A 137,726-nucleotide genomic window follows, 5' to 3' on the forward strand; every position below is an offset into this window, starting at 1 on the left:
GAGCAAGAAAGTCTGTGAGACTCTTATCTCCAATAAACTACCAGAAAACCAGGAGTAGCACTGTGGCTCAAAGTGGTAGAGTGCTAGCCTTGAGCTCAAGAGCTCAGGAACAGTGCCCAGACCCAGAGTTCAAGCCCCATAGCCAACTACCGGGGGGAAAAAAAAGGAAATATAAATGAATTTCATGTTTAGTCTTGGAATCTGTCCTTGACGTGTATTATTATGTATAAATGCGTAAATATTCCAAAATCACAAAAAAAATCTGAAATCCGAAGCACTTTTAGTCCCAAACATTTCAGATTAGCAGTAATCAATTTTTTTTTAAATTTTTATTTTTTTGGCCAGTCCTGGGCCTTGGACTCAGGGCCTGAGCACTGTCCCTGGCTTCTTCCCGCTCAAGGCTAGCACTCTGCCACTTGAGCCACAGCGCCGCTTCTGGCCGTTTTCTGTATATGTGGTGCTGGGGAATCGAACCTAGGGCCTCGTGTATCCGAGGCAGGCACTCTGGCCACTAGGCTATATCCCCAGCCCAGCAGTAATCAATTTTTAATAAGTTCTTACTAGATTCTAGACATTTGTCTAAGCCCATCTGGCATATTCCTAACTCCTACCAACACTCTCAGATGGATTGATTTTGGTCCGTGCTCTGTTTTTGTACTGCTCCTGGAGCTTGAACTCCGGGCCTGGCTGTCCCTGAGCTCTTTTGCTCAAGGCTAGTGCTCTACCAGTTGAACCCCAGCTCCCATTCGAGCTTTTTGGTGGTGAAGTGGAGATAAGAGTGTCACAGACTTTCCTGCCCGGGCTGACTTTGAGCCATGATTCTCAGATCTCAGCCTCCTGAGTAGCTAGGATTACAGGCATGAGCTAACATGCCTGGCTTTTGGTTTTTTGTTTTGTTTTGTTTTTTAGCAAATGAATGTTCAGAGAAGTAAGTAATCTGACCCAAATGTTCAGTAAATGGTTGGAAAATTCATAGCTAGGTCTAAAGCTGTGTCCAGCCTGTCAGTCAGCAGAGGGCAGGCAGCAGGAGCTGGGGCTGAGGGGTGGGGGTGCGGGATTTGCTGCTCTCTGGTGTAGCACAGCTTGAAGTGTTCACAGGCTCCTGAGTCTAGCTCTGAGCCCAGGGCTGTCCCTAGGACACCACTACTCAGCCCTCACCATGAACCTGTGAGGTTGGATGGTCCCCTCTGAGGCTCAGAGAGGTGAAAGGAGTTCCCCAAGTATTGAGTGTGAAACTTCCCAGGATTCAAACCCAGTGCTGTTGTGCAGACAGCCACCAGGAGGTGCTTAGCACATGTCTGTCCCTGTTCCTGAGCTCTGCAGCGCTACAGCGAGTGAGGTGCCACTGGCACTGCCGGAGTCTATGCTGGGATCGAGTCAGGGTGAGCAGGGAGGAAAGGGTCTTAGTGAGGGCAGGGGCAGGAAGACTTGTTGGGGGAAGAATGGGGGGGGGAGGAAGGGTTAGCTGAGAAGGGAGATTAGAAACCAACGGAGGGCCTTGAACTGCCAAAGGAGAAGTTTGTCTTAGGGCTGCCAGTGTAGTTGAACAGTACAGCACTTGCCTCAAAGCACGGAGTCCTGTTTGAAAGAGAGAAAATGTGCTTAAAGTTGTTCATTTCACACACACACACACACACGCACGCACACACACACACACACACACACACACACACACACACACACACACAGAGCCCAATGACAAAAGCAGGTTTCCAGCCTGTTTGCTGGCCTTGAAACCACCTTCCTTTTAGCATGCTTCCTGTTTTGAAGAGGAAATGCTCAGGGGCTTAGTTCCACGTCATAGTCAAGGTTATGGAGAAAGAACGGACGGGAAGTCTGTCTGGCGGTTAGCAGTGTGAGAATGAGTGGGCTGTGTTTGCTCCACTGATTTTCTGGCCCTGCTGCTAGGGGTTGGCACGCTCTTAGTAATCCCTGGAGGCCAGTGGCCAGGCTGGGGACATCACCCAGACTTCTGTGTAGGAAGGAGCCACTGCTCTGGGGCCTTGGGTCTTCTGTGGCCTAAGAAGCCTGAGGGTAGACTTTGGGGTGCTTGAGCTCAAGTGGAGCACAGGCCCGGCATACAGGAGGCCTCAGTACCTGGTTGTAGCTCTTCTTCATTTTTCTTTTTTGTTGCCAACACTGGAACCCGAACTTGGTATCTAATGCTTTTACTCACTGGCTGGTGTTGTGCCACCTGAATCACACCTCCAACCCCAAGTAATATATGTCACTACAGTGGGTCAGGGCTGTGTACGCCTCCACTTGGTCCTGAGCTGCCTTGGGCCCTCCTCACCTTTCCTTCTTTCCACGCGCAGACAACACAGGCAGTTCCACATACCGGCCACCGCCTCGGACACGAGAGGTGCTGATCAATGGGCAGCTGGTGAAGCTCAAATACTGCTTCACCTGCAAGATGTTCCGGCCGCCACGGACCTCCCACTGCAGCGTCTGTGACAACTGTGTAGGTGAGTGGGAGCCGCAAGGACCCACGAGAGACAGTCCTGGGGACAGAAGGCCACGTGGGGGACAAGATGGACAGGAGGTAAAGTAGCCAGGGCCGGGCAGAAGTCTGCTTCACCCACATCGCCCCTGACCGGGTGGGCAGATGGCATCTTGGCTGCATCCTGGATCGGGCCGTCGGTCCCGCCCTTCCCCTAGCTCGCGTGTACCGTGAACACAGAGAGGCCTCCAACTCTGGTGCTGAGCCTGGTCCTCAGGCCCGTGTTCCCGAGAACGGCTTGCCATCCCGTGACCCGGGGCAGGCTGGGCTGCGGACTTTGGTCTGGTTCCTAGGAATGGGGAGGGTTGAGAATCGAGCTGGTGGAGTGGGGAGGACAGAACCAGGACCCGAAGCTGGTGCTGTGTTTGTCCCCTCGCCCTGCTCCCCAGAGGCCACAGGGCTCCCACAGAGCGCCAGGGTGGTCCCCCGGGAGGGTGTCGTAAGAGATGCTGTGTGAGGCCCCAGGTGTGCTGAGCCATGGTGACAGCGCACGGTTCCCAGGCAGTGACCTCATCGTGCCAGCTCAGCACACCCTGCGCAAGACAGCAGCGGGGAACACCCATGACAGAGCACGGCCGCTCAGTGGGTGACTCAGGGGGCCACACTCACTCCCAAGAGTCTGCCCCACCCACCTCCTGCAAGGTCACTCACCCTGGCTGTGACCCACATTCCCACAGGAACTCTGCTCACCCGCCGGGGTGTGGTTGAGCCCAGCCGTGCCCTGGCTGTGATCTACATAGCAGCGGCACAGGCTTCCCCGGGCCTCAGTCCTCGCTCGAGGGACAGGGCCCTGGCTCCTGGCATGTGGCCAGACAACAAGTGCTTTTGTGGGTCTTTGGAGCAGGGAGTCAGCCGGCTGTGCAGCTATCCCCTGCCTCTCAGGGCCTATCACCAAGCAGGGGACGGGGCCAATCCAACCATTGTAAATATGCAAATAGACATGAAGGGAGCACTGCACACAGGGAGACCCAGGGCAGCTAACTGGACGCCCCCGCCCAGTCTGGGGCCTACGGCTTTTTAAGGCTGGGATGTGAAGAAGACAGTACTGTTGAGCAGAGAGAGAGGCGAGGGTGTCAGCGGGTGGGTGGGGCCCCGTGCACAATAGACAGAGAAGGGTGGGGCCCCTGGATGAGATCAGTGTGGAGGGGGGAGCCCCAGCCACCCCGGCCGCTAACCACCTGTGCTGGCCACAGACCAGACCAGCACTCACCTGCCCCTCCTTTCCCTTTCCAGAGCGGTTTGACCACCACTGCCCCTGGGTGGGCAACTGTGTGGGGAGACGCAACTACCGCTTCTTCTACGCGTTCATCCTCTCCCTCTCCTTCCTCACCGCCTTCATCTTCGCCTGCGTGGTCACCCACCTGACGCTGCGTGAGTTGAGGCAGGGCGGGGGTGGGGGAGGGGCTGGCCAGCAGGCCCCCCTAGGCCAAGGGGCGAGGCTCGCCGCCCCTCTGACCTGTGTCCTCTCCCGCTTCTTCCTCCCCAGGCTCTCAGAGAAGCAACTTCCTCTCTGCTTTGAAGGAGACGCCGGCGAGATATCCTTTGTCTGCTAGTGGGGTGCCACGCGAGATGCCGTGCTCCCTGCCCCACACTGTGTCCTCGCCCCCCTCTGCCTTCCGTCTCTCTGATCTGACCTTGTTCCGGGGGGCTGGTCCTGCTGATGAGTGGCCCAACAGGAAGCCCCTCCCATTTTGTCAGTGTCCTGAGAGATGTCCCTAGGGAAGGATGGGTGAGAAGGGCCGGCCTGGGTCCCTGCCCTCCGCTCGCTGTCCGTCCTTGACTGCGCCACCGTGCTGGAGCTGGTGATCTGCTTCTTCTCCATCTGGTCCATCCTGGGCCTCTCAGGGTTTCACACTTACCTCGTCGCCTCGAACCTGACCACTAACGAAGATGTAAGTGAGGCCAGGTGGGCTGAGGGGACTTGGGGAGACCAGGTGCGGTTGAGCCCGCCCGTGTGCTCGGCCAGGTTTCCGGGTCCCCGCGGGCTGCAGCCCCTCAGCACAGGCTCCCAAGCCCCCCACGTTGCTCTTCTCAAAATTCCACGCCAGCACCACTGCCACTTCTTTCTGTTCCCATCATCCCCGGCGCCTGTTGCCAAGCCGGAAGCACAAGAGCAGCAGTGCCGGGCTGGGGATATAGCCTAGTGGCAAGAGTGCCTGCCTCGGATACACGAGGCCCTAGGTTTGATTCCCCAGCACCACATATACAGAAAATGGCCAGAAGCGGCGCTGTGGCTCAAGTGGCAGAGTGCTAGCCTTGAGCGGGAAGAAGCCAGGGACAGTGCTCAGGCTCTGAGTCCAAGGCCCAGGACTGGCCAAAAAAAAAAAAAAAAAGAGCAGCAGTGCCCACCGATGGCTGAGCTTTGGGGCCCGCAGGCACAGAGCTGAGAAGGGGCAGAGCCAGGGCAGCTTGAAGTCACAACGCCCTTCCTGTAGGCAGCAAAGCTGTGACCAGGGCTCCCAGAGGCATCCTCACTGAGAGCTAAGACAGAAGGCTCTAGGGAGCACCCCACTGACTGAGCACCCACAGTTCCCATCCCCATCATCCATCAGAAAATACATTCCATAGCTCAGCTCGGGTGGCTCACGCCTGTAGTCCTAGCTGCTCAGCAGGCTGAGATCTGAGGTTTGCGGTTCGAAGCCAGCCTGGAGAGAAAAGTCCCCATGGGACTCTTATCTTCAATTAACCACCAGAAAATCGGAAGTCATGTTGTGGCTCAAAGTGTTTTGCGTTGTCCTTGAGCAATAGAGCTCAGGGACAGCACCCAGGCCCCGGGTTCAAGCCCCACAACAAACTCCCCTCCACCCCCCTCACCCCTCCAAACAAGAAATTCTATAACTTCAGCCTCTCACCCAGGGAAACAAAATTCAGCACACATGACATGGTATCGTGTGCCTGGGATTGGTACGAGCAGAAATGACATCAGCCATTGTGTCTGAGGGTTTGTTTCCTGGATGCTGACTGTGCAGGATATTCCCAGAGCTTAAGCAAAGATGGGTATAAGGCCTAGCAAGTGTACAAACTTCTGGGTTATAGTCAAGTGGGACTTGACTCCCACACTGCTCAGCACTTCAACTGCTGACTCACAGAACTAAGATGGAGCGGGAAATTCTTCATCTCCTGTTCCGTCTATGCTGAGAATTCTTTTTTTTTTTTCCCCAGTCCTGGGCCTTGGACTCAGGGCCTGAGCACTGTCCCTGGCTTCTTTTTGCTCAAGGCTAGCACTCTGCCACTTGAGCCACAACGCCACTTCTGGCCATTTTCTGTATGTGTGGTGCTGGGGAATTGAACCCAGGGCCTCATGTATACGAGGCAAGCACTCTTGCCACTAGGCCATATCCCCAGCCCACTATCTGAGAATTCTTATTCTCCCTGTTTGTCAAATGAGGAATGGATTTAGGGCTGGGAATATGGCCTAGTGGCAAGAGTGCTTGCCTCGTATACATGAGGCCCTGGGTTCAATTCCTCAGCACCACATATACAGAAAATGGCCAGAAGCGGCGCTGTGGCTCAAGTGGCAGAGTGCTAGCCTTGAGCAAAAAGAAGCCAGGGACAGTGCTCAGGCCCTGAGTTCATGGCCCAGGACTGGCCAAAAAAAAAAAAAGAAAGAAAAAAAAAAAAAGAGGAGTGGATTTAGACACATGATCTGTCCAGGATCACGTAACCAAGTGAATGGCAGGGCCAGGGTTCACAGCCAGCTCTGTCCAAGTCCTATGTCTTTTTTTTTTTTTTTTGCCAGTCCTGGGGCTTGAACTCAGTGCCTGGGCACTGTCCCTGAGCCTCTCTATGTTCAAGGCTAGCACTCTGCCACTTGAGCCACAGCGCCACCTCCAGCTTTTCCTGGTTATGTGGTACTGAGGAATCGAACCCAGGGCTTCATGCATTCTAGGCAAGCACTCTACCACTAAGCCACATTCCCAGCCCCAAGTCCTGTTTTTAATATTGCCTTCTCTCCTACCTGGCTAGCCAGCAGAGGGCAGTTGACCCACAAACTAATGTTTTTTTGTTTTTTTTTGGTCTGAGACTAAGACTTGAACTCAGCATCTGAGCTCTTTGTTCTTTGGTTAGTGCTCTACCATCTGAACCATGCCTCCAACCTTAACCCAAGCCTTCCTTTGGAGAGTCCTCTTTGGTTTTTTCTTCTGCCCTGTTTTGGAGCCTGCTGATCTCTGTTAGGGTCCCCCTACATCCAGCCATCCTCGACATCTTTGGAGAATGCATGTTGAAGACACGTTTCTTCCATCCGTCCACCCAGCAGGGCTTTGGAACCGGCCAGTCATCCCTAGCCTCTCAGCTCCCCTCCCAGAAGAGAGAAGCAACAGGAGGCGGCTAGGGGTGCAGCACAGCAACAGTGCACCCCGCAGTGCAGAAGGAGGGGTGGACTGTGAACTTGGTGCTTAGCATGCACAGGCCCTGGATTTGATCTGTACCACATTTTTAAAGAAAATGCCAGGCCCTGTTGTCTCACGCCAGTAATCTTAGCTACTCAGGAAGCTGAGATCTGAGGATTGCCGTTTGAAACCAGCTTGGGCAGGAAAACCCATGAGACTCTCATCTCCAAATAATCACCAAAGAAGCTAGAAATGGAACTGTGTGGTTCAAGTGATAGAGTGCTAGCCTTGAGCAAAAATATCCTCAGGGAGAGGCTGGGAGGGTGGCTTAGCGGTAGAGTGCTTGCCTAGCATGCATGAAGCCCTGGGTTCGATTCCTCAGCACAGAAAAAGGCGGCTGTGGCTCAAGTGCTAGCCTTGGGTCCAAGCCACAGGACTGGCAAAACAAAAATCCTCAGGGACAGCGCCTAGCCCCCAGGACTAGCACACGTGCACACGCACGCGCGTGCACTCACACACAGCCCAGTTGTAGAGTGGTTCGAGTGTAGAGTGCCAGTCCAAGTAAGCCAAGAAAACTTGAGGCCCTAAGTTCACACCTCAGCACTGGCAAAATAGTTAAAATAAATGAAGTAACTCAGCGTTTCTTCCTGCTTTGCAGATCAAAGGCTCATGGTCCAGCAAGAGGGGCGGTGAGGCCTCTGTCAACCCCTACAGCCATAAAAGTATTATCACCAACTGCTGTGCTGTGCTCTGTGGCCCCCTACCTCCCAGGTGAGCCGGGAGGTCACTGTGGATGACCCCCCACCCCCAAGGAGGCTCTGGACCACAGCAGGCCTCCACCCCCCCCACCAGCATCCTCTGCCCATACGGCCCTGATAATGACTCCTTCTGTGGAAGGTCGCCATTTTTAATCGCATGTGCTTGGTGTAGAAAACAAGCATAAAATACTCCCGTGAAGTATTGTGACTGACCACACCGACAGTTGTAGCCATCCTTGAGTGATGCCTTTCTGGAAGCACTAGGTGGGGTGTCCACCCTCTCCTGGCAGAAGTTTGGTAGTTCATACCTTCTAGAAGCTTCCTGCCATCCCGACACCAGGGGGCGCCAGTGCTCCAGAACAGAAGTGCAGTGGCTGTGGACACTGCTGAGACAGTGTGTCCCACACAGTCGTCTTTTGTCTGGGGCAGGGGGATGGACAGTAAATGTCTCCCCACTGCCTGTCCATCCTTGCTTACCCCCTTACCCGCCACCTGGCTCTTGGCAGCCAGAAAGCTGGGTCATTTAGAACTAACAATGAATAAATTAGGTTGGCAAAAGCCACGTGCCCAGAAGACAGGGAAGGGCTTTCCAGAAGCTAAGGTCTTGAGCCCTGGATAGAGAGCCGCTTCCCTTCCCTCAGCTTTTCTAGGACTAGGTTCTCTCCTGGCCAGGAGCCAGCGGGGCCCCCCACAGGGCCCCTGGCCTGGAGCTTTGCATTGGGCACAGCCCTCGTGTGTCTCGTGCTTGTGTCTCGGAAGCCTGATCGACCGGAGGGGCTTTGTGCAGTCAGACGCTGTGTTCCCTTCGCCTGTCAGAAGTGACGACCCGGCCTGTGGAGCCAAGCCCGATGCCAGCATGGTAGGAGGCCACCCCTGACCGCAGCTCAGTCCTTGCCACCTGCTGGCCTGTGTCCCCTCCACACGCACCTGCTGGGACCCTCCCCATCCACCCGAGGGAAGCAGAGCTGCCAACGACACCAATCTGTTCCTATTCATCTCCCACCCTGCGTGGCTTTCCCTGAACTGTTCCGTGGCTGTACCATCTGCTGCCCAAACCCAGGTTCCCACAGCCTTGGGCCCTAAGGGTCCCCCAGCTGATCAGTGACAGGAGAGCCAGAACCTCTGGAGGCCACCAAGGGGACGTGGGAAGTCCCTGCCTGTACCCGAGCCAGCCGGAGGCCTCCCAGCGGAGGAGAGCACCGGACCACAGGCCACAGGAGCTGGGGCCTAGGCAGCTGCTTTGGTTTAGGGGTCCCTGCGCTCTCTGTGATGATCATTGTTCTTTCTTTTGGGCTTTTTGATGGATTGGGGTGGGGGGGTTGTGTGAAGTTGGCCAATAGGAAAAGAGCTGGCGTTCCATTGTGGAGGCGGGGGAATCAACTGAGTCAGGAAGCTGGACCAGCCAGCCACCCAGAGTCTCAGCCCCTGTGGATCCCAGCCCACGTAGTAGGGAAAAAGGCCTAGACCCCCACCCCACCCCGCTACCCGTGGAGGCTCCCTAGGGGTCCCCGTTGCCCTGGACCCCACTGCCGCCCCATCTCTCCCCAGTCTGTGCTGGGGATGGGCAGGCTCTGTTCACGCCAGCAATACTTGAAACGGGTTTATCACTGCTGGGTATTTTGCACAATTTTATAGACCTCTTTTCTACATAGTCTTTTTTGTAATGGAAGAAGTCAGCCAGTTGCTGTCTGTGTAGGGCCAGGTGCAGGGCCAGCAGAAGGCTAGTTGGGTTTAGTAAGTCTCTTACAAGAGATCTTCTGGTTGTGTATGAGTGAGTGTGTGTGTGGTGTGCGTGTGTGTGCACACAGCATGTGCATGTGCCCATGTGTGCCCTTGCACAGACGTGACTGGCTTCCCCCCTCCCCTGGGCTGTCTTTTCCCCCCAGCCTCCTTGGGTTCTGGAGCAGCCGGAACCACAGGGACGATGGAGGCCTAGGAGCTCAGCCCCGCCCTCTTCCTTTCCCTCGTGGACTTTAGACAGTCCGTGGCTGGGGACCGGCCGGACACCCCACCCTGTTGCCAGAGGCTTCCAGCTGGGGCCTGCCGAGACAGGCTGGGCTCCCGGTGTGAAGGGTGGGTGATGGCTCTGGGGCGTGGCTGCCACCCTGCAAGCCACACCCCCTCAGAGCCCTCCCTGGGGACCTGCTGCCAGATCAGGAGTTTCTGCCTGTTGGAGACTTCCATCCCCGGGGAGGAAGGAAGGAACAGAAGTGACCGAGGAAGTGCCTCCTCCCTCCTCTGGGCCCTGTGGTCTTTCCGGGTAGCTAGAGAATGGTCCCCGGCCTGGGGAAGTGAAGCAGGAGGAGACACAGCTCCACGCCGTGGGCCCGGGCCCTGCATGCTGCGTGCCACCCCGGGAGGAGGAGAGGAAACGGGCTGGAGAAGGGGGATCCCATTTGCCTTTTATTTAAGCCAGTATTCCTTGTTCCCGCTTGTAATAAAACTTTTGTTTTTAAGAGTTGATTTGCTTTGGTTTGGTTTTTGTTTGCTTTTCCTTTGCTGAGGCCCCAGCTGGCAAACCTGGGTTCCTTCCTTTGAGCTCCCCCTTGCTGAGGAAAGAGAGGGCAGGCTGCCCAGCGATGTCTCCCCTAGCCGAGCTGGACTTCTGTCTGCTGGAGGCAGGGTAGATAGAAGGGGGCCTTGGCCGAGCCACCTCGTCCTCCTCATTCCCTTCACTCCCCCCCCCCCACACCCACTAACTGTCCACCCTGCTCCCAGTGACAGCCCTGTTAGGCGAGTGCTGGAGACATAGATCCACTCTGAGAGCCGGAGCCTCCGGGCCACAGCCCTGCCTGGGCAGCCCGGCCCGCAGCTCGTAACGCCGGCCACTCTCCGGTATCTCCCCCAGGAGGACACCTGTCAGGACTTTGCCGTCTCCTGCACGGCCTGAGGGGAGCTCGCAGGCCTCTTGGCAGAGGGTTAGCTGGTAAGAGCCCGTCTCGCCCGTCGGCCGGCGCTGCCGTGCTCGCCGCATGCCTCACCAGCCCCAGGGAGCCCCTCCATCTGTCTGGTGTGTGGTGTGGTGCGTGCTGGTGATCGTGGGGACCGGGGCTCTCCCCGGAGCAGAAGGCTTAGTCCTGTGTCAGGCGGCCCTGGGGCAGAGCAGCTGTCCTGCTGGAAGAGAAGGTGAAGGCCCGGGTGGGGAGGGGCGCACCCCTGTCCTCACGGGCCCTGGCCTGTCCTGGTGGTGTCTGGGGGGCCAGGCCTCCGTCACTAGCACTGCCTGTGTGTCCTGGCTTTCTGTCCCTGCTGCGCTCTCACCTGCCTGCCTCCTGCTGCTTCCTTGCCTGCTGCCTGGGCCCTGGCCCTTCTTTGGGGAGAGGCAGGTGTTCTGGCAGCCCCTGTCTCCAGCCCGTCCCCTCCTGTCCTGCTAACCCTCTCTCTTCTCCTCCTCTGCTCACCTGCCCCGGACCTCCAGCGCGTGCAGGGGCTTAAGGACGTCCTGAGGATCGCTGCGCGCTGCCTCTCCAGGGGCGGCATGGGGGGACCCGGGCCCCCCGTATCTCCACCTGCCTAACCCGTGGCCTGTCTGCCACCATCTGTGCCTACAGGGTCTGCCCCCTAGCCTGTCCCACATGTGTGCTCTCTAGGGCCCCCATGGAGGCAGGGGGCTGGCCTCCGCCCCCCGCCCCCCCCCCCCAATGCTGGCCAGAGCCTAGAAAGCCATAACGCAGCCCTCAGCACAATGCTGTAATACTATGCTGAAACTCTCCTCCCGCCCCCCCCACCCCTCCCTGGATTTGTGAGGTGTCAGGACTCTTCAGGGATCTTGCCTTGCTGTCCCCCCCAGCCCGACCTCCTCCACCCCCCAAAATCAGGCAGAGCCATAGTCAAGCTGAGCAGGTTTCTGCAGGAGCCAGCTGGGGTGTCCGGGACGCTGCTGAACAAGTTTGGTGACTGTTCTAAGCACAACCAGCAGGGCCGCGTTCCCACACCCTCCTGCCCAGTGGGTGGGGTACAAGGAGGGAGCCTGTATCCTTTGCCCCAGGCACCCAGGGCTGTACAGTACCAGGTTCCCCCAAGGACCTAGGGAACCCAGGCCACACCTGGGAAAATCAGCTGAGCCCAGGCCTGAGCGCTGCTTGTCTGCTCTCCTGACCTTTTATAATCAAAATAAAGAGTCCCCTCTAATTGCCGTCCCTTTTTGGTTGTCTGGTGCTACTCCTTCCTGTGGGGTTGGGGGAGGTGTCTGCGGAAGAACCACTTCCCAGCCTTGCTACAGCTTCAGCACCCCTCTGAAGAAGAGCCTGGAAGGGAAGGGGGCGGGGAGGGGGGGGGAATGCCTCCCTCCCCCCTTCGCTGACCTCTGCACCTGGAAAGACCCAGCCTCGCTGAGACAGGATTGAACTCCAGTTTGGGGCTCACACTTGCCTCACCCACCCCTGTACTAAGTGCTAAAACCTGATTACTGCAGCCACTTAGCAAGGACTTGCCAAGTACCCAGCTTTTTTCTCACCTTAAGCTGAGAAGATGATGGCAGGCTTTTATTTACTTTTTTTAAATTTTTATGCCAGTACTAGGGCTGTGTGAACTAACACCTTGCACTCTTACTTAGGCTTATTTTTCTTCTCAAGGTTGGTACTTTACCACTTGAGCCATGCCTCCACTCCTGGCTTTTTGCTGGCTAAGAATCTTTGGAGCTTTTTTGCTCAAGCTGGCCTCCAACTGGAATCCTCAGATCTCAGCCTCCTAAGTAGTTAGGATGACAAGTGTGAGCCCCAGCGCCTCGCTGGTGGCAGCCTTTGTGCAGATGAGGGAACTGAGGCTCCGGGAGGGCCCAGGAACGGCTCAAGGTCACCAAGCTGGTGGAGCAGTAAACCCAGTATTTGAACCAGATCTCTGCCCCAAATGCCAGCCCTTCTCTAGTACCCCTGAAGTTGCAGCTGGAGGAAGGCGCCATGTTGGAGGAGCCCTAAACTTAGAACATGTGCTACCTGTAGGGGCTCGGCGCCAGTGAGGGGCCGTCGTGCCAGGGGGAGCGGAGGCCTGGGTGCAGGAAGGGACCTGCCCAAGGCCTCAGAACAGAGCAGGAATGCGGTCCTGCACCCTGACCTCATTCCACTCTCCTTCCATAAATTCCACACTACCCTACACTGGACTGGCTCAGGAGAACTGGGGTTCTCTGAGTAACAGTGCCTTGGAGGAAAACGGGACTGGGAACAACTGAATCACTTGAACTAACTCGGTATCCCTCCCCAAAGGCAACTTCGTAAAGAGCCCTCTCAACTACATACCTGGGCTCCTATTCATAACTATCCAAAAGAAGGTGCTGGGCTGGGGATATGGCCTAGTGGTAAAGTGCTTGCCTTGTATACATGAAGCCCTGGGTTCGATTCCTCAGCACCACATATATAGAAAATGGCCAGAAGTGGCGCTGTGGCTCAGGTGGCAGAGTGCTAGCCTTGAGCAAAAAGAAGCCAGGGACAGTGCTCAGGCCCTGAGTCCAAGGCCCAGGACTGGCAAAAAAAAAAAGAAAAGAAAAAAAGAAGGTGCTATACTCTCCTCTGGCTGCCTGTTGAATTCAGTCATTCCAAAGACAGAACTTTCCTTGGCAGTTCTTTCTGGACTCTACCCAGAGTTTCTCTTGCTGCAATCAGAATCCTGTCCTTTGCTGGTTGCTGCTTTCTCTGTATCACAGCCCTTCTAAGCCTGTTGCTCCTAGGCTAAGGAGGAAAGTGAGCATAGGCCCAGGGACCACAGGGCAGACAAGTCAAAAGGGTGGGCAGGCAACAGGCAAGGGGAGGAGAGCCCCCATCCCGGGCGGGCAGCCCCAGCTCCTGCCTGCTGACTCAGGCCGCCCTGCCAGGGCCTGCCGCCTCCTGTGTGCCTGGCCTGGACTTGGGAAGGGGAGGCCCGGAGGCAAAGGGAGGCAACTGACACAGGAACTGAGTCAGGATGGCAGGCCAGAGCGAGCTGGAGCTACTGGGCTGGAGCTACTGGGCTGCTGGGCCTCGGCAGAAGGTGGGGGAGAGAAAACGAGGGGTGCACCCAGGACCTGTGAACCCCCACAGGCACCTGCCTTGGGTGGCAGGAGCAATGTGCTCCCTTCTTGAACGGAGCAGTTCTTAATCTGCCAGGCCCTGCCTTCCGGGCTTCCAAGATCCTGCACCCTTCACCCCAAGGACTTGGGGAAGCCCAGGTCGGAGACAAGTGCGGAGGAAATCCTGGAGGAACCAAGGAGAGAGGAGGCCACAGAAGGTTCTAGAGAGGGAAAGGGAAGGCCGCGTGCACACTGTCCGTTCTCCCCTGTGGAGACCCTACTGGCAGGGGCTGATCTTCTAAGGCTGATTGTGTAGAACCCAGCTCATTAATAACGTTGTGGATTTATAATAATAATAAAGTTGGTCGAGCCTATTTCATGTATTTACTTCCCTCTTGATTTCCTCTGTGCTTCCCATGGACTCACAGCTGCAGCTGAGGTTCATCGCAGCTAGGCAGGAGGCTGATAGCTGAGGATCACGGTTTGAAGTCAGCCCTAGTAGAAAAGTCTATGAGACTCTTAGCCCCAATCAGCTACTCAGAAAAAGGCGGAAGTGGCGCTGTGGCTCAAGTGGTAGAGCTCAGGGACAGCACCCAGGCCCTGAGTTCAAGTCCCAAGACTAGGAGGGAGGGTGGAATTGAACTAGCAGTCTGATTCCAAAGATACTAGCATATTTCTGTCTCTCATAGAAGAACAATAGATGTTAAGCTTCGATTCCTCAGCACCACATACACAGAAAAAGCCAGAAGTGACACTGTGGTTCAAATAGTAGAGTGCTAGCCTTGAGCACAAAGAGGCTCAGGAACAGTGCTCAGGTGCTGAGTTCAAGCCCCAGCACTGGCCAAAAAAAAAAAAAAAAGAGTTGGGGGGTCTCACTACCTAAAGATACCCTAAATAAATTGGTATTTGAAGCCAGGTGCTGACTGGCTGGGATCTCTCAGGAGTGTGAGACCTGAGAATCAGCAGGCTAAAGGCAGCCCCAGCAGAAATGTCTGCAAAACTCTTATTTCCAATGGTAGCTCAACAGCCTTGACCAAGAAAAGCTGAGTGAGAATGTAAGGCCCTTGAGTTGAAGCCCCAGTTCCAGTGCGTGTGTGAGCAAGCACACACACACTTAGTATTTTAGTATTATTTTCCATCTTTTTCTGTGTCAATGCTCTAATTTGAGCCAAGCCTTCAGTAATTTGGCCTAACATCCCAGTGGCTTCCTGGGAAACCGCAGAGCCTAACCAATGCCCCTGCTTTTTTGTTTTTTCTTGTGGTGCTAGGCATGGAACCCAGGGTCTTCCGCATGCTAGGCAAGCACTCAACCACTGAGCTACAACCCCAGCCCCCTATTTTTTCTTCTTCTTCTTTTTAAAAATCCATTTTTGAAGTATCCTTTTTAAAATACATTTTTATGTAATGACTTTTTTGTTGTGTATGTGGTGCTGAGGAATCGAACCCAGAGCCTCATGCATGCTGGGCAAGCACTCTACCACTAAGCCACATTCCCAGCTCCTACTTTTTCCTGTGGCAAAGAGACACATGTCACCTTCAGTCTTTGGGGTTCCCCCCAGAACAAGATGAGTGGCTGAGATTTCAGAGGACGCAGGCGAGGTGCAGGCCTGTGACATCTAATCCTGCCTGGAGGATTAGACCGGATCCCCAAGGAGGGGGGTGGGGCCTCAGCCCCAGCTGAGCTTTAGCTGGGGGCAGGACTGAGGCGCAGGAGCCCACCCCTCAGGCTCAGTGCCAACCCGCTGAGGTCATGAAGACAGGGGCCCCAGCAACCTAGCCCCACAGGTTGGCAACGGAGACCTGGCCACCTGTGAAGCCCGCCAGGGGCTGATGGGGGGTTGTGCTCAAAGAGAAGGGACAGGGAATCTTCTGGGGGACACTCAAGTCACTCAGCTGGAATTGCCACCCCATAAAACAAAATGGTATGTGTCACTGCTGCCTCCTTTTCCCAGTCCCGTCTCTCCCCAGGGTTGCTAGCGTCCCCCCTGGGGGAACCCAACTGAGAAGGCAGGTGGCCTGCTTCCAGCCTCTGACGGAGGGCCCGTCTGAGTCAGGCATGAAAGTGGGACGGGACAGGAGCCGGGGCCCCCACCCTCTGAGAACCCTGCTGATACATGATGGCAGACAGCTGGGAGGGGGCAGGTGACCTGGTGTGGAGAGCCGGAGGGTAAATCCTCAGACAAGTGGCAACAGGCCACCAACTTGAAAGGGAAAATGGTGCTGTATTGGGGAAGGTGTCCAACAAACCCACCGGGTGATTAATTCCCAAGCCTGGGCTGCGCGTCAGGGGCCGCTTCCCTCCTTGAAAGGCTTCATTAAGTGGCCCCCTGAGAGCTGCTGCTGCCTGTGGGTTCAGGAGCTCGGAGGGGCCCGGGGGGGGGGGGGGGAGAGGCCCAGGGCTTAGGGATGACCTTCAAGTAGCCTCAGGAAGAAAACTGGTTTTCACTCCCAGATTCTGGCTGGAGTTCACAGGTCAGAGGCTTCCCCGGGAGAAAAGCCGGGCGGAGCCGGAGAGGACTTAGGAAGGAGCGGCCAGCTGTGAAGACCTGGGGCTAAATCTTAGCCCTAGATGGAGACTATGATGTCAAACACTTGGAAAGCCGTGCAGATCCCCGGATACCTGTGCTATCACCGCAGCCAGATGTCTGCACGCGTCCCCACCCCTGGAAGGACTGGGGAACCTGCGGCGGCTTCCTAATAAGGGCATCTGGGCCCCGCGGCCCTGGCAGCAGGGGGCAGCGCCGAGCAGCAAGGTGCCGGTGCAGGTGGGGCCCGGCGGCTGACTCCCCGGTGACTCACCCCCCACATCCCGGCCCTGTTACCTTGAAGGAAGAGCCGGAAAGGGTGTGGGAGAGAAAAAGGGGGAGAGAGAGAGAGAGAGAAGAGAGAGAAAAGAGGCAGGTCCCGGGCTGCAGTCCCGCCCCGGCCCCGCCCGGCCCCGCTCCAGGCCCGGCCACCCAGCCAAAAGGCCGGGGAGAGCGGGCGAGGCCCAGAACCCGGCCCGGCCCCGCAGCAGCCCCGTCAGCCCGCCGCCCTCGCCGCCCTCGCCGCCCGTCGGTCCCCAGAGCCATGGAGAGAGCCAGTCTGATCCAGAAGGCCAAGCTGGCCGAGCAGGCGGAGCGCTACGAGGACATGGCCGCCTTCATGAAGGGCGCGGTGGAGAAGGGCGAGGAGCTGTCCTGCGAGGAGCGCAACCTGCTCTCGGTGGCCTACAAGAACGTGGTGGGCGGCCAGCGGGCGGCCTGGAGGGTCCTGTCGAGCATCGAGCAGAAGAGCCAGGAGGAGGCGTCGGAGGAGAAGGGCCCCGAGGTGCAGGAGTACCGGGAGAAGGTGGAGGGCGAGCTCCGGGGCGTGTGCGACACGGTGCTGGGCCTGCTGGACTCGCACCTCATCAAGGAGGCCGGGGAGGCCGAGAGCCGCGTCTTCTACCTGAAGATGAAGGGCGACTACTACCGCTACCTGGCCGAGGTGGCCACCGGGGACGACAAGAAGCGCATCATCGACTCGGCCCGCTCGGCCTACCAGGAGGCCATGGACATCAGCAAGAAGGAGATGCCGCCCACCAACCCCATCCGCCTGGGCCTGGCCCTGAACTTTTCCGTCTTCCACTACGAGATCGCCAACAGCCCCGAGGAGGCCATCTCCCTGGCCAAGACCACGTTCGACGAGGCCATGGCCGACCTGCACACCCTCAGCGAGGACTCCTACAAGGACAGCACCCTCATCATGCAGCTGCTGCGCGACAACCTCACTCTGTGGACAGCCGACAATGCCGGGGAGGAGGGCGGCGAGGCTCCCGAGGAGCCCCAGAGCTGAGCCCGCCCGCCCGCGCCCGCCCGCCCGCCCGGCCCTGCCCTCCAGTCCCCAGCCTGCGAGAGGACTAGCACGGGCGGGACCCGGCCCTGCCCCGGCCCTTCCCGAAGGCCCCCTGGAGGAGGCCACGGGGTCGGGAGCCCGGGATCCCACTCCTCCTACAGCCGCCCGGGGCTCCTGTCCTTCCTCCCGACCCGGCTCCTCCCCGGTCGTGACTGGAGATGGGCGGTGTGACTGTGAGTGGAGAGGGAAAGCAGGTCTGCCGGGTGTGACCACGTCTCCTCTCAATAAAAGTTCCCCGTGACACCCCTGTCTGCTCCGGTTATTGGCCTTGGGCTGGGGCTGGCTCCGGGCGGGACTTTGAGGTTGGGGTCCGGCTCTCAACGCCGCGGGGTCCCCACATGGCTCCGATGGGGACGGGACGGGAGGTGGAGGGCGGGGCGGCGCCGAGGCTCGCGGAGCGCTGGTGAGCGGCGAGCCCCGCGCATGGACCCCCGCCGCGCCGCAGGGGGGCGCTCGCGACCACCCCACGCTCGCAAGCCCAGGAGAGCCGAGGCGCCCTCCATCTCAGGCCAAGTATACGGCGCCGCCATTAAAAACCCAGCTCAACAGGTGCGGAAGGGAGCGGGCGGGCGAGGAGCCGGCGCGAGCGGGGTGGGGAGAAGCGCGGGAAGCCAGGGCGACCTAACCCGCGACCAGCAGGGACAAGCTGGGACCCGCGGCCCGGCGCCACGCCTCGAATTCACAGTAGAGGCGGGGCCTGGGACGCTACTGCCCAATCACAGAAGGGGATTACCTTGGGTCCTGCCCCCAGAGCCCGACTGCCCAATGAGGGAGCGAGCGGCGGGCAACTGAACAGCGGCTCGCGGACGGAGGGGCCCGCGGCCCCGCCACCCGCGGAGCGCCGGTGGGCGGCGCTTTCCCGGTTCCACTCGGACAAGTTGCCGCCCGCCCGGCTCGGGAGCTCAGCTCCCGAGCGGGGCGGGGCCGTAGGGCCGTGCGCAAGATGCCGGCCCGGCCCTTTGAGTCATCCTCTCATCTGGCCGCAGCCGGGTGGACCGGGAAAAGCCGTCCAAATGCCCCCGCTGCACCCCAGAGGCCGCGGGGCACCTGTGTTCCTTCCGTGTCTTCAGAGGCTCGAATGGAAGTGTCTGCAGTGAGCAAGTGAAAGTCTGGGGCTCTGGATTGGTGTGACCATCCAGTTTGGGATGCCCACGGCCCTTAACTTGGCTGGTCTTTGGGTGCCCGTTGGTGGGGGTGGGTGGGTGGGGAGGACTACAAAGTACCTTCCAGCTGTGCCTGTCCCGGAATCTGGGCCTGTAATGCCAGCTACTCAGGAGTCCAAACTGAGAGGTTCTAGGCGGATTCCAGGCCCGACCTGGGGAAAAAGTTTGCAGGATTCCATGGCAACCAGTCCATCTGGGTGTGGTGGCTTGTGCCTGTCATCCTAGCCACAAAGCAAAGCATAAATAGGACTGTGGTCCAGCCAGGCCTGGGCAAAAGTGTGAGTCCCTATGGGATTCATTACAGCAAAGGGGGCTAGGAATGTGGCTCAAGTAGTATATATAGTACTAGCTTAGCAATCAGGAGGCCATGAGTTCAAACCCCAGTAACCACTAATGTCCCGAGGAAATGGGCAAGGGCTTCAGCCTCCCAGATCCCCCACAAAACCAAAAGATCTTGAGATCATTCTTTTCAGTGTGTGAAAATCATTTCAGGGTTCTCGAGAAAGTTTCACAAGTTGAAAGTTTTAGCAGGAGTTTATTTTTGTATAACAGGTTAAAGGAAACATTTCCAGCTCCTCAAGCAGGATTTTTTTGGGGTGCCCATACTGGGGCTTGAACTCAGGGCCTAAGTGCTGCCCCTTAGCTTCTCAAGGCTGGGACACTACCATTTGAGCCAAAGCGCCACTTCCTGGCCCTTTTTATTTTTTTAATTTAAAAAAAATTTTTTTTTTTTTGGCCAGTCCTGGGCCTTGGACTCAGGGCCAGCACCTTCCCTGGCTTCTTCCCGCTCAAGGCTAGCACTCTGCCACTGAGCCACAGCGCCCCTTCTGGCCGTTTTCCATATATGTGGTGCTGGAGAATCGAACGGAGAGCTTCATGTGTAGGAGGCAGGCGCTCTTGCCACTAGGCCATATTCCCAGCCCTCCTGGCCCTTTTTATATTAAAAATTATATAGCTGGGTGCTGGTAGCTCATGCCTTTAATCCTAACTACTCAGGAGGCTGAGATCTGAGGATGACAGTTAAAGCCAGCCCTGGCAGAAAAAATCTTTGGGACTTTTATCTCCAATTAACCACCAGAAAACCGGAAGTGGCACTGTGGCTCAAGTGGTAGAGCTCTAGTCTAGCATTGAGCTGAAGAGATCAGGGATAGCACCCAGGCTGAGTTCAAGCTCCATGACTATCTATATAGTGTATGCATGTATATATGTATATGTACATATAAACATACAAAGCAGGGATGGGAATGTGGCTTAGTGGTAGAGTGCTTGCATACCACCTAAACAGAAAAAGCTGGAAGTGGTGCTATGGCCCAAGTGGTTGAGTACTAACCTTGTGCAGAAGAAGCTCGAAAGCACCTAGGCTCTGAGTTCAAGCCCCAGGACTAGGGTGCACATACACTAATAATTATTTTCATCTCTTCACCTATCTCTCCTGCTACAACAAGAAAGAAATGAAAGCATACTACTTTCCTCTTAGAAATGCTGTGGAATTGAAAAAGAAGTGCCCCCAAAGTAGTCCACACAGAATGTTAGCAGGACTGGGGGTGCAGCTCAGTGACTGAGCAATTAATTGCCTAGTGCTCATCAGGCCCTGGGCTGAGCCTGCAGCACCAAACAAAACAAGAAAAAAGATTGCTGATTAATATTTCCAACATCAGCCTAGAATTTGTAAAGTATTTCTTTGACCACAGCAAAGTTATCAGCCCTGAGGAAAAGTTGGATCTCCAGCCTCCTCAGTTTTCCATACAAGGGTCTCAAATCTGTCACGCCTCCTCCTTCTCCAGGGGAAGCTGCAGGCATGTTCTGATGCCTTTGCAGTCCTCGGTTTCCTTTTCCCTCTTTTTCTGATGGGTTGAGTTCCAAGATTCTAAACCCAGAGACTCTGGGCAGGGCAGGCTACTCCCTTCAGTTCTGCAGCTGACCTGGTTTCTCTCACCAGACAGGTCAGGCGACTTTCTCTTAATGGGGTAGGTCCTGGGAAAGGAACTTCTTCCTTGTCTCCAGACTCTTGACTTTGGCCTATTGGCTCCTGACCACTCATGATTGCCCTATATGGGGAGACATGAGCTGCGCTAAGATAATGTGTTGATGTAAAAAGACTTAAAATCAGATGCTGTGAATTGACAACCAGAAATTTTAGGGCTTCTGACCATAATGGCCTTAAATCTGTCCAGCCTAGGCAGGAAAGTCCTTGACACTCTTTATCTCCAATTAACCACCAAAAAAAAAAAAAAAGCTCAAACAACAAAAACAAAAACAACCCCTACAGTGGTGCTGTGGCTCAAGTGGTAGAGTGCTAACCTTAAGCTGAAGAGCTCAGGGACAGTGCCCAGACTCAAGAGTTCAAGCCCCACAACTGACAAAAAGAGACAAGCACTCTTGCCACTAGGCCATATTCTCAGCCCCCACAACTGACAAAAAGAAAAAAAAAAACTGCCTACGGGCTGGGAATGTGGCTTAGTGGTAGAGTGCTTGCCTAGAATGCATAAAACCCTGGGTTCAATTCCTCAGTATACATATACAGGAAAAGCTGGAAGTGGTGCTGTGGCTCAAGTGGTACAAAGTGCCAGCCATAAGCAAAAGAGCCAAGCAAGAAGAGCACAAAAGGTCTGGAGTTCAAGCCTTAGTTCCAGCACAAAAACCAATCACTGCACAAATAAAATAAAATTATGTTCTTTGAGGAAAAAAAAAAGGATGAAGAAGGCCTTTTTCTTTCTCTGTTCTCAATTTCATTCCACCCGGTAATCTTAGGTGATTAAGCGGATTGATTTCCTGACTCACTCCTTAACCTGGTCCTGTTCTTCTCTTTCCACTCTTCCCTGTCACAGGCCTACCCCGTCCCTCATGTCTGCTTTGTACGATGTGGGGAAGGCAGGTTTCTGCAAGGTAGAGCTCCTTTCCTAAGAGCACCCCCACTCCCACCTCGCCACTGAGTCAGGGGCCAGCAATGTCTGTGGGGGCGGCAGACAGGCATGTCACCCTGGGGTGCCAGAGGCTGACTCATCTCCCTTCTCAGCCGGGTCTTCTCCCCACAGGGCTGGGAACCAGAAGCCTTTGTCTAGAGATGAAAGGGAGCCCTGGACTCTGGGAAGCATGGAGTCTTTACATCGAGGATTTTATCAGCAGTGAATTTATCAGATTATGGTATTCAATATTTGTTTGAAGGGAAGGATGGAAGGGAGAGAGGGAGGAACAAAGGAAGACATATTTTCCTCCTTTTCCAGAGCAAAGGTAATCTGAAATCTTGTCTGATAGAGGAGACTGGTTTTAGCTCAAACCAGATATGACCCCTGGTATGACTTACAAAATTGGGGAGAATCTTACTCATGTCCCAGTCTTCCTTCCTTGCTGTTTCTTTCACTCCACCAAGCAATGTGGCTGCTCTAGGACTGACATACTGGAAGAAGTTAGATTTGGTGGTTGACAATTTGATCTGAAAGGAAGCATTGGGGGACATTTCTTTAAGGCAAACTCAGAGGGAAACACACTGCTGTAGAGCTGCTTTGCTTGGAATGTTTTGGGTATTTATTTTGATTTAACATACCTTTTTGTTCTGGTTTTTGTGCCAGTCCTGCAGCTTGAACTCAGGGCTGTCCCTGAACTTTTGCACTGGAGGTTAGCACTCTGCCACTTGAACAGCAGCTTCACTCCCCACTTTTTTTTTTTTCTTTTCTTTTTGGCCAGTCCTGGGGCTTGGACTCAGGGCCTGAGCACTGTCCCTGGCTCCTTTTTGCTCAAGGCTAGCACTCTGCCACTTGAGCCACAGAGCCACTTCTAGCCATTTTCTATATATGTGGTGCTGGGGAATCAAACCCAGGGCTTCATGTATACGAGGCAAGCACTCTTGCCACTAGGCCATATTCCCAGCCCCACTCCCCACTTTTTGGTGGTTAATTGGAGATAATCTCAAGGACTTTTCCTGCCTGGGCTGGCTTCAAACCATGACCCTCGGATCTCAGCCTCCTGAGTAGGTAGGATTATAGGAGCCCCTGGTGCCCAGCCAGTTAGCATACATTTGTAACACAAGGGAGTTTCTAATACTTCCACACATACCCATAGGACACTTGGAACAATATCACTCTGCCAGGTTCCCACTCTTCCTCTCCCTCCTCTTTTTTTCAAATTGGATTTGGTAAGTTTTATTGTGCCAATATATATACCAATATACATACATACATACATACATACATACATAATCTCCTTCCAATATATCCTCACCCTACATCACTTCGTTTCTCCTCTCCAATGATCCTCTGCTACTCAGTCCTCTTTTACATGTATGTACCATTTCCATCATTTCAAGTCCATACTCCACAGATAACTTTTTTTTTTTTTTTTGCCAGTCCTGGGGCTTGAACTCAGGGCCCGAGCACTGTTCCTGGCTTCTTTTTTCTCAAGGCTAGCACTCTACCAGTTGAGCCACAGTGCCACTTCTGGTCTTTTCCCAGCCCTGGCCATATTCCCAGCCCTGAGAACTTGTGTGATGGGTGATGGACGGTTTCCTTCCTCCCTTCCCCCTCCATCCTTCCCTTCCTCTCTTCCCTCCCTTCTGTCTCTTCTGTTTGTCTTTTTTCCCCAGTACTGGGGATTAAACTCAAGGCCTCCTGCTTGCTAGGCAAGCACCTGAACCACATCTCTAGCCTTATTTGGGATGGTTTTAAAGGAACCTCTTATCTCCCTCTTCTTCCAGAGTTCTAGAATGAGGACACACCTTACTGGGCAGTCTTATCCAGAGCATTTGAAGCAGTGCTTATCTTTATTCCACTCAGTGGGCTCTCAAATCCTCAGCCGAGCCCATCTTAGTCTACATGGACCCCTGGGCTTCTGGAGCTATGGACTGGTTTGCTCTCAGCAGGAAATGCAGCACTGCGGGTTGGAAGTGAAGCATATAGCTTCCCCCATCCATGGTAGGTCAAGAAGGTACATGCTAACCTAGGGTTCATCCTTCTAAGCAGGACAAGAAGAGGGTATGGCAGTCCACACCATGCTGGGTAGGGGCTCAAAACCCAGGGTTAACAGAAAAAGAGCCAGGCGCCGGTAGCTCATGCCTATAATCCTAGCTACTCAGGAGGCTGAGATCTGAGAATCGCCGTTCAAAGCCAGCCCAGGCAGGAGTCAGTGAGACGCTTATCTCCAATTAACCACCAGAAAACTGGAAGTGGCACTGTGGCTCAAGTGGTAGAGCACTAGCCTTGAGCTGAAGAGCTCAGGGACGGCGCCCGCCCAGGCCCAGAGTTCAAGCCCCACGACCGACACAAAAAAAAAAAGAGAGAGAGGGAGAGAAAAGGAAAGCCGAGGGAGGACTGTATGGGCCATTGTGCTGAAATGTGTCTGAAGCTACTTCATCTCCTGCTCCAACTTCTTGAGAAAGTCAAAAAATCTCTACAATCTACCTCTCCTTACTTCCTGGAGCCCCTCATGGAATTGGACTCCCTATCTGAAGCCAGCTGTGGGGGAGCTTATTCAGAGAGACTGGGTGTGTATCTTGCACTGTGGGCTTTACGACCTCACCCTCTCTCTTAAGCATCTTGGTCAGGCTAAGAGCCCTTCCAGTGAGCTATGGCCCATCTTCCATGTGTTTGGCATCCTCTAATTCAGTCAGGAAATGCAGAGATCCGAACGTCACTGCCTAGCAGGGATGACCAGGAATGACATTATCAGTGACATGCAAAGTGGTACTTGAGGAAAGCATTGCAGTCATATGAGTCTACAACTCAGAATGTCTAGGACTTTATCATAGGTTAAAAATCAGACTCAAATATTTGGGTACACAGATGTTAATCACAGTGCTATTATGATACCAAAAACTTGGTAATGACTTACAGACTAACCATGGGAATCTGGCTAAGGAAACAAGGTGATAGAACCAAACCACCAAATATTAGGGGCACATTCAATCTCTATTTTATTTAAAAAAATTTTTTTTTGCCAGCCCTGGGGCTTGAACTCAGTGCTTGGGTGCTGTCTCTAAGCTACTTTTTGCTCAAGGCTAACACTCTTAGCACTTGTGCCACAGTGCCACTTCTGGCCTTTTCTGTCTATGTGGTGCTAAGGAATTGAGCCAAGGGCTTCATGCATGCCAGACAAGCACTAAGCCCAGCCACCATCTTTATATTTTTTTAAATACATGGAATAATGAAACTGAAAAGATACAAAACCTTTATAAAATATCCCATATATATATCATATATATATATGAGAAGACTTAAAGGATGCACAATATATTTATATGCTTGAATAGAAGATGTGTTGATTATCATGCTCTTCTCTCACCTGCACATTTCACATGGAAGGTGCCACACTTAGAACCCATCCCTTCCACCCCCCCCACCCCAGTGCCCCTTCACCTGAGGGTATATAGGGAATACAAATCCTTGTGCTGCCAGAAACTGTTTTTACTGAGAAGCAAAGAACCAGGCTGTCGCGCCAAGGCCTAAAAACACTTTTGAATTTCTATCCAACCGCACTGCATGACTTCAAAGGATGAATGCCGAGGTGTTTGGCTATGAGGCCATAAAGTTAGAAATAGTCTTCCAGCGTGCACACGTGGTTCGTTTGGGTGAGAACTAAGGCTTCTGTGATGGCTAAGCATCAAAACCACAACCACAGCTGTGGGTACTAACGTAGAACACGCCCACCCCGAGCCCTCATGAGGGGTTTGTCCAGCCGCCCAGGCTCTAGGCCCAAGTGACTCACAGCCAGCCGCAGGCTGTGCCTCCTGGCCTCAGTTTCCCTGGCTTGCTGTGTTGGTTGGTACCCCACCTACTATGCAGATTATTAATAGGGGTGAGGCACTTTGAACTGCTCAGATAAAAGAAGCCGGGAGACTGCACCCAGTCATTATCCCCTCTAGTGCCAGGCGTGGGAGCGGAGGCTGGCTGCCTTTACACTGTCCCAGCCACAGTGGGCCCCTCACGGCCCCTCACTTTTGCCTCCCATATGGCTGTCCAAATTGTGACGCTAAGACCAGTCATCTGGTTTTAAATAGGAAACTTTAGATTTCTTTTTTAAATCTATGTCAGTGTTAGCGTTTGTTAGGCATTTTATTATTTGAACCATGCTCCAGCCCTTTCCCTTGATTTATGGTCCAGGAGTCATTCATCACTTACAGATGCCAGACTCTTTCTCTTGACCAACTGCAAATTCTGTGGGCTAAGTGCTGTAACTCTTCACAGTAAGCATGCCCAAGAAGGAACATTCACAAGTCAGTCAGCAAAGCTGGCTGGCTGCGAGCTAGGCTGACTAAATTCAAATCCATCTGTCTTCTTCAGCGAAGCAGGCAATGGCTTGGTGGTAATCCCCTTTTCATGAATTTGTGTGCGCAGGCGCAGGCCCATCCTAACCTCTAGGTCAGCAGTCCCTCTACTCAACCCAACCAAACCCAGGTCCATGGTGCCACCTACTGGTTGAACATATGAACGACATCCCACTAGCAGCAGAAACAGCAAGGAAAGCAAATGAGTATCCTAGCTCAAATCGCTGTAACTTTAGCACATTATCAGAGCAATTACCCTATTATACACAGAATATTTTCTTTTTTCTTTCTTTTTTGGCCAGTCCTGGTCCTTGAACTCAGGGCACTATCCCTGGCTTCTTTTTGCTTAAGGCTAGCACTCTACCACTTGAGCCACAGCGCCACTTCTGGCCGTTTTCTATATATGTGGTACTGAGGAATCGAACCCAGGGCTTCATGTATACGAGGCAAGCACTCTAGCCACTAGGCCATATTCCCAGCCCCCGGAATATTTTCTTTAAACAACTCACTCTGCACACACTATTCAATTTTAAAGTGAACTTTTAATATCTCTTTTATCTGTGGCAGTGCTGGGGACTGAATTAGCACGTCTGCTGGCTGGCAGTGCTGGTACTGAGTGACATCCTTGTCCAAATTTCCTTTTAAACTCTGACTAGTTAACACCTGAAATACAATGAAAACGAAACAATAGGGTGGAGCTAGGGAAGTGTCACTGGTGAAGGCCTCCTCCACGCATGAAGCCCGTCACAGGAATACTGCAGTGAACAAAAGCACAGGGCCGGAGTGTCAAAGTCCCAGCATGCCAACTGCCATGCTCAGAAAACATCACCTGAACGACGAAACAAGTCTCCCCACAAGGAAGGTGACATTCCCTTCTTCTTCCCCAAGCCCCTGGACCCAGAGAGTTGAAGAAGCCACAAGATGTAGAAAATAGCCAGGTACTAGTGTCTCCTGTATATAATCCTGGCTACCCAGGAGGCTGAGACCTGTAGATCAGGTTTGAAACCAGCCTGGGCAGGAAGGTCCTTAAGACTCTTATCTCCAATTAACCACAAAAAGCCAATAGTAGAGCTGTGGAAGAGAACTAGCCTTGAGTGAAAAAGCTCATGAAACAGCGCGCAGGCCCAGAGTTCAAACCTCAGGATGGGAGGGGAGTGAGGGAGTAGGAAATAAACTCTTAAATAAGCATTCCAACACAGCCCAAGTTGAACCAGCCTTCAACATCCGGCAGCACTTCCTGAGGGCAGCACCTAGACGTCAAGGCACCACTGTGGTGGGTGCGCCACTCTTTGCCTTGTCTAGCTTTCTGTCCAGAAGTGCTGGGTAGAGCTGACTGTCCCTTTGCCGCCTCTGCACTCTGGTGGAGACGCCTTGCTTTAGGCTCCATGGCCTGCCGTGTCTGTCCGCTGCTCTCCAGGGCGTCTTTGTTGCTATAGCTGCATGGTTTCCTGCTCCACGGACTGGTCTGAAGACCCCAAGTACTTCTCCTGGATGCCCAGTGTGCTACAGGAGGGTGTGTTAAGGTTGATGGCACAGGACTGGCTTGGCTACTGCGGGACCTCTACAGATGCCCACCCTCGTCAACCATGTCTGGCCCGTTCTTCTCTTTCCTCCGGTCTATGGACAGGTGGCCCTGAGAAGCCCCCAGCACCCCACCCTGACTGCCCCCATAGGTGCTTCTCCCCCACGGTGCTGATGACCAGACTGGAGCACAAGCCCCCCAGCTTTGTGTTACATCATGGACTCTGGGGCTAGACAGGAGAGTTCAAGCCCTGATTTCATCACTTTTTCTTTTTTTTTGTTTTGGGGTTTGTTTTTTTGCCAGTCCTGGGCCTTTGACTCAGGGCCTGAGCACTGTCTCTGGCTTCTTTTTGCTCAAGGCTAGCACTCTGCCACTTGAGCCACAGCACTACTTCTGGCCGTTTTTTTTTTATATATGTAGTGCTGAGGAATCGAACCCAGGGCTTCATGTACACAAGGCGAGCACTCTTGCCATTTGGCCATATTCCCAGCCTTCATTTTTCTCCTCTGTAAAAATTCATGTGGATGAAATGAGACAACTATGAAATGCCCCACGTCTCCTGTCAGTAAAGAACTTCTGGAGTTTCAAAGAAAACAACAAACTTCGGCTTAGGCCACAGGGCATCAAGAATATGGAACAGAGAAAACACACACTCACAACTGAAAAGACACTGCAACATCCCATCAGGAAGCACATGCTCCACTGCCATTACAGCTTGAGAGCTTTGTTTCCTACATGTTAAATGCCTGACAGATCAGTAGGTGTTGGCTGGCACTGTTTTCCTCCATGCCCAAGGAGCTATCTCTATCACCTGCAGAGATGGCAAATCTGAGATGGTCAGCCTACACCTGGGCTTCCTTTCCTGCCTCACACATGGCCTGTGACCCTGAGGGGCACTAACGCAGCTACAAAGGTCCAGTGGCATCCCGCACAGCTCCGGAGGTCTGGCGGCTCCCTCAATGCTCACCTGCCAGCTCCTAGCCCCTTTAGTGATACATCTGTCCCCTCCTTTCTTTTCTTTTTTTTGCTGGCTGTAGGTCTTGAACTTGGGGCCTGAGCGCAGCTCCCACACTCATTTCACTCAAGGCTAGCACTCTACCACTTTGAGCCACAATCCCACTTCCAGTTTTCTGGTGGTTAACTGGAGATAAGGCTGGCTTTGTATCATGAGCGTCAGATCTCAGTCCCCTGAGTAGCTAGAATTACAGGAGTGAGACACCAGTGCTCGGCTCTGCTACCTTTTTCTTCTTCCTGATACAAATAAACAGCACCACCACCCATCCCTCTCTAGACAAACATCTATGCCATAACCATTTGGTCACCAAGTACTGGAGTCTGTATCCTTAATACTTTTCAGTCTCTATCCATTTTTTTTTTTCTATTTTTTTCTCCTCTGTAAGTCACAGGGCTTGAACTCAGTGCCTGGGTGCTGTCCCTGAGCTTTTCTGCTTAAGGCTAGACTAATTGGAGATAAGACTCTCATGGGGACTTTTCTGCCTGGGCCAGCTTCAAACCTCAATCCTCAGATCTCAGCCTCTCGGATAGCTAGGATTACAGGCGTGAGCCAGCTTCTCTAAGACTCCAATTAACAACCAGAAAACTAACTGGAAGTGGTGCTGTAGCTTAAAGTGACAGGCCTTGAGCAAAAGAGTTCAGGGACAGCACCCAGGCCCTGAGTTCAAGCCCTACAGCTGATTTTAAAAAAACCCAGGCTGGGAATATGGCCTAGTGGCAAGAGAGCTTGCCTCATACACATGAAGCCCTGGGTTTGATTCCCCAGCACCACATATATAGAAAATGGCCAGAAGTGGCCCTGTGGCTCAAGTGGCAGAGTGCTAGCCTTGAGCAGAAGAAGCCAGGGACAGGCCCTGAGTCCAAGGACCAGGACTGGCAAAAAAAAAAAAAAAATGTGTATTTGATTTTAGGGGCTGGGGATATGGCCTAGTGGCAAGAGTGCTTGCCTCATATACATGAGGCCCTGGGTTCAATTCCCCAGCACCACATATACATAAAATGGCCAGAAGTGGCGCTGTGACTCAAGTGGCAGAGTGCTAGCCTTGAGCAAAGAGAAGCCAGAGACAGTGCTCAGGCCCTGAGTCCAAGCCCCAGGACTGGCAAAACAACAACAACAACAACAACAAAAAAAAAACAACAACTCAAAGGTGCATCTTATCGGGAGACACTGTGTCAGTGCTGGGTGAACACTGCCCACGCGGAGCTCAAGTCCACTCATTTTCTTTTTTGCAGGGCTGGGTAGGGAAGCCAGCATATGAAGCATGCCAGGCAAGCACTCTACCACTCAGCAGCAACAGCACCTCTGAACTGCCACACTCTCCGGACGGGCATTCGAGCCTTCCACTGCCAGTCCTGGCGACCTCCGCTGCACTCTGGCATCTCCCTCACACACAACACACCAGGCAGACGGAGCCCTTAGGCTCCTCCCAATGACCAGATGCCCTTCCATTTCTAGGCCTTTGTATTAGTTGCTCCTCCAGTCAACACCTGTCAGCTCTATCCCTGCTGATGGTAATCCCGTGTTGGGATTACCCAATCCAGGGTTGGACATGTAGCCAACCCTGCAGCCTTCTTCCCGCATATTAAAGGCACCAGGGAGACCACTGGTCAGAATGAAATCAGCCATCACAGTGGTAACTGCACCTCTTGTGGCTTTTTTTCTTCTTTTTTTTTTTGGCCAGTGTTAGGATTTAGACTTAGGACCTCTTGCTCTTGATCAACGGGCTTGCTCTACCACCTGAACTACATCCCTAGCCTGGCTTTTTGAGAACTAGAAATGGGAGTCTTTTGGGCTTTTCTTTCTAGGCTGGCTTTGAACTTCAATCCTCCAGATCTCAGCCTCTTGAGTAGCTAGGATTAAAGGCACGAACCACCAGCACCTGCCTTTCTGTGACCATTTCTGAGCCCCATGTCTCATCATCTTGGCTGTGGCCAAGAAGTGAATAGTGCTGAGAGTAAGGATACGAGGAGAAATGGAAGTCAGCGCCCATTGCAGCCGACATCATGGCCTCCAGGCTTCGCTGCTCCTGGACTCCGAAACAGTAGCCATTGGCTTTGTCCACAGCCTGCAGGACTCTCTGGATGCTGTCTTTGTCCTGAGAAGAGATGAGAAACAATTCTATATGCAAAACAGAACTTAGTTATACCAAACTGCTATACTCGCCAAATATACCCTTCCTATTTCACCTGCTGACACAGCTGTATGTGCAACTTCCTTTGCCTGGAATTGTTCTATGTTCCCATGGGCCTGACTAAAGGCAACCATTCCTGACCACCAGCCTACCAGATTAGAACAGACCAGCTGCTCTGTGCAACTCGGTCTCCTGGCTGTATTCTCATTATCAACAGTATCCCTGCTCCTCTTAGAAATAAACTCCCAGGCCAGGTGCCAGTGGCTCATGCCTGTAATCCTAGCTACTCAGGAAGCTGAGATCTGAGGATCGCAGCTCAAAGCCAGACTGGGCAGGAAAGTCTGTAAGACTCTCATCTCCAATTAACCACCAGAAAACCAGAAGTGGTACTGTGGCTCAAGTTGTAGAGCTCTAGCCTTGAGCTGAAGCACTCAGGGACAGTGCCAAGCCCAAGAGTTTGAGACCCAGTTAAGGCACCAAAAGAAAGCAAGGAAGGGAGGGAAGGAAGGGTGGGTGGGCAGGCAGGCAGGCCCAGCAACTTATCTGTCCTCTACTCAACCACCTACCACTTAAGGTCAAGGAGTCAGTCCTACATTAAGATAGTCTATAAGTTAAATGTGTTACTTTCTCATCCACATACAGTAATAACAGCCACTGAATACATGACAGACAGGTCAAAATAATACATGTATGGTCCTAGCACAATGCCCAGCAAAGAAAACCTCAGTAAGTGCAGTAAGAATGTATACTGAGGCTGGGTGCTGATGGCGAACACCCGTAACCCTAGCTACTTCAAGAGGCTGAGATCTGAGGATCACAGTTCAAAGCCAGCCAGGGCAGGAAAGTCTGTGAGACTCTTATCTCCAATTAACCACCAGAAAACCAGAAATGGTGCTGTGGTTCAAGTGGTAGAGCCTTGAGCGAAGAGCTCAGGGACGGCATCCAGGCCCAGAGTTCAAGCCCTATGACTAACCAAAAAATAAATAAATTAATAAAAAGTAAAAGCAGGGGACCCCAAAACATACCCAGGATAAAGACCATTGTTTTAGGCCTCAAGTTGTTCAATGCCCCTGGCGAGTGCAGGAAAGAGACCTTACAGTTTTCAATACCTGGATGTTGAGAGGGATAAAAGAGACCAAGCTGTAGTCTTCGATGAGCTGCACCAGTTTCTCGTTGAGCTGACGGTAGTGACTGAAGAAAGGGTCAGAAGCCAGGTGGTCAAGCAGGTAGGAAAGGTCCAAGACTTCTGTGTAGTAGTCAAGGTTGAAGGCTAGGAAAGAAACAGCTGGCGTCAGGCTGAGGACTAAGGAGGAACTGAGCACTGGAGAGGCTGTGGGTCTAGCTTACCGGTAGACTGTGTGGCTAGTGTTCACCAGGCCCTGGGCTCAAGCACCAAGAAGAAAGAGTGATCATCTGTGGGTTTGGCTATAATGTTGTGGAACAGCACGTGACAACGAGGCCCTACCTTCTGTCCACCACCGAAGAGAAGACCCAAAGACTAGGTTGGCATTTTCTTCTTTTCCTTTGTCTTTATTCATTCAAATATTGGCTGCTACAGTGAAATCCATCATTAAGAATGTCCTTGGGGGGCTGGGGATATAGCCTAGTGGCAAGAGTGCCTGCCTCGGATACACGAGGCCCTAGGTTCGATTCCCCAGCACCACATATACAGAAAACGGCCAGAAGCGGCACTGTGGCTCAAGTGGCAGAGTGCTAGCCTTGAGCGGGAAGAAGCCAGGGACAGTGCTCAGGCCCTGAGTCCAAGGCCCAGGACTGGCCAAAAAAAAAAAAAAAAAAGAATGTCCTTGGGCTTCAGCTGCTGACTGCCACTCGCTAGTCAGCTGTGAAGGCCTCTACTCCATGGGGCTACTGTAAGGACTGGGAAGGGAAGCAGACCTCCCTAACTGTCTACTGCCCAGAAATCTCAAGCACGGGGCCGAGGAGGGTCCTCTAAAGGGCTGATGGCCCTCCATGTCCTGGCTTGTAGCTAGCGGATGCTCTCCACCCTTACCACCGGCCAAGGCCATGTTTACTTGCCCAACAACCTCCCTCGCAGCTCAGACACTGGTCAGTTGAGCTGTTCTTTAGAATTCTTTATGGCTGAGATTCTATTCAAGGAACCAATGTCTCTAGCACAGCAGAGCACCAATTTAGTAAGGCGAACATAAAGGATACTGTAAGGACCTGGCTTTCTTTTTTTTCCCCCCCGTCGGTCATGGGGCTTGAACTCTGAACCTGGGCGCTGTTCCTGGGCTCTTCAGCTCAAGGCTAGTGCTCTACCACTTGACCCACTTGACTTCTGGTTTTGTGGTGGTTAATTGGAGATAAGTCTCACAGACTTTCCTGCGTGGGCTGGCTTTGAACTGCGATCTTCAGATCTCAGTGGCTAGTAGTGCCTGGCAGGAGACTGGTTGGTTCTCAGTAAGCCCAGAGCAGGCCCTCACCAGACTTCCCAATCACCACAGAATTGTGAGAAATAAACACTGTTTAAGCCACCTGAGCAGTGGTGTTTTTAAAAATAGCTAAAAAACAAAGCTTTCTGCCCTCCTAGGACCCAAGAGTAGCCATCCCTCAGTTGCACCACCTCACCACTCAAGGCCAGTCCAGGTGCCGTGCCTCTCAGCACTAACTCACCATGGTTCACTCCACTTACTCCAAGCCACTCATCTTTTTTTTTTTTTTTTTTTTGCCAGTCCTGGGCCTTGAACTCAGGGCCTCAGTGCTGTCCCTGAGCCTCTTTTGCTCAAGGCTAGCACTCTACCCCTGGAGCCACTTCCAGCTTTTTTTGTTTATGTGGTCCTGAGGAATCAAACCTAGGGCTTCATGCATGCCAGGCAAGCACTCTGCCACTAAGTCACATTCCCAGCCCCTCACTGTCCTATCATCTTATTTTGGTGCCGGTACTGGGGCCTGGGCATTGTCCCTTAGCTTTTTCACCCACTTGAGCCACATCTCCACTGTTGGCTTTTTGCTAGTTAACTGGAGATAAGAGTTGCACAGTTTGCTGCTTGGGCTGGTTTCAAAGCTAAATCCCCAGATCTTAGCCTCTGGAATAGCTAGGATATACAGGTATGAGCCACTAGCACCAAGCTCCTATCCCTTGTTTTAATTGCTTCAGGACCACCTGTAGCTCTCTTCTCAGAATTCTGCAATAGTATCTGGCACAAAGTCAGAGGGCAACAGGCAGGGCCTACTATGGCCATGCATTGTCCCAGAGGCAGCTTCAGCTGGGATCTGAGCTTCCCTCCAGCCCAGGTGCTTCCCTGCTCCTTCAAGTCTGAAATTCAAGCTCTTACCCAGCTTCCCATAGTGTTCAATGAGGTCCATCTTGGAGAGGAGGTTGACATGTGGCAGTTCCACATGCAGCATGGTGGCCAGGGAGGTGCACAGTACTGAAATGAACTTGGCTGGGTCTGTGCAGTAGTGAGAATCCACAAGGTGGACAGCTGTCAGCTGGGAGGGGAAAAGACAGGGCAAAGGTGACTTGGGTTGGGAGAGGCAGGAAACATCTGGGACTCTGTCTCCCTCATAAGATGGGAGCTTCAGGACTGAGTGTAACCCTTCCCCAGTCATGTCTGCTTGCTTTGTTCTGTCCTCTTGTTTTGTCCTAATAGCTGTGATCCTGTCTTTCTTCTAGGAGACATGGGAAACTTTTTTTTAATAAGACACCTTGGGCAGAGCCTCCCAGTGAGCAACAGGTTCAAATTCTGCTTCCACTGCTTCATCTCTCTCCATTCTTTTATTTGGGGATAGGGTCTTGATATGTAGCTCAGGTTGGCTTCCAATTTATAATTTTCTTGCCTCAGCTTCCTGAATGATGGGATTACAGGTGTGTACCATCATGCCCTGGCTACCTCCATTCTTTCATTTGCTTTTGCCCATCAAGTTAAAAAGCTGCCACTGAAACACTTTCTACATAATCCCATATTTCCAAAGATTCTGACAGGCACTAGTGTCCATTTTACAAATGGAAAAACTGAGGCTGAGAGGTGTTTTAAGCAAATCACCTAATGAGTCAGCAGAGATAAAATTCGACCGACCTCAATTTATTCCAAATCAATGAACCCCCACTGCCCAGTGTGACACGGGGGCGTGGCATCTGTTCTCCTTCCGGTCTCAGTTGCTCCCTCTGTAAAATGGGCCTGCCCCGACCCAAGACGCACCCTGAGGTCCCACTGAGCCATCTGGGAGAAGATGTTGCGCAGGGCGCTGTGGTGCGTGCAGAGTTCCACCTGGCCTGGGCAGTCGAAGAGCAAGTAGTGGCCGCGGAGAGGTTCGAGCTTGGCGCGCAACCAGTCCAGGTTAGCTTCCAGATACTCCATGCAGTACAGCAGGCCGCCGTTGGGTCCCAGGCGCAGCGCGTCCATCACGTCCCCCAGGGCCACCAGCTCGCCCACGTCCACGGCGCACTCGTACGGCAGCCCCTCGTTGGCCGGGTCCAGGTTCACCACCGCCACGCGCCGGCCCAGCGCACGCAGGAACTCGCTCATGCCCAAGCAGTACGTGGTCTTACCCGAGCCCGGCGGACCGATCACTGCCTGCCCGAAGGCAGTGGCCGGAGCAGCAACCGCCATGGAGGAACGGGGCCCGGCGGGAAAACAGAGCAGGCTGCCGCGTCCAAACCCACGCGGCAGGTGGCAGGCGGCGGGCCCTCGTCTTGTGCCTCGCCGGGAGCTGCCCAGGCGTCCTGGGGTTCCCTGAGGAGGACGGCTGCCCACAACCGCTCAGCACCAATGAGACCCGCTGCCGACTTCCGGGCGGCGGCGGAAGCGGCCCTGGAGAGGAAGTCCCGCCTCCACGGCGGTGACGTATCGCTGGGGGCGGGCCCGCCGCGCCGCGCCTTCCCACGTGTGTGACTCCGCGAGCCGGCGGGGCCTCCCCGCATTCTCCGGCCTTCTCTCGGAACACGAGAGGCGAACGCGAGTCGCGGACATTCTTTATTCTCGCGCTCCGTACCGTAGCAGGCCAGGGTCAGCCGAGGACTCGCCTTATCCGTCTCCAGCCGGGAGGGGAGAGGCGATGGAAGAACTGGTGGAGGATGCAGGCCAGCTCTCCTCTCCTGTCCTTCCCCTTTTCTGGCTTTCCTGACTCTTCTGGCCTGCAAGAAGGTCTTTCGCAGGCTCTGGGAAAAGCCCCCACAGTCTAGGATTAGGAGACCAAGGAGCAGCCATTAAACCCTTATCTCCAAGAGGAGAGACAACGTTTGAGGGGTGTTTTTGCTTTTTTTAATGTCCTTGAGGTAGAGCACTGAGCACCAAGGACCAGTGGCACCGATTGCTGCTCCCGGAATCCTTTGTGCTCTGGTGGAAGTGAAGGCCCAGGTAGAGGGCCCCACCCTTCAGCTGCCAGTGATCCTATCCAAGGAGGCTCTCAACCCTCACTCAGGCTCGGAGGGGGCGTCCGAGGCACAACTGGAACCCCTCACAAAGGCCATGTTTGTCCGAAACTTCATGCTAGTGGGTGGCTGGCGGCGCAGCAGCGACTCCTCCTGGTCCTGGGGTAGCGGCTCATCATAGACGGTGGAAATGAGTCCCAAGCCAGTTCCACGGGGCCTCTTCAGTTGCCCAAATGGTTGGAGCTTCTCTCCATGGTACCTGGATTTAAAAAGAGCTTTCAATGAGAGGAAACAGGGGTAAAGAGGTTGGGAAGGGACAGAGAAATAACTACTACCTATCCAGTTTGTCCTAAAATGCAGAAATGTGGGGTTTTGTTTTGTTTTGCATGAGATGCTGAGATTGAACCTTTCTATATGTTAGGCCAGCACCTACCAGAGAGCCACCCCTAGACACAGAGCTTTAAATCTGGATATGTGCATTCACAATCTGCCACAAACAAGGACCTCAGAATGGTCCTTCCATCCCTACATTCTCTTTGACGGTGAGCAAGTTCAAACTCAGACTGAGGACAGAGAATGACTCTCTTGAGAGATCCTGTTAGGACTTAAGAGTTTGGAATAGTTAGTGCCAGATCCATATTTTCCTCCTAATTTCGCTTTGAAGTTCATCCCCTAGGAGTACCCATTCCAAAACCAATGGGCAGAGGAAAGCCAGGATACAGCTTAAAGGTTAGCTTGTGCCCCAGCATACCCACCCGAGTCCACGCTTGCATCTAGGGTGCTGGCCATCACCATCCAGAGCCTCAGGCACCCCGGAACATGTGCTACCCAGGCCCTGACCCTCAGCCCAGCCTTGGCGCTCCATCACCTTCCGGCCGATGCCCTGCAGAGGAAAAGAACAAGATTCAAAAACGGGGTTCAAGCTGGGTGTAGTGGTATACACCTGCAATCTCAGCACTAAGGAGGCAAAGGCAGAAGGACTGCTAGTTCAAAGTCAGTCTGGGTTACACAGAGAGACCCTGGCAGAGGTAGTGGGGATGGGAGGAGGAAGAATGGTGGTAAAGAAGGAAAACCCACAGGCTGGGCACGGTGCTCACTCACCTTGGTGTAGCGCTCAAAGGTGCCCACCTGGCCTCTGACCAAAGACCCATCTTCCTGACCATCACGAAGTCTCTGTTCTAAACGCATTTGCACAGAGTCTCGAGCATCCTTGTCTCCACCATCTGAGGGACCAGAAATCCAGTTTGTAGAAAGGTACCTTGTGGGAACCTGTAAATGCTGAGCCATGAGGTCTGATAAACAGAAATGGAATGCTATTTTCTGATTCTCAGAAATCTAGGAGGGGCTTGAGAAAGATTAATCAATCCTAGAATTACAGGGACCCAAGACTCCCCCCCTAAACGTGAACTAATCAGAATCCAAACTTCCTTGGACCTTGGAGTTAGGTAAAGGCCTATGCAAATTGTGGTTGTTTTGCTGCTTGCCTCTGCTTCCTAAGATAAGGAAGTCACTAGGATTGTTTCCCAAGCTGGCACCTGTAACTTCAAAGAGATTGCTACCTTACTTTCTGCACCTACTTTCCTGTCTGATAATCAATAAAGACCTTGTTAATGGGACCTTGGGCATTTGTTGCTGGCGAGAGTAACAGGTCCCCTGGTGCCCCCAAACTAGTTTCATGGTCCGATTTCCATCACTGCCTTGCTCCTGATTGAGGTGGGATAAGGTGCTCACGGTGGTTAGCAACAGTACCTTCTCAGCAGAAAGGGAAGGACCAGGGTTCTAGAATTCCTTCGCAAGATTGACTGATTCACTTCATAGTTCCTGTTATCTCTCTCATCAGACTGAGAGCTCACCAACAGGATCTATAAACCCTGCCCATCTATACACCAGGAGCTTGTGATACAGAAAAGTCAGAGCCAATAGATTAAAACATCAAATTTACAATCTAGATCTTTCAACAACCCTAGGTTGTTTTTCTCTCTAGAACTAAGTTCTGACCAGAAAGAGCCTGCCCATCAAATCTGAGCCTCCTCAGGACTGTCCCCGTATGACCTTTCTCACCAAGAAAGGACAAAGGCGCTGCCTACAACCCACACTAAATGAAGTAAACAAGACCATGAGTATAGTTGGCCCTCTGTATCTGTAAGTTCTGTAGCTATGGATTTAACCAGCCATAGATTGAAAATATTCAGAAGAAAAGTTCATCTGTACTGAATTGGGATGGACTTCTTGTACTCTCCTTACAATAGTATTTCCATTATTTTAGGTACAGTAAGACATCTAGAGATGATTTTTCTTCAAGAGAGGTGATCTAAAGTGCACAAGAACACATGTGTAGGTTGTAAGCAAATGCCACACTATTTAAGCGACATGACTTTTGGAAGATTTTGGCATTTCTGGGGGGTCTTAACACTCATCTGTACAGAGGGCCACCCAAAGGAACTGGTCCAATCTTGGCCTCTGATAAGCCTGTCTGGCAAAGTGTCCTAATAGGGCAGTACACCAGCTCCACCCTGTCCAGTACCTCTGTCGTAGTACACGCTCATATCCACATCCCAGTCATCAGCTGTCTGCTCATCAAAGTCTGCAGGATATAAACATATAGCAGAGTGGGTTATGGACTCAAAGGTCTGTTGAGAGTGAAGCATAGAATTAGGCACAATTTGTAGAACCTGGTGTTTTGGTCTATATTTTCAAGTGCTCTCCTCTAGGATTATTTGTAATTAGAGTGCAGATATGTCTTCCTGTCCATCTCACTGATTCCTCATTACTTAGTAGGATCACTGGTGTCTCATATGCAATAAAGGCAAGCCTTCCCTAGCTTTATTTATTGACTTTTTCTGGTGGTACTAGGATTTGAACTCAAGGCCTCAAACTTCTCAGCTTACTTGCTTTGCTGGTATTCGACCACTACAGCCATGCATTCAGCTTGGCTTTTGCTGGAGATAGGAGTCTCTTGGACTTCCCTGCTTGGGCTGGTTTCAAACAATGGTCCTCCAGATCTCAGCCTCCTGAATAGCTAGGATTACAGACATGAACTACCGGCTCCCAGCTTTCCTAGATTTCTATTTGGACTCATTGCCAGGGAAAAAATCGAGGAGAGCAGAGAACCCAGAGATAATGCAATAGGGATCAGCGCTGACCTGACCTGGGTGGCAGCCCACTATAATTTGTACCTTAAAACAGCCCCCAGACTCCCAAATGTTAAGGGCTTAGTCCCAGCGTGGCACTACTGAGAGGTGAGAGAAATGAAGTGGGCCTAGTGGGAGGCTTTAGTTTATTGGGGATGTGCCCTTAAGAGGGTCTGTAGGACTTTGGTCTTTTCCTCGCTGTTCGTTTCCTATCCATAAGGTAAACTGGCTTACTGTGCCAAGAGCTTCTACCACAATGTGCTACCTCACCACAAGCCCCAAAACAACTGGGCCAGTGGGCAGTGGTGGCTCACAATTGTTATCCTGAGATCTGAAGATTACAGTTCACCAAAAACAACAAAACTGGGCTGACTATGGGCTGAATTTTTTTTCTTTTTGCCAGTCCTGACCCTTGAACTCAGGACCTGAGCACTGTCCCTGCCTTCTTTTTGCTCAAGGCTAGCACTCTGCCACCTGAGCCACAGCTCCACTTCTGGTCGTTTTCTATATATGTGGTGCTGAAGAATCGAACCCAGGGCTTCACAAGGCAAGCTCTCTTGCCACTAGGCCATATTCTGAGTCCCTGAAATTTCTTTTTTTTTTTTTTGGCCAGTCCTGGGCCTTGGACTCAGGGCCTGAGCACTGTCCCTGGCTTCTTTTTGCTCAAGGCTAGCACTCTGCCACTTGAGCCACAGCGCTACTTCTGGCCATTTTCTGTATATGTGGTGCTGGGGAATTAAACCCAGGGCCTCATGTATATGAGGCAAGCACTCTTGCCACTAGGCCATATCCCCAGCCCCGCTGAAATTTCTTAACCTTTTCTCTCTCTCTTTTCTTTGTCCCTCCGCCCCCCCGCCCCCCCCGGAGCTGGGAATGAACTCAGAGTTTTACAGATGCTAAGCAAGTGCTCTGCCACTTTCACCAGGTCTTGAGCAAGTAAGTGCTTGTGGACAAAGGCTTTTGGGAAGCAATTAAGGAGTAGGGACTGAACTCAGGGTCTCTTATTAGCTTGCTAGGCAAGAGGCCTACCACTTGAGTTACACTCATAGCAACCCCCTGTTTTTCCTTCCTTCCTTGCCAGTCCTTGGGCTTGAACTTCTGGGTAATTTCCATTAGCATTTTCACTCAATGCTGGCACTCTACCACTTGAGCCACAGCTTCACTTCTGGCTTTTTGGTGGTTAATTGGAGATAAGAGTCTCATGGACTTTTCTGCTAGATTGACTTCAAACCACGATCCTCAGACTTGTCAATTGAATAGCTAGGATTACAGTTGTGAGCCACTGGCATCTGGCTTCCTTTTTCTTTTCTTTGTTTTTCTTGAGACATAAGAGTCTCCTTTTGGGGCTGGGGATATGGCCTAGTGGCAAGAGTACTTGCCTCGTATACATGAGGCCCTGGGTTCAATTCCCCAGCACCACATATGCAGAAAATGGCCAGAAGTGGCGCTGTGGCTCAAGTGGCAGAGTGCTAGCCTTGAGCAAAAAGAAGCCAGGGACAGTGCTCAGGCCCTGAGTCCAAGCCCCAGGACTGGCAAAAAAAAAAAAAAAAGAGTCTCCTTTTGTAGCAGGCTGGTCTTAAAACTAAAATTCGTCCTGCCTCCACCTCCCAAGTGCTGGGATTACTGGCTTGGTCTAAACTTCTTCTCTTTAGAAGTTCACTTATCTCAGGTATTTGTTACAGTAAAAGAGCCAGAGCCTTACCTCCTTCTTCCTCTTGCCAGAACTGGGCATCGGTGTAGAAGACCAGGCCAGAGCCTCCTTTCTCCCACTTAAGCTCAATCTCCTCTTCAAAGAGCCGTTCGGTGGTCCGCTCCTGCCTGGTCACGTCATCATGCAGAGCCTCGTGCCGCTCCCACTCCTCACCCCGGTCGTCATCCTGGGAGAAGTGGGGAAAGGACCTGTTTATCTAGCTTCCTGACCTCAAGGCTCAGAGGCACAGGGGGACGCGAGAGAGGGCTCTCAACTCCTGCCTTCAGGTTTCTCTAGAAACAGTGCATATGCAGACCTGAGAACCTTAACCAACACATCCCTTCACACTTCTGAACACCTGCTTCTCCCCCACCCCCACCTCCAAGGCTGACTCGCTCTTAGCTCTGCTTTTGACTTGGGTAGTTTCCCTGCATGAAATGTGTGCTTCCTCCAACACGTCCTTTGCTTTTCTACTTGGTTAAATCTTCCTCATCCTTCCTTTTTAAATTTTTTTGTCAGGTCTGGGCACTGTCCCTGAGCTGTTTTTACTTAAGGCTACCACTCTACTACTTTGAGCCACAGCTCCACTTCCAGGTTTCTGGAAGTAGAGATAAGAGTCTTACAGGGGCTAGGAGCTTGGCCTAGTGTAGAGAGCTTGCCTAGCATGCGTGAAGCTCTGGGTTTGATTCCTAAGTACCACATACAAAGAAAAAGCCAGAAGTGGTGCTGTGGCTCAAGTGGTAGAGTGCTAGCCTTGAGCAAAAAGAGCTCAAGGACAGCGGCCAGGCCCTGAGTTCAAGACTCAGGACTGGCAAAAAAAAAAAAAAAAGTCTTACAAACTTTCCTGCCCAGGCTGGTTTTCAACTGAGATCCTCAGTTCTCAGCTTCCTAATTAGCTACGATTACAGCCAGGGCTTAGCTTCGACCTTCCTTGATTTTATGGATGCAAAACCACATCTGTGGCCTAGTGTTAGAGTGCTTGCCTCGTACGCATGAAGCCCTGGGTTCGATTCCTCAGCACCACATATATAGAAAAGGCCAGAAGTGGGGCTGGGAATATGGCCTAGTGGCAAGAGAGCTTGCCTCGTATACATGAAGCCCTGGGTTCGATTCTCCAGCACCACATATCTAGAAAACGGCCAGAAGAGGTGCTGTGGCTCAAGTGGCAGAGTGCTAGCCTTGAGCAAAAAGGAAGCCAGGGACAGTGCTCAGGCCCTAAGACCAAGCCCCAGGACTGGCCAAAAAAAAAAAAAAGAAGCCAGGGACAATGTCCGGACCCTGAGTTCAAGCCCCAGGACTGGCAAAAAACAAAACAAAAAACAAAAAGAGCGTAGGCTGGTGTTCAATCCACTGAATCAAGCCTGGAATTCGGAGGACACTACTCCCAGGCACAGGATGAAAATGTGTTAGAGAAGCAGTCAGGAGCTTGGTTCCATGCCTCTACTTTCTTAGATGATCTTAAACAAATTACTGTCTCTCTCTCTCTCTCTCTCTCTGCCAATCCTAGGGCTTGAACTCAGAGCCTACGTACAATCCCTAAGCTTTTTTGCTCAAGGCTAGTGCTCCACCACTTGAACCAGAGCTCTTCCAGCTTTTTGGTAGTTAATTAGAGGTAAAAATCTTATGGTGGAAAGGGACTGAGGAGGGAGGGAAAGTGGGAGAAAACTTGGGAAGGGGTAACAAGTTTGACAAGATATGTACTCACCACCTTACGTATGTAACTATAACACCTCTGTACATCACCATGACAATAAATTAAAAAGGAAAAAAAAAAAGAATCTTACAGACTTTCTTGCCTAGACACCACAATCCTCAGATCTCAGCATTTTAAGTAGCTAGGATTACAAGTATGAGCCACTGGCACCCAGCCCACAGCTGTGTGTGTGTGTTGGAACTAGGGCTTGACCTCAGGGCCTTGCACTCTCACTAGCTTTTTTACTCAAGTAAGGAGCTCTATAGTTGAGCCACATCTCTACTTCTGGCTTTCTTGCTGTTTAATTAGAATTAAGAGTCTCTTGATTTGTCTGCCTAGTTTGGCTTCAAACCAAGATCCTCAGATCTCAGCCTCCTGAGTAGTTAGGATTTTAGGCAGGCACCATCAGCACCCAGCCTGTACAACTCCTGGTCATTATGTTTTCATTTATGAAAAAGAACCCTTCTTATACTCCCCCTCCCATTCTTTCCGAGGCAATGAAAAGATGCTCCACTACAGAATCTTTTGGTAAAAACTCTGGACTTTTCCCCCTTCTGCCACCCCCCGCAGCCCCTCCTGAGGGCCCCCAGATTAAGGATTCTTGTAATATACAACCAGAGAGAATATTAGTACCCTCTTTAAGCTGCCAGGACAGCACACTATACTCACGTCATCAGAGTGAGACTCTTCTTCCTCCTCTCTGTCTCCTTCTTCCATAGTCTCTTCACTAGCTGGTGCATCTATCAAGCAGGTACCCTGGGGTATTTCCTCACCCTCAGCTGTGTACACATGCTCTTCCTGCTCCACAGTCTCAGATTCCTCATACTTGAAGGGCACATTGCCATATCGCCGGGAAGAGCCTGTCTTGGGGAACTGGAGCTGCAGCTGGGTGATAATTCGTGGTGGTAGGCGGCAGGCCCGAATCAACTCTAAAAAGACCCGCAAGGGAGTCCCCACATTCCCATTGGGCATCAGCACTGGTGGGTTTAGCTCTGGGAGTTGTCTCAGGTCAGAGAGAGAGAAGGCTTCGTTCTCAGCTTTTCGACTCTGCAACTGCTTCCTAGTTTTAAAGGGAAAGGAACTTCCCAAACCTTGGGAAGGAGAGAGAAGAATGGATTTTGAAAACCAGAAGCTTCAAATAACACTTTGAGCCAGAAATCAGTGGTAGTTTAAGTCTGTTGTCCTAATGCTGTTCCCCTTATAACTTCTCCAGAGTCCTTTCTTCTCTTCCTGACAGCACTACCTGGCAATTATGTGCCATTGGCTCACCACTGTGACTGAGCACACAAAAGATTTCTTCTTCATATGGCTCCTGTTGTATGTATGTGTCAGTACTAGGGCTTGAACTCAGGGCCTGGGTGAGGTCCTTTAGCTTTTCCACTCAAGGTTGGTACTGTCCCATTCGAGCCACACCTCCACTTCTGGCTTTTTGGTGGTTAGCAGGAGATAAGGTATCTCAAGGACTTTCCTGCCCAGGCTAGCTTGGAACCTCGATTTTCCTATCTCAGCCTCCAGCACACAGCCTTTTTTTTTTTTTTTTTTTTTCTTTTTTTGAGAGAAGCTCTCATGATACTGAAGCCAAGGCAATCTTCTTGCCTCTATGACTGTGTTTTTTTGTTTGTTTGTTTTTTGTTTTTTTTACCAGTCCTGGGGCTTGGACTCAGGGCCTGAGCACTGTCCCTGGCTTCTTTTTGCTCAAGGCTAGCATAGCACTCTGCCACTTGAGCCACAGCGCCCCCTCTGGCCATTTTCTGTATATGTGGTGCTGGGGAATTGAACCCAGGACCTCATGTATAGGAGGCAAGCACTCTTGCCACTAGGCCATATCCCCAGCCCTGACTGTGCTGTTTTAAATAACTTTATTTTTTGAAAAGAAAAACAGGACGTAAGATATCACAAGAAATGTACACACTGCCCTACTATGTAACTGTACCTTGTTTGCACAACACCTTGCAAAAAATTTTTGTGTTCAATTAATAAACAAAACAAACAAACAAGTACATAAAAAAAAGTGAGCTAGCTCACCGCTGGTGTTCATGCCTGTAATCCTAGCTATTCAAGAGGCTGAGATCTGACCAGAGCAGGTTAAGTCCCTCGGACTCTTATCTCTAACCAGGAAAAAGCCAGAAGTAGAATTATAGTTCAAGTGATGGAGTACTAGCCTTGAGCAAAAAGATCAGGGATAGCGAGTGCCCAGGCCCTGGGTTAAAGTCCTAGGACCGTATACATGTGCATCTGTGTGTGCACACACACAAACAAGTAAATGAAAGGCTTAGAAAACTGTCTAGTAAGTATGTACAGTGCTTACTAATTGTTACTTAATGACCGTTAATTAACAATCAGAATGATATCTCTGACAATTACCTTTTCCAAATCTGTCTCTCTGTGTGGATTCTAAGCACTGATTGTGTACGACTGTTCTCTGCATATGAGCTAGTGTCACACTAGGTCTAGCAATAGAAATGTTTGTTGAATGAATACATTGGAGGGCTCTATACTATGCTTCTTGTTTCCCCCATCAAACTGATTTCACAGTGGGAGCAATCTAGAAAAGATAAATTGTCTGGGAGGGGGGAACATAGAAAAAAGTACAAAAGAGAAAAATAGACAGTTATAGGGAAGTAGTCAGAATCTAAATAGTCACTTATGCCAAATACAACCAGAAAGTTGTATTTCTGCCCGATAAAAGACATTATATCATAGTGGGGTACTACTGTCACACACCTGGAATCCTAGCTACTCGGGAATCAGAAATCTGAGGACTGCAGTTTGCAGTCAGCATGGACAGAAGTCTGTGAGACTCTTTATCTCTAATGAACCAGAAAAATGCCTGGTTGCAGATACAGCACCAGCAGTGAGGTAGAAAGGCAAAGAGCATCCCAGAGTTCAAGCCCTGATACGTGTGTATACGCGCGCGCGCACCACGTGCGCACAACAACAAACCCAAAAACCATTATCCCCAAGACTGCTCCAAACCACAAGCTTGCATAAACGCCACCACAACCTTCTACAAAAAATACTTTTATGAGTTGGCTTGCCCAGCAGCTGCCTGCTCAACCTTGACCTGATGCCACTCTTGTTATTGATCCTTGTGGTCAAGGACAATTGTCTCCAAACAACTTATGTAAACTTCCTCATTTTGTCTCTTAAAGTTCTTGCCTTACTTTACCCCCCTGCATGCACTCAGGTTTCTTCTATGGTCCACCATGACACATGTATCCCCAAGGTAACTGCAATTCTTTTTTTTTTTCCTCCTAAATACTCTTTCTTTAGAGCGCTGGTCTCTCTGATGTTCATTTTAGGTTGGTAGAAACCCTAATCGTGTCCTCAGAGCAAAGGGTCTCACAAGGGTTCAAGTAAATTGGATAATGAAAGATCATCTGACTAGGTCTCCCTCCATAAGTGGAAGTACTAACTGAACCTGAAACTCTGTCCACAAATGATGGAAGCTTGCAAAGTCATAAGCAGAAGCCTGACTCTCTTCAGGAAGAGTGCCGCTGTTCCGGGGCCCTTGGTTAGGCCAGCCCATTGTCTTTATTCCTCATACCTGATGCCTCCGTGGGTAGCCTAAGTCTGTGGATGTGACAGCGTCCGGGAAGCCACGTCCCCTGAGAGTCCAGCCACCGGCGGCCTGAGTACATGCGAACGAGCTTCTGGGCCAGGGCCAGGCCCCGTACGGAGATGACGCAGCAGCAGGTGCGGGCCTGGCCACGGGCCGCGTTCCGCGCGGAGGCCGCGCGCGCACCGGCGGCCGCAGTCCCGGCGAGGACCGGGCTCTCGGCGGCAGGGTCGCTGGCAGGGAGGCCCGAGGCAGAGGCCTGGGCAGGGGCCCCCTCGGGCCGATGCCGGTAGTGGAAACAGAGGAAGCCCCCGCCGCGCTGTTCTCGGAACTGGCTAAAGTAGCTCCGTAGTTGAGCCGATCGTAACGCGGAGGGGATGCCCGTCACGACCAGGTAAACCGCGGCCTCTTCCTCCACCTCGCTGGGCGTCGCCATCTTGGACTATCATGTGACCTGCTGCACTCTCGCGAGAACACCGCGACGCGGGCTCCCGCCGCGGATTTTACTTTGCTGTGAACCGATCCTCGAGACTAACCGGAGTTAGCCCTTTGGGGGAGGTGGGAGGCTCTCATAAGACTTGAGCCAGAGAGCTGCCCCGGAGCGCCTTTGCTCAAGGCGAGCGCCCTACCACTTAAACCACACGCTGCTTACGGCCCTTTGGGTGGTTAGTTAGTGCCCGGGCCGGCTTCGAACCTCGGCCTTCAGGTCTCAGCCTCCTGAGCGAGGATGACAGGCGTCAGCCACCGGCGCTAGGCTGAACTAAATAGGTTTTACGCCAGGCGCCGGTGGCTCACGCCTGAAATCCTAGCTACTCGGGAGGCTGATATCTGAGGATCGCGGTTCAAAGCCAGCCCAGGCAGGAAAGTCCGTGAGACTCTGATCTCCACTTAACCATCAGAAAGCCGGAAGTGGCGCTGTGGGTCAAGTGGTAGAGCCCCAGCCTTGAGCTGAAGAGCTCAGGGACAGCACCCAGGCCCAGAGCTCAAGCCCCACGACTGACAAAAAAACAAACCAAACAAATAAAACACAACAAAAGTCAGTCATCAATTCAGAATCTTTCAAACCTTTTGTCCATGTCTTCCCCCCAAATAGTGATGAACTTCCACAAAACCGTAAGGCAAAAGGTAAACCATACAAAAGGAAAATGAGCCAATTCTGGGCGTCTGTGGCTCCTGTAGATACAGATTCAAAGCCAACCTGAACAAGCCCAAAAGATTTCTATTATTATTATTATTATTATTATTATTATTATTATTATTATTATTATTTTATTTGCCCGTCCCAGGGCTTCAATTCAGGGCCTGAGCACTGTCCCTGGCTTCATTTTGCTCAAGGCTAGCACTCTACCACTTGAGTCACAAAGTACCTCTCCCCGCTTTTTCTGTGTATGTGATGCTAAGGAATCGAACCCAGGGCTTCATGCATGCTAGGCAAGCACTCCACTGCTAAGTCATGTTCCCAGCCCCAAGACTCTTCTATTTAACCAGCAAAAAGCTAGAAGTAAAGGTGTGGCTCATGTGTTCCAGTGCCAGTCCGTGACCCAGTATCACCAAATTCTTGTATTTGTTTATCGGGTGATGAACTGACAGTGTAGATAGAACAGGACCAGAGCCATACTCATCCCTTCTTAGGTTCTGAAATAGTTTACTTCATAGAAATATCCTTCCTGATCTGACTTAAGACTCATGGATGCCTCTAGCTTACTTGTGAGCAAGCCAGACAAAGGTTCCAAATTCCAATTCCTTGCTTCATAAAAGTTTAGTTGAACTTCTTTTTTTTTTTTGGCCAGACCTTGGCCTTGAACTCAGAGCCTGAGCACTGTCCCTGACTTCTTTCTGCTCAATGCTAGCACTCTGCCACTTGACCCACAGCACCACTTCCGGCTGTTTTCTGTATATGTGGTGCTGAGGAATCGAACCCAGGGCTTCATGTATACGAGGCAAGCACTCTTGCCACTAGGCCCTATTCCTAGTCCTGGGGTTTGAACTCGGGGGTCTACGCACTGTACCTAAGCTTCTTTTGACACTTCTAGCTTTTTCTGAGTACTTTATTGGAGAGATGTGTCTCACAGATGTTCTTGCCTGAGCTGGCTTTGAATAATAAAGCTCAGATCTCATCTTCCTGAGTAGCCACTGCCACTGGGCTGAAGGTTCGAGAGTATACAAATGCCCAAGGGCAGGGCTGTTTATTGCAGGGCACAGCACACATTAGCTTCCAGTCTGCTTAATACACAGCTAATGATGACAGGGATCGTGATGGTGAAATGGTACCCTAGGCGGATCCAGAGCCACAGCCACTCTCCTGCTTTCCAGAGTGAGTCATCCCTGCCTGGGCCTAGACAGGGATGGTGGCTAAGGAGTAAACAAAGGCCACGTTGGCACCAGACAGCCTGGTTCTGACCATGACTCACTCCAGGCTGTGCCTGTGATGAGAACCTGACCTCCTGAATCACACAGATCTAAGCGCAAATCTCAGCACGGATAACGAGCTCAGACCTGGAGTCACTTACACCCTGTCTGGACCTGTTTCTTCTTCTCTGCCTGGAAATGAGACACAGGTCCCAACCCAGAATGCTGATAATGGGGACAGAATCCTCCACCTTTGGAAAGCATTCAGGCTCCTGGACAAAGCACTACTGACAAACCCTATTGCCTTTATGACACTGTAGCATTGTTCTTGTTCCTTTAGCATATATATATACATATATATCATATATACATAGACCACACACACACAAACACACAGTGCCAGTCCTGGGAATTAAACTCAGGACCTGGGCACTATCCCCTGGCTTTCTTTTTTGCTGGTCCTGGGGCTTGAACTCAGATCCTGGGCAGTGTCTTTGAGCCTCTTTGTGCACAGGCTAGTGCTCTGCCACTTGAGCCACAGCACCACTTCCAGCTTTTTTCTGAGTATTTTATCAGAGATAAGAAGCTCCTGGACTCTCCTGCTCTGGCTGGCTTCAAAGGGCATCCTTTAGCTTTCTTGTTCAAGGCTGGTGCTCTACCACTTGAGCCACAGCTCCACTTACTGCTTTTTTTGGTACTTAATTGGACATAAAAGTCTCACTGATTGTCCTGCCCAGGCTGACTGAACCATGATCCTCATATCTCAGCCTCCTGAGTAGCTAGAGGATAGGTGTGAGCCGTTGGTGCCTGGCTTTCATATTTGTCTTTATGTTGCTTATATAAAGCTTAAGAAGTAGGACACAGGGCTGGGGATATGGCCTAGTGGCAAGAGTGCTCGCCTCGTATACAGGAGGTCCTAGGTTCAATTCCCCAGCACCACATATACAGAAAATGGACAGAAGTGGCGCTGTGGCTCAAGTGGCAGAATGCTAGTCTTGAGCAAAAACAAGCCAGGGACAGTGCTCAGGCCCTGAGTCCAAAGCCCAGGACTGGCCAAAACAAAACAAAACAAAACAAAACACAACAAAACCAAAAACAAAGAAGTAGGACACAGGTAATAATTCAAGAGATAGAGACTAGAAACAGAAAGAAGTGTACTTCCTAGCCCCGCAGAGGAGTGGAGAAGAAATGAGAAAAGAACAAATTAGAGCTAGCAATGGGAGCTATTTGGATGATGAAAAGCTTAAGCTTAGGAGAAAGGCTGCTGTCGGGTGTGGAGAAGGTTCCCTGGTGTTTTATGGGGTTAGAGAAGAGGGAAGGAGAGAGGCAGAAAGATGGTCTGAAGAGCCAGGGAGAAGCCACTGTTAACTATCAGAAGTGGGTGCTGAAGGGCATCAAAGAAATAGTGGGAACCCAAGTCCTGGAATCTTCTAGATTAAGTAGTATCAGGAAAACAAGTTTTCTACTCTTGCAAGAGTCTTCCTTTTGTTGTTTTGTCCTTGGGCTGGTATTGGGGCTTGAACTCTAGGCCTAGGCACTGTCCCTTAGCCGTTTTGCTCAAGGCTGGCACTCTACCACTTGAACCATAGCCCCGCTTCTGGCTTTTTAGTGATTACTTGGAAATAAAAGTCTAATGGACTTTCCTTCCCTGCTGGCTTCAAACTGCAACCCTCAGAGCTCAGCCCCTTGAGTAGCTAGGATTATAGGCATGATATTATATTAATATTATATCATAGGCATTATATTATAGCCACTGGCACTCAGCTAAGAGTCACCTCTTGAGTTGGCAAGATTTGAGGGGCTGTGTACTCCAAAGGCTAAGGCAGGTGGGAAAGGGAGGGTAAACAGTCCGAGGGCCTGAAGTCAAGGTCTGGGGGCTGGTGTGAGGTAGGGAACTTTAGGCCTTATGCTGGTTCTAAATGATGCTTCTCTTGGGGGATTTGAGTAGGTGTTGGCTGCGGGGATGGCTCAGAAAAGGGTTGGTGTTGGGGATCACCGTGGATAGTGACAGGAATGCTTGGTTAGTTGAGGTTCTGAATGCCAGGCAGAGCAGTTGGTCCTGAGTCTGGGTAGACATTGAGATGCATGGACATATTGGGGCCTGCCTACATTGGAGCCATTTGTCTGTCTTCTATGACAGAGGTAGCAATGGGGGGGTGTGTGCCCCTCCACTTGGGGAGAGGGGCGCTCGATGGCTGTGTGGCATTGGGGTATGTCTCTGATGTGTGTTTGGTTCTACTGCATAGAGGTGAATGGAAGTATCTGTGCCACACTTTTCTTTCTTCTTTTTTGCCAGTCCTGGGGCTTGGACTTGGGGCCTGAGCACTGTCCCTGGCTTCTTTTTGCTCAAGGCTAGCACTCTGCCACTTGAGCCACAGTGTTCCTTCTGGCTTTTTCTGTATATGTGGTGCTAAGGAACCAAACCCAGGGCTTCATGTATGTGAGGCAAGCACTCTACCACTAGGCCATATTCCCAGCCCTGTGCCACACTTTTCTATGCTGTGTATGGATGGGTTGAAAGTGTGTTTGGGGGAGTTGGTGAGTCATGCGTCTGTGCAGATATGTCTGATTTGCACATCTGATTTCCGTGTATCTTCGTAGCGTAGTCTGAACTGTCTGTTTCTGTCAGGTGTGCAGCTGGTGAGCAGGAGGCTGGGTGGGGGACAGGGTGTCCTTGTTGCTGGTACTGACTGCATATCATGGGGACATGGCCATTACAGTGTGGTTCTAAGATGGGAGCCTGAGAGTGAGGGCTACGGGGTGATTCCCAGGCTGTTGTCCCTGCAAGAATGACCTCTCACTGAGCAATAATTAACTTGACCCCTGGAAAACGGATCTAAACTGTGGTGACAATGGGGTGGGGCCGAGCCAGGTCAGGAGGCTTGCAGTTCCTACAGGCTTTGGTGCCGTTATCATTCACTCCTGTCCACCCTTAAGGTCAGTCACCTTGACCAGGTCACAGTTTTTAACAAACATTGAGGCACAGACATTGACCAATCAGAACAGATCCAAGCTCCCTCTGAATGGAGCAGGGCAGGAGGCCATGGCCATATCAAGCGTAGCCTTCCAAGTAGCTGGACAAGGGGAATGTCTAGAGAGAGGATCCTAGGACAGGAGCATTGCAGAAGGGTGGCAGAAGCGAACTCCAGCACTCAGGGAAGTGGCTGTGAACCAAGTGTCATGGAAGTATCTTACACATTCACAACTTGTGTGTCCAAACCATTGTGGGGCAGCTGAAACTCAGCCTGCCTTTGCCTCTAGGCAACCTTAAGGAAGATTGCTCTTTCATGCCAGCTACAGGAATGGGGGAAACTGAAGGACTCTAAGCTATAGAAATTGTAGTGACCTTGGTTGGTTGGTTTGTGGTTTTGTTTTTTTGTGGGTTTTTTTTTTGCCAGTCTTAGCGGCTTGAACTCAGGGCCTGGGCATGTCCTTGAGCTTTTCTTGCTCACGGCTAGCACTCTACCACTTGAGACACAGCATCACTTCTGGCTTTCACTGTTTATGTGGTACTGAGAAATCAAACCCAGGGCTTCATGCATGCTAGGCAAGCACTCTACCGCTAAGCCAAATTCCCAGCCCCTTGTTTTGTTTTGTTATGTTTTTGGTCATGGGCTTGAACTCAGAGCCTAGGTGCTGTCCCTGAACTATTTTGCTCAAGGCTAGTGCTCTGGGACTTTGAGCTATAGCTCCACTTCTGGAATTGTGTATAAGAGTCTCAGAAGAGGGGCTGGAGATATGGCCTAGTGGCAAGAGTGCTTGCCTTGTATATATGAAGCCCTGGGTTCAATTCCCCAGCACCACATATGTAGAAAATGGCCAGAAGGGCGCTGTGGCTCAAGTGGCAGAGTGCTAGCCTTGAGCAAAAAGAAGCCAGGGACAGTGCTCAGGCCCTGAGTCCAAGGCCCCGGACTGGCAAAAAAAAAAAAAAAAGTCTCAGAAGATGGGCTGGGGATGTGGCCTAGTGGTAGAGTGCTTGCCTTGCATGTATGAAGCCCTGGGTTCAATTCCTCAGCACCACATACACAGAAAAAGCCAGAAGTGGTGCTGTGGCTCAAGTGGTAGAGTGCTAAAGCCAGGGGCAGTCCTCAGGCCCTGAGTTCAAGCCCCAGGACTTGGGGGTGGGATAGGGAGGGGAAGAACTTACTTGCTTGGGCTAGCTTTGACCCACAATCATTAGATCTCAGCTTCCTGAGTAGCTAGGATTATAGTTGTGAGCCATCCGCACCTGGCTAACCTTTTGTTAGTTTTACTGATACTGGGGCTTAAACTCAGGACATAGGCTCTATCTCTTAGCTTTTTTGCTCAAGGGTAGTACTCAATCACTTGAGCCACATCTCCACATCTGGCCTTTTGGGGGTTAGAGACAAGAGTCCTGTGAACTCTCTGGCCTGGCCTGGCTTCAAACCATGATCCTCACATCTCAGCTTCCTGAGTAGTTAGGATTACAGGCGTGAGTCCCCAGCGCCTGGCTTCAGTCGCCTTGTTTAATTTGTGACTAGCTAGCTTCCTGACTGGCTGTGCCTCCACTATTCGTGAGGTAAGAGGGAGTCAGTAGGAAGTAGGACTTATTGTTTGGGGTGGGGGGTTGGGGGATACTTGAAAATTTCGTGATGAAAAATCTTTTCTCTCTCCCCTACCCCATTAATAAGGGCAAGGAAGTGGCAGGGTTGTGAACTGGTATAATCAGCTGGGTTCAGATCCATATGCAAAGGAAATCTCATCCTTTGAAGCCATCAGTAGCTCACACTTGTCATCCTACTCAAGAGGCTGAGATCTGAACATCATGGCTCAAAGTTAGCTGTGACAAAAAAAGTTCATGAGACACTTACCTTCAATTAACCAGCAAGAAGCTGGAACTGGAGATGTGAGTCCTGGGGTTTGAACTCAGGGCTTGGGTTCGGTCCCTGAGCCTCTTGGTGCTCGAGGCTAGAGCTCTACCACTTGAGCCACAGCGCCACTTCTGGCTTCTTCTGAGTATGTGGTACTGAGAAATTGAACCCAGGGCTTCATGCATGGTAGGAAAGCACTCTACTACTTAGCCACATTCCCAGCCCAGGATACAGCTTTGAGAAGACAAAGCCGAGCAACAGCACAAAGTCCTGTGTTCAAGTTTCAGTACAGATATGCATGCACAAACATGCACACACACACACACACAAAGTCAAATCATCATTTTACTCTGAAAAATCAATGTTCCAGCTCCCCAGGGCCTGGTCCCTGTGTCCCTTGGGGTTCCTCCCCTTGGGCTCCCTCTGACAAGGGCACAGGGGCTTTGGGGGCGAACTGGTCCATTCAATATATACAAATGACAGTGCATAGCTTCAATCATGTCACACCTTTTATTACAAAAACCAATAAATTAATTTGGGTCTGTACAAACTCAGGAGGAATTGTGGATCGACAGTAACCTCCACTCCCATCCCTGTCCCAGGAGAGGACAGGAGTTCGAGCCCAGAGGCTATGGGGACCAAAGTCCTGCCAGGTTGCTAGAGCACTATGTCCACACCAAGGAAAGGTGAGTTGGGATTGGAGGGTGAGGTGCTGCTCCCATGGAATTGGGTGCTGTCTGTCAGGCTCCTCCCTCGAGAAGTATTGGCTCCCTCTTCCTTAGGTCACCTCAGCAAAAGCATGTCCTCCAGGAGCCCAGTGATGTCCACGTCTCCAATGATAGGCCGGAAGAAGAGGTCCCCGAGAAGGCTGGGTGGAATGCTCTTGAGGGTGGAGGCCATGAGGAGGACTCGGGCCAGGCGGCCTTGGCCTGCTGGGTACCAGGGCTCCAGGACTTCACACAAGGCCCAGTGCGCCTCCTGCTGCAGGTGCCCAATGTGGGAGGCAGCCAGGAGGCCTGGCACATCTGCAGTAGAGAGGGGTGAAGACACGGTAAGCACCCACTCCCAGCCCCCAGAGGATGAAGCTGGCCTCTGCGTCGTGTGTGTGTGTGTGTGTGTGTGTGTGTGTGTGTGTGTGTGTATGCATGTCCACACACATGCCAGTCATGGGACTTGAACTCAGGGCCTCATGCTCTCGCTCACCGTTTTCACTCTCAGCTAGCATTCGACCCTTCAGCCATACCTCCCGTTCTGGCATGTTGGGGGAGGGGGCCGTGAGGGGATCCTGGGTTTAAATTCAGGCCCTGGATGCTGTCCCTGAGCTTTTTTTTTTTTTTTTTTTTTTTTTTTTTTTTTGGTTTTTTTTTTTTTTGGCCAGTCCTGGGCCTTGGACTCAGGGCCTAAGCACTGTCCCTGGCTTCTCTTTGCTCAAGGCTAGCACTCTGCCACTTGAGTCACAGCGCCACTTCTGGCCATTTTCTGTATATGTGGTGCTGGGGAATCGAACCCAGGGCTTCAAGTATACAAGGCAAGTGCTCTTGCCACTAGGCCATATCCCCAGCCCCTGTCCCTGAGCTTTTTTTGCTCAAGGCACTACAGTGCTACTTCTGGCTTTTTGATGGTTAGTTGGAGATAAGAGTATCACAGACTTTCCTGCCTGGACTGGCTTCAAACTGGCATCCTTACAGCTAAGCCTCCTGAGTAGCTAGGACTATAGCCATGAACCACTGGGCTCAGCCTTTTTTATTTTTTTAACTAGTTAGTTGGAGATCAGGGGTTGTCCACGTTGACTGGCTTTAAACCTCCATCCTCAGATCTCAGTCTCATGAATAGCTAGGATTATAGACATGAGCCACCAATATCTGGATGCCTCTCCCTCTGGTTAGATATTGATCATTTTATTAAGACATGTTGCCAGACACCGTTGGCTCACACCTGTAAGCCTAGCTACTCAGGAGGTTGAAATCTGAGGATTGCAGTTCAAATCCAGCCTGGTCAGGAAAGTCCATGAGACTCTTTTTTTTTTAATTTTGGCCAGTCCTGTGGCTTGAACTCAGGGCCTGAGCACTGTCCCTGGCTTCTTTTTGCTCAAGGCTAGCACTCTGCCACTTGAGCCACAGTGCCACTTCTGGCTGTTTTCTATATATGTGGTGCTGAGGAATCGAACCCAGGCTTCATGTATACAAGGCAAGCACTCTTGCCATATTCCCAGCCCAGTCCATGAGACTCTCATCTCCAGTAAAGTACTCAGAAGAAGCCGGTACTGTGGCTCAAGTGGCAGAGTGCTATCCTTGAGCAAAAGAAAGTCAGGGACAGAGCCCAGGCCCTAAGTTCAAGCTCCACAACCAGCAAAAAAGAGATATATGTTAATGGTATCTATTACAAAATTCAGGGTGATATTTCATTCCATGCATATGGCATTCATGAATCAAATCCAACCTCCCTTTTTCCACCCTCCCCCAAGCCTTCTCAATCTCTAGCAATTAGTATTCTATTTTCAGTCAACTGCTTCCTTAGCTTCTTCCACTTGATAATATTTATCACTTCTCTATGTCTGACTTATTCCACCTAATATAATCTTCCACTCCAGGCCAAGATATGGTAGCCTTCTTAGCCTCACAGTTTTTGTCTATTTTTCAGATAAAAGTATAACTACTTCTGCTTGCATTATTTCGATTTGATTAGAATATCATTTCCCATCCCTTCACTTTCAGTGATGTGTGTGTCTTTACTGGTGGAATGGCTTTCTTGGAGACAGAATATTGTTTGGCTTTGGTTTTGTCAGACTTGCTTCTCTCTCTCTCTCTCTCTCTCTCTCTCTCTCTCTCTCTCTCTCCTCTCTGAAGGATGGATCTCAGGATCTCTGGAATACTAGGCAAGCTCTCTACCACTTATACCCTATACTAACACCCTTAGAACCTCTCTGCCAACTATACTCTACTTTTAAGGAGCCAACTACCACCTCCTTCCTTATTATCATTTTATTCATTTATCCATTAAGACTAAAGACCTGGATCTGAGTCTCAGTGCTGCCACTTACTAGTAACCTTGGGCAAATTATCTCTATCTTGCTTCGTCTATAAAATGGGGACAATGATAATACCTGTCTCCTGGACGCTTAAATAAGCCAGTATTGAGCTGGGAATGTGGCTTAGTGGTAGAGTGCTTGCCTAGCATGAAGCCCTGGTCAATTCCTCAGTACCACAGAAAAATCCAGAAGTGGTGATGTGGCTCAAGTGGTAGAGAGCTATCTCTTGAGCAAAAGCAGCTTAGGGACAGTGCCCAAGCTTCAAGTTCAAGTCCCAGGCCTGGCAAAAACAAACAAGCCAGTATATGTTGAACAGGGCTTAACATATGGTGAGTGAGACTTTGCTACTGTTATAATTAATCACTGTAGCCAGGCACAGGTGGCTCATGCCTGCAATCCTAGCTAACAAGGAGGCTGGAATCTGAAGATCATGATTTGAAGTCAGCTTGTGCAGAAAAGTCGGTGAGACTTTTGTCTCTGACTAACCAGGAAAAATCCAGACGCTGAGGTGTGGCTCAAGTGGTAGAGCATTAGCCTTTATTAGAAGGTAAACGAGAAGGCTGGGAATATGGCCTAGTGGCAAGAGTGCTTGCCTCATATACATGAAGCCCTGGGTTCAATTCCTTAGCACCACATATACAGAAAAGGCCAGAAGTAGTGCTGTGGCTCAAGTGGCAGAGTGCTAGCCTTGAGCAAAAAGAAGTCAGGGACAGTGCTTGGGCCCTGAGTTCAAGCCCCAGGACTGGCAAAAAAACAAAGAAGGTAACAAGAACATGATGAGTCTCTGAGTTCAAGCCTCCATATTGGTACATACGCACAAAATTAATCACAGTTCTTTGTCTGGTACCAGGGCCTTCAGGCTCCCCAGTGATCAAGAATACTCTCCCCATCCTTTGTTCTCAGGACTGGATCTCATAAAGACTTCCTCCCTGTCCCTACACCCTTCCCCTCTCTTCCTCTGCATGGTCTTTCTGAAGCCATGGAGGAGTTTAACCTTCAGAACTCCTCCATGCCGACTGCCCTTGAAGATTTAGTAGAGACACAGCTCTGTCTTTCCTTCCCTTCCCACATTCCCTGAAGGTCAGAACAAATTTCCCAAGCCCAGTGCCAAAGGCAGCCTCTGGAGTGGATGGATTCGTGTTTCCATCCCCGTTTATCCTCCCTGGCTGTGTGAGCTTCACCTAATCCCTTAGCTGCTCCGTGCGTTGTCTAGAAGGCTAATCAACGCTAATGAGGATGTAAAGAGATAATGGATGCCAGGCCGTTAGAGGACTCTCTGTCGCTCCTACCCACACTCCCACCCATGTCCGGCACCACCTGTGAGCTCACCTGGGTTGAAGAGGATGGTTCCTTTCAGGTAGGCATATTCCTTGGGGCCCAGCTTGAGGCTGCAGAAGGACTCTAGGCAGCACTGAAGCCACTGCACGGCAGCCAGGGAGGGCTGGGGCCTGTCGGGCAGCTGCTCAGCCCCGGCTCTGCTGTTGGGTTCTTCCAGCAGTATCTTCTTGAGTATGCTGGGCACTGGGGCCTCTGCCACCTCGAAGGTCACAGTGTCTTGGGCCAAGCCAAGCAGGAAGAGGGGGCCCCAGGAACCCTGCAGCAGGCGCCGTTGATCCTGGGTGGGCAGCCCGCAGAAAGATGGCAAGTTCCTGAGAAAGGCCACTGTCTTGGCCAGGACATCCAAGGCCTCCCTGCAGGTGCGATGGGGCGCGCAGAGGTGGACCGGCCGGTGCTGCCTGCACAGGCAGTGGGTGCGGGATGGGGGCACAGCGGGACCAGCCGGGAGGCTGGGGCTCAGCAGTGCGTACAGGATGGCGGGGCGTCCTGCAGGCCCCTGGCATGGGCAGGCCCCTCGGTGGCTGGAGCTCATGGCTGGGGACCTGCTCCAACTTCTTCCTCACTCTCTGGCCTTGTGTCCTGCTCTGTGGGTGTTACTTATATCCGCAGTGGGCGGGAGGGGGAATGGCCTGACAACCTTGACTCCAGAAGTCATGTTCATTCACACACACACACACACACACACACACACACACACACACACACACACACAGTGACCCTGGCGCGCTTGGGAGGGAAGTGGCAGGGGAGGGGGACAAGGGGAGCTCCACGTGGCGTCGGTATGGCTTCAGTCAATGAAGTGGCCGGGGCTGGGTGCAGGGCATGGGGCCACCTGTTGGCTTGCCTGGCTGCTCTTTATCATATGATTCAAGTGGATAAACAGGGTCATTAACCCAGGCGTACCAAGGCACCAAGGCCTCAGGTGACGGCCCTCTCCCTTGGTGCCCGCTCTTCTGTGTGTACAAGAGCAGGTTTCTCACTAAGCCAGGAAGCCACAGAGCCGGACAGGCCTTGAATGCAAGGCCCAGCCTGGAAGTGTTTTATCACTGGCTTGTTTGTCTAACCTTGGAGCCCTGCTCCTGTTGGAAGGAACAGGCTGCCAGGAAAGGAGCTAGGATGCTGGGGGGGGGGTGGCTGTCCTGGGAGGACTTTGCCCAATTGTTCAGTCTAGGAAGCCCTCTTCCTCTGCCTTGGGTGGTGGGAGGCCCCGCAGGAGCAGGGCCCTTCAGACCCCAGCCTAGTCCTGGATTCCTACAGCCCCTGAGAAGCCCTCCCAGAACTATCATGAGTGTGGAAACCAAGTGAAAGGTACAGGGGAACCACCCCCCCCTCCCCCAGATAAGTCTCATGGAATTTCCTGCCTAGGCTGACTTCCAACTGCAGTTCTCAGGTCTCAGCTTCCTGGGTATCTAGGATTACAGGTGTGAGCCACCTGATAACATATAGTACCCCCCCTTCTTTATTTTTTTTTTTTTGACAGGATAGCTGAGATGACAGGCATATATTACTGTATTAAGTTTTTCTTGGTAGAGATGGAGCCTCCTAAACTTTTACCCTGCTAGCCTGGAACTGCGATCCAGTACCACCTCCCATGTAACTAGGATTCGTTACAGGTGTAAGCCACTTGTACCTGCCTTCCAATCTAACATGGAGTGCTTTCCTGCAAGGTTGGATTCTTATGTCACTCATAGAAGTGAAACGATTTGTCCAGGGTCACCCTAACAGGCAAAGATCCCAACTCATTCCTCTGGATCCACGAACTGGGTTGTACAGCAGGAGTCCAAGTCTCCCAGAATGGGTGGCTAGCTGCCTGACACCTGCTGCTGCCTGCTCTGCAGATATGGCCCACCTGGGGTCTGGCCTAGGAATGTTTCTGCTGCCACACGGTTCCTGTCCAAGACATTGGTCTCAGATGGTGAGGTGTGGGAAGTGGGACCTTGGTTATGATGTGTCCTTGGACCTTGGCCAGTCCAACCTGGCAGGCCTTCTATCACCACATTCCAGGAGCCTGGTGTTCCGGATGGGGAGAGGGCAGCTCTGGCCTTGCCAGTCCTGACACCTGCTCCAGGCCCCATTGCTTCCCACCTATGTGACTTTGGGCCCATCTGCAGTGATCTCTGGATATCATCTAGGACAATAAGCCTGTCTGCAGGACTACTGTAGGGGCAGAGTGAGCCCGAGCAATTTCTGGAATAGAGTAGAGGGACTTAGCTTCCCACTTCTGTCTAAATAACTAAACACCAGCAGACAAGCTGGTGCACATTTTTCATGTGACTGTGGATAATCTGGCTTTTTATTTTCCCCTTCCCCTTTTTTTCCCCTTTACCTTCATTTGTTTCTCTTCATTGTTGTGGTTGCAAACATCCTAATTCTCTGAAAGAGGGAGTCAAGAAAGAAGAGAACCTCTGCCAGGCTGGATGCTAGTTCCTGGGTTTCATGTTTTTGGAGAACTGTATTTTCTGAGCTCTGTGTGTGGCCTGCAGGTTGGAGTGTCAGTCCTAGAGCTCTTGGATGGTGAGAAAAGGCCTTGGACAGGATCTTTATACTCCAGGGCCTGTCTGGGGCTGTTTGCTCAGAAGGGTGGAGGCTTCTGGCAAGATGGCGGCTCCTCAGCTGCCTTCTGCCAGGCCCTGACCCCAGTCTGAAGTGGAGACACAACTCTGCCTTTTGGAGCTCCAAATGTAATTGGAGTGACATAATCAGTCCTTCAGAGACCGTAGTCTGATAGAGAAGATGAGTCTTGCTCTCTGGAATCTTCAGTCTGAAAGAGGAGACTCAGCTTAACTTTCAGGAAGGACTTCCAGGAAGGAGAGAGAGAGAGAGAGAGAGAGAGAGAGAGAGAGAGAGAGAGAGAGAGAGAGAGAGAGAGAGAGAGAGAGAGAGAGAGAGAGAGAGAGCCACAGCCATGTTCTCAGTAGCTCCAGGTCTGATGGACATATGAATGGAGGGAGGGACATGCTACAATGGAGGGATGGAGTTTTTGTTTTTTTTTTTTTTTTTTTTTTTTTTTACCAATCCTGGGCCTTGGACTCAGGGCCTGAGCACTGTCCCTGGCTTCTTTTTGCTCAAGGCTAGCACTCTGCCACTTAAGCCACAGCGCCACTTCTGGGCATTTTCTATATATGTGGTGCTGGGGAATCGAACCCAGGGCTTCATGTATACGAGTCAAGCACTCTTGCCACTAGGCCATATTCCCAGCCCTGAGGGATGGAGTTGTGTTGCTTAAATTTAGAAGGCTTTCTATAGGAAGCTCATGACAACACCACTCATCTGTAGAGCACCTGTGGTTTACCAAGTAATTTCCCAACACAATCATCTCAGCTAATCTTCATGCAACAATGGAATGAAGGTATCACTGTTAAATAGAATTAACACTCCTCATTATCCTCATACCTGCCACTTACTGAACATCAACTGTGTTTCAGGTACTGCTAGGGCATTATCTGTAAAATTAAAGAGGTTTCTTAAAATAATGTATTGCAAACTGGGTGGCAATTGCTCACACCTGTAATCCTAGTTACTCAGGAGACCTAAGGATTGTGGTTCGAAGCTAGGGTGGGCAGGAAATTCAGTGAGACTCATATCTCCAATAAGCTATTCAAAAAGAGCCAAGTGGTAGAATGCTCGGCTTGAGCAAAAGAAGCTCAGAGACAGTGCCCAAGCCCAAAGTTTAAATCCTAGGAATGGCAAAAAAAAATAAAAATAAAAAAGGATAATGTATTGCAGAAGCTTAACCATCCTCTGTCCAGAGCACACATATCTCTCTTGTATGTGAGAGGGCTCAGACTAATTAAGATAGTTGGGAGGGCAGGGCCTGGGTTAAGACTAAAATTGGGGAGCTGGGAATGTGGCTTAGTGGTAGAGTACTTGCCTAGCATGTGTGAAGCCCTGGGTTTGATTCCTCAGCACCACAGAAACAGAAAAATCCAGAAGTGACACTGTGGCTCAGGAGTGCTTGTCTTGAGCAAAAGGAAGCCAGGGACAGTGCTCGGGCCCTGAATTCAAGCCTCAGGACTGGCACAAAAAAAAAAGAACTGAAATTGGTATCCAAGTGCAATGGCTCATGTCTATAATCCCATTTTCTCAGGACCCAGAGATCAGGAGGATAATAATGTTCAGAAGCCAACTTGGGCAACATTTTCTAGAGAACCCTATTTAGCTTGGGCATGGCAGTGTTTACCTTTGGTTCTAGCTATTGGGAAGCCAAAGACAGGAGGATTTTTCTTTGAGGCCAGTCCCAGACAAAAACACAAGACCTTATCTAGAAAGTAATGCAGAACTATCTCTGTATCTTATCTGAGTACATTGGAAACCGTGTATACAGGTATTAGAACTAGGAAACTGAAAGGGAATACCAAAATCGAGAGACACAGGGTAAAAAAGACAAACGATTACAAAAGCAATACGTGCAAAACTGTTTAGTGTAAATCTACTGAACAACTCATGGGGGGAAAGGGAAAGGAGGAGGGGGGAGGGGGGAATGAGGGAGGAGGTAACAAATAGTACAAGAAATGTATCCAATGCCTAACATATGAAACTGTAACCTCTCTGTATAATCAGTTTGACAATAAAAATTTTTAAAAAAGAAAGTAATGCAGAAAAGGGTTTTGAGCGTGTGGCTGCCTAGCAAGTGTGAGGCAACGAGTTCAAACACAAACAGGGGATGGAGGTTTGAAATTGGAAATTCAGTACCTTTCTGGTCCCTGGATATGTTACACATTTTCATTGTACATCCACCTCTTTCCCACACTCCCTCACCCCCTTCCAGTGATGCCTGTCTCTAAATCTATGCGCTGGAAAACTCTTGTGGTAGTCTTGGGCCTAGTCTAGCTAAATCTTAATGCTTGGGTACAGCCTTCCTTTCTTTCCTTTTCTGCATCCCGAAAAGAGAAAGTGCTCCTCTCCTAAGTTCCCATGTCACCTAGTGTCACCTATTCTACACCCCTGAGAGAGCACTTAGCACATCATGTCCTGCTCAGCCATTTACCTGCTTTGGTAGGGTTCAAATGCTGGTGGAGTCAGAGGTTACTAGGGGAGATGGACTGTGTCACCAAGAGGACTTGTTGGGCAACATTTATTATCTTGGTGAACTCACCAGGGTCCAAGATCAGGCCTTGGCCTCAGAGGGAAAAGTCATATCATACAAGTATCTGGGACTGATTTATAAAATCAGAAGCCAGTTCACCTTGAACCTTAAACCGTCACCTCAGGTGAAGTGAATGCAGGCGGTGGATGCTGGATTCAGGTTGTCTGCTGTGTTAGTCAGTTTTCTTCTGCTGTGACAAAATATCTGAGAAAAATCAACTCAGCTCAGCATACACACATTAATAACCCAAGGCATTCAGGAGATGGAGGCAGGAGGATCATGAGTTCAGAGCCAGCCTGCGCAACATAAGAAGACATAAAATTCATCTCTCTCTTTCTCTCTCTCTCTCACACACACTCACACACATTATTTTAAATAGGTGGGTGCTTGTGGTTCACATCTGTAATCCTAGTTACTCTGGAGGTTGTGACCTTAGAATCCAAGCCTGGGCCGGAAAACTCAAGTCCAATTAACTAGCACAGAGCCAGAAGGAAAGGTGTGGCTCAAGTGGTAGAGCACCAACCTTGAACCAAAAAGCCGAAAGACAGTGCCCAGGCCTTGAACAATGTGTTTAACCAATGGCGCCAGGTGGAATATGTGATGATAGTGATGAAGTAAGTCATTCCTTGGATATTACCTTCTTTCTGGGTCTCCATTGCTTCATTATAGGTATGGAAGAAATAATGACAGGAACTGTCAGTTCCACTGCTCTATAAGCTAGGAGTTTGTTAGCAAGGTGGAGGAACAAAAGCCTGTCCCTTTCTAACTTCCAACCTTGTCAGAGTTAATCAAGGGCTTTCTAGAAGGCTCCAAAGCATCTGGTGACCATAGCAACTCAAGCCAAACTCCCCGGGCTCTCGGCTCCGCCTACCGCTTCACGGATGCGTTTGTTGATTGGTTCACCCAGCCGGCCAATGGTGAACGAAGCGGGCAATTTCCCTCGCGGTGAATGGCCGCTGGTCGAGGGGGAAGGCGGGAAGAGAAGAAGTGGGCGGGCCTTGGCGGCCAGGAGCGTGCGTGTTTCCGGCTCCGCAGCGGAAGGCTGTGTAGTGGAGCCGTTGGGCCGGACGCTACCCCGAGGAGCCGGTGAGCGCGGGTCTCGAGTGCGGCGATCGGGGCGTGGATCCGAACCGGAGCGATGGTCGGGGAGCAGGAAGAGGAGCGGTTCGACGGCATGTTGCTGGCCATGGCGCAGCAGCACGAGGGCGGCGTGCAGGAGGTAACTGCCCGCGCGGCCTGGGCCCGCGGCCCGCAGGCCCCGTGGCGCCGGCCCACCCTGCGGCCCCAGCCGCGCCCGCCGCCCTCCCCGCTGCCTTTCGGGACCGAGACCACTCCATCGCCGCCCTGCTGGCCTGGCGGGCTCTCGGGATCCCCCAACGTTCTCACCCGCGCCCCAGCTTCCGCATGGGCCACCCTCCTCCCCCTGGCGGGGATCTTCCCCTTGGGTATCAGTTCCGGGCTTCTGGCGCCCCTCCGTAGTTCCTATTTTAACAATCCCAGGATTTCCCCCTCCCCCCGAGTCTTAGGATCACCCTACCTGTACACACATCGTCTGGTCCTGTCTCGCTTTGTGGTCGCTCCCGAGAGCGACGAAAACTATCACCGACGTGGTTTACCCAAATGGGGAGCCTGCCTTTTAAGTGTGCGGGTTGGGATCGGGGGCGCAAGGGTGGGGGGAGGGGAGCACGTGGTGCTTTTCTGCCTGGAATGGAATAGAACTGTATTTACAGCTGGTTCCCACCTCCTACAGATTGGCCACATTTCCCTCCCTCCAAGTCACAGTTTGCTTGTCCGAGATGGAAGCATGAATCCCAGTTTTGTCGATTTGTAGTGTCTTGAAGTGAAGGCAGTGAGTTCATTCAACAAGTGATTTGTCATGAGCGTTTCACGTGTGCTAAACACTGCTGAGACGGGATCCAGGGGATATAGTGAATAGAAGAAGCCTGCCCTCGCCTTCTTGGAGCTTACAAAGAGCTTTTCAAAAGCATAAATCATATGGGCTACCAGACCCAATAGCAACACATCGTGTATGAAGGATAGGAACAAACTGCTAGGCTGGGATGTAGCTTGGTTGCAACATTCTGAGTTCAACCCTCAGTATATATAAAAAAAAGTACAGTTAAAAAAACAAACTGGCCCAGTGCTGGTGCCTAGCTACTGAGGAGGCTGAGATCTGAGAATCATGGCTCAAAGCCATCCCAGGGAGGGAAGTCTGTGACACTCATTTCTAATAAACTACTCACAAAAAGCCCCAGATGGAGCCATGGCTCAAGTGGTAGAGGGCTAGTCTACCACCCAAGCCTAGAATAAAAGCCCCAGGACTGGCAAAAAAGAAACAAACCAAAAACAAAACTGGCACATATTCTGTTGTTTGTTTATTATTGGAGATAAGACTTTTCTGCCTGGACTGGCTTCAAACAGATCAGCTTCCTGAATAGCCAGGAATGTAGGTGTTAGCCCTGGTTGTATTTTTTTTTTTTTTTTTGGCTAGTCCTGGGGCTTGAACTCAGGGCCTGAGCACTGTCCCCAGCTTCTTTTTGCCCAAGGCTAGCACTCTACCTCTTGAGCCACAGCACCACTTCTGGCTTTTTCCATATTTTTTCAGGTAGGTGGTGCTGAGAATTCGAACCCAGGGCTTCATGTACACAAGGCGAGCACTCTTGCCCATTGGGCCATATTCCCAGTCTTCATTTTTCTCCTCTGTAAAAATGACCATTCATGTATATGAGGCAAGCACTGTACCACAAGGCCATATTTCTAGCCCTCCTGTAATTTAAAAAAATTATTTATTTTTAAAATTATATGAGTTATACAAGGGGTGGGATTCATTGTTATATTTCCACACATGTATACAATGTATTCCAATTTCACTACCTTTATCACTCTTCCTTAGCTTCACACCTTCTGGAAATAATTTCAACAGGTTTTTTGTTGCTGGTGGTGTGGGGCTTGAACTCCTGTCCCTGAGCTCTTCAGTTCAAGGCTAGCACTCTGCCCCTTGAGCCAGAGCACCACTTCTGTCTTTCTGTTGGTTAATTGGAGGTAAGAGTCTCATGGACTTTTCTTTTTTTTTTTTTTGTCAGTCCTGGGCCTTGAACTCAGGGCCTGAGCACTGTCCCTGGCTTCTTTTTGCTCAAGGCTAGCACTCTGCCACTTGAGCCACAGCACCATTTCTGGCCGTTTTCTATATATGTGGTGCTGAGGAATTGAACCCAGGGCTTCATGCATGCTAAGCAAGCACTCTTGCCACTAGGCCATATTCCCAGCCCCTCATGGGCTTTTCTAACCAGGCTGGCTCTGAACTTTGATCTTCAGCTCCCCGCCCCTGGAGTAGCTAGGATTACAGGTGTGAACCACAGGCACTGGTTCATTGTTCTATCTTTATACATGAAAAAAACCAAATACGCAGGGCTGGGAATATGGCCTAGTGGCAAGAGAGCTTGCCTTGTGTACATGAAGCCCTAGGTTCGATTCCCCAGGACCATATATATATATAAAAACAGCCAGAAGTGACGCTGTGGCTCAAGTTGCAGAGTGCTAGCTAGCCTTGGGCAAAAGGAAGAAGCAAGGGACAGTGCTCAGGCCCTGAGTTCAAGGCCTAGGAAGGGCAAAAAAAAAAAAAAAAAACACCCCCAAAATGCTTCCACCATAACCTATTCAGCCTATAATTTTTTCCTAACAGAGGTAGGAAAGCCAGTTTAGGTCAGCCTAGAACCCTTACTGTACAAAACAGCATTGGGGCAGCCTGAGAGAGATTTGCTGGTCCATCCAACAAGCTCCTCACCTAGAGAGGACCAGGCTGATTTCTTGTGTCACTGGGGGCAAGTTTTCATTGAGCTTTTCATTCCTAGTCCAGGTGCCTGGGGTGAACAAGGATTTCTAAACCCTTCGAAATGGAGGAGGTATTTCTAATCTGCATGTGTGAAAGGCTCCCTATCCTTATCACCTAAATTATAGAAACAGTGGATTTGAGAGTGAATTCATTTTTTGAGGGAATTGAAAGAATGTCTAGAAAGTACAGCCATTGAGTTTAGTTCTAGCATCCCATTTAGGACCACTCCTTGCATGTGCTAATTAACTTTAGGTCACACTGGATTGTTTCACCCATCAAGAATTTTATGGTGGCTGGGAATGTGGCTTAAAAGAGTTTTATAAATATATAGGACTTAAGGAGGTGTGCCCATCTTAAGTAAGTTGAACATGTAAGTGGGAAATGCATTAGTGTACTAAACCTGCTGAACTATGTCATAGTTGAGTAATGTATACTTGCATATAACCGACTCACCTAGTGATGGGGCAGCCGAGTAGGAGCTGAAGCTCAACAGCCCAGCATTGCAAAAGACTATTGCTTGCCCAGGAGAAGATTACAACTGAAAGCATGTTGCTTTCATATCATGGTGAAGTTTATAGGTCCTCAGGCAATCATCATAAGTTGGGGCCTAGGGCTGGGAATATGGCCTAGTGGCAAGAGCACTCACCTCGTATACATGAAGCCCTGGGTTCGATTCCCCAGCACCACATATATAGAAAATGGCCAGAAGTGGCGCTGTGGCCCAAGTGGCAAGAGTGATAGCCTTGAGCAAAAAGAAGCCAGGGACAGTGCTCAGGCCCTGAGTCCAAGGCCCAGGACTGGCAAAAAAAACAACCCCAAAAAAACATAAGTTGGGGCCTAGCTGAATTCTGAGCCACTGTGGTTGCCCTTACTGCAGATGTAGAAAGATAAGCTGTAGTTCAGGTTTCTTGCTTGTGAAGTCTGTACCAGTGGCTGTCCTGCTGTGGGCTGGAAACTGCCAAGGGTTTGCCTCCAGCACATCATTTGTTCCTCGAGATTCTAGAGCTAAAGCTCCACAGTAATGTTAAGAAACTGCTCTAAATCACCTAGCTAGTGTCTATCAGTGATGCTTAAATCTATACTCTTGGTTACATCAAGGGTTTCCATCAGGGCACCCCCACACCTTTAGTTGTCTCTTTTGTCTTTCAGCTTGTAAATACTTTCTTCAGCTTCCTTCGTCGCAAAACGGACTTTTTCATTGGAGGAGAAGAGGGGATGGCAGAGAAGGTGAGTATTGGTTTCTTTCTCCCTTGGACTGGTGTATTTCTGTAGTAGAAAGGCTCATCTGGCCTTCTGTGGCATGGCAGGAGTCTTGAGAAGTCAAGCTGTCATTGGAGCCCATTTCTTTTTTTTTTTTTTTTGGCCAGTCCTGGGCCTTGGACTCAGGGCCTGAGCACTGTCCCTGGCTTCTTCCCGCTCAAGGCTAGCACTCTGCCACTTGAGCCACAGCGCCGCTTCTGGCCGTTTTCTGTATATGTGGTGCTGGGGAATCGAACCTAGGGCCTCGTGTATCCGAGGCAGGCACTCTTGCCACTAGGCTATATCCCCAGCCCTGGAGCCCATTTCTTGCTGCATGCGTTGCCCACGTTTGCCATGTCTTCAGCAGTTTCATGAGATGGTTGTTTCTTATCATCACTTTCATGAGATCTCTTTCATGACATGGGTGTCCCTTATCCCCATTTTACAGATGAAGTTGATATATCCTGTGCAGGGTCTTAGCTGAGGTGTGGAGAACGGGGTTGAAACTAGAATCTGCTGTGAGCTTCCCTTCTGTTCACGGCATCACACTGCTGCTTGTAAAAAAAAAAAAAATGGTACAGGGGCTTGAACTTAAGCCTGGTTTGCTAGCTCAGTTGCTATTCCACCACTTGAACCATTCCTCCCAGAGGGTTTTTTTTTTTTTTTTTTTTTTTTTTGCTAGTCCTTGGGCTTGAACTGTCCCTGGCTTCTTTTACCTCGAGGCTAGCACTCTACCACTTGAACCACGGTGCCACTTCCAGCTTTTTTGTTTATGTGGTACTGAGGAATCGAACTGGAGCTTCACGCATGCTCAGCATAACCTACATTCCCGGCCCTCCCACCCAGATTTTTGTTGGTGAGTTAAGAGATGTAGTCTCATGGAATTTACTGTCCAAGCTAGCTTTGAACCACAATTGTCTGATCTCAGCTTCTGTGAATATTAGCTGGGATTACAGGTGTGGGCCACTGCCTTGAACTCAGGACCCGAGTGCTTGTTGTCCCTTAGCTTTTTTCACTCAAGACTACTGATTTGCCACTTAAGCCACATCACTTTCAGCTTTTTGATGGTTAATTGGACATGAGTCTCAGGGACTTTCTTGCTCAAGCTAGCTTCAAATGGTCATCCTCAGATCTCTTGGCCGTCTCAAAAGCTGGAATTACAGGCATGAGAAACCCAGGTTCATTTCAATTCTTAAACCACCTACCCAGGGTTAGCACAGATCTCCTCAGGTTAAAGGTTCAGTGCCATAAATCCACTCCCTTGACACACCAGTCAGGTCCCTGTTACTTGTGACCAATGGGTTGTAATTCGGTGGCTCACACAACTTCTTTAGACTTAGTAATTTGCTAGAGTGACTTGAACTTGGGAGAGTGTTTTATTTACTATAAAAGGTTCATCTTAAGACCAGCCAGCCAGAAGCAGTGCATAGGGCAAGATGTGAGCATGTGAAGCCTCCACACTCGGTCTGGGTTTGCTTCTCTCCCAGCATCTTGACATGTCCAGCAACCCAGAACTTCTCCAGGTCCTAGGAGTTCCCTATGGAGTTTTTATGCATAGGCCTGATTGACTAGATAATTGGCCACTGCCACTAACTTGATCTTCCTATACTGTTGCTTCCCTCCTGGGAAGTTGGTGAATGAGTTTGTAAGAGCCCACCTCTGATCCTACTAGGTCTTTCTGGCAACCAGCCCCATCCCACAATTCCATGTAGGGTTCCAACAAGAGAAGCTTCATTAGAGCAAAAAGATTCTTTTCACTCAGGAAATTGAAGATATAGGAGCTCTATGTCAGGAGCCTGGGACAGAGACCAAACAGTTCTTTCTTGTTGGATCTTATATCCATCCTCATGGTGTCACTTGTTTGTTCGTTGGTTGTGAGGCTTCAACTCAGCCTTGGCACTGTTCCTGAGCTCTTCAAGGCTAGTGCTCTACTACTTGGTCCACAGTGCCACTTCTGGTTTTGTGGTGGTTAATCAGATGGAGATAAGAGTTTCACAGACTTTCCTGCCCTGGCTGTGGCTGGCTTTGAACCTTGACCATCAGATCTCAACCTCCGGAGTAGCTAGGATTACAGGTGTGAGCCACCGGCACTCAGCCTCCTGGGGTCATTTAATGTTTCTTTGTCCTTTGAATTTTCTGTATGTTGGCAGTTAGATCACCAGGCTTACTTTGTTTCACATGGGTTTTTTTGTTTTTTCTGTTCTTTAGAACAGTTTTATGTACTCCATCGGCAAGCATAGAGATATTAACAGTCATTGATTAGGCCTAAATGTTGTTTGGAGGTTTGCGCCCTGCTAATACTGTACCATCCTTCATTTCTTAGCTGAAACTTCGCCTCACTAACCACTTGGTTACATTGAGAGCATATGCAGGAAAAGCGCCTTATTCCACCTTTCAGAAAAAATAACTTGATTCTCTAGTGTGCTCCAAAGGTGATGGCCTGTGGGATGGGTTTTTGCCCTGTTGTAGCAGGACTGGATTGAACAGGCTTCTCCCAAGTTCATCACAAGGGAAGTCTGTGTCAAAGGACACAGGCCAATGTGGCTCCTGATGTTAGCGTGACACTCCATATCAGTACCAGTGCCATAGTGCCAACCAAGCCATGTCCCGTTCCCTGTGCACACCCATGGGATTGCAGTCACAGCACTGCGCCTGTCTTGCAGGGCTCCTAGTAAAGGATACTTGAGTGTTCTTTGTGTTACTGATGGCTTGATATAGGATCTCCTTACATAGCCTAGACTGCTCTCAAACTTGGGATCCTGCTGCCTCAGTTTTTTTTCTTATTTATTGTCAAAGTGATGTACCGAGAGGTTACAGTTTCATATGTTAGGCATTGGATACATATCTTGTACTGTTTGTTACCTCCTCCCTCATTCCCCCCTCCCCCCTGCCTCAGTTTTTTGAGAGCTGGGATTATTCCATACGTCCAGTTCTGTTACTGATTCTTAAAGTGCCTATTTTTATTTTTTTTCTGGTCTTGGACTTCAACTCAGGGCCTGGGTGCTGTCCCTGAGTTTCTTTTGTTCAAGGCTAGTGCTGTACCATTTGAGCCACAGGACCATTTTTGGATTTTTTGTATAGTTTATTGGAGATGAGAGTCTCAGATTTTCCTGCCTGGATTGACTTTTTTTTTTTTTTTTTTGGCCAGTCCTGGGGCTTGAACTCAAGGCCTGAGCACTGTCCCTGGCTTCTTTTTGCTCAAGGCTAGCACTCTACCACTTGAACCACAGTGCCACTTCTGGCTCAGGAATCAAACCTAGGGCTTCATGTATACGAAGTGAGCACTTTACCACGAGGCCATATTCCCAGCCCCCTGGATTGGCTTTGAACTAACAGTCATCCTTAGATCTCAGCCTCCTAAGTAGTTATGATTACAGGTGTGAGCCACTGATGCCTGGCTTTGATGTTCTTTTTGTTGCTGTTGTTGTTGGTGCCATTCTGGGCTTGAACTCAGGGCCTGGGCTCTATTCCTGAGCCTCTCTGTGCTCTAGTGTTTTACCACTTGAGCCACAGCGCCACTTTTGGCTTTTTCTTTTCCTTTTTTTTGTGTCAGTCCCGGAGCTTGAACTCAGGGACTGAGCACTGTCCCTGGCTTCTTTTTTTCTCAAGGCTAACTACTCTGCCACTTGAGCCACAGCGCCACTTCTGGCCGTTTTCTATATGTGGTGCTAAGGATTCAAACCCAGGGCTTCATGTATACGAGGCAAGCATTCTTGCCACTGGGCAATATTCCCAGCCCCACTCTTGGCTTTTTCTGTATATGTGGTGCTGAGGAATTGAACCCAGGGCCTCATGCATAGTAGGAAAGCACTCCACTGCTAGGCTACATTCCCAGCCCTAGATTCCCTATTTTTATGAACACAATTTCCAGTGGATTCACTTGTTTGTATATGCATGTATATAGTTATGCTGGTTCAGGAGCTTGAACTTATGCTCTTAGCATACTTGCTCATGGAGTTTTACCACTTGAGCCATATCTTCAGTCTGTCTTTTTTCTGGTTAATTGGAAATGGAGTGTTGAGGACTTTTTTTCCCTGCGGTCTCAGCTTCCTTAGTAGCTAGGATTACAGGCATGAGCCACTGACCCACCAGGGAAAAATTCACGTTTTAATAGAAACTTTTGTAAAATTCTGTCTTCAGCAAAATTTGTGTGGTACTTTGACTGTTAGAAAGGTGTAGCAAGCAAGGACCATGAGGCACAGGCCTCATCATTCCACTCAAGTGGGAAGGCACTGTCAGTGAGGTTAAGGTTTAATTCTGGGGTTTTGGGAAGGAGAAAGGGCACTTAGTGAAAGTCCTGAAAGATTTTGCAGGAGGGTGCAGCCCTTGAGCAGCCTGAAAGTCTCAGTGGGATCAGGATAGCTCCAAGGTGGGCGGAAGGTGTCCCCGGTGTAAGAGGCACAGAACAAGCAAGGTGCAGAGTTGAGGAAGCCTGTGGCAGGAAAAGAACTACCGGGGGAAAGTGTGAATCCATGGAGATGGGGCAGTGCACAACCCACACAAATGTAGTCTCATCCCGGGGTCCTCAAGGAGCAAGCCAGGCGGAAAAGCAGGAGCGGGAATTGCATTGCAGGGGATCTGTGGGCCATTCTGATCAGGGGCTACTGTTTATGGTAGAGGCCTGGGAGGGACATAGAGAAGGATTGGGGATGGGGAGGGGGTTCAGCCTGAGGCAGCCATGATGGCAGGGACATTAGGTCTGATAAGATTGGTCCCTGGTGGGTGTTCACAGATGGCTGTCCTCTGTCCTTGGACTCCTGGTTGAATGGTGATGCCGCTCTGTACATGGGAAACTGGGGGAAGAGGAAGTGGCCTAAGGGAACTAGCTTCTTGGTAAGGCTGGTTAGGCTTTCTGGGTACGACTAAATGTGCCATTCCAGTCCAGTGGTCTCTGATGCGGAGGGGGCAGAGTGGGGTGGGTCAGGACATGAGGCAGAGTTGCTGGGGTGTGAAGGAGTTCAGCCAGATGTATTTGTTGAGAATCCTCACCAGAGGTAGCCAGTGGCCTGTTGCCAAGCATTAGTTTGAATTGCTTGGGACTGGCCAGTCTGGTAGGAACCATTTACTCTAAGCCACCTAGCCTGGTGGAGGAGGGCCTGTGCTCACCTATTGCTCACCCACCCTTCCCTCCTGCCCCTTCCTTCCTAAGGAGGTGTCTGGCTACTCTGAAGTCCGGGTTGGCACCCCTGGGGAGGCTGCAATACAGGATGACCATCAGTGGGAAGGGACTGGGAGGAAGGGTCAGAGGCGTCTGTGATTGGCCTTGACTCCCTGATGGTTCAGTTCTGCTCTCATTTAACCTCCAGGAGCTCCACAGGCTAGGGCAAATGGGATGTGACATGATTCACTGGGGCTGGGTGGGGGAGGGCCCTGTTCCTACCTCCCCTTGGCCACAAGTTGGCACATGGCTTGAGTTCAAGGTCCCTCTGATTAGGACAAGCCCTGTGGTAGATCAGCCTCTGATGAGCAGTTGTCTCGACCTGATGTTTCTCTCCTTTTCTTTCTTTCTTTTTTTTTTTCTGTTGTTGGTCATGGGGCTTGAACTCAGGGCTTGTGCATTGTCCCTGAATTCTTTCACTCAAAACTAGAGCTTTGAGCCATAGCTCCACTTCCAGTTTTCTGGCAGTTTATTGGAGATGAGAGTCTCACAGACTTTTCTGCCTTGGCTGGCTTTGAATGGCGATCCTCAGATCTTCAGATCTCCTCCTGAGTAGCTAGGATTGCAGGTGTGAGCCACCAACACCCAGCCTGATATTTCTCTTGATGGCAGACTGACCTAGGGGTGGCTTGCCACCCCCTTTGTTAACTTATGTGCTTGTCAGGAGAGGGGAGACTAGAGTTCTCTTGCAGTGTGGTGTTGGGGCTGAGGGGTTGGGAGTAGTGATGGATGCGTACAGGTGAATGAGAATCCGTGGGTACTTGGCAGGACCCTGGGTCTTGGAGTTCATGGCTGATTTGTGGCTGAGCCCTTACGGACCTCTTTCCTTCCTCCAGCTGTGGGTCAGACGGGCTTGGAAGGTAGTTTACTGACCCCCATTCCTTGATGAGTGCCCTGTGGGGCCTTTTTAGGCATACATATTTGAGTGTGTGCCATGTGTGGTGGCCACCCACTTGAGTTTTCTATAGGTGTGTCCTGAGCCTGCTGCAGGATGAGGTACAGACCCTGGGGTGGCTTCTGGAGAGTGAGGAGGAGCTTGCCATGTGACTTGGGAGTGGAGCAGACTCCAAGGCTGCTTTCAGAGAGGTGCAGAGAGAGCACCTCAGGGTCACACTCTAGAAGTCCAGGTTTTGTAGGTCGGGGGTAGGGCCTGAAAGTGAGCATTGTTTTCCCCAGTTTTGCTTTTGAGACATAGGCTTACATGTAACCCAGGCTGATCTAGAACTCAAAATCCTTCTGCCTCCTGTGTACTGAAATTACACACCCGGCACCACCATGCCTGGGTGCTGATGCTGCAAGTGAGGGGAGCTCCTGGGGAGCTGCTGGCTCCCCATAGCAAAGGGGGGGGTCCTCCCCATTCCTGCTTGCTGACCCCCACAGCCCCAGACAGTAGAGAAATGAGCGCTTTATGTGTGCCTCTGATGAGACAAGGATTGTGCCAGGTTCCTATAGGTATTGTCATAATCATACCTCCTGACATATGAGACTTAAGGCTTAGAAGGGCTGGAGATGTGACAGTGGTAGAGTGCTTGCCTAGCATGCATGAAGCCCTGGGTTCGATTCCTTAGTACCACATACACAGAAAAAGCCAGAAGTGGGGCTGTGGCTCAAGTGGTAGAGGTAGAGCAATAGCCTTGAGCTGAAGAGCTCCAGGCCCCTGAGTTCAAGCCCCAAGACTGGCAAAAAGAAAAAAAAATGGCTTGGAAAGACGCACTTATCTCAGGCCACACAGTCAGATAGTGATAGTCAACTAGGTTAGTCCTTCGGTGGCTGGGGGGCCAGTCAGCTGAGGAGGGCTTAATTGTAGAGAAAGGATTTTTTATTTTTTTTTGGCCAGTCCTGGGGCTTGAACTCAAGGCCTGAGCACTCTCCCAGAGCTTCTTTTGCTCAAGGCAGCACTCTTACCACTTGAACCACAATGCCACTTCTGGCTTTTTCTATTTATGTGGTGCTGAGGAATTGAACCCAGGGCCACATATATGCAAGGCACGCACTCTACCATTAAGCCATATTCCAAGCTTTAGAAAAAGGCTTTTTAGGAGCGCTTTACTTCTTTATTGTAGCTATTATCGATTGAGCCAGGAGCTTTGCAGTATTCTCATTACTCTAGAAGATGAGTGTAGTGTTGTCATTTTGCAGATGAGGAAACTGACGTTGTTACATAGTGTTGGTGCATGTTCCAGGCCTTGGCATGTCCTCATCGTGTTTGCTGCCTTCCCTAGCTCATCACACAGACCTTTAACCACCACAACCAGTTGGCACAGAAGGCCCGGAGAGAAAAGCGAGCTCGGCAGGAGACTGAGCGGCGGGAGAAGGCAGAGCGAGCAGCCAGGCTGGCCAAGGAGGCCAAGGCAGAGACCTCTGGGCCACAGATCAAGGAGCTGACTGATGAGGAGGCCGAGAGGCTGCAGCTGGAGATTGACCAGGTGAGGTTTGGTTCCCTCCTTCATACCCCAGACTCCTGTTGCCCTGGAAAGTGAGGCCCTGTGGCCAACTGTGTGCCCTTTGCTATAGAAAAAGGATGCAGAGAATCACGAGGCCCAGCTCAAGAATGGCAGCATTGGCTCACCAGGAAAGCAGGTGAGATGGATTGGAGAAAAACACTTCATGCTAGGCAGGAGCTCGGAAACCAGCTTTTTTATCCTTAAAAGCCCTTGCTTGCTTGCCTTTCCCTGCCCTCAGCTTTGGGTTCTCCCTACACATCAGGAACAAATGGATTTGGATTAAAAATAATAATAAAGCCACTGGCGTTAATCCTTGGCAGGAAAGCCAAGAGCCAGAGAAGATGCTGGCTGTTCAGTTGTCATCTATAGTGGCTGAGGTCTGTGGGGGCCAACTCATGTGATAGTCTGAATTCTTCACAGGCAAAAGTTAGAGCCTACTTTTCCTTCCAGTTCCTGTGGACCCAGTCACTGGGGGAGTGGCGGGGTTTTGCCTTTCCGCAGTGCCGGCAGGGGCCAGTTCTGTTTTGTGGTTGTATGCCTAGTGCCAGTCCTGGGCTTGGCCCAGTGGGGTTCCAATCTGTTTTTGTCAAGTAAGTGATCCCTGACTGTGAATAGGATGCTGAGGAGGAAGAAGAGGAGGAAGATGAGAAGGACAAAGGAAAACTGAAGCCCAACCTAGGCAATGGGGCTGACCTGCCTAATTACCGCTGGACCCAGACCCTGTCAGAGCTGGATGTGAGTGGTGGCTCACGCCAGGGGTGGAGGTTTGGGAACCAACCTGGAGACTTGGCAGTCCCTGGCAGCCCCTCCTGACTTCTTGTGCCCATATGCAGCTGGCAGTGCCCTTCCGTGTCAACTTCCGGCTGAAGGGGAAGGATGTGATAGTGGATATCCAGCGGCGTCACCTCAGGGTGGGGCTCAAGGGGCAACCAGCAGTCATTGATGGGGAGCTGTACAATGAGGTGAAGGTGGAGGAGAGCTCGTGGCTCATTGAGGATGGCAAGGTGGTGACAGTGCATCTGGAGAAGGTATGTGAGGTCTGCGGACTCTGGCTGTGCTGGGGCCTTGTGGAAGGACCTTACTTACTCCAAGATTCTTTTTTTTTTTTTTTTGGCCAGTCCTGGGGCTTGGGCTCAGGGCCTGAGCACTGTCCCTGGCTTCCTTTTTGCTCAAGGCTAGCACTCTGCCACTTGAGCCACAGCGCCACTTCTGGCCATTTTCTGTATATGTGGTGCTGGGGAATCGAACCCATGGCCTCATGTATATGAGGCAGGCACTCTTGCCACTAGGCCATATCCCCAGCCCCACTACTCCAAGATTCTTGAAGCAATCTGTCCTTGGTTTGGGTCAAGAAGAAAGGGATTTTCCTGACAGCTGTCTTCTAGGAAGGATGGGCAAAGTTGAACTGTCTTTGGTGCCAAACCTTTTCTCTCCCATCAAGTTTGCACAAGTATCTAGTCCTGTTCATATTCGAATGACTGTTGTGCACCAGGTGCTGCGGACAGGTTTGTGCTCTCAGGAGGCTCCAATCCTTGACTGCCCTTCCTTCCCTGACAGCTGGGACACACCAGGAGAGGGCCGGGGGCTCTAAGGACAGCTGTCCTAGCTGCTGCTCACTCATCCCTCTATACTCTTGGTTGGGCTTGCCTTTCCTCTGTTGGAATCTTTCTCTCCTTCCTTTTGGGGCACTGCTTGTGTCTTCTGGCTTATTAGCATCTTGCCTTCCACCTTGAGTGACCATGATCAGCTCTGTACTTTTTTCTGCTATCACACACATTTTTTTTGTGTGTGTGTGTGCCAATCCTGGGGCTTGAACCCAGGTCTGGGCACTGTCACTGAACTTTTTTGCTCAAGGTTTTAGTGTTTTACCACTTGAGACACAGCTTCACTTCTGGCCTTTTTTGTTGCTTAACTGGAGATGAGTTGCTCAGACTTTCCTGCCCGTGCTGCCTTTGAACCCTGATTCTTAGATCTCAGCCTCCCTGAGCAGCTAGGATTACAGGCATAAGCCACCAACACAGGGTGCACTACTAGGGCTTGTGTGCAGGGCCCCATGTGTTTGGTGTTCTACCACTTGAGCCACACTTCTGTTTCTAGTCTTTTGCTGGTTATTGGAAATAAGTGTCTTGATTTTGAACCACGATCCTCAGATCTCAAGTCTCCCAAGTAGTTAGGATTATAGACATGAGCTACTAGCACCCAGCTTGTCACACCAGTTTGTAAACACAAGCCTCCTTGTTTTGTCTCCCTGGGTTCTAGGAAGGCCACGGTCTGGCTTTTTGCCCCTGATTTCAGTATAGACCTATGTGGGGCTTAGGTGCAAAATGTGGATGATTCTGGAAGGGTTGAACAGTGTTTCTTGGTCACAGAGTGAACCCCTTCCCACTCCTTGGTTGTCCTCCTTTTTATAGATTAATAAGATGGAGTGGTGGAGCCGCTTGGTGTCCAGTGACCCCGAGATCAATACCAAAAAGATAAACCCTGAGAACTCTAAGGTGAGCCCTGGCTGGTAAGGGAAGCTCGAGCAGGGGAGAGGCGGGCTGGAGGTGGTCATCACGCTATGTCCCTGTCCTTGTCTTCAGCTGTCAGACCTGGACAGTGAGACCCGCAGCATGGTGGAAAAAATGATGTATGATCAGAGACAGAAGTCCATGGGGCTGCCCACCTCAGATGAGCAGAAGAAACAGGAAATTCTAAAGAAGTGAGCGATTGGGAAGTGGGGAGGGTGGGTGCTGGGGGCTTACACCTGGGTAACAGCAGGGAGCAGGCTGCTGAGCTGGTTTTGGGAGCTGCCCTGCCTCCTTTCAGCCATGAGCTAGCTAGTTTATGGCCTTGGTTTGCTTACTTTGATCACTCATTAGGTCATCTTGAGGGCAAGGCCAGCTTTTGCATTGCAAGGGGGTAACTGGTGGTCATTGCCACCTACAAACAGGGCCAGTGTTGGCACCTCTGTTTCCAGCCTCCAGCTCAATTGGCCCCTCAGATCCTGGGGCTCTGCCTAGCCTGGCTCTACTCACGGCTGTAAGAGGCAGAGCTGACATTTGCGTGGGGACGGTGGATTAGCTTGAGGGGGACAGCCTATTTGACTCTTCTGCTTGTACTCTTCCAGGTTCATGGATCAGCATCCAGAGATGGATTTCTCCAAAGCCAAATTCAACTAGTTTCCTGAACTCACGGGGCTAGTCCCCAGTCATCTAACTTCCTTTCCTGTCCTTCTTGGGACTTGGGAGCCTCAGGGCTGAGCCAGGCTCAGGACTGGCCCAGGCGTGTGGGTTCCAAGGTATCATATGGGAGAAGGGCTGAGGCCTCCAGGGTCTTGTCCTCCCCAGTTGCTCTTCTGTTACACATTAAAGCTATTTACCCAGCTCTGTGTCTACCCTCTCCTCCCTCTGGCCTATGTACGGCTGCTGCTGGAACTAGGGTTTTGGCTTCTAGCCCAGACTGTGCCACGTGACTTAGGGCAGGTCCTTGTAGGGCCTCAATTTCTCATTACTTAAGAGGAAGTATTAGGGCAAGGCTTTTTAGTCTGTGGTTCTGAGCAAAGGTGTGTTTTTGCCTACAAAGACCAGAACATGTCTGGTTCTCAAAGGGGCCTGTGACTCAGCAAAGACCAATTTAGATGCCCTCCTGAATCAAGTGTTTTTCAAACTATAAACTTTCCCAGAGGGCTGGGAATATGGCCTGGTGGCAAGTGCTTGCTTCCTATACGTGAAGCCGTAGGTTCAATTCCCCAGCACCACATATATAGAAAATGGCCAGAAGTGGCGCTGTGGCTCAAGTGGCAGAGTGTTAGCCTTGAGCAAAGAGAAGCCAGGGACAGTGCTCAGGCCCTGAGTCCAAGCCCAGGACTGGCAAAAACAAAAACAAACTTTCCCATAGGCAGAAGAGCAGCAAGGCCTGGGTGACTCCTAGCTTGCAGAGCAAGGTAGGATGTCCCAGGCCTCAGGTCCGCTCTCATACAGGGACCTGGTGGGGAGGATAAAGTCCACTGGGGCCCGCTGTTTGTCTCGGGCTTGGACTTCTGCCTATTTTAGTGCACCTCAGGCAGCCCCTAGGCAATGCCAGAGCCAAGGAGGTGCTCACCTTGGCCCAACCCTGCTTCATTTCAGCCAGAAGTGGAGATAACAGAATGCTGAGTCCATGGAGTTTGGGACAAGATAGTTTTCTCAAATTTGATAACCCCTTTTCCCCAGAGTACTGGCTCACAAGGCTGTTAGGAAAATGATGCTCTAGGGCCAAGACCAGGTTGGAGAGAGCTGGTTGGGAATCCTCCCTCCCTGGGCTCCAGCAGCCTGTAAGCACTTAACATTTCAGTGCTGAGGATGAAACAAGGCCTCCTGCATAGGTGAGTGCTCTACCACTGAGCTACATATTCCAGCGTAGTCAGTTCATTTTGTGGAGGCCTTAGCCTGAATGATAGCCCCTAAAGAACAGGGCCAGTAAGGTTCTGGGGCACATTCTGTGTGTCTAATAACTGGATAGTGATTAGTCATTTCTCAAAGGGTGGGACAGGCTATAGGTGAAAAGGGAGTGGTAATGAGAGGGCTTTAACATCTTCATTTGTTCAGCCTTAGGGACTGTTCATGGTGTGAGGAGCAACAAAAGGTGATCATTTAGGTTCTCCCCACCTTGGGTTGTTTGCTGGAAAGCAACCAAGATGACAGTGAATGGCAGAGGCTGGGAATATGGCCTAGTGGCACGAATGCTTCCCTTGTATATATGAAGCCCTGGGTTCAATTCCTCAGCACCACATATATAGGAAATGGCCAGAAAGTGGTGCTGTGGCTCAAGTGGCAGAGTGCTAGCCTTGAGCAAAAAGAAGCCAGGGACAGTGCCCAGGACTGACAAAAGAATAACAGTGAATGGCAGTGCTGTTAGTACCAGGGAGTGCCTTGGAATATGAGGGGTATGGATTGCTACAGCGGGCCATCCTGTAGGCAGTGGACTAGCAAGAGCAGGAGTCAGAAGTAACTGACAAAAAACACTAGTCAAAGCTAGACCTGTTAGGTACACCTGTAGCTACTTGGGTACCTAATAGGCTGAGATGGGGTCAAAGTTCAGAGCTAGACTGCAGGAAAACCATGAGACTTGCCTCAAGCTACCAAAAAAGCCAGCAGTGGAGCTACAGCTCAAGTGTTAAGAGCTCCAGCCTTGAGCAAAAGCTTAGGGACAGCACCCAGGCCCCAAGTTAAGCCCTAGGACAAGTACCTCCTGGTTACCCCAAAACTTGTCACTTTCCCTAGGTACACACCCTTTTGTCAGCCCTCTTGGTGAACTCAGTTCACAGGTAGCCTCTCTTCTACCTGATCCTTCTGACTTCGTAACATGGCCAGGCTGGATGTGTATCCTGTGTCCTGCTCCAGCAGAGATGAGGTAAGGCAAATGGGACTGAAATGAGTATACCAGAGCCCACATGACCAGGCAGGCATTTGCTGCCATTGTACTTGAAACTACAATCATGTTAACATGTGGAATCAGAGCATAATGAGCGGGCACTGCCCACAGAATTTCAAACAGGCCCTACCACCCCCAACCCAGGCCACTTTTTTAGTTTCCATGATTACTTTGGGGTGATGCATTACAGGGATGAAGTAACACCCAAGTCTTCGCTTTTGGTGATCAGGAACAGGCCAGAGAGGGGTCAGGCCAGCTGGGGGTGCGGGGAACATGGGCACCATGGCCCTGTGAAATGCAGTGGTCCAGGAACCAGTCAGCCAAAGGAGGAGGAGCAGGAGTGGGCCCTGCTCCCGGGTTCCCGGTTCTGTGTGAGCTTGAAGGGGCTCTGGGCCCCTCTGCTGTGGGATATACTTCTCCCAAGAGGGGCTGAGTGGCTGGGGTCAGCAGTACACTTGGAGCAGGGGGGCTCCTGATGAGTCTGTGTCAGTGCCTTGGAAGGACGAGTCATGGCTGGCTTGGTACCCTGGTTGGGGGAAGAAGCAGAGGCTCAGAGAGGGGAAGAAGCTCACCCAGGGCTCACAGCCAGAGAGAAGCTTGCTGAGAAGGAACAGCAGGACTTGAGCCTGGCCATCATCCTGCCCTGGTAACCCACTGTGCTGACCTCTGGACCCTAGAGTCCCTCCCTTAAATGGAAGTGATCCTGTTCCCAGGAGATAGCACTAGAAAATTCAAACCTGGTGACTGAAACCTAGAGCTTGGAGATGGATCACTCCTAGCTAGTATCTTCGGAGTGGTGAGGTGGGCTTGTGCCTGGGCTCAGGTCCCTGCCCCTTCCTAGTCCCATCTTCACCCACCCCAAGAGGAAGCTGGTAGTTGGTAAAGAGGCTCTGAGGGGAGTTTCCATCCTCTGCCCTCCTCAGGTCCAAACCACACCTGGGGTTCCGTATGGCCTCAGCTTCCGGGCAATAGCATCTGCCGTCGTCTCCTGAGAGATCTGCACAGTCAGTTCTAGAGAAGGAACACGGAGGGCAGTGGTCAGTGTGATATCCTTTCAGTGCCAGCCCCTCCTATGCCTGCTGGCAGCTTAGTGGATGGCCACTCACCTGGCAGGGCTAGGGAAATAACCCTTAAAATACCACAAAGTGGCCTGGGAATAGGGCTTAGTGATATGCCTAGCACGCACGAGCCCTGGGTTCAATTCCTCTGTACTACATGAACAAAAAAGCTGGAGTGGTGCTGTAGCTCAAGTGGTATAGTGATAGCCTTGAGCAAAAGAAGCTCAGGGACAGTGCCCAGGCCTTGAGTTCAAGGACTGGCAGGACTGGCATAACAAAATAAGACAAATAAGGCCTGGAGCTGGTTGCTCATGCTTATAACCCTAGCTACTCAGGATGCTGAGCTGAGGATCACAGCTCAAAGCCAGCCTGGGCAGGAAAAGTCTGCGAAGTGCTTGCCTCCAATTAATCACAGAAAAAGCTGAAATGGTACTGTGGCTCAAGTGGTAGAGTGTGAGCCTTGAACCAAAAGGAGCTCAGGGACAGCAAGCACCCAAGCCCAGAATTTGAGCCCCAGGACCAGCCTTCCCCCAACCCCCCAAAAACAACAACCCCCAAATCCCATAAAGCTGAGAGAGATGAGGCTCACCTGGAACCCCAGCACTTGCCAGGCTGTGCTATAAGGTCCCCATCTCACAACAAGCAAAACCAAACCACCAAGGAGAGAAACCGGTGTGTATGTGTTGGTAGGCCAGGTCAGAGGTCCAAATTCATGGGCCCCGGGGTCCTGCCATACCCAGGTTAGCCTGCAGGTGGTAGTGGGCAAGAGGAGACCTGCGGAATAGGGCCAGGGCTGGCTCCTGGGGTCCCCCAGCTCTTGGCCTGTGGGCCCTCCCTGGTTAGGGCAGGTGGGGGATGGGGGAGGAAGAACGGGACTTGCTGAGGGGCCAGCAATCCAGCGGCCAGAACCCCCCCTCCGGCCCTCCCCCACAGCCCACCTACCATCCTGGCTGAGCCCGGAGCCCACCATGGTCTCGTGGCCACTGTCCGGGGCAGCGGCGGGCACTGTGGTTGTGGAGGTGGCGGCGGCGGCTCTGGCCTGCGGGCGGGCGCGGCTCTTGCGGGTGCTGATGCGGATGATGCCCCGCACCAGGCGGCCCTCGGCGTCCTGCTCGTCCAGGTGGTAGTCCTGGGTGATGCTGCTGATCAGGTCGGAGATCTTGCTGGTCTTCTCCAGGAACACCGTGTCGGACGTGCACTTGGCCAGCTCGTCGATCTGGTGCACGCTGAACAGCTCCGTCAGCTTCTTGAAGATGAGCACGTCGATCTCGCGGCTGGACATGGAGCCGCTGCCCATCTCCGGCAGGTCCAGGTCCGACTCGTGGAAGGAGTAGTACTCCTCCGAGCCCCGCGGGCTGCCGGCCAGCGCCGTGGGCAGGCTGTGGCGCGCGGGAGCGGGCTCGGCCAGCGGCTCCTTGCAGCAGGAGTCCGCGTCGGGGGCCGGGGCGGCGGCGCTGCGGTAGGGGTACACGGGGATGCCCTTGAGCTTGACGTCGGGGTAGCTGAAGCTGCTGCCCATGGGCGACTTGAGGCGCTGGCCGTCCCGGCGGCTGGGGGGTGCCCGGTCGGGGCTGGGGGGCACGCCGTTGTGCTCCTTGGCCCAGTGGACCTCGGCCGCCCCCTCGGTGGAGTCCTCGGCCGGCAGGCAGGGGCTGCAGCCCCGCACGCAGGCCCCGCAGCGCTGCAGGCAATCCCGGCAGCGGCGGAAGCAGAAGGCCACCCGGCACCAGTCCCAGCCCCAGGGGCGCCACAGCGGGCAGCAGGCCGGGGGCTCGGCGGCCGGCTCCGCAGAGCCCGAGATGAAGGTGATGCTCTCGGGCCCATGGTGGCCAGGGTCCTTGGGGTCCGGCCTGCGGGTGCGACGGCCGGGCGGAGGCTGGGGTGGCTTATCGTACGCCGCTGGCCGCTCCCAGGGTCCCAAGCATGGCGGCCCCGAGGACGGGCGGGGCTGTCCTGGCCGGGGCATGGCTCACTGCATGGTGTGCTGCAGCCCGGCACCTGCAAGGGAGAAGCCCGGAGCGCAGTCAGGAGCCGAGGCCACACTTCTGGCTCCCCAGAAGCTTGTGACTGGCTTGGGCCGGGTTGCCACTGCTCTCATTTACCTTCCCAAAGAGAAAACTTCTCTATGTAGTCTAGCTGGATTCTGAGGTTTCCTTGGGCTTGTCATCCACACATTGACTACTGTCAACAACAACAAAAAAAAGGTCAAGAAAAATAATGAGAAGCTGGGTGCTGGTGGCTCACACCTGAAATCCTAGCTACTCAGGAGGCTGAGATCTGAGGATCGCAGTTCACAGCCAGCCTGGGCAGGAAAGCCCATGAGACTCTTATCTCCAATTAACCACCAGAAAACGGGAAGTGGTGCTGTGAATCAAGTGGTGGTAGAGTGCTAGCCTTGAGCTGAAGAGCCCAGGGACAGCATCCAGGCCCAGAGTTCAAGCCCCACCAGGGGGAAAAAAAAAGAGGGGGGATTAGGATACCAAGAAATCGGAACCCTTGTGTATTGCTGGCAGGGTATAAAGCTTAGACTACTGTGGAAAACAGTGAGCTGATCCTTCAAAATTCAAACCCACAGGCTAGGGGTGGGGCTTAGTAGTAGAGTACTTGTCTAGGGGAACAAGACACCCCTAAACCATATGACTCAACAACTCCACTTCTGGATATATAGCCAACAGAACTGAAAACTGCAACCTGAATAGATATTTTGCACATCCATGTTCACAGCAGTGTCATTACAGGAGTCACACAACATACACACACACAATGTAACACATCTATGTAATGAACTATCATTCAGCCTTAAAAAAGGAGCAAAATTCTGATACATGGATCCTGATATATGAACATTATGCTGAGTAAAATAAGCTAGAGTAGAAAGAGCAAACACTATAATGTCCTACATGTATGAAATATCTCGATGTCAAACTTGGAGAGACAAGAGTAGAATTGTGGTTGCCAGGGGCTAGGAGCTGAGAAAAACGGAGGAGTCAGTATTGTATGGGTACAGAATTTCAGCTAGGGGAGATTAGGGGCATTGATGGCCCTGATAGTCCAGTCCCCAGGACCATAAAAAAATAACAACACCAAAACCATCAAAAAATAAACCAAAACCCCACAAACCCCACACAACACAAAAATAGCTGGAGAATCTGAAAAAAAAATCTAGAAATGGATGTAGTGATAGTTTTACAACAATGTGAATGAATTTAATGCCATGACTATAGAGGTGGTATCTGTGACTCACGCCTATAATCCACACAGGAGATTGAGATCTGAGGATCACAGTTTGAAGCCAGCCTGGACAAGAGAGCCTGTGAAACTCTTATTTTCAATTACCAAAAGACCAGAAGTGGAACTCTGACCCAAGTGATAAAGCATCAACCTTGAGCAAAGAAGCTATGGGAAAGTGCCTGGACCCTGAGTTCAAAGTCAAGGATGAGCGTGCACAAGTATGTGCATGTATGTGCACTGTGTACATGCACACACACCCACAAAGCAAACAAGAGAGCCAGTGTAGTGGTACACACCTAGGAATCCCAGAACTTGGGATGATGAAATGAGAATATTGGGAATTTGAGGTCAGACCCTGTCTCAAAAAGAAAAGAAAAGCTAAAGAAGAAGATACATGTAGAATATATAATACATTCTGGGAGTCACAGAAGACTGAAGATTGTGCAGTGGTTCATTTGGGAGGGCCCTTGAGACCCCAATCCTTTATCCTTTCTTCCCTGCCTTACTGACACTGGGGTCCTTAAAACCAGTGCCATGTGAGGGACCAGGAACTGGGCAGCGGAATCCCTGTGATCTGGTTTCAGTTCTGGCCTGTATAAACCATGTGCCACCTTCCCCAACAGTCACCATCACTTCCTTCCCAATGCCATCAAGGCTCCCACCTGCCACGTTCTAGTCCCTTCTACTTGTTGCAGCCAATGCAAACTTTTTGGTAGTACTAGGGTTTGAACTTAGCCCTCAATGCTTCCTAGGCTGACACCTACCACACCTCTAGCCCTGTTTTTTTTTTTGCCAGTCCTGGGGCTTGGGACTCGGCCTGGCTTCTTTTTGCTCAAGGCTAGCACTCTACCTCTTGAGCCACAGCAGCATTTCCAGCCTTTTTGGCTTATGTGGTGCTGAGGCTTCATGCATGCTAGGCAAGCACTCTACCACTAAGCCACATTCCCAGCCCCTCCAGCCCTGTTTTCTGCTGGATATACTAGAGATGGAATCAAGCAAACTTTTCTGCTCTGGTGGGGCTTGAGGCTCAACCCTTCACATCTTAATCGCCTGAGTAGTTAGGATTACAGGCATGAGCCACCAGCGTGTGTCCTGAGTAGTGAGGATTATAAGCATGAGCCACCAGCATGTGGCTTGGTGAAAAACCTTTTTAAAAAGTCTGGAGAAATTGGAAGATATTACTCTAGTTAAATGATTAAAGTTAGTATTACCAATAATGGGATGAAATTACGCCAAGTGCCTCCTGACACTGTGCACACAATATCACTCCTGAAATACTCTCACAATGCAGTGCCTAAACAATCACAAGAGCACACCAGGTAAGCCCAGTCCTGGAGATACAGGAGAGGGATCAGGAAGAAAACTGGAAACAGGATAATGTGACCCACTCATGAAACTAAAGAACAGATTTCACATCATTTAATGGTATTATATCAATGTTAAATTTCCTGAATTACTACAATTATTTTCATTTGTTTTTTGAGACAGGGTCTTGCTTTGCAACCCAAATTAGCCTCGGGGCTGGGGATATGGCCTAGTGGTAAGAGTGCTTGCCTCATATACATAAAGTCCTGGGTTCAATTCCCCAGCACCACATATACAGAAAACGGCCAGAAGTGGCGCTGTAGCTCAAGTGGCAGAGTGCTAGCCTTGAGCAAAAAGAAGCCAGGGACAGTGCTCAGGCCCTGAGTCCAAGCCCCAGGACTGGAAAAAATAAATAAAAAAACCAAGTTAGCCTCGAACTCTCAATCCTCCTTCTGAATGCTAGGATTCTAGGCATGCACCCTTTAGTGGAGCAAGGTAATGTTCTTCTTAGGAAATAAACACTAAAGCATTTAGTGAAGGAACATGTACCTCAAATGGTTCAAGCTGACCAACCAACACACATCCAGAAGGCATGTTTGGGGGTGGATGAGAAGATTACTGGAGTTCTTTTTTCCTGTGACAATTCAGCCAATCCATAGCTCCACTCAGCTCTCCTTCCCTGGGGACCTTGAGGAGCCTAGCCCGGGGGTGGGGGTGGGGGTGGGGGGCTCTCTCCTACAGCCTTCTGCTGGACTCTCTGCCCTGTACCACTGCTTTAGGATAAATCTATCTCCCCAAGGCCTAGAGACCATGTCAGCCTGCTTTCTGCCTCAGTGTCTGCAACAAAGTCAGGTTCAGATGGCGCTTCAGGATACAGACACATGCAACTTCAGAGTAGAAAAGAACTCAGGATCTAAACTGTCCACAGTAGGGCCAGGACAACTGTCCTATAGGATAGGGTGTGTGCAGCCTCATCCTCAAAGGCATACAAACCAAAATTGTGTCTTTAAAGTCCTCACAACCCTGAAGCACCTGATTAAAAATCTGCCATGAGTGGGGCATTGATGGCTCACGCCTGTAACCCTAGTCTCTCAGAAGGCTGAGATCTGAGTATTGTAGTTCAACGCCAACTGCGACAGGAAAGTTGGTGAGACTCTTATCTACAATTAACCACCAAAAGGCCAGAATCAGAGTTGTGGTTCAAGAGGGAGAGTGCCAACCTTGAGCACAAAAGCTCAGGGACAACATGCAGTCCCTGAGTTCAAGCCCCAGGACTGGCGCGCGCATGCACACACGCACGCATGCACACACACACACACACACACACACAAAACTTGCCTCCTTAGAGGATTGGGGGTGCATCTCACTTGGGTGTCTGCCTAGCAAGTGTGAGGCCCCAGTTCACCAATACTACCCCCAACAAGCAAACAAACAATGTTGCCTTAGGCATGAACTCATTCATTCAATTAACAAATACTAGGTATGAGGACACAGTGTGCTCAACACAGTGCTAAATTCTGTAGCTACTGTAGCAAAACAGGAATCCCTGAGTCTCAGGAGTTGGCACTCTAGTGAAAGCCACTACTGGTGGCTTGCTTTGCTTTTCATAATAAAACAAACTCTCACTGCCCTGTCTGTTGTATCATTCTGCAGAAGCACACAGAGGTTAAATAAGTGGTTGAAAGGCACACCTCTATTTGTAACCAATTGGCCTGGCCCAGAGTCTCATGCATCCCCTCACTCAGCTCTTCCACTAACTCACACCATTTGTTACTTGGGAAGAAAGAGGTAGATATGTCAGCTTGCATGGACAAGCCTGTACTCTGGGAGGGCCCACAGTGGGGGCTCAAGTTTTCCAGACATAGGGCCTTGATCCAGACAGTGGCAGCATTCACACAGTTGGGCCATGCTGAGCTCATAAGTCCCAGTTTTGGGAGAGTTATTAGGGGTGAATGAAGATGGGCGGGGCCTTTATCTCTTTCCCCACCTCCAAGGCTTTAGTACTTACTGCTGTTGATTAAATTCATCTCACATATTTATGGTTGGGCCCAGTGCTGTAGTAAGTGCTGAGGAGACAGTAGGGAATGGGTCAGAAACAGGTGGCCTAGGAGGACTTCCATTTGAATAAGCCTCACTATTGCCCTGAGAGGGATTCACTCCTCTTTGGAGTCCCTCTCCAGATAAAGATGCCACTACTTTGTTTCCAGGGTTTCCTTTCACTTTGAAACGCTCTTATTCTGTTTACACTAAAAACAAACACGGGCTGGAATGTGGCTTAGTGGTAGAGTGCTTGCCTAGCATGCACGAAGCCCTGGGTTCGATTCCTCAGCACCACATAAACAGAAAAGGCTGGAAGTAGCGCTGTGGCTCAAGAGTGCTAGCCTTGAGGAAAAAGAAGCCAGGAACAGTGATCAGGCACTGAGTCCAAGCCCCAGGACTCGCAACAAACAGTTGTACTGTGAATAAGTGAAGTCTCCACTGAACAGATGAGAAAGCAGAAGCTCAGCCAGGTAAAGTGAGTTGCTTCAAGACACTAAGCGGGGAAAGGCAGGATGGTACTCTTGCCTGCTTGACTGGGAAGCCAAGTGCTTTGCTCTGGGCTGCATCCCCAGTAAGGACGAGAGGGGGAGAAAGGAGAAAGGTCTTGTCGCAGCTTTCCCCGGGTGGAAGTCAAACATCTCCCCCCTCCCTGCCGCTGCCTCCTCACTCTTCCTCAGCCAGTCCCAGCAACACGGGTCACTTGATTTAGTGAGGGGAGGACGATTCCTGACTCTATTTTGACTCTTGGCCTCAGTTTCCTCATCTTTTAAAATTGGGAGAAAACAATCTTCACACACACACACACACACACACACACACACACACACGTTTATATAAACTATTGTGTATAGTGGGGTTAGGCACGGGGCCTGGCAGCTGGGAGGGGCTGAGCCACTGGCTGGTTGGGGGCACCACAGGGTGGTCCTCCCGGGCTTGGGGGATGCAGCCAGCCGTCCCGACCTCGGCCTTGGTTGCCGTGAACACACCCACACTCAGGGGGTTCGTCTCCTCACGACCCCCTTCTCCCAGGGCAGGTGGCTGCAGCAGCCTCAGCCCCAACCATGGTGCCCAGCGAAGCCTGGCACTCCGAGCCTGGAGGTGCAGCTTCCCGGGCCCCGGTGCGCCCTGGGTCTCCGGTCCTCGAAGCAGCTCGAGACCCTCCGTGCAGGCACACAGGCTCCGGGAGCCGCGGAGCCGGGCACAGCCTCTACGCCAGCGCTGCCCTCGGGGCAAGCACCACCCTCGGCGGCTGCAGGGCCCGCGCCCCCGGGCGGACGCCGCCGCTCCCAGGTCCCGCACGCCAACCCCGGCGCCTGCCCCTCGCCCCGGGCCCCGACGGCGAGCACGGCCGCGGCGCCCCACACTGCACGGGCGGCCCGCTCAGGCCGCTGCCCAGCCCGGCCGCGCACCCCGGAAGTGGGGGGGGCGGCCCCCGAGGAACGAGGCCCGGGACCCTCTCCGCCCCGTCCAGGCGCCACCCCTAGGGGGGTCCCCACACCAGCGCCGCCCTGCTCCGAAGCCCCTCGGGCCCGCGCGGAGCTTACCTGTCCTGCCAGGTGAGCCTGCGGCGGCCCAGAGCCTCCCCGCCCCCCTCCCCGCTCACCTGGGGCGCAGGTGAGCGTCGCGTCTCGCGGGAGCGCGGCACGGGCCGCCGCTGGGGACACACTTCCTGCCTCCGCGAAGCGCCGGCGCCACGCACCTGAGCCAGGCCCCGCCCACCCGAGCCAGGTCCCGCCCACCCGAGCCAGGCCCCGCCCTCCAGGGCCAGGCCCCGCCCAGGGAGGTGGGCGGTGGGCGGGCCCGGGCCCTGCGCCCGCCCGCTGGGCCTAACCGGGCCAGCGAGGCCTAGCAGTTAGGCCGGGACTCCTGGTCCCGGTCGGTCCCCGCGGCTGGTGTCCTAGGTGCCCTAAGCACCTGTGGGGCGCCGGCCAGGCCCTCAATCCCCGGCTCAAAGGGCTCGTGCCGTGGGAGCTTTCCCTGGCTGCTTCCCCAGGTGGACCTGTTTCCTCTACCTTTATGGTAGTCTTCAGCAAGCTGTTGCTTTTCTGAACTCTGTATCCCCTTTTTTTAGTCTCTAAATTGATAATAGGATCGTGTGTGTGTGTGTGTGTGTGTGTGTGTGTGTGTGAATACTGGGGTTTGAACTTCAGTGCCTGGGCGCCATCCCTGAGCTTTTTTTGCTCAAGGCTTATGTTATACCAGAAGTGGAGGCCCAGTTCCACTTTTGGGTTTTTGCTAGTTAATTGGAGATAAGATTCTGCCTTCCAATCTCCATTCTCAGATCTAAGATTGCTGGATTACTTAAAAGTGCTACAGAGACTAGCAAAAACATGATGGCTACATCAGCTGAGAACTACAGTCCTTTTAATTTCATTACCTAGAAAGAAAAACAAGGGAAGAAGAAATGAATGGTGGAAGATGGAATCTCTGAACCTCAGGCTATGCTCTCTGATGTGGAGTCCAGCCCTACCTTACAACAGTCTTGTGGCCTTCAAGAAGCTGTTTCTTTTCTCAGAAAAATGGGAATGACAGCTTGGTGTGGTTGTGCACACTTGTAATTCCAGCACTCAAGAGGCTGAGGCAAGACAGTTTTGAGTGTCAGGCCAGCCTGCTACGTAGTAAGACCCTTACTCTAAACAATATAAAATGGGGATGGTATTTCCCCAGAAAGTGCTATGTGGAGTGTTTTGCAATAGTCATAAGGTAGCTGTTGTCACTTAAATCAAAGCCCCACAATAACTTCACCCATCTTTTCTCCTGTCTCCCCATTCTCAAAGAACTTGTTCTCAAGGTGCCTGCCCACTATTAATTCAAAACTAGTGACACACAAATTCAGCAATGATACTGACTGGACATTATGTTAAAAATGAACTATACAACTTGCATGCAGGGATGGGGGGGAGTGGGAAAGAGCAAGGGAGGGAAAGGGTGACATTGTCCAAAAAGAAATGTATTCTTTATATGACTTATGTAAATGTAATTCTTCTGTACATATAGTTTATAAAAAAATTAAAAAGACAAAAAACAAACCAGTGACATATCCATGTTCATTGCTGCACTATTCACAAGGGCCAACTTATGGGAACAGCCCAGATGCCTTACTGTAGATGAGTAGATACAAAAAATATAGTACAGGCGCTGGGGATATGGCCTAGTGGCAAGAGAGCTTGCTTCGTATACATGAGGCCCTGGGTTCGATTCCCCAGCACCACATATACAGAAAACGGCCAGAAGTGGCGCTGTGGCTCAAGTGGCAGAGTGCTAGCCTTGAGCAAAAAGGAAGCCAGGGACAGTGCTCAGGCCCTGAGTCCAAGGCCCAGGACTGGCCAAAAAAAAAATATATATAGTACATACACAATGGAATTTTACACAGCCATTAGAAAGGATAATATTATGTTATTTGCAGGGAAATGGATGGATCTAGAACAAATCATGCTAAGTGAGGTAAGCCAAGCTTAGAGAGACTGACGGCATATTTCTCTCATATGTAGATCTCCTATACACTGAGACAGGATAAATCATACAGGACTCTAGGCATTCACACACAGAGACCAAAGGAGGATTCTCTTAGGAGAGGAACACAAAGGCACAATGCCTATGTGCATCTGATCATATAAAATAATATTTATCAAAATGAACTCCAGGATATGGAAACAAGTTTTTTCTTTGTTGCTGTTCTTGTTTCCTTCTCCTTTTGTCTTCTTTGTTCATTTATCTGTCTTTGGGAGGATAAAGGGGGAACAGAAATGGAGGGGAAAGGGTGAACAAATGCAGCAGTGAAGCCAGCTGTCGGTATCTCATGTCTGTGGAGATTCATAGTCAGCCCAGGCAGGAAAGGCCATGGCACTGTGGCTCAGAGTGGTAGAACACTAGCCTTGAGCTGAAGAACTCAGCTCAAAGGCAGTGCCCAGGCTCAGATTTTAAGCCCCATAACTGACACACACACACAAAAAAAATCCGTGGAGGGGTTGGGAATGTAACTTAGTGGTAGAGTGTTTGCCTAGCATGCATGAAGCCCTGGGTCCGATTCCTCAGCACCACATATACAGAAAAAGCCAGAAGTGGCACTGTGGCTCAAGTGTCAGAGTGCTAGCCTTGAGCAAAAAGAAGCCAGGGGCAGTGCCCAGACCCTGATTCCAAGCTCCAGAACTGGCAAAAAAAAAAAACACAAAAAACCCCCCCCAACCCCCCCCAAAAACAGTGATACTCTAGGCAGCACACATCTGGAAGAGTTGAAAGGAGGTACTCAAACAGGTGTGTGTGTGTGTGTGTGTATGTTGATAGCAGAGTTCACTCTGGGCCTGGATGCTGTCCCTGAGCTCTTTAGCTCAAGGCTAGCACTCCAGTTTTGCTGGTGGTTAATTGGAGATAAGAGTCTCACGGATTTTCCTGCCTGGGCTGGCTTTGATCCTCAGATCTCAGCCTCCTGAATAGCTAGGAATATAGGTGTGAATCAGTGGTACATGCCCCCCCCCCACAGCTTTTGATGTTTAATTGGAGGTAAGACTCTCTTAGACTTGTCTGCTCAGACTAGCTTTGAACTGAGATCCTTAGACCTTAGCCTTTTAAGTAGCTAAAATCATGGATGTGAGCCACTATCACCTAGCATAGACAAATATTTGTGTGCTCAAATTCAGTGCAGCATCATTTACAATAACCAAAAGGAGTAAGCAACCCAAACATTCATGAACATGTAAATAGGCAAGCAAATATGGTATGCATATACAATGGAATATCATTCAGCCTTAAAAAGGAATGAAATTCTCCTTCTTGGTACACCATGGATGAAATTTGAAGGCATTATATTAAGTGAAATAAGCCAAACAAGAAAGAACAAATGCTCTATGATTCTACATATCTGAAATATTGATTAAATTCATAGAGAGGCTAGAGGTTATCAGAGACTGGAGTGAGAAGACAGGTAAATGGGAAGTTATTGCCTAATGGGTACAGAGTTCCTGCCCTGAGTGATGCAAATGTTTTTGAAATAGAGGTGATGGTTACACAATATTCTGAAAGTAATTAATGTCACTGAATTTATGCTTAAAATATAGTTTAAGACAGATATGGTGGTATAGACCTCTAATCCCAGAATTTAGCAGGGTGAGACCAGGGATACCTAGGGAGACCCTGTCTCAAAAATCAAAAACAGGGGGCTGGGGATATGGCCTAGTGGCAAGAGTGCTTGCCTTGTATACATGAAGCCCTGGGTTCAATTCCCCAGCACCACGTATACAGAAAACGGCCAGAAGTGGCGCTGTGGCTCAAGTGGCAGAGTGCTAGCCTTGAGCAAAAAGAAGCCAGGGACAGTGCTCAGGCCCTGAGTCCAAGCCCCAGGACTGGCCAAAAAAAAAAAAAAAAATCAAAAAACAAAACAAAAGGCTTCAGTGGGAAATTTTGTTATAAATATTTTTTCCATAATTAAAAAAATTGTATGTTCAATTTTTTGCTTATAAATTATAAGACATAAACAAAAATCCCTCCAAAGCTATCGCTCTTTGAAGACAAAACAGGATTATCTGTCTTTTGGGCTCAGCTTTATTGCTTGAGTTATATCCCTTACCCCCCCACCCTTTTTTTTTTTGTACTTTGTTTAGGAGACAAGATGCCATTGACTGTGTCTGGGCTGCCCTCTAGTTCAACATTTCTTGCTTCCGACTCCTGAATAGCTGGGATTATAGGAGTTCACTAACATATTTGGCAATAAGTATATTTTTATTTGATCCTTACAACCATCCTATAAGCTAGGCCTTGTCATATTCACTTTATAGATGGGAAAACCAAGGCCCTACAAGTTTAGGCCAAGTTTTTGCCTAAGGCCATGGTGTGACTGGGCAGTAGAGCTGGAGGGACAATCAGTTTTCCTGCTCACAATTCAGTGCTCCTTACCCCCAATCTTTCCAAGTGGTCTTTGGGCCTCTTTCTAAACAAATTAAAGCCACTCTTTGCTTCTGCTTTTTCTGGCTTTGTGGGGTCAGGATTGAGCCCAGGGCCTTGTACATTCTAAGCACATGCTATACTGTTAAGTTACACTCTCAGCCACGTGAAGTCCTGGCTTCACATCCAGAGCCTTCTGCACTCAGTTTGCCTGTTGGCCTTGACCTGGGCTGTAATCCTGACCCTGGGCTTGGGTTTTTACTTTGCTGGTCATCACCCTTGGCCGCCATGAGGGCTCCTGGGTTGGTCAAGGATGACCTGTGTTTTTGGCTTGTGTTACTAGATGGACGGAGTTGCTTGAGAAGGACAAACTAGTTTGGGGCATAAAAATGCCAAGTTAGGTTAGATTGGTTACATTTGAGGATTTGTGGGGTGGCTAAGTATAGCACAGTTGTGCACATGGATGACATCCACAGTGCTGGTTAGAAGCGGTAACACCCGCAGCTTTGCGGCTGAGGGGGAGCAGTGGTACCCAGCACATGGGGCTAGAAGTGGGACATGCCTGGGACCAGGCCGCCTGGGCCTGCTTCCCTCCTTCCACCAACTTGCTGCGGCCTCTGCTGGGTTTCCCCCACGGGGACACTAGGGGGCAGCACACCGCAGTGGAAATGACCAGGGTTTCCCAGCGGCAGAATCTGAGCTGGAATCCCAGATGCACCCCCTGCAGGCCAGGTAGGAGAGCAGAACCTTTGAACCTCAGCCTTTTCCAAAGAAGCAGGGTAGCACAATGGTTAGTGTAAACTCTAAGAGCCTGCACTGTGCCCTAGCTCTCTACCATTTATTGGCTGAGCAACTCTGGCCAAGTTACTGAAATAAGACCCATTGTGTGACCTTGGGGAGCCCTCAGAGGGAGACAAGTGTCCTTCCCTCTGCCTTGGACTTATGCCACCTCCCCTAACAAAGCTGCATCCTTTGTCAGAAACCTAAGTGGAGGCAGTGACATAGACTGAGGGTAGCAGACTTAAGCCTATCCGCAAGCAGCCCCTAATCTAAGGAGGGAACCCCAGATTCACCCCAAGCCCCTCCCCTCCCCCGCCCCCCCCCCCCCCAACCCAGCCCTCAGGATACTCTGTCTGAGAGAAGGGAATAAGGTTTGACCTCAGGGCCCGCTAGTCTAGAAAGATGAAGGATGGAGGATGAGTTAGTTAACTTTCCAAATACCAGAGGTAATTAACTTGCAAAGAGAAAGGGTTGTTTGAGCTGGAGCGTTTTCCAAGATTCAGTCTGTCATCAGTTGTCCTGTTGCTTTGGTTCTGTGACACCACCTCGTGGCAGGGGCCCACCACTCACGTGACAGGAAGTGGGAGAGAGGCAGATTGGGGGAGGGAGGGTGCTGGAGTCTAAGCTTCCCCTTTAAGCGCAAGTCCCCACTGACCTGAAGAGCTCCCGCTAGGCCCCACCTCTCAAGTTTTCACAACCTACCAGTAACACAGAGCTGGGAACTAAATCTTTAACACATGGGCTAAAGAGGGTCATACATTCAAATCACAGCTGAGAAAGGAGTCTGGTGGAGGTCATAGGTCAGAGGACAGGGCCAAGGGGTGTAGAAGGGTTATCTCTGGCTAGGTCTAGGCAAGATTCCCTTCCAAATAGGGACCTCCAAGGGCCCAGGTGGAGGAACAGGAGCAAGGCTGGGAACTCAGGGTTTGATCCGTCTCAGCCTCTGGACCTTGAGGTTGCCCAGCAACCCCGTGCATCCCAAAGGTATCTGAATCAACTGGAGCTGCCAACACAGAAGACTGAGGAGAAGGGAGAGGTTTTCTGGGGAAAGGTCAAATCTGAAGAGAAAGACATGTAGAGGGAGGGAGGTGGAGACAGATGCATATATATTTATATATGTGTGTGTACATACACACACTTACACACACATACATATGCCAGTCCTGGGGCTTGAACCAAGTGGAGCTGCTCAAGGCTACCATTCTTCCACTTGAGCCACAGCACCACTTCTGGCCTTTTCTGTGTATATGGTGCTGAGGAATCAAACCCAGGACTTCATGCATGTAAGGCAAGCACTCTACCACTAAGCCACATTCCCAGCCTCACCTACAGAGATTTCAAGCCCATATTTCATTTAGCTGGTGAGAAGTCCAGTCTCCATTATTGCTGGAGTCTGTCAGTCCAAGACAAGAATTGGGCTGTGGTCCCAAAGTGCCTCAGAACCAGGCATGGAGAAGCCTTTCAGTCTTGTTGCCAGGACACACTAGTCACCTGGCTGCTTACCATCAGGTAAAGGACAGTACTAGTCAAGCTGGATGCTGATGGCTTAGCTCAAAGCCAATGCTCCTCCCCCAAACAAAAAGTACACCCTCCAAAGCCTTATGAACTTTCCTGCCTAGGCTCGTTTCAAATTGACATCTCAGATCTCAGCCTCTTGAGTAGCTAGGTGTGAGCCACCAGCACCTGGCTAAGCTATCTTCCTTCCTTCCTCCCTCCCTCCCTCCCTCCCTCCCTCCCTCCCTCCCTTCCTCCCTCCCTCCCTCCCTTCCTTCCTGTGCCAGTTCTGGAGTTTGAACTCAGTCCCTAGAAGCTGTCTCTGAGCTTTTGTGTTCAAGGCTGGATCTCTGCCAGTTGAGCCACAGACCTACTTCTGGCGTTTTGATGGTTAATTGGAGATAATGGTCTCGCAGACCTTCCTGCCTAGGCTGGCTCTGAGTTGTGAATTCTCAGTTCTCAGCCTCCTGAGTAGCTAGGATTACAGTTGCAAGTCACCAGTGCCCAGCTCTCTTTCTTTCTTTTTCTTTTTCTTTTTTTTTAAATATTTATGTATTTATTGCCAGTCCTGGGGCTTGAACTCAAGGCCTGAGCACTGTCCCTGGCTTCTTTGCTCAAGGCTAGCACTCTACCACTTGAGCCACTGCGCCACTTCCGGCTTTTTCTATATATGTGGTGCTGAGGAATTGAACCCAGGGCTTCATGCATGCTAGGCAAGCACTCTACCACTAGGCCATATTCCCAAGCCTAAGTCAAGTCTTGCTTTCTTTTTTTTTTTTTTTTTTTTTTGCCAGTCCTGGGGCTTGGACTCAGGGCCTGAGCACTGTCCCTGGCTTCTTTTTGCTCAAGGCTAGCACTCTGCCACTTGAACCACAGCGCCACTTCTGGCCATTTTCTGTATACGTGGTGCTGGGGAATCGAACCCAGGGCTTCATGTATACGAGGCAAGCACTCTTGCCACTAGGCTATATCCCCAGCCCCAAGTCTTGCTTTCTTACAAATCTCCCACCTGAGATTATCTTGTGCAAGGCAGCCATGAATAGTTCCTTCTGCCAGGTTGATCCAATGGGCACACAGGGTGCTCGTAGACTCAGCGTTTCATCCCTGCCAGTAAGGCGGTCCTTAGGTGGCTCATTGCAGCCTGCACCTGCTCTTACCTGAGCCTCCCGTACCTCACTTACTGCCACTGGAAGCTTGCAGCCCAGTGCTGATGGGAGAGACGTGCAGAGAAGTGGGAGGTACAGCCTGTGCTCCCCCCTGTCATGCTGGAGTCTGAATCAGCATCAGATGTCAAGAAAAGCAAATGCCAGAGCTGGTGGCCGAGAGCCAGAGCAGAGCTGTGGGCGGACACCCCACTGACTGCCTGTCATGGCATGTCAGGGAGATGGTAGGGCCCAGAATGGAGAAGCCAGGGAGATGGAGATGGCCAGAGCACGACGGTCAGCCTCCAGGATGCAGCCAGTCAAAGCTAACGAAACAATAGCTGGGGTCTTCACAGAGAACCTGGAGGGTGCTTGGTACAGTCTGTTTTCAGCAGCCGTGATCGGGTGAGGAGGGTGGAGGGAAGTTTTAGGGGTGTATTTTGGAAGGTAGTAGGTTGGAATTCCAGGCACTGTTCAGTATGTTGGGGAGCCCCCACGCTGTGTCTTAATTTTTCTACGCCCTTGTGTTGTTATTTGCTAAAATGGCTGTTCTAGGTTCATCATTCCCTCTACCAGGCTTCCTTCCTTTCCTGCTGCCAGGCTGGGTGCCACTTCCTCCAGGAAGTCTGTCCTGACTTCCTCCATCCATTCTATGTGGCATAAGTTAGCGGATCACGTGCCATCTCCCTGGTTTATTTCTTTCTAGCTCTGACTTCTTCCTCTGGACCTATAACCAACACTGTGTTTTGACGATTCAGAAGCATCGTACTTTATTTATCTATGTATTTATTTATTGCCAATAATGAGGCTTGAACTCGGGGCCTAGGCACTGTCCCTTAACTTTTTTTGCACAAGGCTGGCACTTAACCACTTGAGCCATGCCTCCACTTCTGGCTTTTGGGTGGTTAATTAGAGATAAGAGTGTCACAGACTTTCTTGCCCAGGTTGGCTTTGAACCATAATTTTCAGGTTTCAGCCTTGTGAATAGTTAGAATTGCAGGTGTGAGGCATCAGAGCCTGGCTGAAGCATGGTACTTTATGACTTAATTCATTTAATCTTTACAATAGAAACAAGAAAGGTGCTCTTTGTAGCTGTCTTTCTTTCTGTGTAACCCGGGCTGGCCTTCAACTCACAATCCTCATTGACCGTCCTGCCTCAGCCTCCTGACTGCTGGGATTATAGGCATGGACCACCATTCTTGGCCTCCAAAGCAAAATTCTTTCCAAATGTGTATAGCTCTTCACTAGAAGCAAATTTTTCCTCTCTGTCTTATTTCTTTCATTGAGTTCTGCTTTTCATTTTGGTCTGATCCATAAGAAACAAGATTTTATAAGTCAGATGTTTGTTTTGCAGTGTGCAGTAACTCAGTGCTATCTGCATGCTATGTTAATTCCAGTTATTTCATATTTCTATCTTTCTATATTTCTTTCCTAGGTATATTTCTTAGCTGGGCTAAAAGAGGAATATATAATAAGACTATTACTGTAGAACCTTTTGATCTTATTTTTAGAATAATGATCACCTAAGAAAAATTGATATTCCCAGCCCCGAAAAATTAATTTTTTGATCTTAGTTTCTCTACCAAACCTGTTCCTTCCTGATCTTTCTGTCTCCGTGAAGAACACCATAATCCGTTCTTCTGTTTCATGTGCAGATCCAAAGGTCACCCCCTTGGCCCCACACGGATCCATCCACGAGCCTGCTTGTTCCTGTCCCAACAAAACTCAAATCCATCCCCGTCCCGCCCTACTATTACACCTGGCCTTATCCTCGAATGGATTTCTGCCATAATCTCACTGACCCCCTCAGCCCCCACTTGTCCCTCTCATTCCACTCTCTCCTCTCTCTCCACATCAGATACCATGTTCTTTTGCAAGCAAATCAGATCATATTGATCCCCAGTTTAAACCTTTATTTTTTTTAATTTACTTTTATTGTCAAGGTGATGTACAGAGGGTTTACAGTTACATAGTTAGGTAGTGAGTACATTTCTTGTCATACTTGTTACACCCTCCCTCATTTTTCTCTCACCTTCCCTCCCTCCCAGCCTGCTGGTCGTACAGTTCCTTTCCAACTTAGTGTCTTACGAGTATCGCTATTGCATTGGTTCGCCCTTTATTCCTTGTCTCACCCTTCTGATGTTCCCTTTCCCTTCCCTAGCTCAGATAAACATCTATACAATGCCCAGTGTGCCAGAATCATATACAGTAACAACAGGGGATAAGCCATAGGAAATTCACATAGTACATTAAAGATAACAACAATAAAATCCTCTTGTTTCCATATCTTAGGGTTCATTTTGCTTAGCATCATCTTATACAGTCATATGTATATAGCTGTTGAGCTATTATGGTCCTCTGCTAGGACTATCCTACACATTTTTATGTTTATTTAGTAATTGTTTGGTTTTAGGGACATGATGTAAAGTTACTGACCAAAATATGTAGAAATACCATTTGTTATTTTACAGACACGATCTCTGCATTTTAGCTGGTTTTTTTCCTTTTCCCCCTAACATCCACATATCGGGGAGACCATATGCCCATCCCAGCTTAAACCTTTCAAAGGCTCTTCTAGCCAAAATGTGTCTCATAGCTTAGCGCTCCTCATTTTCCTGCAGGATTTTTTTTTTTTTGCCAGTCCTGGGGCTTGAACTCAGGGCCTGAGCACTGTCCCTGGCTCCTTTTTGCTCAAGGCTAGCACTCTACCACTTAAGCCATAGTGCCATTTCTGGCTCTTTCTGTTTATGTGGTGCTAAGGAATTGAACCCAGGGCTTCAGGCATGCTAGGCAAGCACTCTACCACTAAGCCACATTCCCAGTCCAGTGCCTCTTTTATTTATTTCTGTATGCCTAGTGTCTTGCACAGTAGCTAGGCCTTAGCTGTGCCCTCTCTCTCTCTCTCTTTTTCTCTCTCTCTCTGTATGTATGTATGTGTGTGTGTCTGTGTGTTGGTATTGAGGCTTGAACTCAGAGCCTTGTGCCCTTACTTGGCTTTTTTACTCAAGGCTGGCCCTCTACCACTGAAGTCACACTTCCACTTCTAGCTTTTGCTGGATAATTGGACCTAAGAGTCTTAGGACTTTTCTGCCTAGGCTGACTTTGAACTTATGACGTTCAGTTATCAGCTTCTTGAATAGCTGGAGCCTGGTCAGCATAAGGTGCTTAAGTCAGGTGTTGAATGAATGCATGCATGAAAGCAGATGAGCTCTTGGCCCATTCGTCCTAATTACCCATTAACACCTGCCTATATTAGAGATGTGAAAAACAGAGACCCTGGCTGGAGGTGTAGCTCAGTGATAGAGTACCTGCCTCACATGCACTAGGCTCTCGGGCTGGGTTTCATCCCCAGCATCACACACACACACACACACACACACACACACACACACACACACGAGATCCTGGGACAGGAGAGCAACTCAGTAGTAAATCACCTGCCTGGCATGCCAAGGGCCCTGGATTTGAGCCTCAGCACTCAAAACCAACAAAACCCCTTGAGACCCTAGAGTTGGGGGTAACCTGAAAAATGCTTCGAGAGAAGGCGTGTAATTGCTCCTTGTCAGGAATCTGATGAAGTCTCAAAAGCACACGGCACCTGCTACATCCATCATGCACATGCGTCACAAGTCCCAGCTTTTGCTTCCAGGAATAATATGTGGGGCAAAATTTTCATCACAGGAGGGATTACAGACAAAAGCCTGGGCCCTCTGGATGGAGCCCCGAGCCGGTGGGTAGGCTGTTGCCTGAATGGCATTGGCATTGCAGTTGTGCCTTATGGGGAAGACATCAGCCTCCTGTCAAATAGTCTCCTGCCCCAATATTCAAGAACCTCATCTTACAAATGCAGCCACAGAGACTCAGAGAGAAGGGGCCTGCTGGAGCCCATACAAAATTCAACCCAACTACTACTAGCATCTGGGACAAGATTCCTGTATCGCCTCCATTGATTTAAAAGCTTTTACTATGAGGATGGAGGGAGGAGGGGAGGGAGGAGGAGGAAGAGGAAGGATGGGGTGTGTGTGTCAGGTCAAGTGTGCACTGGCAGGCAGGGGCACACTGACACACATGCAGGGCAACTGGAGACCTTGTGGGGAGGGGAGGGGTGTTGGTGGGAAAGGTGAACCGGAGGCTGGGGCCGGGCTGGGTTATTTTCAGAGCTGCTATCTTTGTCTGCATCTGCTAAATTATTAAACTGCGATCGCATCCTAGAGGGTGCTGGGCCAGGTTGCCAGGAAGACTGAAGGGGAGGGGTTGGATCTCTTAGCTGAGGTCCAGAATCTTCTAGATGGGGATGGATGTGAGCTCCTAGTGTCTGGATGCCCCCACACCCATTCTTATCACACTCTCAAATGATGGAGGGGACCCAGAGGGGGCCAGCCCACCCCAAGGCTCTGTCTCTGCTGGCTGCTCCAGGAGGAGGGGTTGCTTGCTGCACACTGACCAGGACTCTGCAATCCAGTCTGGGTGATCTCTTTACTTCCAGGACCTTTGATACAGACTACAGCTCTGTGTGTGTGTTGGGGGGGAGGGGGCGGAGTGCATATGCTAGTTCTGGGGCTTGAACTCAGGGCCTTGCATTCTCCCTTGACTTTTTTTTTTTTTTTGCCAGTCCTAGGCTTGGACTCTGGGCCTGAGCACTGTTCCTGGCTTCTTTTTGCTCAAGGCTAGCACTCTGCCACTTGAGCCACAGCGCCACTTCTGGCCATTTTCTGTATATGTGGTGCTGGGGAATCGAACCCAGGGCCTCATGTATATGAGGCAGGCACTCTTGCCACTAGGCCATATCCCCAGCCCCTCCCTTGACTTTTTTGCTCATGGCTGTGTTCTACCATTTAAGCCATACTTCTCCTTTCAGTTTTTTTTTTTGTGTGTGTTTTGTTTTTTTTTAAATAAGAGTCTCACAGACTTTTCTGCCTGGGCTGGCTTTGAATCATGATCATCTAATTTCAGTCTCCTGAGTAGCTCGGATTGCAAGTGTGAGCCCTCAGTGCATGGCTGTTCTCTGTATTCTTATTTTACATTTTAGTCCTGTCGTTATTTTCTCTAAAAGGAATATTTAACTTTTATGAAGATAGGAAAACATACTCATTATGGTAGTTTAAAAATGTATTCCCGGGCTGGGGATATGGGCTAGTGGCAAGAGTGCTTGCCTCGTGTACATGAGGCCCTGGGTTCAATTCCCCAGCACCACATATACAGAAAATGGCCAGAAGTGGTGCTGTGGCTCAAGTGGCAGAGTGCTAGCCTTGAGCAAAAGGAAGCCAGGGACAGTGCTCAGGCCCTGAGTCCAAGCCCCAGGACCGGCCCCAAAAAAAAAAAATGTATTCCCAGCTGGGCACAGGTGGCTCACACCTGTAATCCTAGTTACTCAGGAGGCTGAGATCTGAGGATTATGGTTCAAAGCCAGTCCCAACAGGAAAGTCTGTGAGATTCTTATCTCCGATTAACCACCAGAAAACCAGAAGTGGCACTGTGTCTCAAAGTGAGAGAGTGCTAGCCTTGAGCTGAAGAGCTCAGAGACAGCGCCTAGGACCAGAGTTCAAGCCTCACGACCAACCGAAAAAACAAAAACAAAACACGAATGTATTCCCACCAAACACTGGTGGTTCACATCTGCAAGCGTGGCTACTCTGGAGGCTGAGATTGGAGGACCATGGTTCAAAACCAGCTTGAGCAGTAAAATCCATGAGACCCTTATCTCTTATCTCCAATGAATGAGCAAAAAGCTGAAAGTGGAGCTGTGGCTCAAGTGAAAAGAGTGCCAGCCTTGAATACACACCCACACCCCCCCACACACACACGCACACGCTAAAGGAACCACTCTGACCTTGTGTTTCAAGCCCCATTACCAGCAGCAAGTAATTGGGTCCAAGAGGAAACTAAAAGTAGGAGAAAACCCTGGCATTCTTCCCTTCATTTTGCAGCTGTCTCCTTTGTTTTAAAGCTTTGATTCAGGCTCCTGCTTAACTCTGCATGCAGGCATGTGAATCACTCAAGGAGTGTCTGTCTAAACAACTGGTGACACCTAATCTAGCTCACCATCTTTCCAGGCTGCAGGCTCAGAGTTACTAAAATATCTTCTCACTCGCACTTTTTTACAGACAACCCAAAAGGCACCTGAAAGCCACGGGTCACTGTTCTAAACCTGCAGTCACCTTGCAGTCAAGGAACAGAAGAACTTTGTAGGCATATCACCCCCAAGCGGGAACAATCATCTCAAGGGGACGGATCAGCCCTTCGTCTGTCCACTGCTGGGAGTGGGTATCTAGAGCCACTTAGGGAAGACAGCAAGAAAGCTGACAAATGCCAACCTTCCCTCACTCTGGCCCTTTGCACAGGGTGTTCCCACCCTGTACATCTCCCTCACTCCCAACTCTGCATCATTCACTCTGATTCATCTTTCAGGTCTCCCCCCTCCTGCGGGAACCCCGCCATATCCGCCCTCTACCCAGCTGGCTGACTGAGCTCTATGTTCTCACAGCCTCTGTTTCCTTTACACGGATAGAAATCTCGCCAAAATGCCATCACTTTTCTGAGTACCCCTCTGCCCGTGCTCAGGGTGAGACCCATTCATCTGAGCCATACTTCCCAGCAGCCAGCTGGCAGAGGGGGTAATCATCCTGACCCTTTCGCTGATGAGTGAGGATGGTGCTGGGGGAAATGAAGCCTTGGGCACAGTGGCATAAGCCTGTAATGTGAGCCCTTGAGAGGCTGAGGCCGGAGGTTGGAGAGTTCAGGCTAGCCTGCATATATCTATATCTATATCTATATCTATATCTATATCTATATATCATGCATATGTGAGTGCATGGAGAAAGGGACTTGCTTCTCCATTCTCCATACGTCCTGTCTTGTGCATTATTTTTCATAGAAATGTTTACGAGGGTGAGGGTGTGACTCAGTGGTAGAGTGCTTTTCGTAGTATTCACAAGGCCCTGGGTTCCATCCTTCGTAATGGAAAAAAAAATGTTTATTGAGTGCATTATGGAGCCAGGCACTTTGTTCAACCTCAGAGGATTTTAATGGTAAGAAAATCCAGTCTGGTGGGAGGTATTAGTAATAACTAAACAATGAAAGAACAACTATGGGAAATGCCAACAGGATAGGAGCAGAGATTATCACTGGATAATGACAGGGAGGTAAAAGCTGCCACTGAAGGACTTTGGTATCTCATTAGGAAGAGAAGGCTGCAGATCCCCAACTCTAAGGGATGATAGGAGGAGGTGGAGAACATTGATTTAGTCAGTAAATGTAAAATTATTTGGGTTTATTATTTTTGCTGAATTGCCTTCTTTTTTTGGTCAGTCCCGGGCCTTGAACTCAGGGCCTGAGCACTGTCTCTGGCTTCTTTTTGCTCAAGGCTAGCACTCTGCCACTTGAGCCACAGTACCACTCCTAGCCATTTTCCATATATGTGGTGCTGAGGAATCAAATCCAGGGCTTCATGTATACGAGGCAAGCACTCTTGCCACTAGGCCATATTCCCAGCTTGTTTATTATTTTTATGTGGTACTAGGGATCAGACGAGGTCCTGGCACATGCTTTAATACTAGCCTCCAGCTACAAGTAAATATTTACTGAACATCTCCTCCCACACAGCGATCCTGGAAGGTGTAGGGGTGTGTGTGTGTGTGTGTGTGTGTGTGTGTGTGTGTTAAATTCACATCTAACTGGGTCTTTGGATCTAACTGATGATGGGGATGGGGTTAAGCCCTAATCCTCTTTTTGACTGCTGGGTTTGGGAACTGATCTGCCCGGGGCAAGCAAAATACCTATCCATCTGGCCATTTTGATGGGGATGGGTGTGTGTGTGTGGGTTCCCCCTAGGACCCAAAGCTGTTGATACAAAGGAGACTATTCAAAGGATGCCACTATTCACAGAGCGCTCCTCTTTGCTAGGGATAAATCTGGTAATTCCTGAGCCTCCCTCATCCTCCCTGAACTCCCCCCCCCAATACCCGGAGCCTCCCTCCCTCCACTGCAGGCCTCCTCCCACACCTCTGTGCCCACTGAATGCCCGGCTGACCAGCTCTTCTCACTGAGCTCTCTCTCTGATTTCTCTTTTTCCTCCTGGTCAGTCAGTGAGCACCTGCTCCTGCTGAGCCCTCTCCCTTCCTGCTCAGTGAGCTTGGAGCCCCCTCACTTTCTCCTTCCCATGGAGGCCCTGCTGAGCTGCCTCTCTGGAGCCACACTGTCTAGGCCCACACGTCACTCAGTGCAAAGACGCTGTAAGCATTTAAAGAACACAAAGGAGGTACCAGGCACTGATGGCTCATGCCTGTAATCCTAGCTACTCATGGGGCTGAGATCTGAACCACTGCTCAAAATCAGCCCTAGCAGGAAAGTCTGTGAGAAGGTTATCTCTAATGAACAACCAAAAAGTGGGAAGTGGAGCTGTGGCTCTAGAGGTACAGTGCTAGTCTTGGGCAAATAAAAGCTCAGGGACAGAGCCTAGGCACTGAGTTCAAGCCCCAGGACCGCCCCCCCCCCCCCACAGCCCCCAACACCCTGAAGAGAGAATGATAATGATGTTATCCCCTAGCCAGCCAGACTTCCTCAGTAGCCTTCCCTTCTGGCTGGGCACTGGTTCCCATACCTTTTTCAGCCCAGGGTCTTCCTTAGGCTTTCAGAGCTGATTTCCTACCCTTCAGCCCTTGCCTGAGTCCATCAGGAACACCTATCTCTACCAGCACTTTCAAGGAGATGAGCCGGGAGGGTTCAGTGTTTTCATTTTGCCAGGATGACTGAAATCCCTGATAAGGGCTATCCTTTCCTCGGCAGGGTGGGGATCTGGTTGTTTGAGTCTGGAGAGGGCATGAATAGTTCATTCTGATTCCTGGCCTTGCCCACTGCTGCTGAGGCAGCTGGTTTATTTCGGTCCAGAGTCAGCCACCTTGGCTAAGGCACCACTGCATCTTTTTTCCCACCAAGTAAAAGTGCGGGGGCCACACTGGGAGGGCACACAGAGGTAAGGGGGAGTGGCGGGAAAATATCTTTTGCATACCTTCGGGTCCAGGGCTCCTGGGAGGGGATGGGGATAGGGGTGGGGGTGGGGTGGGAGGGCGGCATCAAGGTTTGCGCTCAGTGGCAGCTCTGTGCTGTTTGTTGTGCAAACATAGGGCCTGTCTGGGGCGGCGGAACCAACCCAGTCCTCCCCACCCAAGGCATTAGCTTCTCTTTCTTCATCCCTCCATAGACTGAGATGCCCCGGAAAACCAGGCAGATCTGATTAGCCAAGGGACCCGCATGGGGTTTGGGAAGGCTCATTAACTGCCCAAGGACTTCTGACCTGACTGCTAGTCCGGACTCTCGCTGTCCAGAGAAGGTCTCAGGAAAAACTTTCCCTGGGAGACTGGGTTTTATGACTTCTAAGCACAGCTGCCAAAGCTGATGACTCTGAGGGATCAAGTGAGTGGAGGTGGCCCCCTTTCCAGGCGAAGTAGGGGAAGACGCAGGTGGAGAGCTGGCCGGTGGAGGCGGGGGGGGGGGGGGGAACGAAGGTCAGGGAACCTACGGGATTGGCGGAGCACAGGGGCCGGAGGCGGAGCAACCGCAGGGCATGCAGGCTTCTGATTGGCTGCGCTGCCCATCGCTCCGCCCCGTGCTCTATAAGACGCCGGCGGCAGGTGCGACGCTGGCGTGGGCACTGCGGCCGCCGCGGTCTCTTTGCGTGCCCGGCGCCCTTCTTCCCCGAGGACAGACAGACACAGGCCGCCGGGGGGCGGGGGATGCCAGGCTGCCGCATCAGCGCCTGCGGCCCAGGGGCCCAGGAAGGGCCGGCAGAACCGGGGTCCCCCCCGGCGCCGCCCCGGGAGCCCCTGGCGTCCCCTCAGCCCCCGCCCCCAACTCCGACCTTGACCCCGACCCCGACCCCGACCCCCGTGGAGTCCCCGCGGCCGCAGGAGGTGGTCCGAGCCCCGGCGGGCGCGGCCGAGGGTCAGGAGCTGCAGCGCTGGCGTCCGGGCGCTAGCGGGGCGGCGGGGGGCGGCGGGGCGGCGGGCGCGGGCGGCCGCGCGCTGGAGCTGGCCGAGGCGCGGCGGCGGCTGCTGGAGGTGGAGGGCCGCCGGCGCCTGGTGTCGGAGCTGGAGAGCCGCGTGCTGCAGCTGCACCGCGTCTTCCTGGCGGCCGAGCTGCGCCTGGCGCACCGCGCCGAGAGCCTGAGCCGCCTGGGCGGCGGCGTGGCGCAGGCCGAGCTCTACCTCGCGGCGCACGGGTCGCGCCTCAAGAAGGGCGCGCGTCGCGGCCGCCGGGCTCGCCCGCCCGCGCTGCTGGCCTCGGCGCTCGGCCTGGGCGGCTGCGTGCCCTGGGGCGCCGGGCGGCTGCGGCGGGGGGGCCACGGCCCGGAGCCCGACTCGCCCTTCCGCCGCAGCCCGCCGCGCGGCCCCGCTTCCCCCCAGCGCTGATCCCGGCGCGGGGACGCCCGGCCACCCCGCGCTGGCCGGCCATCGCCGAGCTGCTGACCGATGGATGCTGGCTGGCGGGCCGCATGGATGGCGTCATCTGTGAGGATGGACGGACCGACGGGTGGCAGGAAGAGACAGTCGGGGGGAGCCAGCGGCCCAGTAAAGGAAACGGAGGTGCGGTGTTAGGAACTGCTGCTTTCAGGGGTGGAGGAGGCCGGGGAGCGGGCGGTGCAAGATCCGAGGTTTCCCTTCCCTGGGGTGTCTGAGTGCCTAATGATGCTGTGCATCTTCTGTAGCCTCCTCTCCCAAACCAAGGGTTAGGGGATGGCACCAAGGTCTACTTATAGGTAGAGTTGGACAAACGGAGGGCGCTGAGCTCCGGGGAGGGTTTGATAGCAAACTTTCACCAGCTCTTGCGTTGCCTGGGTCCCCTGAGCTGTAAGGAGAAGTCTTATTGCCCTTGAGGCTGCTGCTCTCTGGCTCCACCTCTCTCCATACCTTGGGGAGACAGAAATAATGAGGTCTCAGAACAGGGTGAGGGCCAACACAGGGCTGATTCTCCTCTCTTTCCCGTATTGGGAGATCGCTAGATAGGTTATACTTTATCCCTTCTGATCGTAGGATACAGCTTTTTTATTTTTATGTTTTTGATGTTGGTCCTAGGGCTCAAACTGGGAGTCTGGGTGCTGACCCTGAGCTTTCCTCCCCCCCCCCCCCCAAAGCTAACACTGTACCACTTGTGCCACAGCTGCACTTCTGGCTTTTTGGGTAGTTAACTAGAGATAAGAATCTGGTTTGGAACTGTGATCCTCAGTAGCTAGAGATGAGCCATGGTCTCCCGGTGGACACAGCTGAGACCACAGCCTGACTGTGATAACCAGGATGGGTGCTAGGCACCCACTCACCAAGGGGCCTCATCTTAGTCTCTAAGATGATTCTGTCAGAGATGGAGACACATGGTTCCTTTACTATCCTCAAGGGGACAGGTATGGCATCTGTTTCCAGAAAGGGGGGCGGGGGTGCCTTAAAGGGCTTCTGCTCCTGCTGTCAGCTTCCTGTCCAGATGCTCTTCCTTCCAACCCCTGTTCCTCTGCTTCCACTCAGCTGGGAGTGGCCTGGTGCTTGGCTGCAGCCTCACCTGTCAATCAGTGAAGTGGTGTCATCACCTCTCAGAAGGGCTGTGGCGCAGCTAACAGGCAGAGAACATAGTTCACTCTTTAAAATCACACCTAGAAGCAGGTGCTGGTTTTGCTCAGAAACTATTAAATTTTACAGGATGGGGAGGGGACTTCTCAAAATCATGTGCCAATGAAGAAGAGAACCAGGTGCCAGGGCTATGTATACCCTTCCATTGTATCCTAGGCTAGGCTAGGGGGGCTGACCCTGGCTCTGCCCCCTCGCTGGGCGAGTCTACTGTCATCATCCTCTTTATTGACATTCTTCCTTATATTGGTTTGAGTGTGAGTGGGGGAGGAGTCATGGGAGGTTGGTCCAATCCTGTGAGTCCTGAAGGTCAGGTACATTGTTGTGACATTTGGGGTCTTTATTTCTGCCATCAGCCTTCCTTTCATTAGCTTGAACTCAGGGCCTTGCACTCTTGTTTGACTTTTTTGCTCAAGGATTTCTGGCTTTTTTTGCTATTTAATTGGAGATGCAAGTTTCACTGACTTTTCTGCTCCCGCTGGTTTGAGATCCTCAGATCTCAGCGTCCTGAGTAGCTAGGATTACAGATGTGAGCCTCTAATGACCGCCCAGGTATCAAACTTGTTCCTGCTTTACCAGCTGACAGCCATGCCTTCCTGAACCCTTCTTAGCTGGGGAAGGGATGTCCAGGAGGAGATCTCAGAGGCTTCTGAGAAAGCATGAGGCCTAGCAAGCAGGCCCTGGCATTTTCTGGCCTCCCCAGACAAGGAGGACGCTCCTAGGCTGCCTATGTCAATTGAGTTCCAGAGGCCCAGGGAGAACAGGACTTGTTGGAGGAGTCAGGGTCAGGGAGCTCAGGCCGCAGCACTGGGCTGCTGCCAGGGCGGTTTGGTTTCTGGGTTGCCGGGAGGGGTGCTTGGTGCAGAGAAGCTTTTAGCTAATGGCACAAAGTGCTTTATGCCACCACAGTTTTGCCTCACTCTGGGATTTATTGGTAATCAGCTTTGTCCTGATTTGGGGGTGGGGTGGGCACGTAGGTAGAGAATTAGAGATGACATTTACTGGAGAAAGCACTGTATGTGGGGGTACATGGAGACGAGAGATTGTTCCTGGTCTCCCAGGCATGACTCCTTCCCTCTTCCACCTCAGATGCCACACTGCTCCCCAGGCGAGGCCTGGCTCAGCACACAGAACTCAGTAACTTGAACTGCAGCTGCTCATTAGTGCTCTGCCTTCTTCTCAGCCAACTAGCACAAGTCACCTTTCCACTCCAGCCTGGTCCACCCAGTCTAGAAACTCTGCCTGGCTCCATTTTCTCCTCATCAACAAATATTTACTGATCAAGACTCAGTTCAGATGCTTTAGAAAGGGACCTGAATCAAAGGGCTTTGTTTTTATTTTATTTTTTGCCAGTCCTGGTGCTTGAACTCAGGGCCTGAGCACTGTCCCTGAGCTTCATTTTTGCTCAAGGCTAGCACTCTACCACTGGAGCCACAGCGCCACTTCCGACTTTTTCTGTTTATGTGGTACTGAGGAATCAAACCCAGGGCTTCATGCATGCTAGGCAAGCACCCTACCACTAAGCCACATTCCTAGACTAGACCTCTGCGTTCAATTGCTGTTTTTTCCAGTCCTCCTCCAGGTAGCCTTCTCTGGTTGTTACCATCCCAGAAGATTCCCTGGGAGCTGGGAGGGATTATTTGTATTGTAGACCTCCACTAATAAATTAGTTCCTGGACAGGAGAAAAACCCTTTTTTTCTCTACTACCTTCTGATTTTTAAAATTTGGTTAGAACAGGATCATCCTATGTGTAGTCTAGGCTAATCTTGAACTCACTACATATCCCAGGCTGATCTTAAACTTGTAATCCTTATGCCTCAGCCTCCCAAGTGTTGGTATTACAGACATGTGCTACCATATCCAGCCTTGAACACTTTTTTTGTTTCTCTTTCCCTCCCTCCCTTCCTTCCTCCCTCCTTCCCTCCTTCCCTCCCTCCTTCCATCATGCAAGTGCTCTACTAGCACTTGAGCCATACCCAAGTCGGTTTGCTTTTCAGATAGAGCCTTCTGATTTGACCCTGGCTGGCCTTAGATGGTTATCCTTGTATCCTCCCTCAACCCCCCCCACCCCCTGCTCAGCAATTGAGGCTATATTCATGTACCACTATGCCTGTCTCTGAACACTTTGTTGATAAAACCCCCAGCCCTTTGGACTGGATTAAGTCCAGGGATCCTAAGGTGTCTGTGACACAGTAAGAGAGCTCAGGCACAGCACTGAGCGATAGCCAGGACTGTTTGGTTTCTGACACTGAGGACATTGATGTCCATCGGTGAATCTGGGCTCTCAGCAAAGGGAATGAGGGAGGTGGGAGTGGGACTATTCAGGGTTTAGTTTAGAACTCGCATCTAGCTAGCTGGGTGTGCTCCTTTCCTCTTGGTCCCCAGCAGTATGTAGCTGGTGCCACCAGAGGGCAGTGTGTGGCAGTTTCATGAGACATCAGGGCGTGGCCTGGAGCAAATTGGACCCTGGTGGCCTCACCCTCAGCCATGTCCTTCCTCAGAATCCCAGAGCTTTCTCATTTGAGCTGTGACGATTTGCCAAACAAACAGGACAGCTACTGAGTGAAGTGGCCTGGGGAGTCACGGCTCAGGTGCCCCACACCTGCTAGTGGGCCGTGTCCCAGAGGATCCACTTGCTTGATCCCTTCAGAATGGGAGGAGAGACGCCTGCTTTAAGGTTTGCTTGCTTCCTGGGGGGAAGCATCTGAGAAAGCCTGACGATTGCTAGCTTGCTTTATCTTCTATTAGTGCCTGGCCACTCCCTGGCAGGAGTGATGGGGGAAGGGAGCCCTTGGTTCTGGAATGGTATATTAACCTCTTTCATTCCAAACACTGTGCTAAGCACTTACATTCCTTATCCAGCGACTCAGCAAAGTCAGGAATATTATGTCCGTGTCCACAGATGAGGCTGAGGGTCAGGGGGCAGAAGACCTATGAATGCTTAAACATTACACTGCCTGTATTTCATTCAGCAGGCTAGAAAAATTCCACTGGGGTGGGGGTAGGGGGCGCCTCTGGCTCTTTACAGTCATGTATAGCAACCCCTAGTGGTTGTTCTGGGAAAGGACATGAAATGTTGAGGGGAGGCAGAGTGAGCTCTGCACTCTCCTTGGCTGAGTCCCACCCAGACGGTGACAAAAAGATGGGTCATGGATATCAGATTTCTAGAGGTGCAGGGCAGGGGCTTGCCTCCTCTCCCTACAGACCAAGACTATTTGGTGTTTAAAAGAGCAAAGAAGCTGGGCACCAGTGGCTCACACCTGTAATCCTAGCTATTCAAGGAGACTGAGATATGAGGATCAGGGTTTGAAGCCAACCTGAGCAAGAAAGTCCATGAGACTCTTATCTCCAATAAGCTACTCAGAAAAAGCCAGAAGTGGCACCGTGGCTCAAGTGATAGAGTGCTAGCTTTGAGCACAGAGAGGCTCAGGGGCAGAGCCCAGGCCTTGAGTTCAAGCCCCAGAACCAGCAAAAGGGCATGGGGGTGGGGGAGGGAGAGAAGAGAGCACAGAGAGCCTGAGCCTGGGGTAGCAGAAGAGGGTGCCATGTTTCAAGGCAGGCAGAAAGGAACCCAGGTGGAACAAAGCAGACCTGAGGATCAGTGGCGGCCTGAATTGTCTCAGCGTGGGGACCTTCCCCCTGTCTGAGTCAGTTTCTTTAGTGTGCTTGCTTTTGTGTTTGGGATGGGAGGTGCTAACGCCTGGGTCTTGTTTCCACAGTGGCGATCTGGGGATGACAGAACCCATGTGCCTAGGCCGGGAGAGTCTACCAGGACAGGCTCCCCACAGTGAGGCTTCTTTAAAGCATCACCATATCAGGACTCCCCGGCATGGCCTCTCCCCACCCTGGCCCTGGGAAACTCCATAAGGGGAGAGGTGGAGGAAGGGCAGGTTTTTCATCCCAGGAACATTCCATTCCAGCTGCTCAGACCAGTGGGGATTCCAGCCAAGAACAAAGCCCCAAGGGAGCCTCAGCCTTCCCCTGGGAGCCCCATTCTGAACGGTTGCCTTCTGTACCAGCCCCTCTCAGTGAGGCACGCGATGATGGTGTGGGTGGAGCTGGGTGGGGCTGGAAAAGAGGTAATCAATGCTTTTGGAATTATTCTTTCCAGCTCCTTCCAGCCTTCAGTTTGGATCTCTGGACTTTTGGATTCTGCTTCTTCCCTGGACACCTCCATCAGCAAAACTTCCAGAACTGGCCCTCCTGACCTCGGCACCCCCCTCTCAGGAGCCCTCACCTCACAGGGTTGGGTTCTGGGAAACTTCTCCATGCTCTGAATTTCTCTCCATACTCTGCCTTGGGCTTTGCTTACTCCGCACCAGTGGAGAAGTTAGCACAGATTATCAGGAAACACAGCAGATAGTTCCAGTGCCAGCAAAAAGAAATTCTTTAGAGGAGAGTCACTATTCTTAAACAAGCCTCGGCATAGCTAGAGTCCTCATTTGGGTAGATCTCATTGCTTCCTAGTCTAACAGCACTAGGAGGCCTGCTTGACAAAAGAACACTGGTCAAAGAAATGCCTCCGTTTCCCTCACCCACTGCCCTGGTTCTCCCTGAGTGGAGGTGTGCTGTGGCCCCTCACAATCAGCCGCTGCCTCCCGGGGAGATACACCTCTTTCTCAGGAAGAGGCGGTGGCCACAAGAACCTTCCAAAGTTTTCAATGCAAAAGGAAAACACATTTATTCAAATATTGTGATAAAGGAGGGGGCACATTTCGTCACACATAGTCCAGAACCCATAGAATTCTACAAAGTGAATGTATATTAAACACGCCCTCAGACTATATATTCAGGAAGAATAAATCTCAGTAATGTGAGTCTGAGGTATGTGGTTTGCCAGTGCCCTCGCCGCCTTTCCTTTGTGTCTGACGGTTCTTTCAGCTGTCAGTTCCCGCCACCAGCCTCTTGACTGGTTTCTCCGGTGATTTCCTCACGGCTGACCTCTCCAGGAGTTTCCCCAGCAAAGGGCGTGCTGAGAAAGCTTGGGGATGGAGAACCGGGTGGGAGACTGCATGGCAGCAGGGCACATGTGCAGATTTGGGGCCTACCTGTCTGTCAGGCTCCCTGAAGAAGAGAAGGGCACACAGGAGCTAGGAGGAGTTGTTTTGCTTGCAGACAAAGTCTCACTGTTTAGGCCAGGCTGGCCTTCCAACCCATGATCTTTCTGCCCTGCCTCTCTAGTGCTGGGGATACTCATTTAAGAAAACAATAAAGGAGCTGGGAAGTGTAGTCCAGAGGTCCAGAGCTTGCTTGGCATGCCTGAGGCCCTGAGAGGAGTTGAACTAACCAGGGATGGTGGAGTAGCTCCCAGGTAGGATGCCTTTGGGATGCCTGGCTCTGACAGGGTGGGGAGGTGGCTGTGTGCAGACCACTGCTAGGGGGTGGAGAGAGGGGTGGAGCAGGGAGGAGAGGCACCTTGCCTTTAGTCTCCTACTGGGGCCTACCATTGTCAAACAGCAAGAAGCCTGAGAACAAGGCAGCCACTGACACCCACCGGTGGGATCTGCCCCTGGGAAGGACAAGAGGGAGCCTGGAGGGGCTGGCACTGTGTGTCCTAGCCTGGGAGGACGCCCCGGTCCACAGCCCCACTGTCTCCCCACCTGGCCCTGGGATGTGGGCATGAGTGGGTGCAGGGAGGCCAGAGGGCTGAAGGAAGAGGACCAGGCCTTCCTTCCTCAGCTGTTCCCTTACTGATTGCTGCCTAGCCTGAGGCCTTAGGTGGCTACAGTGACTGTCCAAGAACAATGTCAGCCATCGAGTAGGTGCTTTCTCACATGGGGAAACACTGCACCACGCCCAAACACACCCACAAGCATGCAGTTGCCACCACAGGCTCTGACAGTCACCTCCAGCCAGGACTAGTGCCAGTGCCACGTGTACATTAAGAAAAGGTATAGCCAGCTTGGTGTGGTGGCATATACTTGTAATCTCAGCACTTAGGAGGCAGAGGCAGGAGGATCCAGAGTTCTAGGCCAGTCTGTGCTACTTAGTAAAACCCTGTCGCAACCAAACACACACACGTACATTTAAAAAAACCCATCGATCTTGACACAATATTCTGCCACTTATACAGAAAAATGTTTCCTGCCACAATTATCTACATGAAATGAGTGTGGGAGAAGGTGTCTAAGAAATAGCACCATCTCCTATCAGACAAATCTGTTTTCTCATCTGAAAAGCAGAAATAACACTTGCTCTTCGGTTATGGAGTTGTTGCAAGAGTAAATGGAGGGATGACAATCAGGTAGCATTGTGCTGAGTGCCTAATCTGGAGTGAGGCCTGGCAGGCGATACCTGTTCATATCTCACCATCCCCTTCCTCACTCCCATGCCTGTGTGTGTACTACACAGGTGATCACATCTACCTGCACAGGCCAGCCAGACACCCTCAGGCACACACGAGCCTTTTTTCAGACTTACCTTTCAGAGCACACACATTCACAGACAAGTTCCCTTGGCCCAGAACACATTGCCCAGACATGGCTTGCTTCCCATTGCCTTGAAGTCTGCTCAATCAAGGAGAGAGAGAGAGAGAGAGAGAGTGTGTGTGTGTGTGTGTGTGTGTGTGTGTGTGTGTGTGTGTGTGTTGGTCTTGGCTCGAACTCAGGGCCTGGGCACTGTCCTTGAGGTATTTTTTTTTTTTTATCATAGGGCTTGAACTCAGCCTGGGCGCTGTCCCTGCACTCTTCAGCTCAAGGCTAGTGTTCTACCACTTGAGCCACAGCACCACTTCCGGTTTTCTGGTGGTTAATTGGAGATAAGAGTCTCATGGCCTTTCCTGCCTGGGCTGGCTTTGAACCGCGATCCTCAAATCTCAGCCTCCTGAGTAGCTAGGATTATAGGCAGGAATCACCAGCACCTGGCTTCATCTGTCTTCTTTAATGACCAACCCAGCATTTCCATGTCCTTACCTCGGTGTATATATTTTTTTTCTTTGCCAGTCCTGGGGCTTGAATTCAGGGCCTGGGTGCTGCCCTTGAGCACTTTTTGCTCAAGGCTAGCACCCTACCACCTGAGCCATAGCACCACTTCCAGCTTTTTCTGTATGTGTGGCACTGAGGAATGGAACCCAGGGCTCTGTGCATGTTACACAAGCACTCTACCTCTCAGCCAAACTCCTGGGCTGGTTAGTATATTTTTATGCATCATGACCTTTTAAGGCCGCACTATTTTGTCTACCCCAATAGAATGCAGTTGGCACTCAGGTAGGGATGTCTGCCTTTGCTTTGTATTCCAAACACAACAGTAACGGCACCAGTGGGCTGCCAGGGGATTTTCCTTATGTCTACCTTGATTTGTTCCCCCCTCCCCAAGACAAGCATTGCCACCTGAACTCCACCCCAACCCCAATAGGCTGAGCCTCATATGTTTGTCCTGTATCCCCCTCAGGCCCATGCTCAACGTTCAAATGGACAAATGTGATCCCTTCCAGGATGTTGGCTGGTTGGACACAGCTGGGGTGGGGTGAGGGACTGTTTTCTGTCATCACACAAGCAAGTCTTTCCAAGTGGCCCTCTTGACCATTTAGCGCTTCATCCAAAGAGACTGGGGTACCTCGCGGATGGAGCAGGTGAGGAGCTGGACTCACCTGTGACCCGAGGCTCCTCCACCCTGGTTGGAGCCATCAAAGTCGCCACTTCATAAACCCCTAATGGGGCTCAATCCAGTTAGGGCTTTGCAATTCCTAGATCAAAGAGGCAAGGTAAACAGTGGACAGTGTCCAGAGGTAAATGTGTGTGTCCCAAGGGACCTTGCAGCTGGCACTCCCAGATAGCCTGGCATGACCCTTACAGAGGATGGGGGTGGACTCTGGCTTTGGAGGGAATCCCAGAAATCATCTAGTTTCAGATGCCATTCACTGGAGGGCCTCCCTTTCGGATTTACCAGTTTGTGGGTGGCAGAGGTGTGTGTGTGTGTGTGTGTGTGTGTGTGTGTGTGTCTTCTAGGACCTGGGGTAGAGATACCTCTCTCTTTTTTTTTTTTTTGCTGGTCTTGGGAATTGAACTCTGGCCTTGGGTGATTTCCCTGGGCTCCTTTTGCTCAAGGCTGGTGTTCTACCACAGCTCCACTGCTGGCTTTTATGACTAATTGGAGATAAAAGTCTCATGGACTTTCCTGCCCAGGCTGGCTTCAAACCATGATCCTCAGCTCTCAGCCTCCTGAGTAGCTAGGATTACAAGCGTGAGTCATTGGTGCCCGCCACCTTTCCTCTTTAACAAGAATTCTGGACTTGCTGAGGCAACATGTAGATCTTGGTCTAGTAGTCAGACTGGGTCAGGAGTGCGGGAAGGAGAGGCCCCAGACCTCAGGTCCCACCCCTACTGCCAGCTCCTACAAAGCTTGCCAGGCTCCGGCTGGGAGGCTGCAGCTGCCTCGAGCTTGTACTTGAGAAAGCATGCCACCAGGCGCAGTGTAGACAATCTTTATTGGTGGGTGGTTAAGAGTGCAAAATAGCAACAAATCCAGAGGAATGGAAAAGGAGGTGGGGGTGTGGCTCCCTCCCCATGTGACAGTCGATAACCAAGCTAGCAGGGCAGGGACTGCTCAACTCAGTTGTGGCACATTTGGGCTCAGCACCCTGCTCCTGGATAGCAAGCAGGGTTCCTCACAACACAGGGGAGGGGGTGTTACACTGGAGGGGTGCGGGCTGCATCCCACTGTGGTACTTAGCACTTATCCTTTACCTGTCTTGACCCCTCCAAAGGGAAGGCTACTTCATAGCTTGGGGTGCAGGTTTTGGGAGACTGGGCTCAGTCTATTTCTCCCCACATCTAAGGACCTGCCTCAGTTTCCCTTTTCTCAGTGATTAGCTCAGTTGGGCCACTGGGTGGAGGGAAATTTGTTAGTGGCCCAGCCTGAGCGGAAGTGAGTAGTTCCTGTCATGTGCTGCCCTTAGCCAGTGTGTGTAGGCTGGCCCTAATCCATAGGACCCTTTCTAGGCCATAGCAATTAACCCCAAGATGCTGGGCACTGGGGCCGTCACCACTCAAATCTGCTTTGTCTCCTGGAAGCACCTGACTCTCAGGACAAGTAGCTCCCTGGACTCCACAATCATGATGGTCTTTAAAACAACAACAACAACAAAAAACCCCACAAAACACAGTGTGCAGTGGCCAAAGGGCTCCCCCTACCAGGAGCTCCAGCTGGGTTTTCAGCCCACAGGGGGCCTAACTCGGGGAGGTTTGTTCTGTTCAGTTGAAGGCCCAACCTTGCATCAGTGCTGGGCGAGCTGGCCCAGGGAGCCCATCTTTGGTCATAACCGCCACGCGCTCCCGGTGTCCCCACCCCACCCCATGAGCCACCTGTCCCTTCCAGCCAGAGTCCAGTCAGTTGCAAGGCAGCCAGGTGGGATAGGAGTGGGCTCCCGCCAGCAGAGGCTGCATGGGGGTCACATAGTAATTGACAGTGGCTGGTACAACCCCATCAGGGCCCGGAGGGCGCCAGGCCAGGGCAGCCGTGGCAGCGGGGCCCTGCTCCGCCAGCGCCTGGAGGGCCAGGGCGGCAATGAGGTCCAGCGTCTGGCGCCGCTCGTGGCTCATGAGGCACACGGTGCTCTCGTTGACCACCTGGTGCAGCGTCACCAGGCAGGCGTAGCGGCGAGCCATGTCTGCCCCACCAAAGTGGGCCTCCAGGTAGCGCTCCAGGGTGCGCTGCTGTTCCACCAGGTCGGGAAAGTCGATGAAGAAGCGGGAGCACATGTACCGCTGCAAGGCACGCGTGTCGGTGCTGGGCCGTGGCCGGAAGCCCCGCACCAGGAGGTGGCAGTATTTGAGCAGGCCCCCACCCCGGATCTCCTCTGGGCTGCGCGTGGCGATGACCCGGTGCTGCAGGTGTTCTAGGGCCTCGGCGAAGTCCCCGTATAGGCTCTCACCGATCACAGTGGGGTGGAAGGCCTCAGACATGGGTGTGGACGAGCACTGGCCAAAGAGCAGCAGGGAGTCCAGGATGATCTGGAAGGAGTCCACGCTGAACTCGAACTGGCGTCTCACTGAGTCCACAAACTTGAGCTCCACATTCTTGCCACTCTTGTTGGACAGGGAGATGAGGCTCCAGCGGTCCGTGTCGGTGCACACTTTCACCAGCTTCTGCACGTACGCCTCCTTGAGTGTCAGTGGCGTGATCTTGGCCCTGCTCACCCCGGCCGGCAGGAAGTCCAGCAGGCAGGCCAGCACCACGGCCTTGGTCAGCTGGAAGGACGCCTCGCTGCGCAGGTCCACCCGGAACACCAGGTCCAGGTCCTTGTAGCCCAGGCCGCTCTCGGGATGCAGTACATGGCTGGCAGCGGAGCCGTGCAACCGCACGCTGTGCACGCACAGTCCCTGCTCCTCCAAGCTTTTCCGGACCACCTGTGGGGAGAGGGGTGTCAGGAGCCTGGTCCTCTCATGTCTGTACCAGGACTTCCAGAAAACTGTCACAGTAACATCAACCCCTGGTGACCATTTACCTGTCTCCATACTTTTTTGGTGGGAACTAGGACTTGGCCTTGGCCCTGGCCTTGGCACTGTCCCTGAGCTTTTTCATGAATTGGTGCTCTACTACTTGAGCCACAGCTCCCCTTCTGGCTTTTTGGTGATTAATTGAAGGAACGGGTCTCACAGATTTTCCTGCCTGGGCTGGCTTTGAATCACGACCCTCAGATCTCAGCCTCCTGAGTAGCTAGGATGACAGGCCTGAGCCACTGGTGCCCAGCTGCTCTTATGCCTCCGATAAATCATTTAACTTACTACACTTCAATTTGCCAGTCTGGGGAATGGTCTATATGAAGGAATGACTCACAGTACAGCACAGGATTTACTGAGCACGAGGCTGTCATCAAAACATTTTATACATTGAAATCTAAACTTCTTTAACCCTCACAATAACTGGAAGAGGTGAATGCTATTTCTTACACTTCATAGATGAGGGAATAGAAACACAGAGGGAGTGGTAACTGCTCAGCCATATAGCTGGAAAAGAGACACCCTAGGTCTTAATGGCAAGCAAAAATGCTTAGCATTGTGCTGGGCAAGGTGTTAGCTGCCCACAGGTGTAGGTAATACAGGTAAAAATTTAACAACAAAGTTAGCAGTTACAGGAATTGATGCATTTACCGTCACAACAAACTTGTTGGACTATTACTATTCCAACGGACAGACAGGAGACCTGAGTGAGGCACAGAGTTAAGAAACCTGAGCAAGGTCAGAGTAGCCAGGCTGAGGCCAAGAACACAGCTTGGTTTGAGTCTCAAGTCCATGCATGTTCTTTTGACTATGACATATGAATCTTATTTCAGCTTTATGAGGATGTGTTGTGAAGATGAGGAAAACTGAGGCTCATAGTGATCAGCACAACTACAAGCTCAAAGGAAAAGTCATTCAGAAATGTCCAGGCTGGAGTTAAAGCCAGACCTTGAACGCTTTCAGGAGAAAGGAAGGGCATAGAATTCAGGAAGTCTGCCAAGTGGGAAGAGATGGAGAACCCCAGGCAAGTGGCATCAGACCAGCACAGGTAAATGAGCAAGCTTTCCTTCAGCTCTGAGTATCTCCCTGGACCACAGTACTGTGTGGAGCGGAGTGAAGCCGGGGTGTCCAGACACGGACATTCTCAGCAACCTCCAGTCCTGAAAGTGACCAGGCAGCATTCCTACCCTGGGTGACTCTGCAACCCCGCCTGGCTGCCAAGTCAGCGCCCAGCTCCGGGCTGGGTTGTTCTGCCTCCCAGGGAATTACTGCAAAGAATGCACTGAAGTGCTGAGGAGGCAAGCGCAGTGGGGCAATCTGAGGCGGGCTGCTCCCTCCAGGAAGATTTCCGGGAGGGAGGAGTTGCCATGGAAATGGGGTGGAGGGGAAGCCAAGAGCCATCAGTTACATTTGAATGGAGAAGGAGAGGTGTCCGGGAGGTTGGGTTAGGTCGGGAGTGAATGCCAAGCACAGCACCACACCAGAATCTGTGGGGCGGTGTGTAGCTCAGGGTACAGGGTGTGTTCAGCACACATAAGGTTCTGGGTTCATCTTCTTGTTCGAGACGGCATAGCTGAGGCTTGCCAATTAAAGTCACCTGCTTAAAGATGGCATAGAGGTGCCATCTTAAGTGTCCTTCAAAAACAAAACAGAAAAGAAAGAGGTAGCCTGCCCCCTTTGTTTTCTGTGGTTCTGGGGAAGGAACCCAGGCCGCCTCACATGTTGAGAATGTTCTGGACTACAAAGCTACACCCCAGCCTAGCCTTGCCTCTATGACGTTTGGTTCTGGGGTTCAAAAGGAGCAGACTGGAAATTCGTGTCCTAATCCTCCTTCCCTTTCAGAATTTCAAAGTGAGAGTGACCCTGAAGTCAGTAAGGCCCAGAGCAAGAACACAAGAGCAAAGAAAGTGGGGGCTGGGGGCTGCAGTCCAGCTTGGGGGACTTGTTAGTGTTCACCCTGGCAATTGTGCACATGTAGCTAATAAGGAAAGTAGCCCAAAGACCTTGGCTCAAGGACCCTGCTAGACTTGCAAAGCACACAGCCCCCTCCCTGAGTCCCAGCAGAGCTGACTGGGCATTACTCGGTGCCAGGGCCTCCTCCTGAGCTGGTGCCCACCCCAGGGCATGGCACCTGGCCCGGTGAGTAGGAAGCAGTACCCTTGTTAAATCCCCTGCGTCAGGGACATGGGGCCAGCTGTGTCAGCGAGCCAGCGGCTATTGTCTCTTTCCCAGGTGTGACTCCAGCCAGTCTGACAGGCAGTCCCCAGATACCGACACACCCAAACATGGCAGGGCAGCTTGGAGGCTTCTGAATCAGCCACTGGGGTGGGGAGGGGGCAGTGGCTGTACCCTCCTTTCTCCTGTGTGTGCCAAGGGCTCCCTAGAGCCCCTCTGCTCTGGTCTGCTGCTGAGATTACAGGAAGGCTTGCAAAATGGCAACAGAGATATGCCTATGACAAGCTCTCTGGCTATAGCTAGAGTGATCAGATAGCCTGGTTCAATTCTCTTGGCCCAGAAAGGTCAAAGGACTTGTCCAAGGGCACACAGCTAATAAGTGGCTGAGCTTACCTAGAACCAGGTTCCTGGAGTTGCGTGCATGGGACTCTACCAGACAGATCCTTTTAGCCCGGGTATATGCATGGGCTGTATTTCTAGGTGCTTGGATTGCTACTGTAGGCAAAGCCTTATAAAGAACAGAGGCAAAACGGTTGCAATTTTTGAGGCAAATCAGCACTGGTAAAAGCATTAACCAGCTCCTCCCACCCTTCCTCCTTCCCTCCCCAAATATCCTAACCACTTTTGAAGCTGATAGCTGCAAATTCCTGCCAAGGAGACAGACTTTCTTCCTTCTGGAAGTGGCTTATAGGCCAGGTGAAGACACACCTGTTTCTTTTGAATTCTGGAACCAGAAAGGGTATTGATGAGTGGTCTGATCCATTCCCATAGGACAGACAGGGGCAACAACAGTTGAGGCCCAGAAACCAGATGTCTTAAGTGCTCAGTCCAGCTCAGAACGCTCTACGCTCTGCCCTCCTCCATCGATGGCGCCCTGTTTCTGACCCGTGTGTAAGGGAACATTATACTACTACCACATAGTGAAGTTAACTCCTGACTTAGGTCTCCCCACCTGGCTGGAAGCACCTGAAGGTAATGAGCTGACTCCTAGTCATATGTGTATCCCTAGTATCCTGCACAGGGCTTGACACAGGTCAGCCACCAATAAGGGCAGTTTGGATCATACTTGTCCCCACAGAAGGGAGAACCACCGTGCTGGAGACCCTACATGGGGTAGGAAAAGACAACATGATGGCCATACCCACACATCTACTTAGAGGGCTGATCACTTGAACTAATGCGCTCAATCCAGCCCCTAAACCACAGCCAAGAGTCCATCTCAAACAAAAAAAAAAGCAAAGCAAGAACAAAATAGTGCAAAGCAAGAGAAGCCTCAGCTGGTTTACAAATCATGTAGATGACAGCAAGCAAGAAGGAATGCCTAGGCTAGTCCTACTGAGTGAGTCAGCCACGGAGAATCTTACTCCCCCACCCCCACCAGCCCTTTCCTAGTTCCTGGGGAGGGAGGGAGGGCCAGGCAATCCCCTCAGCAGGGCTACTTCTCCCTCCCCCTTCTTTGGAAGCTAAGAGCAGGAGGCAGGGGACTGGCCTGCCTCACCCAATGTGTATGCAATGTCCCTCTCAGGAATACACAGGACCTGGTCACCAGCTTTTCTGGTTTCTTCTAAGGAGAGACTTCGAAGCCAGGGAAAGAGTGGGGAAACTGACCCTGTAACCTCCTGGTTCCTAGAAGACCAAAGATTCCCTGGGTTTGATTCCCTACCCCCACCCCATTGGGTAATCCTAGGTATCTCCCTGCCTCTCCGGAGACCTCAGCTTCCTTAGCCTTAACATGCACACAATAATTACCATCCTTTGGTATTTCTGAACATAAATAACAGCATCTGGGCTATAGAAAGAGCACTTGGGGGTCATGGAAGAAGTTGAAATCTGAAGAAGGAAGGGGGCTTCCAGAAATCTCTCCTGTTCCTCAGAAGAGAGATGAGGCTTGGGGTTTGACACCCTAGGTGACCTTCATTTCCAGTCTTGGAGATGAACAGCATCTAAACAAAACACTTAACATTGCTTTCTGGAGAGGGTTCTCAGGTTTAGCCTGTGTGTACTTTAATCTGCCAGAACTCCAGTGAGATGGAGGGAGTCTCTGCTGGGATCTCTGGGCTTTTTCTACCCAGTCAGGGGGACTAGCCAAGGGCTATGGGTCCACAAGGAAAGGCTGTCCCAAGAGTCTGGAGAGAAGTTAAAGGATGCTGGGTGGAGAAGGAAAAGCTATTTTAGACCGAAGCATGTGCGTGTGCACACACACACACACGCACGCACACGCACGCGCTACCACTGAGAGGCTCCCTGGTATCCTTTGTCCCTGACGGCAGGTAAGCGAGTCCTTCCCCACTCCCCATCCCGCTCCCATCCCGGGCTGGCCGAGTGGCTCTCGGGGGTAACAGCGCTCCGGAGGGGCCAAGCCGGGAAGGCTGATGAGGCGCAGGAGGAAGAGATCTGGCGTGTAGCACTAGCACGCCGTGCAGTCGTCGCGGCCCCCGTTCCGGTGCCTCAGTTTCCCCCGACCCCGCCGCCCGGGCTCACCTGCACGATCTGCCGGGGCTGCACGCTCAGCGTGGGGAAGTTGCCGCGCCCGTGGATGGGAATGGGCTCGCTCAGCAGCGCGTCCAGCCGCCGCACCTGCGGCCAGCCCAGCCCGCTCAGGTGCCGTCCCAGGGAGGCCAAGGAGGTCTCCGGGTCGGGGCCGCCGCCCGCTGGGGCCGCCGGGGCCGCCGGGGCCACCGCCGAGGCTGCAGCCGTCCCCACCTGCGCTGCCGCCTGGTCCGAGCACTCCGCTCCGCTCTCCGACGGCATCGTTCGCCTGGCCCCGGGGCCTCGACGGCAGAAACCCGGGGGGTGGTTTAGGGGAGGAGAGCAGGGAGAGCGGCTGGGCCCCGGGCCAAGGCTGAGGGCGGGGATGCAGGAACGGGGCGGCCGCGACGGCGAGGCAAACCCAAGGCACGTACCTCCGACGGCGACGACTGACCCACCCTGAAAGCCAGGCACGCCGCGCTCAGCGGACTCTTATAGGCCGCGGGCGACTTGCCCATTGGTCGGCGCCGCTGTCATTCGCGGTCGGACCCGCCCCACTCTGGCCGCTCCTGTCATTGGTCAGCAGAGCTCTGCACGTGAGTCACTGTTTTTCGAAGCGGATTTTGATTGGCTGGAAAGCACAACTCTACCCCGCCCTCCTTTCAGTCAGACTTCCCTCCTTGGGTCTTTAAAGAGCTACTGACTGTGATTGGCCTGGGCCCACCTGGACTTAAAGGGGCTGCGTCGCTCTTCCCCAGCCCCTGGCAGGAGAGAGGGAAGTGGGCAGCGGTGTTTGTAGCGGGGGTTGGGCCTCTGAGAAATCTTGGTTCTTTTTTTCTTGTACTGGAAACAATTGGAAAAAAAAAAAAAATCACCCATCCTGGTTCTGGTCATCCACTGTCTTCAGGCTCCCAAAGCGATTGTGCCACTTTCTCACTTTCTGGCAATTTTCCCAAAGTAAGAAAAGGTACTGCGGAATCTGTGATGTCTTGTAACTGTTTTCTCTTGATTGGCGGCTGCAAACCAAGAGCCCGACTGACGTTCATGAGCTAGTTTAGTTTAGTCTAGGTGAGGTGAGCTATACTCAGAGAGGGAATGTGAGTCCTCTAACATCACCCAGTACTTGCATAGTATCAGTTCTGGTCCAGAAACAGGTGTATCCGTGTGTGTGGAGTATTCTTATTACATTGTATCTGTGCCAGGGTACAGGGACTGTATGGGGCTAGAGGATGGATAACACATTTTTCTCTCCCATTTTACAAGCATAGAGGATGAGGAGATTTAGTGTAGTTACATTTAAATTGTTCTCTTTTTTCAAATTTATTTTGTTTATGTTTGTGTGTATATGTGCGGCAGTACTGGGGTTTGAACCTAGGGACTCACGCTTTTTGCTTGGCTTTGTAGTTAGTTCAAGGCTATAGCACTCTACTGCTTGAGCCACACTTCCATATCCAGATTTCTGGTAGTTAAATGGAGATAAGAGCATCTCCTTTTGTCTGGCCCAAGCTAGCCTTAACCTTGGTCCTCAGATCTCAGCCTCCCAAATAGCTAGGATGTTAGATGTGAGCCACCAGTGCCCCCCCTCCCTGGCCCCTTTTCCTTCTTCTGATTTTACATTCATACATTTTGGCAAAAGTTCAGAAATTTAGTCTATTTGGTCCATCCCTGCAATATGTTTCTCAAATGTCCTTCTCCTAATTATATGTTAAATTACATATAATTCGCCCATTCTTCTCTCGTTCTCAGGTAAGGCAAGCTATGACCAGTGAAGAAGAAATCTAGATCTAGAAACAGCAAACTATATTCCATCTGATTCTGACACACCTGGGCTTATAACTTTAACCAGAGCAGATAGGCCTCTTTTTGGAGGCCAGCCCAGGTAGCCATGCTGCCTGGATTCCCTCCCTTCATTCTGGAAGCCTGAGGTCTTCCTCTGGTCCTCTGAGAGGACACCTGCTGCTTGGCTGTGTGGCCTCCAACAACTCCCTCCCACCCTCTCAGTGTTGTTGCTTGTTCTGATGTTTTACCTTCTTTTGATGGATAAGAAATAGATTGAAATTGCTTTGGCTAGTCCAGAGTCTTCAAACCCTAGACTCTCAAGGTTCCCTGAGGCTACAGGTGAGAGAACTTAAGGTCCAACCATGACACTTGGTCATCCTGCTCTCCTTTCCCCAAGAGAAGGAGGAATAATAAAGGAAGCTGACATTTACTGATCACCCACTGTGAAGTAGATCATTTTACATACATGACTTCTGATTGCTAAAACCACACTTCAGGATGTTTAAGCATCACTCTCAATATGTAAATATTGAGAGAGGTCAAGTGATATGACCAAAGTCACAGATATAACCACTAATTGGTGGTATGGGGCTCAAATTCAAGTCTTCTGACTGCAAAGTGGTAGATGATAGGGTCATGTTTGGCACACTCTACAAGATCCATCTATCCTTCAATTCATTGTTTTTAGTCAACATGTACACTAAGCACCTACTGTGTAGATGCTGGGATAGGTCCTAAGATGGGATTGGCAAGGCTCTTGTCCTTCTAGAATGTTCTAAGGTAGAAAGACAATAGTGATGTGAATAAGACATTTCAGATTCGTATTTAAGAAGAAAATAAGATAGGGTTATGGGAGATAACATAAGAGAGAGAGAGGCAGAGAGCTTGGAAGACTGTGTGTGTGTGTGTGTGTGTGTGTGTGTGTGTGTGTGTGTGTGTGTGTGTGTGCTGGTACTGAGGCTTGAACTCTGGGCTTGGGCATAGTCCCTTAGCTTTTTTGCTCTACTACTTGAGCCACAACTCTACTTCCTGCTTTTTTGTTGGTTAGTTGGAGATAAGAGTCTCATGGACTTTCCTGCGGGGGCTATATTTGAACTGTGATCCTCAGATGTCAGCCTCCTGAGTAGCTAGGATTCTAGGCGTGAGCCACCAGTCCCTGGTTTTGGAGGACTTTTGCCAATCATATTGTCCACCATCTTCTCAATTTACAGAGGGAGATACGGGTAGAGAAAGCAGGAGGGATTGACCTCAGTGGAGTAGATGGGACTGGGCTTCATGGAAACTACTAGAATTGTGCCTATTCCATGTACTTGAATCAAGTTGTTCAAGGAAAATCTTAAGCTCTTTTTTCCCTGTCTTCTGTCGGGGCTTCAGAGAGCCTTTAGCAAATGCATGTATTGTGAATCAGCCTTCCCAAAGCTGACTGCTTCCTTGTTTGCCCAGTAAGGATGGAAGGGCCCTGGGGAGGTAGAAGCTGAGAGCAGAGCTGTATCCAGTAGGATTATTCATTTTGGTGAAGACCAGCTTTGAACTGTCCAGTGAATGGAGGGGAAGGTTGGCTAATGGGGCCAACTAGTTTCCCAATGTATACATTTCCCACCTTCATTATGATGCCAACTGAAGTTTACTATGATAGTCAAGTCTCAATGGTGTAGGTCAATCACTTTCCCTGTCTAGGACTCAGTTTCCTATTCTGTACTATGGGGGTGAGATGGGGGCAGGGTTGGCAGGCTGTTCCATGAATACCTTCTGTGATTTGAGGGGATGGGACGGGAGAAGGAGGCCTGGAGAGTCTTGGCCCTTCTCAGCCTCAGAGAAGAGCATTCTGGGACCTGGCATTCGGCTCCTTCCTTGAATCACTGAGCACACTCCGTGCCTGGGAAACTGCTTCAATTTGTAGAATGTAGTTGATGACACAGGAGCCAGTCCCTTGCTTTCCAGGAAGAGGAAACCGAGGCCAGAGAAGCAAAGCAATGTGTTGGAGGCACCCACAGTGGGGAGGAGAGACTTTCCACTCAGGTCTGCTGAGCCCCAGGCCCCTGCCCCAGCCAGGACCCTGCCCGAGGACAACTGTGGAGCATGGGTCCACCCAAGTGACCCTCCCTCTGGGGCTCACCCATCCCCTGCTATGATTCTTGGCCTGCCTCCTGCCTCATGTGCTCATGCCCAAGGTAATAGGCCATGTCATTACTGATAATTGTACCCCTACCCCGCATCATTTCAATGTCTACATCGCCTTCCCTCTTTCTGCTCATTAGAAGAACCTCGACTCCTATGGGTTCTTGATCCACCAATACATTCACCCCGCTGGATCTCCCACCGCTTTTGCCTCCCCCTTGTCCTGACTTTGCCCTGAAACCAGCTTAGAGTCCGAGGGCCATGGCTGTAATTACTTCTTGTCTACACCCTCAGCCCCCTTGCTCCCCACTTATTAAATTGCATCCATCTGGCAAAACCACACCCTGCCTAATCCCACGCAGCTGACGGAAGCTAAGGAACCACATCGTCGCGCCGGCTGACCTCACCTGAACATCAGGCCCACCGCCCTCGGGGAGGGGCGAGGACCCCAGCACTAGCCACCCTGCCATGTGACGGTCCTAGAGGACAGGGCTGTGCCTTCTGTCTCCTCAGGCCCCTGCAGCTCCTCCTGGCTGATGACCTGTTTCCTCCTTCACTGAGAAAACAGACTGATCTGAAGAGCACCTCCTTCCACTCTCTACACCTGCTCCACCCATCCAGTTCTCCTGGCCTTGTGGCTTGTGTTCAGGCTGCTCTCCTGTTTCTGGGGATACACCTGCTTCTCTTCTCCGGGGCAGCCCCAGGCCCATCCTTCTTACCTACTTAAGGATTTCACTCATCTGATGACCCTACCATCTGCATTAAAACATCACCATCTGGATGCGCTGACAATGTCTACACAGCTCCTCTGCTTGTTTTCTCTCTCTGGCTCTGGCTCTTGAAAGAATCTTGCTGTGTAGTCCAGCTGGCCTAGAGGTTGCCATTCTCCTGCCTTTGCCTCCTGGGTGCGGGGATTACAGGCATGTACCACCATACAAGGCTCCCTGTTCTTCTTGGAACACTCTTTAATCCGAACTAGTGGAGTGGTGGAAACCCCCGCAGCTTTTGGTCAAGGTCCATTTTCTTTTTTTTTTTTTTTTTTTTTTTTTTTTTGGCCAGTCCTGGGCCTTGGACCCAGGGCCTGAGCACTGTCCCTGGCTTCTTCCCGCTCAAGGCTAGCACTCCGCCACTTGAGCCACAGCGCCGCTTCTGGCCGTTTTCTGTATATGTGGTGCTGGGGAATCGAACCTAGGGCCTCGTGTATCCGAGGCAGGCACTCTTGCCACTAGGCTATATCCCCAGCCCTCAAGGTCCATTTTCTATGTCTAATCCTCGATTCTATTTCTTTTTAAAAACTTACTACTTGCGGGCTGGGAATATGGCCTAGTGGCAAGAGCTCTTGCCTCATATACATGAAGCCCCGGGTTCGATTCCCCAGCACCACATATACAGAAAATGGCCATAAGTGGTGCTGTGACTCAAGTGGCAGAGTGCTAGCCTTGAGCAAAAAGAAGCCAGGGACAGTGCTCAGGCCCTGAGTCCAAGGCCCAGGACTGGCAAAAAAATAAAATAAAATAAAATATTAAAAAAACAACAAACTTACTACTTGCGGTGTGGGACATAGGGGTGTGTGTGTGTGTGTGTGCACGCGTGTGTGCGTGTGCCAGATCTGGGGCTTGAACTTGGGGCCAGGGTGCTGTCCCTGAGCTTTAGCTCAATGCTGGTGCTCTACCACTTGAGCCACAGCTCTACTTCTGGCTTTTTGGGTAGTTTATTGCAGATAAGAGTCTCACAGACTTTTCTGCCTGGGCTGGCTTTGAACCGAGATCCTCAGATCTCAGCCCCCTGAGTAGCTAGGCTTACAGGCATGAGCCACCAGTGCCTGGCCCACTTTGGCTTTTTGCTGGTTGATTAGTTGGAGATGTGATTCTCTTAGATTTGTCTGTCTGGGCTGGCTTTGAATCAGGATTCTCATATTTCAGCCCCTGAAGTAGCTAGAATTACTGATGTAAGCCACCATTGGTCAGAGATGTATGGTTGCTTTTCTCTTGGGTATGTACTGCATAGAATTGCTAGGTCAGATGGTGATTCTTTTTGTTGTTGTTATTTGGGGAATGACCTGATTGTTTTTCAAAGAAGTTGTACCATTTTCCATTCTCACTGGCAGTGTATGAGGGCTCTAATTTCTCCAGGTCCTCACCAACACTTGTTATTACCTGTCCTTTTTGATTATAGCCATCCTAGTGGGTGTGAAATGGGAACTCACTGTGGCTTTGAGTCACGTTTTTCTAATGGCTAACAGTGTTGACCATCTTCTCACGTGTTTATGGGTCATCTGTATCTTCGGAGAAATACTTGTTCAAATCCCTTGTCCATTATAAAAATTTGATATTTCTTAACAGTGCTGAGTTATAAGCTTTGTCTAGATACAAATCCTGTATCAGAAATATGACTTATCAAATTTCCCTCCATTCTCATTGACAATTCTGTTTTTCTTTTTGAGACAGGGTCTTGCTATGTAGCTTTGACTTTTTTTTCTCCTGGGCCTGTACTCTTGTTTGGCTTTTTCACCAGTGCTCTGTTATTTGAGCCATACCTCTACTCTTGCCCTTTTGCTGATTAATTAGAGATAAGTCTCACTGACTTTTCTGTCCCAGCTGGCTTCATCTCTCAATCCTCAGATCTCAGCCTCTTCAGTAGCTAGGATTCTGGGTATGAACCACCAGCACCCAGCTTCAACTAGCTTTGAACTTGTGATCCTCCTGTCTCTACCTCTCAAGTGCTGGGATTATGGGTATGTGTTAATTTCACATACTTAATGGGGTATGATGCTGGTGCATGTGTATATTATGCAACGATCAAATCAGGGTACATAGCCACTACATCAAACAATCATCATTTCTGTGTGCTTGGGCCGTTTGAAATTCCCTCCTCTAGCCATTTGGTGTATTCATACATTATTGCCCATTGCACTACGTAATAGAACACCAGAACTTATTACTTCTGTCGAATTGTAGCTTTGTGTCCATTGATTAATCTCTCCTACTGCCCCACCCTCTGCCTTCTTCAGTCTCTGGAAACCACTGTTCTATCCCTACTTTTGTTGTTGTTGTTGTTATTGGTTATGGGGCTTGAACTTGAGGCCTGGGTCTTGTCTCTGAGTTCTTTTTGCTCAAGGCTAGCCCTCTACCAGTTTGAGCAATGGCTCTACTACCAGTTTTCAGCCTGCGCTGGTTTTGAACCAAGGGCCTCAGATTTCAGCCTCCTGATGGAGTACAGGCATGAGCCACCAGCTCCTGGCTCTATCCCTACTTTTATAAGAACAGCATTTTAATTTTTTTTTTTTTGCCAGTCCTGGGCCTTGGACTCAGGGCCTGAGCACTGTCCCTGGCTTCTTTTTGCTCAAGGCTAGCACTCTACCTCTTGAGCCACAGCACCACTTCTGGCTGTTTTCTATATACGTGGTGCTAGGGAATCGAACCCAGGGCTTCTTGTATATGAGGCAAGCACTCTTGCCACTAGACCATATTCCCAGCCCCAGCATTTAAATTGTTGATGGTTCTAGGGCTTGAACTCAGAGCTTGGATTCTGTCCCTGAATTTTTCTAAAGCTCAAGACTATCACTCTGGGCTGGGAATATGGCCTAGTGATAAAGTGCTCACCTCGTATACATGAAGCCCTGGGTTTGACTCCTCAGCACCACATATATAGAAAAAGCTGGAAGTGGCGCTGTGGCTCAAGTGGTAGAGTGCTAGACTTGAGCAAAAAGAAGCCAGGGACAGTGCTCAGGCCCTGAGTTCAAACCCCAGGACTGGCAACAACAACAACAACAACAAAGACTATCACTCTACCCCTTGCACCACAGTTTTACTTGTTTCTTTTTTTTTGGTTTTTTTTTTGTGTGTGTGTGTGTGTGACTAATTGGAGGTAAGAGTCTCATGAACTTTCCTGCCCAGGGTGACTTCAAACAGTGATCCTTACAGCTCAGCCTCCTGAGTAGCTAGATTGCAGATGTGAGCCACTGGCACCTGCTCTCCACGCCCCCCCCCCCACTTGTCTCTGACCTTACTAGGACTTGAACTTAGAGTTACAAGAGCCACACCTACCAGCCCTTTTCAACTTTATTTTTTCAGACAGGGTGGCATGCCATTTCCCCCACTCAGGCCAGCTTGGACTACGATCCTACTTACACCTTCTGCCTCCTGCATAGCCAGATCACAGGCACAAACCACCATGTCTGGTTTATGGATTGAAATGGAGAGTCTTGCTAACTTTTTGCCCAGGCTGTCCTCGAACTGTGATCACCCTGATCTCCACCACTGATGTAGCTCACAGTGTAGTCCCAATTGGCTTCCTGAGATCCTCCCGCCTTAAGCCTCCAAAGTAGTGAGATTACAGGCATGCTGCTGGCCTTAGCCATTCCCCCCTTAAAAAAAAATTGTATTGGGGCTGGGAATATGGCCTAGTGGCAAGAGTGCTTGCCTCATATACATGAAACCCTGGGTTCGATTCCCCAGCACCACATACATAGAAAATGGCCAGAAGTGGCGCAGTGGCTCAAGTGGTAGAGTGCTAGCCTTGAGCAAAAAGAAGCCAGGGACAGTGCTCAGGCCCTGAGTCCAAGGCCCAGGACTGGCAAAAATAAATACATTAATTAATTAAAAAATGTATTGTCAAGGTGATGTACAGGGGGGTTACAGTTATGTATGTAAGGTAGCGAGTACATTTCTTGTCAAACTTGTTACCTCCTCCTTCATTTTTTTCCCACTTTCCCTCCTCCCCTTCCCCGACCATTCCCTCCTTTAAAATATTTTCTTTTCTTGGTCTCCAAGACATGTCACTGTCCTGATGTTCTTTGTCACTGAGGCTTCTTTCTTCCTTCTTCCTCCAGTCCCTAAACAGTGAAATGCAGGAGTCGCTCCCCGTCTTCTTTTCTCTTTCTCTGCATGAACTCCCTGGGTGATTGCATCCAGTCTGGAGCTTTAAATATCACCCAATTGGCCTAGCCAATTCTAAACGGACACATTCTGATCCAGAGCACTCTCCTCAATCCCAGATTCTTTTATCTAATTTTATTCCACATCTCTACGTGTGCATTTATAGTCTTCATAGACTTTGAGCAGCCAGCCAGCCAAAGCAGAATTCTCAAACTTCTTTTCACCTCTCTTTCACACATGCTAGACAAACTCTCTACCACTGAGCTCCCCTGGCACACTTCTTTTTCTCTTACACCACACGTTCCAGCATGTCAGCAAGTTCTGTTGGCTTTGTCTTCAGAATACAGACAGACACTGGTGCCTGTGGCCCACACCTGCAATCCTAGCTACTCAGGAGGCTGAGACCTGAGGATCACTGTTCAAGGCCAGCCCTAGCAGGAAAGTCAATGAGACTCTGATCTCCAATCTGCTGGAAATGGAGCTGTGGCTCAAGTGGTAGAGTGCTAGCTGGCCTTGAACAAAAGAGCTCAGGGACAGAGCGAGGGCTCTGAGTATAAACCTTGTATCTGCATGCACACGCACGCGCACACACAGAGAGAAAATCTGATCCTACATCATCAAGCCCTGCCCATCTTCCTCAGAACAGTGAGAAATTGCTAGTTTGAGACATGGCAGCAATTTCCAGACAGGCAATGTTCTTCTTTTCTTTTTGTGGGAGGCAGGAGGGGAGAAAGAAGAAAGAGAGGAAGATAAGAGAGAAAGACAGGCCCTGGCAGAGTCACTGGAGGCTGGACTCTGAAGGGCAAGGAGCGACACTGAGGACAGAGCCGCCACAGGGGTGTGAGCAGGGCAGGCTCGGCTCTGCCTTCCCTTCCCTCCTTGAGCTTGATCACGTTCATCCAAGCTGGCGTGGAAGCAGGTAGAGACTGACAGGTGAAGAAACCCATTTCATGAAGGAGGAAACTTTACTCCCGAAAGAATGGCAGTTTGAACCTGCTTCCTCTTTCCTGTTAGAGGGGCAGGTCATCTGCAAGGTCAAGGTCTCCCCAGGGTCTACACTCTATCTGACTGGGCCAGGCAGGGGTTTGAACTCACTGGCTCTTGCTCACTCAGCTGTATACCATTTGAGCCATGCCTTCAGCCCGGCTTTTTTCTGGTTCATTGGAAATGGAGTCTTGTGGACTTTTCTGCTTGGACTGATTTCAAGCGGCAATCCTAAGGATTTCAACCTCTTGAGTGGCTAGGATTACAGGAGTGAGCCACTGACACAGAGCTTAATAGGTCCTGTGTATATACTCCTAATTTTGAAGAATGAATAAAAACAAAACAGTGCCCTAACTGAAATGTAAAGAAACAAAAGGAAAACTAATCTGTACTGTCTCTTTCATCCCTGTAAAATAATACTCTGGCAGGCCTTTGTGGATCTGCACTGGTCAAAGTCAGATGCGGGAGATTCACCTGGGATGTAGTTAAATCGGAACTGAGCGTTCTCAGATGTGGCCGGCTGCGGCTCTGCAGGCTTGAGGAAGGCCATGACTGCAGCCGTGGTCCATGGTACTCTCAGGTCCCCGTGAGGGGCTGTCCCCTCCCAGGCCTGCCCTGCCACCCAGCCCCATTCCCCGGCTCAGCATGGCTGGACGCCTGCTGCAGAGACAGCAGTTCCCACGGGAGGAGCGGGGAGGGGCCGGCCCTGCCTGGGGGCAGGAGTGATGTCAGAGGGGCGTGGCCTCTGCAGCCCCGCCTTCCGCCTCTCCATCTCCCTCCCCCCCCCCCCGCCCCCAATCGATTCACCTGCCTCCTCTTTTCTCCTTTGCTTAGGACCCTGCCTTTTGTCCAGGCTGGGCCCCTGTAGTGGGGAGCCCACGAAGACCCGGCTGTCCCCTGCCCTCCCCACAGGTGGGAGGTCTATTGCTGGTTCCAAACATTGGGTTCTGGGGAAGGTCTGGGAGATGTGAGCCAGGGTAGACTGATCCAAGCCCAGGGCCCTGTTGCATGGAAAAACACAAACCCAGCCGGCCCCTGGGGCTCACGCCTGTAATCCTAGCTACTTAGGAGGCTGAGATCTGAGGATCGTAGTTCAAAGCCAGCCCCGGCAAGAAAGTCCGTGAGATTCTTATTTCCATTTCACCACCAGAAAATCAGAAGTGGCTCTGTAGTTCAAAGTGGGAGAGCACTAGCCTTGAGCTGAAGAGCTCAGGGACAGCACCCAGGCCCAGAGTTCAAGTCCCACAACAGACAAAAAAACCCCAAAAACCCAAAACTAAACCAACCAAACAAAAAACCCATAGTAACAACATCAGCTGCTGTCCTGATGACATTTCCTCCTCACAGGCTTGGTATTACTGCCAAGAGAGGTGACAAAACAGGCCCAGAGAGGCCAAGACCTTAGCACAAGGTACCAGAGCAAGGAGGGTGTCCCAGGACTTGACATGATTCAGGGAGGTTTCCTTATCCAGGAAGTAAAACCCTGCTAATGCTTTGCATAGAAGGCTCCGGATGTCCATCAAACACCTCAATTTTTTAATTTTTATTTTTTGGTGCAGGTCTTAGGACTTGAACTCTGGGCCTGGGCCCTGTCCCTGAGGTTTTGTGCTCAAGGCCAGCACTCTACCACTTGAGCTCCACTTCCAGCCTGTTTGGTAGTTTAGTGGAGATAAGAATCTCACAGTCTTTCCTGCCTAGGCTGGCTTTGATCCTCCATCCTCAGAGCTTAGCCTCCTGAGTAGCTAGGATGACAGGCGTGAGCCACTGGCACCTGGCTCAGGCTCCTTAATTTTCTTTTTCTTTCTTTTTTTTTTTGGCCAGTCCTGGGGCTTGGACTCAGGGCCTGAGCACTGTCCCTGGCTTCTTCCCGCTCAAGGCTAGCACTCTGCCACTTGAGCCACAGCGCCGCTTCTGGCCGTTTTCTGTATATGTGGTGCTGGGGAATCGAACCTAGGGCCTCGTGTATCCGAGGCAGGCACTCTTGCCACTAGGCTATATCCCCAGCCCCAGGCTCCTTAACTTTCAATATCAGAGCTGAAGGCTCTCTTCCTCTGTTTCTCTCTCTCGGAGTAGTTGGGATGTATAACCACATCTGGCCCTAAATCTCTGTACTGATGGGGAAACTGAGGTCTAGAGAGGGGAAGGGTCTTGCCTAAGCTCACAAACCCAATCAGGTTTGGATTTATTTTTCTCCAGTCCTGGGGCTTGAACTCAGGGCCTGGGCACTTTCTTTTTTGCTCAAGGCTAGCACTCTACCACTTGAGCCACAGTGCCACTTCCAGCTTTTCCTGTGGTGCTGAGGAATCAAACCCACAGCTTCATGTATGCTAGGCAAGCATGCTAACACTAGGCCACGTCCCCAACTTCCCCAGTGATGTTTTGACTTCCTCTCTTCAGACTCTCAGTCTGTGAATCTCTCACGGCTCCCTTTCCTACCTGTTACCTAGAGCCAGGGTTTGGGTAAGAGAGTGTGTGAAGGGCTTAGTGCATGAGTGTTTCATATCTAAAGGGAGACTGGCAGGGGAGAAAAGGTGACTTGGTAAAAAAAAAAAAAAAAAAAAAAAAAAAGGTGACTTGGTGATTAAGAAATACATTTTTGCCTTAGCCATGCATGGTGGCAAACTTCTGTAATGTCAGCACTTGGGAAGTTGAGGCAGGAGGACCATGACTTTAAGGCCAGCCTGCACTGTGTTGCAAGACACAGTCTTTGGGCTTTGCCTTTAGGCTTTGTTTCCTAAGACAAAGATGTGTCAGCAAAGCAAGCAGATAGTAGAGGGGTTAACTGGAGACTTTATTTTTCCCTAGCTTCCACCCTTGGAGGCTGTTGGGGCTCATGGACCAGGTTGTTGGTTCTTGGGTAGAGCCAGAGTCTGTGGTGAGGAGTAGGAGTGCATTTTCTCTGGCTCTGTCAGCTCTTAGCCAGGAACAGGCAAGACTCTGTCTGGGCCTGGGTGGAGATCTTCGTCATCAGGCCCAGGCTGTTTCCGACCGAGGTCAGAGCTCATTCTATGATCAGGGAGCAGGAGAAGCAGCCCTCGGTCCTTCCCAGGACAAGCCCAGCTCAGGTTTGCAACTCCAGGAGGGTGAGTCAGGCGGCTGGCTCGAAGCCCACAGCCTTGAGCGCCTAGGCTGGGGCACAGGCTCGCTCAGTAAAGACAGATCCCAGGGCCTGTAGCTCATCCTCTGATGGGGGCTTGAATGTCACCCGCCTCACCCTGACACACACATGTACACACACACACACACAGGCACACACATTCTTACTTGCAATTCACCCTCCTGGGTTTGAGGGAGGTGGCTGGCCATCTCCTTCCACTTAATTCACTCAAGGCTCTGGTTGTAAGAAAAAAAAAAAAAAGGCAGAAAAACAGCCTCAGCAGGCCAACAGGTCTTATTCAGGCAGAAAACCTGGGAAAGGCAACCAAGCCTCCTTCACCCGGGCTGACAAGGAAGTGGCCAGCCCCCCTTTAGCCACCAGGGCCCGTTTGTATCAGGCAGAACAGTGGAGTCACAGGGGCAGCGGTCAGGGGAGGTTTGTTTCACATGGGGGGGGCAGCATGGGAATGGGGAAAGGGGCTCTTTATTGCAAAGATGGAGGTTGGGGTGGGAGAGCGATCCTATCTTGAGTTAGGAGGAAGATTTTTTTTTTTTTTAACAGCATCTGTGTTCAGCAGATGTGTCAATATACTGTAAGGGGTCACAGGTTATC

The 137,726-nt window shown here is 51.1% G+C and overlaps 9 protein-coding genes and 1 long non-coding RNA gene across 12 annotated transcripts in view; 4 read left to right on the top strand and 6 right to left on the bottom strand.

Annotated features, from left to right (window-relative positions):
* Zdhhc18 (zinc finger DHHC-type palmitoyltransferase 18) overlaps positions 1 to 10,050 on the top strand; it is a 23,988-nt gene extending 13,938 nt beyond the window's left edge. The window contains 6 exon segments of the mRNA XM_048350598.1: positions 2,316 to 2,465; positions 3,734 to 3,871; positions 3,987 to 4,035; positions 4,290 to 4,392; positions 7,490 to 7,602; positions 8,349 to 10,050. Of these exon segments, the coding sequence (XP_048206555.1) occupies positions 2,316 to 2,465; positions 3,734 to 3,871; positions 3,987 to 4,035; positions 4,290 to 4,392; positions 7,490 to 7,602; positions 8,349 to 8,466 (671 nt within the window). The 3' untranslated portion in view covers positions 8,467 to 10,050.
* Positions 10,051 to 16,532: 6,482 nt separating this feature from the next.
* Sfn (stratifin) lies at positions 16,533 to 17,482 on the top strand. The gene has a single exon (XM_048349854.1). The coding sequence runs from the start codon at positions 16,639 to 16,641 to the stop codon at positions 17,383 to 17,385; it is 747 nt and encodes a 248-aa protein (XP_048205811.1). The 5' UTR covers positions 16,533 to 16,638; the 3' UTR covers positions 17,386 to 17,482.
* Positions 17,483 to 27,045: 9,563 nt separating this feature from the next.
* Gpn2 (GPN-loop GTPase 2) lies at positions 27,046 to 35,373 on the bottom strand. The gene is made up of 5 exons (XM_048350601.1): positions 34,695 to 35,373; positions 33,828 to 33,984; positions 31,641 to 31,801; positions 30,365 to 30,495; positions 27,046 to 27,366 (listed from the first exon to the last, which is right to left on the bottom strand). The coding sequence occupies exons 1-5, from the start codon at positions 35,103 to 35,105 to the stop codon at positions 27,294 to 27,296; spliced, it is 933 nt and encodes a 310-aa protein (XP_048206558.1). The 5' UTR covers positions 35,106 to 35,373; the 3' UTR covers positions 27,046 to 27,293.
* Positions 35,374 to 35,452: 79 nt separating this feature from the next.
* On the bottom strand, positions 35,453 to 46,375 carry Gpatch3 (G-patch domain containing 3). The gene is made up of 7 exons (XM_048350600.1): positions 45,928 to 46,375; positions 43,050 to 43,471; positions 40,700 to 40,874; positions 38,391 to 38,450; positions 36,968 to 37,089; positions 36,622 to 36,749; positions 35,453 to 36,125 (listed from the first exon to the last, which is right to left on the bottom strand). The coding sequence occupies exons 1-7, from the start codon at positions 46,373 to 46,375 to the stop codon at positions 35,909 to 35,911; spliced, it is 1,572 nt and encodes a 523-aa protein (XP_048206557.1). The 3' UTR covers positions 35,453 to 35,908.
* A 7,254-nt stretch (positions 46,376 to 53,629) lies between these two features.
* On the bottom strand, positions 53,630 to 58,044 carry Nr0b2 (nuclear receptor subfamily 0 group B member 2). The gene is made up of 2 exons (XM_048349855.1): positions 57,478 to 58,044; positions 53,630 to 54,145 (listed from the first exon to the last, which is right to left on the bottom strand). The coding sequence occupies exons 1-2, from the start codon at positions 58,016 to 58,018 to the stop codon at positions 53,904 to 53,906; spliced, it is 783 nt and encodes a 260-aa protein (XP_048205812.1). The 5' UTR covers positions 58,019 to 58,044; the 3' UTR covers positions 53,630 to 53,903.
* Positions 58,045 to 63,589: 5,545 nt separating this feature from the next.
* Nudc (nuclear distribution C, dynein complex regulator) lies at positions 63,590 to 78,609 on the top strand. Of its 2 annotated transcripts, XM_048350604.1 has the most exons (9): positions 63,590 to 63,791; positions 67,554 to 67,631; positions 75,024 to 75,227; positions 75,316 to 75,381; positions 75,861 to 75,980; positions 76,079 to 76,273; positions 77,657 to 77,740; positions 77,828 to 77,946; positions 78,355 to 78,609. In XM_048350604.1, exons 1-9 carry the CDS (start codon positions 63,711 to 63,713, stop codon positions 78,404 to 78,406), a joined length of 999 nt encoding a protein of 332 aa, XP_048206561.1. In that variant the 5' UTR covers positions 63,590 to 63,710; the 3' UTR covers positions 78,407 to 78,609. The 2 variants fall into 2 exon arrangements, with proteins under 2 accessions (XP_048206561.1, XP_048206562.1); XM_048350605.1 differs by lacking the exons at positions 77,657 to 77,740; positions 77,828 to 77,946; positions 78,355 to 78,609 and adding an exon at positions 76,557 to 76,818 and having other exon boundaries at positions 63,602 to 63,791; positions 76,079 to 76,343.
* Positions 78,610 to 79,134: 525 nt separating this feature from the next.
* Positions 79,135 to 89,495, bottom strand: LOC125354775. The gene is made up of 3 exons (XR_007211539.1): positions 89,485 to 89,495; positions 87,359 to 87,363; positions 79,135 to 79,343 (listed from the first exon to the last, which is right to left on the bottom strand). It is a non-coding gene; the product is annotated as an uncharacterized LOC125354775 (long non-coding RNA).
* On the bottom strand, positions 80,655 to 89,960 carry Kdf1 (keratinocyte differentiation factor 1). 2 transcript variants are annotated; one of them, XM_048350603.1, is made up of 4 exons: positions 89,877 to 89,960; positions 82,640 to 83,695; positions 81,576 to 81,650; positions 80,655 to 81,165 (listed from the first exon to the last, which is right to left on the bottom strand). In XM_048350603.1, the coding sequence occupies exons 2-4, from the start codon at positions 83,661 to 83,663 to the stop codon at positions 81,083 to 81,085; spliced, it is 1,182 nt and encodes a 393-aa protein (XP_048206560.1). In that variant the 5' UTR covers positions 83,664 to 83,695; positions 89,877 to 89,960; the 3' UTR covers positions 80,655 to 81,082. The 2 variants fall into 2 exon arrangements, with proteins under 2 accessions (XP_048206560.1, XP_048206559.1); XM_048350602.1 differs by having other exon boundaries at positions 89,818 to 89,901.
* Positions 89,961 to 107,223: 17,263 nt separating this feature from the next.
* On the top strand, positions 107,224 to 114,010 carry Trnp1 (TMF1 regulated nuclear protein 1). The gene is made up of 2 exons (XM_048350606.1): positions 107,224 to 108,146; positions 113,288 to 114,010. Exon 1 carries the CDS (start codon positions 107,298 to 107,300, stop codon positions 107,970 to 107,972), a length of 675 nt encoding a protein of 224 aa, XP_048206563.1. The 5' UTR covers positions 107,224 to 107,297; the 3' UTR covers positions 107,973 to 108,146; positions 113,288 to 114,010.
* A 3,574-nt stretch (positions 114,011 to 117,584) lies between these two features.
* Tent5b (terminal nucleotidyltransferase 5B) lies at positions 117,585 to 124,707 on the bottom strand. Its single transcript, XM_048350608.1, has 2 exons — positions 124,272 to 124,707; positions 117,585 to 119,522 (listed from the first exon to the last, which is right to left on the bottom strand). The coding sequence occupies exons 1-2, from the start codon at positions 124,539 to 124,541 to the stop codon at positions 118,503 to 118,505; spliced, it is 1,290 nt and encodes a 429-aa protein (XP_048206565.1). The 5' UTR covers positions 124,542 to 124,707; the 3' UTR covers positions 117,585 to 118,502.
* Positions 124,708 to 137,726: the final 13,019 nt, after the last annotated feature.

Source organism: Perognathus longimembris, chromosome 7 (assembly GCF_023159225.1).
Source record: "Perognathus longimembris pacificus isolate PPM17 chromosome 7, ASM2315922v1, whole genome shotgun sequence".
Lineage (NCBI taxonomy): Eukaryota > Metazoa > Chordata > Mammalia > Rodentia > Heteromyidae > Perognathus > Perognathus longimembris.

Coding starts and splice junctions, on each gene's coding strand:
- Sfn (XM_048349854.1), top strand. CDS start 16,639: ATGGAGAGAGCCAGTCTGATCCAGAAGGCCAAGCTGGCCGAGCAGGCG.
- Gpn2 (XM_048350601.1), bottom strand. CDS start 35,105: ATGGCGGTTGCTGCTCCGGCCACTGCCTTCGGGCAGGCAGTGATCGGT. Junction 33,985..34,694: donor TGGCTCAGTGGGACCTCAGG/GTGCGTCTTGGG, acceptor TTCCCCTCCCAG/CTGACAGCTGTCCACCTTGT. Junction 27,367..30,364: donor GCTGACTTCCATTTCTCCTC/GTATCCTTACTC, acceptor ACCCTCCTGTAG/CACACTGGGCATCCAGGAGA.
- Gpatch3 (XM_048350600.1), bottom strand. CDS start 46,375: ATGGCGACGCCCAGCGAGGTGGAGGAAGAGGCCGCGGTTTACCTGGTC. Junction 40,875..43,049: donor AAGAGTCTCACTCTGATGAC/GTGAGTATAGTG, acceptor CACTTCTCCCAG/GATGACGACCGGGGTGAGGA. Junction 37,090..38,390: donor GAGCGTGTACTACGACAGAG/GTACTGGACAGG, acceptor CTGGTCCCTCAG/ATGGTGGAGACAAGGATGCT.
- Nr0b2 (XM_048349855.1), bottom strand. CDS start 58,018: ATGAGCTCCAGCCACCGAGGGGCCTGCCCATGCCAGGGGCCTGCAGGA. Junction 54,146..57,477: donor AACCATCCTCTTCAACCCAG/GTGAGCTCACAG, acceptor TCTCTACTGCAG/ATGTGCCAGGCCTCCTGGCT.
- Nudc (XM_048350604.1), top strand. CDS start 63,711: ATGGTCGGGGAGCAGGAAGAGGAGCGGTTCGACGGCATGTTGCTGGCC. Junction 75,981..76,078: donor AGACCCTGTCAGAGCTGGAT/GTGAGTGGTGGC, acceptor GCCCATATGCAG/CTGGCAGTGCCCTTCCGTGT. Junction 77,947..78,354: donor AAACAGGAAATTCTAAAGAA/GTGAGCGATTGG, acceptor GTACTCTTCCAG/GTTCATGGATCAGCATCCAG.
- Kdf1 (XM_048350603.1), bottom strand. CDS start 83,663: ATGCCCCGGCCAGGACAGCCCCGCCCGTCCTCGGGGCCGCCATGCTTG. Junction 81,651..82,639: donor CTCCGGGCTCAGCCAGGATG/GTAGGTGGGCTG, acceptor TTCCTTCTCTAG/AACTGACTGTGCAGATCTCT. Junction 81,166..81,575: donor GAGGCCATACGGAACCCCAG/GTGTGGTTTGGA, acceptor TCCCCCAACCAG/GGTACCAAGCCAGCCATGAC.
- Trnp1 (XM_048350606.1), top strand. CDS start 107,298: ATGCCAGGCTGCCGCATCAGCGCCTGCGGCCCAGGGGCCCAGGAAGGG.
- Tent5b (XM_048350608.1), bottom strand. CDS start 124,541: ATGCCGTCGGAGAGCGGAGCGGAGTGCTCGGACCAGGCGGCAGCGCAG. Junction 119,523..124,271: donor AGCCCCGGCAGATCGTGCAG/GTGAGCCCGGGC, acceptor CTCTCCCCACAG/GTGGTCCGGAAAAGCTTGGA.